Genomic DNA, 110,315 nt, shown 5'->3' on the forward strand with positions numbered 1-110,315 from the left:
ATCAGATCCCAGCTCTGCACAGGAGAGATGCTCGTCACCTTCAGCACTCTCTGTGGGAGGCACCTGCCCGTTTGGAAACCAGTTTGTCTTCCACTACAGTGGGAGCTGGAGGGAGATGTGGTGTCTCTCCTCCTGGCTCACCAGCCCTTACTCTCCACAGCTGCTTTGCAAGAGTCCACGTTACCAATTCTTTGTCCTCTTCACTACGCTGCTGCTGCCCCCACGGGATTTTGGACAGCCGGGCTGACGCGGCTCAGGCAGGGATGGGGCTGAGACCTGCGCACGCCCGTAGCGGTGGATGGGACGGTGCGTGGAAAGCAGCACAAGCCAGCGCTCGCTGCCTCTTCGCACCCGTGAGAACGAACTGTTTGTGGGTGGAGCAGTGACAGGGGGGTCCTCTGCTCCGTGGGAGAAGGGGAAATGGAGGGCAGGTACTGGGATGGCGGTGTAGGAGCAGCCCAAGGGGGTGGTCACCTGGGGGGGGGAGATGCCTGCTCGCGGGAGGGGAGGGCACGGTGCGGCCAGTGCTCTGGGCGGGAGCAGACGCACATGCTCTGTGTTTTCAGAGGCATTGCAGTGTCCCCCCAACTCGTTGCCCAGCCCCTAGCAGTCTGGGAGACCCTACACCTGCGCCTGGGCTCAGTCACCCTCTGAATCCCAAAACCCTTCTGCTATCACGTTGCCTTGGGGCCGACTTAACGACACGACACGTGTGGAGCAGTGTTTCCGCACTTGCTTGGAAATGGGCGTTGCTAGCTGCAGCTGATCCCCTTGCTGCTTTTTGGGGGGGTACTTTAGCCTGCAGCTGCCTTCTTATCCCCCTGATGCCGTTGATAACCTCATAGATGCATAGCATATCCTGCCGTGGTTCCCTCTCCAGGCTGAAGGTCCTCATCTGCTTGCTCCTCTTGTCGAAGCGGCTTCTTTCATTACTCTTCTCTTCCTCCTCCATCCCTCACCCTAAATCTCCGCACCCGTCTTATTGAAGGGCAGCCGGAGCAGCGCATACTGTTCAAGGCGCAGGTGCGCGGTGGGTTTGTAGGTTGCCGCACGATGTTTTCTGTTTCCCTCCCTATCCCTTACCCAGCAATACCATTTTTGGGGGGCTGGGGCTGGCCGCAGAACTGCCGCTTTCACCCAGCTGCCGGCTCAGCCCCCGGCAGCGCTGCAGGGCTGTGCGCCAGCCCAGAGCCCCCCCACTCCGCACCCAGGGGCAGGATTGCTTCCCCCCCCACCCCCCACCCCCCCACCGCGTTTATGTTCACTCGTTTTTGCCCACTTTGACTCTTACGGATCCCTACTCGTTTGCCTGACCCAAAGGCGGTGCCGCAGGGGTGGTGCCTTGCTTCGGGGCACCACGGCCGTGCCGGGTATCTCTGCCGTGCCCGGCGCCATTGCTGCCCGCCAGAGTGGGGACCCCAAAACACAGCTCGTGCCTCCAGCTACGAACCGAGCCCACGGGAACTTCTTCAGTTTCAGTGTTTTCCCGTACGGGCAAAATTCCCCTTTTCCTCGCGTGCGGGAAGGCGGATGAGCGCTTGCCCCTGCCTTCTAGCAAAGAGTTGATGAATCGTTTCCTTTTCCATATTTTAGTAAAATGGTGGTGTCCGGAGCTCATTTAGAGCGTTGTAATGTTTTGAGCACTCGCACTCTTCTCTTCGCTCTCTTCCTGCAATTGTCCGAAAGCTGGAGGTTTTTCGTCTCCCTCCCAAGGGGTGTTGTTACTTGCTCGGAACCGTTGCGGATGGGTTTGTCTCTATCACTGCAAATTAATTTTTTTTCCCTTATTTTCTAGTCAGCCTTTTTATTTTTATCACGCAATGATGTCAGGGTGGTTTTAAAGCACAAATGTGTATTTTTACCAGTGAGAGTGATCTCCTACATAAAGGAAACCAGGGCACTGCCGCTTGTACCTTTAGGCCTTGGAGATTTTGCTCCGTTGAATATAAAGCTAGGGTTGGATTAAAAAAAAAAAAATATTCAGAGTTTTGAATAACAGACTCTTACTAATGCTGAGGTTTCTGCACGGTGGACCCCTGCTTTGTGTCCTTGGCTGTTTGAGAGGGAAATTGGTATGTCGGCAGAGAGTGATGTGGTGTTCTTAATTAGATGGAGCTGGATACGTCGTCGGAGGCCCCAGTTTTGACTTAAATACTGGCTGCAGTGGGGGCAGCTCTGTATAGAAAATGGGGGTTGGCTTGACTTGTATGTATTGCTCCTGGGCTGGCGAAATAAGGAGATGAAGGGACAGTGTGATTTATTGTCTAGACATGAGAAGAGGCCTGGAAAGAGGTGTATTTTCAGCATTCCTGTTGTAGTCTACACAGTAAGCAAAACTGAGTACCAATATGTAAACCTAAGGAGCAAGGGGGAAAAAAAAACAAAACAAAACAAAAACAAAAAAACAACAACAAAAAAAAAAAAAAAAACCTGGAGTTTGCTTAAGGGTGCTGATTACATGTGTATCTCAGCGGGGCACTGCGAGGGGGACGCCTGGTACCCGGCTTTTATGGGCTGTCTATCTTTTATGGGCTGTCTCTAACAACCCCGGACCCGGTTTCCCACCAGGCAGCGAGCTACCTGCGTTGTCAACTGCCTAACTCCGGGTGGAGGTTTTTTCCCAAAGCTCCTCTTTCCTGAGGCTGATTCATATCTGCCCTTATTGTTATCTGTTATGTTCACACGGGTGTTGTGTTTTTTTTTTTTTTTTTCTTTTGTTAGTCTGTTTTCCTTCCTGGTTTTTAAAGAATAGCTTATCTCCATGCCCCAGAAGGGTGTGCCTCGCAAAGATCACAAGCTTTTCACCGGGAGCTGGAGCCCGCCTGCTGACTGCAGAACACGCTGAGGTTTTCAAACACGAGTGTCACATCGCCTCCGCTTTGCAAAAGGCGGTGATCACACCGAGATGCGCGCCGGTGGGACTGGGCCCGATCCAGAGCGTCCGTTTGCACTGCGGACAGGCAAGTGAGCTTACGGCACCATCTCACCTTGGAGAATGACTGCTTCTGTGTTTCGGTGCTCTTCATCTCTGCTGCCCCGTGCTGCGAAGGACAGCAGCAGTAGGACACGGAGATGTTTCTGGACACGTCGGTCACGTGCACGCAGTGACCAGTGCTCAAGTCTTGGGGTCGGAAAAGGAGCCTTCAGCTGAGCTCTGCGCTGATGTGAGCGACCTGGGACCGGTCCCAGAATGCCTTGTCACTCTTCGCCCGCCTCCGCCTGTACGTTTACTGTGCTTACACGTGTATTTCATCAGGTTATTGCAAAGCCCGTAGAAGATTGAATTCATTCCGTCAAAGTCTTAGAGTACACCCCTCGTGTTACTGAGGCTCCAGCAGTAGGAGAAGCCGAGGGAAGGCACCAATTTGTCTGTTTTCATTTTTTGTCAGGAACCGGTGCGATGGAGGAGGGAGCAGACTCTGTGATGACTGTGCATCTTCTCACCAATTTGGGACACTCATTTCTGCTGCGGCAAACTCTGGATCGGCTTTTGGAGTGGATCTGCCCGGACGTTCGCCTTTTCCTGGTGTCTGAGCGAGTTACTCCATTGAAATACTATGAGAGATATCGTAAGAGAAGCTGCAGCTTTCCCGGAATATCCGTTCTCCTTTTTCTACACGAGGACTTGGGAGAAGAACGGATTTTCCAGGTCCACGAGCAATTCCAGCGCCCGCCCTGGCGCTACCAGTGTGCCCAGGTTGCTAATGGGCCAAGCCGGCCCTATGCCCCAGCTGACCAGGACTTCTACGGCCTGGACGACCAGATGCCTGTGTGGGGCATCAGGCGGGTGCACTGTGGCCCCGAAATCCTGCGTGTCACCATCTACTGCAGTTTCGATAACTATGAGGATGCGGTGAGACTCTACGAGACGATCCTACAGCAAGAAGCAACTCTGCAGAGAAGTAACTTCTGTGTCTTTGTGCTGTACGCAACCCGAAATACCGCCGTGCAGCTCTGCTTGAAGCAGCTGCCCATCGGGGTGGCTGCTGAGCCGAAGGAGTCGTCAGCCCTGCAGTTCAAGGTGCAAGAGATCGGGCAGCTGGTGCCCCTCCTGCCTAACCCGTGCATTCCTATCAGCAGCACTAGGTGGCAAACGCAAGACTACGAAGGAAATACGATTCTGCTTCAGGTATGTGTCTGTGATGCTCCGAGAGGAGTTGTTTGGGGTTTGTTGTTGGTTGTTTTCGGTTTTGTTTTTTTTTTTTTCTTCAAGAAAAACGGGACTGTTTCAAACCGGGAAATTAAGATTTTGCTTGTTCGTGTTTTCTTTTGAATTTTGAATGCAGTAATCGGTATCTGCCAGTGCTGTAATGTTGTTGATAAATATAAGCACAGATCCTTGGAATGTTTTTATATTGTTGAATTAACATCTTTATACTGCTTGTCTGAAATGGAAAGTATTAATGCTTTTTTGAGCAGGCTAGTTTAACATCTTCCCTTCCCTGCCTGAATCAAATGATCATAGCAGCTTATTCTTTTCTGATAAGTAATTACATTATAAATGTTTTTGAAAGCTGATTTTCAGCATCCAAAACCAGATGTATGGTAAGTATAGTTTTGGTACAACATTGCCTGCAATAGATTTTGTGAGCTCTTGAGTGAGTTACAGTGTGTAACTGCCAAAGAAATGTGTCATAGGAAATCTCTGCCTTTTCTGTTCAAGTATGTGGTCCAGAGGTTGTATGAATACAAATAAATAAAAAACAACAAAAAAGACTGCGGAGATGGTACATAGTGGGAATTCTACATGTGAGCGGGAGGGTAGTTCAGCTCAGTGTGCTTTCTTTCCACTGTAACAACCCCTCCCACCTCTGATTATTTTCTTCTTATAATTTGGATATTTAAATAATTTGCCCACCCTGTGGTTTGGTGTTTTATTTTTCTTTTTCCTTCCAGAGCTCATTTACTACAAATCAGCTTAATTATTCTGTACAGCCTATTTTTATGCTACTCTGAACACTAATCCTCAGGGCAGGCTTTGCCTACTCCTCATTCAGTATCGCTTTATAAACTGGTTTGCCGCCCACTTGGGGTGGACAAGACCCTGAGCATCTTCATGTAGCCTTGAAGCTGGTCCTGCCTGGAGCAGGGGACTGGGCCAGGTGACCTCCAGAGGTCCCTTCCTAAGTTACTCTGTGGTTCCTGCTGTAGATACAAGGTCTTTAAGCTGACAGATGTACACGGATTCACTGGCAGAAAAATCGGAAGCTTTTTTGGGGTTGTAGCTGTGCTGCACTCTGCTCCTGGCGAAGGAAGCTGGAGTCCACTTGAACTTGAGGTTGTGTAGCTTGTGTTGGTGCTCCACGCACCATGCTGACAGCCCAGCACGCGGCGCTTTATTCTCCAACTCTTCGTTTCACGCTGTAAATCTTTATTCTAAGTACCTGCAAATGATTCCCCCCCGCCCCACCCCGATGTTCTGCCTTATTGCAAACCAAATCCAAGGGTCTGCTTGTGGACTGCCACCCACACGGAGTTGTCATTCCCCTCTGAGCCGGCAAGAACTCTTTTCTTGGTTTTATTGGGGAAGAGATAACCCAAGTCACCTAGTTTGATAAAGAAGTAAATAAATTACGCGGTCCCCTCTTTTTGCTGAAGTTGCTGACTACTGTTCTATACCATGTCCTTTCTCTGAGTGTTCACAGGAGATCCCCGTTGCTCAAATTTCACAAGTTTAGCCTTAAGACTCAAGTAGGAGCCTTAAGAGTAGGAGAGTAGGACCGTCTCCATGTGCTGTTTTGTAAGTAAAGACGTGAAACATGTCTCTAGTCTTGCAGAGGACGGGTGAGACAGGTGCCTTTCTCAGCCTTGTAAGACTCTTATGCTGTTCTCTAGTCTCGCGCTGCAGGTGATTTTGGCACGGTGAGGCTGGCTGAGAGCATCCCCGCTTGGTCAAGCTAGCTATATGTTAACAGGGTTTCTCTCCAAATTTTCTTCAACAGGTTCAAGACAGCTCCAAGCCCCGTGAAACAAACGTTGGGCTTTCCCGCCAGCATAAGGATGCAGGCAATGAAAAAATCCTGCAGGACTCTGTCCCAGCGCCTCTCCCTGTAAAGCGGGGTAACCCTGAGTGGAGAAGCCAGGAGGTCAGAGCCATGAAGAGTAAAACAAAATCTGATCAAAGCACAGCCCTTCCTCCAGAGCAAGCCAGCGGTGACCTCCACAGGCACTTCTGCTCTTCTCACGATGGTCCATCAGCCCGGTCGTGGTGGGATGCCACCTCCCTCTACCAGCAGGTGAGCCACAAGCTGCAGGCTCCTCGCCAGGGGAGCCGTGGCCATCGGCAGGCAGCAGAGACCAACGTCGACACCGGGCTTGCTGTGGCAAGTCCTGCCAGCGGCCACTGCCCTCTGAACCGCTTTTCCAGGGACCTGCGGAGCAGCCTCCTCCAGCCACCAGCACCCACGGATGGGGCCGGCAGCTCCGTGCCCTCCCAGGACAGGACCCCGCTGCGGTTCACTGCAGCCAAAAGGAGTAAAGGAGCAGAGCAAAGAGTTTCGGGCTCCCACGCGCAGCCACGGCTGGCCAGCCCCGCAAACAGAGCGGCGGAGGAGGAGGAGGAGCAGGAGTTCTTTATATGACTGAAAGCAAACGTGCCAGGTGGACTCATCGTTTCCAAACGACAGCGGAGCGCTTTGGTGTGTGTTGTGCCTCCTCGTGCTGTGGCCACCGATGCTACTTTCCATGGAGCCACGCTAAGGAGGCTGGGGGCTGAGCAGGAAAAATAACACTGTGTTTACAGAAAGGTTTATTTTTTTTAATGCAGAATAGATTGCAGGGGTATTGTGCAATGAATGGGAATAAGCCATATGACTCCTAGAGCTGTTCTAAGATGTTACAAATAATGCCCAGTGATATGTTCAGGCGGGGTTAGAAAGTGCAACTTGCCCAAGCAGCAGGATGTCCCCAGCCGCCGGGGCTCATCGTCCCTTGCCGGGATGTATTGGCACAAGGTAGTATGGCACAGTCACAGAGGTAATGCTTGTTTTCCTCTTGGTTCCTTCTCGCTTCCCTGTTGTTGGTATTTAAAAGCTGTCAGTATTGTTAATTTTATGCAAGATGTGAAACATAAGAATGTTTTTAAATATTGCTGAAGAAAAAAATTTCTAGAGAGACCTTGTCCCCAAATTAGCACAGTACATGCAAAAACCAAACACTTGTGGAGAGTAGTTTGAGCTGTTTCTGCTCCAGTAAGCCCTGCTGTTGCTTATTTGTATGACACTTGACAAAATAAACCCAGCGACAGGCCAAGCTTTGTTAGACCAGTGTGCAGTTATCAGCAGGCAATCTTAATTGGGTTTTAATTAACAGAAGACAAGAGAAGTTAAGAGTCTTGCAGGGGAATGCTGAATGCTGAAGTGAAAAAAGGACAGGGGGAATGTTTCAGCAACAGACGATGAAATAACTCCCATCTTGATCAGCAGCTTTCTTTGCTCAAGTAGGATTAAGTAAATCTCAAAGGGAAAGCGATGGGAATGGCATGACAGAGGAATGAAATTATTGAAAGAAAAGCCAAGTCTGATCATACTCACCTTCCAAACAGCAGAAACAAAGAAGCATTTTCTCCTTGAATATATCTAAAGCCTGCTTTACACAAAAAAGTGAGTTTGTTTGGAGAGTGCCTTCTCATTGCCTCTTCTTAGTTCATAACTCAAGTTTGAAAGGCAATGGAGAGGCCGAGGGTGATGGGCAGCAGCAGAGCCTTCTTGTGGGGGGGTTCTGCACAATGTTATGGGTGTCCAACACTTGTACATGTCTCGGCTGACCACAGCCCACGCTGCAGCGCCACAGCTCCCTTACCCAGGGAAGCCCAAAGCCACCCCATTGCCACTGGTGGGCTGCGCAGCCCAGCGGGACCAGAGGGCGGTGTCGCTGCTGGATGGTGGCTTGGGCTTCGGGAAGGCGCAGCTTTTCGGGGAAAGTCTGAAGGTGCAGCCTTGGTCCAAGGAGCTGCAGGTGGGAATAGGGCAGTCCCTGCTCTGTGCTGTCCCAGCGGGTGTTGCCCTGGGAGTGGTGCTCACATACCCTCCGATTCAGGGACCTAAACCTGCAGAAAGCTGAACAGGACACTTACTTCACCGGACACTTACAATCCCCCCCCCGTGTTTTCATAAGCTCCGTAACATTTTGGCCTTTTTAATAAATCACGCTGTGATATTTTACATCTATGAGTGTTATTACTCAATCTTACCTAACATGCTAGAAGCCGCGCCAGTGCTTTCCGGAGACGGAGAGAAGGTTTGGTCGATGAGGAAAGCAGCAGGGAGGAGAGCTTGCCGCTGGGTTAGTGCCCTGGGTTTGCTGCAGTGCGCGCGAGGGCGGGCTGGCAGGGATAGGGAGGCACGGGGTTACAGCCCTGGCAGCGGGCACGGACCAACAGTCGTGAACGCAGGACTAAGAGAGAAGTGGGATTCCTGCAGCAAATGGCTTTAAAGAGAGATTTCGCGGTCTTCTCTCTCTACTCCCATGCCAAGTCATGCCTGAGTGTGACTCTATTTAGCGTATTCCCATTTTACCTAAGAGAAAGGGGGTAGAAAGTCAGTATCTAGGATGGGGAAAATGCTGCCTCATTTAAAACAAAAAAAGAGAAGAAAATGTTACGTGAGGTTCACCTGCCTGCAACAGATCGCAGAAGACAAGGAATGCAAGTCAAAGGAAAATTGCCCTGAAAATACACTTGTAACAGTGAGTGTATAAAATCCACGTATCTTAAGTGCCGGATGCACCTATTGTAACTGCCGTATTCAGCAGGCAGCTGTAGGGTCAGAGGGTGCCGTTTCTCCCTGGATGGATTCAGTAGTGGCAAGAAAAGTTTTACATTTTCTGTGGACTTTTCATACCTCTGCAACTTTTCTTTTATGTTTCTTCCTTACATACTTTGCCATTTCTTTCATTATTATTTTTTTTTTTTTAAAAGAAAAGACTAATAAGAGAGACCACGGGTTGACGGGGTCTGCTGAAGCTCTGTGCCCCAAGGGACACGTGAGCAGCTCGCAGGTCAGCAGCTAGACCTGGCAGCCTCTTGGGAAGGGGCAGACATGCGAGATGTGCGAGGCTGGCACTGGGCTGAACCGGGGGCTGCTCTCTCCCCCAGTTCCCATCCCACGTGCTACTCCCAGCAAAGCACACAGGGGAAAACAATCTTAGTGGAAAACTGAAGAGGGAGTCTTGAATAGTTATACTCAGTGGTAAGATGGCATTGCAATCCTGAATGAAGGGAAATGAGGGGTTTTTACCATCTATTTGCGTCATGCTTGATATAAATGATTTAGTCTAGTGGAAATGGTTCTGACTTGTCTGTGAGCACCAGTGATGGTGCTATGGATACTGAGGTGCTGATTCCTCCGATGGACACCTCCATGGACAGCAGCTGGAGTGGTCGTTACAGACGGGCACTTGAGAAACAAGATTGTAATTTTCCAAGATGTGTGTTTGGGAGGGTGGCAGGCACCCTTACATCTATCAGGTGGTGTTGCATCCAGGAGCATGAGCATGACCTCGGGACTCCTGCGAGTTGTGCTGTGGATGACCCCATTGCCAGGAGGGAGGAGAGATGCTGCTGTGGCTGTGCTCAGGAAGGGATGATGGCGAACAGTCCCAGCCCGAAGGGGAAGGCTTTTCTCCTGAGATGGTCACACAGTCTGGGTGACGGAAAGGGGAAATCTGTTCTCGGGGTGACAAAGCGGGAGCAGGGCCCATGCTAAGAGCGGGAGCTGCTGGCAATAGGAGTTGGGTGAAGCAGGAGAGCTCGCTCTGGAGTCGCCTTAAGCCAGCTCGCAAAGGCGGCTGCTGTTGCTTTTGTTGTTTTAGCTCCTGGCTACAGACACAGTGCCTTTTGTGTCCCCTGAAGCGAGCAGAGTGGTATTTCTGAAGGAGGAGTTGCTGGGGAGGAGCGGGAGCGCTCCCCACTGCCTGGATACGGGCACAAAGGCAGGGGGTGCTCCCCCCCGCCTGGCACCCTGCCGCGGCGCAGGCGGGCACCCAGGCAACCTCCGCCTTGGCACCTGGCCGCCGGAGTCAGCGCTCACGCCGCAGCCTTGGCCTCTCCTCCTAAGGACGAGTTGGCAAGCCTGGTTCTTTCGGGGAAGCAAATGCTGAATGCACTCTCCTTTCCTGGGTTTGGGGCCAAATTCAGCTTTCGTGAACAGCTCGGTAAATCCTGAGGTAGCCCAGCGAGCACAGCCGAGCTTTCCAGATTTATGCTGGTTGCTCCGGGGTGGGAGTTTTCCTTCTCTCCACTCAGGCAGGACATTATCCATCTGTGTTGGTGCTGGGCTCTGTGCTGAGGCCCAGGAGAGACAAAGCTTCGCAGCCACTTGGTGGAGCAAAAAATGTCGCGTGTATAAAAAATTTCTGTGTGTGTGTAACAGGGGCACAAGCCAGATGTTGTCGCTTAGGCACAGAAGAGCGCGGCAGCTCCAGCTGCTCTGCGCGCTGCGCCAGCGTGCGCCGCTGTCACCTACGCACAGCGCACCCACTGCCCTAAATTGCGTACGGGAAGGGTGCAGAGTCGCCGACTGATGGGTTCCCCCATTAATCTGTATGCAGCTGGAGCAGTAATGCGAATTTCCCAATTTTCCTCTGCTGCAGCGCGGGAGGCCAGCCACCCTCATCCTGGAGGCTTTTTAGAGTTTGCCAGATGTCCTTTTAAAAAAAAAAAAAAAATTAATTTTTGTTGTTGTTGTTGTTTCCCTGTAGCCTGGCTGTCGGGCTGCGCTGCCAGGGTGCGGGGGGTGCTGGTGTCGGGGGGGGGGGGAAGAGAGTCCCCTCACCGCCCGTCCCCGATGCACCAGCTCCGCCTGGTGCCCGCAATCGGCATCTCTCCTCCCGCGGGTGCCGTGCCCGTGGGAGCTGCCCCCCGCCCCGGTGTGACACCCCCCCACCCCCGGCTTTGCCCTTCCGCAGCAGCCGGGCTGCAGCCCCCGCCGTGCTCCAGCGCCGCTGAGCTCCTCACGGGGCTCCTTGTAAGCATCTTCAGCCCCCCCCCCTTCCAGTAATTGAGGCTTTTAATCCTCACTTTCAGTAACATTAAATTAACCTGATATATAAGAGACAATAGAGACGTTAATAGCAAAGAAAGCCAATTTATCTCCCATTCATTCATTTTCTCTGCCAGCAAACTAGTTAATTAAGGAGATCTGTCATGTAAGTGACAGAGAAAAATAGAGTCCTTCCATAATGCGTTGCGTTGTTTTGATGGCAGCCTCAGACACGGATGCTCCGCAATTGCACGTGTGGTTGTTACTGTGTACCCGCTGAGTGTGCAGGAAAATTAAGCTATGCTGACAGGCACTGACGTGCCTGTTACAAAGATGTTTTGCTAAAATGCAGCGGCAGATCAACTTTATCTGTAGTAACAGAAAAAAAGTAAATCATTAGTTTCAACTGGGGGTAATTTCATTTCAAAGGTTAAAAAAAACAGACTTCTCCCTTGTCATCAATAGCTGAGCACCAAAGGATCGCTCCTGGATTGGTGTGAATCAGTCCCGTTCCCCTTCATGGTGGCAATGGGCCGTTGTGTGAAGGAGCAGGGTGGGAAGTGGGACCTTTGCTTTGGTGGGGCAGAGCAGGAGGGGGGTTTCAATGGGCACAGAGGATGCACCTGATCAACCCAGGATTGAAAAATCATGTATACTGTATTTCACAGGAGAAACAGGGGTTACACCCAGGTTTAGGAGGGTGTCTGGAAGGGAAAAAAATCAGTGTGTCAGGTAGTGGTCAGCAGGGGTCTGTGGTCCTGGGCGCTACCAGGAGGCAGTGATCCTCCCACTGAATTTCTCAACCTCCTCCCACAGCAGACTCCTCCCGACACCACAACTGCATTGCAGTTTGCTGTGCTGCTCTTCTAATGTTTAATTCTTATCATTTGAGAGAGGTTTTGAGAGGTTTCCATCTCCCATGGAGCACTTGCATTAATATTCCAGTTCAGGATCTCAGTTCTGCTGCTGATTACAGGCAAGGACAGATCCGATTCCTATTAGTGTAAATTAACATTCTTTAAGAGTCCCGGAAGCTTTCTTCTCCCCTATCACCTCCTCCAGGCACTGGCAGCCCGGCTATGCTGGGAGGTGATTAGGTTTGTAAATTTGTTCCCGCAGACACTCGGTGACACCATTAGTTTTCTCATCTCACTTGTGCCGCTGAAATTGTGACAGCCTCGCTTCTTTAATTGGCATCATCTCAAGTTGCGTCTCAGCATCAGAAGGAGCCTTGTAGCGCGCAGGCCCAGGTAGGCGCGGAGCAGACAGGAGCTGCTGGGGCTTTTGGCTGTCACAGCTGGTAACAGATTGGTCCTCGCTTTCCAAAACTTGAAGGTGGGATGAGAGATGCCCTGACAACTGACTGCGGGCGGGAAGATGGCCCTTGCTCCGCAGTAACCCCTCTCCTGTTGGCATAGCTGGGATTCAGCGCCTTGTCTTGGAGGAAGAGGAGAAAGTCCCTCCTCCTGCTCTTGCCTTAGGTTTGGCTGGCTGCTGCTGCTGCCTTGGGAGGGGCAGGAGAGACGGGGGCAGAGAGAGGCACCCGAGGCACCCCAGCCCTTGTGCACGTGTGGGATTGTCCCTGGTGGGTACGGTGACAAGTGCAGGTCCCGCATCACCTATCTGCACTCGGGCATTTGGGGTGGGAAGGGGCGTATTTGGAGCTGTGACTCCTTGATGGTGGCTTGCCCTGTGGCTGGGCCACCTTTGTCTCTTGTCTTCACGTGGTGGCCATGAGAGCTCCTGCCAGGCTGGAGGGACCAAAGGTCCCTGCAGAGCTCCACGCAGCCCCGAGTCACCCTCGGTCCCTGCGTAGCACGGAAACACCCTGCCACCGCTGCAGGCAGCGCCCGTCAGCCAAGCGGCCGCCTTTGCCGGCTCCCGAGCGCGCCCGGGGAGAGGGCTCTTGCACAATGCTGGGCTGCCCCCACCGCTGCCAGAGCGAGCACCGTCACAGCATCTCTTTCTGTCCCCAACTTCATATTCCAGCATCACCGCTTGGCCTTTCCTGGTCCCTCCCGCACTGCCCGGCAGATGATGCTCATCAGGTCTCGCAGCTGGTGTGCAGCAGGAGGGTCTAACTGGGACCTGCGATGTGGGGATGGGAGGGCGTGCAGGCAGCTCCATGCCTCTGCTGTGGGCAAAGGGCTGTGCCCTGCCACTGCTGTGGTGTTCCCAGGAGGAGGGAACGGGGTGGCCGACTTGGGTGTGGGGGGAGCTCAGCCTTAAACCCCAGTGGTTTTTTGAGCACCAGTAAGGAAAAACTTTGGGGTAAGCAGCAGCCTCTGCAGTGCCCCTTTTGATCTATATGGAACAATTTTTCTAAGGCCTGAGAATTTACCAGCTGGTGGGATGGGCGACTGCAGCTTAGAGTGATATTTTGTTTATATGAAACAAAATTTTAAACTGCAGCCTAATCTCCTGATGGATCTCTTAGTTTTTCCGTTCCTGGCTGCAGGTGTTGTGCTGCTTGGTTGGAGGCTGCAGAGTGGGGAGGGCCATCGTCAGCCTCCAACTGGAGTCCACCACGCTCGTGGCCTTCACAGGAGGGACTGAATCAGGTGCCTGGGCCATAAATGCTCCTCTCTGATCATTTCTCTGGACTGGATGGGAACCCCATCCCACTGCTGGCCTCCCCGAATGCTGCCCCGGGCTGTCCCCTGCTCTGAGCTGCCCTACCGCAGCTGGAGCCTCCATCCCCCAAGTCCATCAGCTGCAGGGGGAGTCAGGGCTGCCGGGGGTGAGAGAGGGGCAGTTTTGAGGTCCGGGAGCGGGGAGGCAGCAGAGGACATCCCTTGCTGGAGCCGGGCTGCTCCGGGGGTGCAGGGTGAGCACCGCGGGTCTCTCGGGCGCAGCACGTGTGCCCGCCGGCTCGCTGATCCTGCCGGCAGCATGTGCTGGTCCCGGTCCCGGGCTTGCGATTGCTGTCATTAAACACCTGCCTGTTCCCCTGGACTGGCCTTGCACCTCGCCGCGGAGGGAAGGCTTTCCTCCTCCGTGTTTGTTGCTGCCCATCACTGGAGCTGGGAGCGCATATATCGGGGTTAGCGTGGCCGGGATGTGGTAACGGCTATTGCCCGCTCGTTTTGACAATGAGCCTGCCTGGCTTGTTGGAGCTCCCTCTTCAGCTAGACATCACAGCTGAGCAAATGCCGGTGTGCCGGGCTGTTTTCTCGAGCCCGGGAGCAGGAACGCTGGCGTTCCGCAGGGAGTGCGGCTGCACGCCCTGCCCTGCCTCCTGGACCTCTCCTGCCCGGCAAAGCAGTGGCGCAGCGCTTGGGCTGTTCGCTGGCTGGTGATGGAGAGAGACACTCAAGCCGTGGTGTTCCCATCTTGCTTTTTGAATTCGAACCCTCACTGGTGTGTATGGTTGGAGTGGAAGAGCGGTTTGGTTTTGTTTGCTTTTGGCTTAAAATGCCCCAGGGATTCTCAATGAAAGCAAACAAAGGAGGTCATATTCAAGGAGACTCCCAAGACAACACAAGAGATGTAATTCCGAGTGTGCAGTGAATACAAAGGGAACGTGTTTTGGCCATCCCAGCAGCTGGAAGTTTTGTTTCCAGCCTGGCAGTGGATCTAAGCAAGCAGATCTTGGTTGTGTTCCTCTCCCTCTTTTATTTGTTGGTCATGTTAGATGGAAGCATCCTCGCAGGGTGACCACATGTGTTAGGAACGGCACCAAGAGCAGCTTCCTTTGAGCACAACCATGGGGGAAACCAGTAACGGTCACTGGGATGGGTGAAAGTAACTGGGATGGTGTAAAGGAGCATTAGGAAACTTTGTGCTGTAGATCAAATGCAGCGTTCTTATGGCATTGATATCTGACTTCCCAGGGCCTTCCTTATGCACTGGGTTGTTGTGTTGGTCCATGTGGCCTCCTGCCAGTCCAGCCAGTGCTTAAAAATGTACTTACCAGATATGAGCTGAGCTGTTGGGTGGTGACTATCAAATTGTGTCTGGCACCACCAGAAGTGTCTCGGCGGATTGGATGCCAAATGCCAAATCCTGGACTCTGCTGAGCATCCTGCTGGGTTCCCACTGGCCTCGGTGGGGGTGGTTTGGCCACTGGTTGGTTTCACCTGTAGGGTCAGTGGCTTCACTCTGAGGAGGGTACTGGGTTCCCAGCCCTGCAGCCCAGCTCCCCCAAACCTACAGCCCTGGCCTCAGCCAGCCTGCGAGGGCTTCCAGGCTGTCGGCATGAGCTGGGAGACCAGAAGAAGGGGTGGGATATAGGGGCAGAGGTTCCCTGACAACTTCACTGTGGTTTTTCATCTTGATTTAATTCAGGGCTACTGGGCTTCATGGCGGGAATAGCTGATTGCAGAAATGCTTCGTGCCGATGTTTACCAGATTTTTTTTTTCAGATGGGAAAATCATTCTGTGTCACGAGAAATTTTTGCAAATGTTAGGTTTTGTTTCAAATCAGAGTGAAACCAGATTTCAAGAGGTTTAGACTTCTCACAAACTTGGAGTTTTGGCCACCCTTAGCTGCAGCTCTCTGACAGCCTGCTCGAGCTGCTGAGCCACCTCGTTCTGCAGCACGTGGCACAAGGTGTTAAAACAGTTGAGACAAGATATGTGCTGTGGGAAGCCAAGCATTTTCTATTACGGAAGAGCAAAACTTTTACTTCTTGTAGCTGTTTTGATTCAGCAATTGTCTTAGCGGAGACTTCTTTTTTTTCCCCAGTTTCATTGTTCGAGCCTGGTAATAACCACTGTTGTGTTTGCAAGTTTTAAGCGATGACAGGCCAAATGCCTCCCCGGCGTTTCATTTCTTCCCGTGTCAGTGTGCTGGCTTTGCCTGCCTTCGTCAGCCCCGCGGCCTTTCTCTCCCTTGCTCTGCTTGCCGTGTAACCGAGCTGCGGACAAGCCCTATCTTGTACTGTGCTGGCGTGGGATACACAGTCCCTCCGCCTCCCCAAATGATCGATGTCTCGAGGCGCCTCTCACTCAAAGAGATTACATTCGGTCTGCAATTTGCTGGCATCGTTAAGGCGGGTGCTCGACGTGGGCCTTCACGCTCCTTAATGGCCTTCACGCTCCTTCTGCGCCCTGCGCTGTACTTGGTTCTGGGGTTTAGTTTGCAGGCAAGGAGGTGCTGCCAGGGCACGGGAGGGAGCAGGAGGTGTGCGGTGGACTTGGCAGGTGGGCTCGTGTGAAGGGGCCACGAGGAGCAACGCCGCTGCAGGGAGCAGGGATGGTGGTGGGAAGACGTGACGGGGGCTGAAATTGGCCCCTGTCCATGCACCAGGGCAGGCTGGCCACGGCACACGCCAGGAACGGCTCCTTCTCCTCCTCGTTGCCCACATGTGCTGCGGGCTCTGCCTGTCCCCGCTGAATCCGGCGGGAGAGCGCAGCACAAACCAACCCGGCGGCAGCACACAAGGAGACCCGAGAGGCAGCACGTATGGCAGCCGGGAGCAGAAATCTCCCGGGACTCATGTTTTGGGATGGGAGCTGCCGAGTCATGGCCAAGGTCAGCCCGGTGGTCCCCTGCAATACCAGACATCCCTGTGCCGGCCAGGCGTGCGGCTGCTTGCACAAGCTGGGTTACTCAAGCTCAGGAGTGATGTGGAAAGCCATGTCCCAAAGAAAACCTTGTGTGTTTAGCCAACAAAAAAAAAAATAAAGGGAGGAGAGGAAGGAAGGAGGACCCATAAAACACTTTCCTCCAACACCCTTGCCCTACTTATCAGGCTGCTGGGTTTTATTTTCAGCCGTCTGATTCATGAGTGTGTGTCTGGGAGTGTTTGAAGTGTGCGGATGACTTCCGTCCCGTCCCCCCCGTGACTCACGCCATCCGCGGTGAGCCGGGCCCCCCCGCAGCTGCACTCCCCGGGCAGGAGGAAGGGGTGCAGCCGCTGCAGCCCTGCATGGCGAGGCACCCCTGCGGTCTGCTGCAGTAGGGTAGCACGCAACTGAGCGAAAACAGAGCGGGACGGGATTTTTCCAGGTTTCATTTGAGCTTTTCTTGATTCTGGTGTAACTGTGAGATTGGATGGGCTCCCGTGTTTTCCATGTTGTGCTGTGCTTTTATGGCAGAAGCAATGACAAGCCTCAGACTGTCATCAAAATCTGGGTTTGAGTTATTTGTGAAGGGAACTGACGATGAAAATACTTGGGAGGTGTTGCAAGGCCAAGGTTGGGTGGAGATGCCCTCCCTCCACACCCACTGCAGAGATCTTGGACCTCCAAGAGGCGGGTGAGGACAGCAGCAGTGGCCACCCACAAGCAGCTGACCCACGGTGCATGGAGCGGGTGTCCTCCTGGATACTTGTCTGGGTCTCTCAGTTGCTAGTCTGGGTAGGATTTGTCTGCAAGTAAATCTACCATGGTCTTAATTCAATACGCAGTTACTGCTTAGAGGGTGATTATTTGAGAGCATTTGTTCTATATGTTTCTCCTTTGTGTTCCGTCTTGCTTGACCTATGCACAGAAATGCATGTTGGCAACCTCAGCCTATCCATCTATTATCATTAATGCTCTAGCATGTGTTTTTACTTTAAGGAGGATTGCACAGTGCTGCTGATGGTAATGGGAAAGGAGATGTTATGGGTATGCAGCAGCCCCTTTTAACATCTACAACATCCTGGCCAATTTTTAAAAGCCAAAGCAGTCACCCGTTGTATGTTCTGAGAGCTATTTGTCTGTGATCTTAAATTGTAATAAGAATAATAACCTTGCTAACGCAGAAGATGTGTGGGAGAAACAGGCCTCTTTGAAAATTTCCTACAAGGCTTTGCCAAGCTTGAAGTGTATTGGGGTTTTTTCTTTTTTTTTTTTTCTTTTTTTTTTTTTTTTTTTAAATGACTGAAAGCCATTTCTCACAGCGGTGGGTAGCAGTTCCAGCTGTGACAAGTCAGAGCTGAGCACAGGCTCGGGCTCTGAAGGCGCTCCGTGCTATATCCTTTTGCAAAGCGTGTAGGAGGCAGCACAGTAATTTCCCCAGAAATGTGAGAAACGGAGCCCTGGATGCCCTTCGGTCCAGCAAAGGCGTCAGCAGAGTGGTCCCGTCCCCTCCTAGCCCAGCTGTGCCCACCTCCTGCACATCTGCAGCTCGCAGAGCTCAGACTTGGGCTCAGCCTTTCCTCAGAAACCCCTCATTCATCCAGCACCGCGACTGAAAAAGCCGCTCGTCTCGCTGGAAAGGATGCAACGCTCCAGCTTGCTCCGAAGAGGCGACCGGTTAAAACTTGGTTACCTCTGCGGGACTCGGGAGGTCTCAGCTGCATTGATGCAATTGAACGCCCCGAAACCCATCACGCGCATGGGTGAGCAGGGCAGGAGCGTGAGAGCTGGTGGGGGTGCAGAGCGTGCCCCAGGGCTCCAGCCACCCCCCGGGACGCTGTGCCACAGCACAAAATTGATGAGACTGTCATAGGCACAGCCGTGCGGTCACAGCTGAGGAGGTGCTCTCGTCCCCAGCCCCTCTCCCGGGGTTTCCAGCCTCTCCAGAAAATTACCCTGTAGGGTGTCATTTCTCATGCTTATTCTTAGCCTAATGGTGTGTAGTCGGTTTGGATTTTGGAAGTTGGATGAAAGTCAATTCATTTGAGTTTAAAAATTCAGTCAGTCGGATGTGGTGGGTTGAGTTGTTTTTTCTCTCACCGCATGCTTCATAGGCATTTTGGTGGTGGGCATCACGAGCTGCAGTGTCAAAGTGATCTAAACCTCTCCACCGGGTAGGAAAACAGTATTATTCCCATTTTATTCAGAGGGAAATGAAAATAAAGGGATTTTATACAGCTTGCCCAACATCACAGGGAGAGTCCCTTTAATAAAAACCAGATCTCTCATCTCTTAATCTTACATGCTAACTGCAACAACATCCTTCTTCCTTAATCCTCCTTTCATACGCTTCAAAACTTTGTACTAACAGTTTGTTTTTATTGGGCATGGCCTTGATAAGTGATTTCTTTGAACAATAGCCAATTCACTGGGTATTGTTCAGTGGTAATGAGCTGGTTTAACATAAATTCAACGATATGCCAAGACTTTACACCTGAATAGGCATCCAGAAGTCTGAACCCTGTGTCTGATATCTGAAAAAAATCCCCACTATTGTTTTGACAGGAGGATGAGAACAATTAAGAAGAGGACGAATGCAGATGTATGACATAAATGCAAACTGCGGTGATCTCTGGTACTCAGGCTGGTTTCTCTGTTTTCTTATGCTTTACCATCCATCACTTCCTGTTTTGGTCTTTATAATTTGTCTTTATTGGAGGGATTGCAAGATGATGATGTTTGCCTCTGATCAGGGATGCTGGGGGCTGAGAACAGCTCCGTGAAGGCTGGACAGTGGTGGGTGGAAAGGAAAGAAGTTTTGGCATTTGTAGGAGGAGAAGGGATTTTTGGATGACAGTGAAGAAGTCCTTCTCCTTGCTTGGAGGAATGATGAGCTATTTAGTGCATCTTTCTTCCATCTAAAGTGGGAGTTGGGAGGCCAGCTAGACTACAGTTAAGGCACTTCTTGGTGAATCTGGGCATTCCCAGACAACAGGGTATCTCAGAGGGATGTGAATGGTGAGATCAGAAATAACTCATGAATGTGTTTATCTCCATGTTCCCCATGTGTTTACACGTGTTAATGGAACTATTTCTGTCTCTTTCTTGCCTTTGGAGGTGCTTATTACTACAGGCTGGTGGAAGATCCTGGCTAGTGGACAGTCCTACTTTGGTAGGAGTATTGACTGTGCTTGGAAATTAAGTTCTAGCGGCACTTAGAGTTTCCACCCTTCCCCTAGTCAAGAAGCACTTGTTACAGTTGTGTACCGCACAGTGACTTGGGTACGAGGGAGGTAGATCCTGAGATATCTCTGCTGTGCTCGGCTCTTGTGGGTTTAGGTCAGTCAGCTAGCGTATTGCTGATGTTGCCTTTTAGAAGTTATACAACAGCAGTAGGCTTGCCTCCTTCTTCAGGTGCTCTGGTGCTGAGGAAGCCCCGTGTCCACCCGTGGGTGTTCTCTTTGGCATGCAGGCAGGGAGTGCTCATTCCCAGGCTCCCGGTGGCAGAAAACAGATGCTGAATCAGCAGCACTGGGTATTGGGAATATTGGGGCTGACCCCGCTCACGTGTTGCTCTGCAGAGTTGTGTTGCACTACTGCGTCTGCAAAGCATTACTGTAACTGATCTTGTTTGTTGTTCGCAATAATTTTCTCCTGGGGTCATGGATTAGGTAGTTTTGGTTTGCTCTTTTTGTGATTTTGGTTTAATTCCTGTTTGACCTCTTTGCTGCTGGTTCTCTTCTGCACTTGCCGTATTGTAGTCATTGTGCTCTGGGCTGTATTCTGAGAAAAACTAGGACATAGTCAGTGCCTTTGGTAGATGTTATGCTTGGAAGGTGGCCCAGTGCTGTAAGAAATGCTCCTGACTGAGTAATAGAAGCCGAGAAATAAAAAGTTATGATAGCGTTCCAGTTAAAACATGGGAGTACCTCATACAATTTCAGAGTGACTTAGCCTATGTCATCACAGTACCAAAAGAAAGGTGGGTCCAGAGTACTGCTGTTCCCAGGAGATTGCTGGTTGTATAAATAATCACTCGAATTAGGGGTTTTCAGTGATAGCCTAAAACCACACCTTCTGTCTTGCCTGTGTCCTTTGCTAGTCTAGCTGGCAGACAGGCCATCCCTCCTTTATAGGACTTACGTGCAAAGGACATCGCTGCAGGCTTGGTATTTATCAAGAGACAAGGCATTGCCGGATTTTTCTAATGGGTGTAGTTTTAGATCTAATGTTCTCCTCTGCTTTCTGCGTCTGCATTTGTTTAAATCTCTTCCATGTGTGTTTCCCAGAGCGATAAGATCTCAGCAGCACAACCTCAGCAACAACAATTGAATTTAGCCCATCATCTCTCAAAAGCCTCTGCTGTCAGCAGCAGCCAGTGGTTCCTCCCCGCCGGGTGGAGCATCTCCCTGGGAGAGCTGCCTGCTGTGATGTGCTCTGCAGGGATTGAGCTCAGGCAGTGAAGCTGGAATGGGCTGTCTGTGAAGGCAAACAGCTGAGAATGAGTGATGGAAATGTTAAATGAGATACGGTTGTGCCTTTTAAACCCTCATCTGGGTTACTTAGAAGGTCAAATGGTTGTACAAGGTAAACAAATACCGTTTCTCTCAGCCCTCATTCAGAGGGTGCGATGGTTATTACATCCAAATCAGAGTTATGGCACATGCCGCAACTTGTTCCAAAGCTCTCGGTTTGACCCAGGAGCTGGAAATATTCACCTGGAATAACAGGGATCTAGGCAGGTAGAGGCAATGTCGAGAGAATCTTTGGTGGAGATGCCTAGTTTAATTGGGATTTGCTATAGGTTAATTTATTGCCTAAATCGGCGAGGCTCCAACGTGCTTTTGTCAGTGTGACTTCTCTTGGCAAGAACTGGGTCCTCTGCTATGTGTTTGTGAAGTTCTTCATTTAACAGGGCTCCGACTTGCTGGTGATACTGCGATGTGACGGGTGAATATTGAAATTTTATTGTCTAGTGCTGAACAGGCATAAACGTGCTATTTTATCATCCCTACTGAATTATTCTTAGAACTTTGTTGAATAAAATACTACCTTGTCAGCACGACTTCATTCTTATTGTATTTGTGCATTAAATCTAACCTACAGACAATGGTGAACTTCGCACTGTGCTGTGGAAGTGCTCGTATTCTTTGTCTTGTGCTCTTTTAAATACAGCAATCTGCGATCTTGAGGCATAAAAGCCCTTCTGTAAGTTGATGCATATCCCAACTTTATAAGACTTGCATATTAATTTTCTTATTTTCCATCTGAAAAAAGGATCTCAGGAACCCACAAACATGGTCAGAATCATCTTGATCCAATTTGCTACGTAGTTTTGCTTGACTGTGCAGATGTTTCTGTGTGTTTGGCAAACAAGGGGTCAAACCCTGTATCTGGGCCTACTATTTCTGGCAAAAACACTGATGTTTTTAATCCTTTTTGAACATGAATCTTCCGAGAGCTTATTTTGATTTATTAACCCGATTGTTTGAACACAGAGAAACAATCTGGAACTACGACCTTCGTTCAGGAAAGTGCGTGCTCAAGTATTTCTGCTCTGAATTCCTCCAAGCTCAGTGCAAAGTGTGTGAAGGACCCTGATGTACACAACAACGCTCTTCAGAGACACAGGTAAGCCTGTGCACCTCCCTCTGCAAGGTCTGGGTATGGTTGGCTCTTATGGCCTGCATGGGGTAGTGGGGCCTGCACGGGGTAGTGGGGCTTGCACCACGCAGTTACCCAAACGAGGTCTGATGGAGGGCTCCAGCTGAATCGCCAGGCCTCTCCATGGCTGAGGAACCCCAGCCCGGCCAGCATCACATGGGGCTCTCTGCTCTGGAGTAACATGGGCACGGGCTGAGCTCGCCTGGAGACTGAGGCAGGGCACTGTGTTGCACGTACACGCCGGCCATTGGTGGGGTTGCTGTCCCTATGGAGAACAGCCAGGGATGTCTGGGGATGTCACCCCATGTAGTTTGATTAAATAATCCTCTCTATCTCTCCAAAGAAGACCTGAAGATCGCCTCTTCCTAGGTGCTTTGGGAATGTGTGGTGTCTTAGCATCAGTATAGCCCCCATTCCCCATTTGTCCTGTGGCGGTATTTGAGGGGTCCCCAGCACGGGCGCTGTATGGACACAACGCAGACAGACGGACACCATCCCCCAGGGCCTTGCAGTGAAAGTTTGTTTCCCCAGTGAGTGACAGGATGAATAATGCTTTTAGCGTTTTCTGCGGAGCTCCCCAGCCTGTGTGACGAGGCAGCAGTCGTCTGGGTCGTTATACCTCCCTTCCTGTTACTCACAGAGTTACTGACTAATTCACACATTTCTGGCCAACGTTTTTCCAACTTGGCTGCCTAAAAGAAGGTACCTCTGACGAGAGCGGCTGGGTTTCAGAAGGTGCTAGGGAGTCCCTGCTGCCAAGCAGAGTCAAATTCGCAATTGCTGGCCTAAATTTTCTTTGTAATCGCAAACTCTGTAAGCATTATCACTGCAAGTGGAACTGTGTGGTTTTGTTGGGTTTTTTTTGGTTTTTTTTTGTTTTTTTTTTAATCCCATGGAGCTGATCTGAGTGTGCTGCAAACAGCCCGGATGGACCTGAGGATGCGCGCTGGGAGGGCTCCCAGCCCATGGGGGGGCTGTCTCTGCGGGCAGAGCACAGGGCAACTGCTGCTGACAGCGTAAAGTACACGGTGGGTGTCTGGGGAGGTGTCTGCTGGATGTGATTAGAGCTGCTTCTGCAAGCTGGGTGTTGGAAAAGGGAACCGATGGAAACAATAACGGGAGCCAATAAACAGCCTTGTATACGGCAAACTCTTAAATTCTCCATGTCATAAGAAATAGCAGTTGTTCGGGGCCAATACCATAAACGCCCATCTCGGAGTGCTGCTCTCCACGCTGACGATGACCAGATGTTTAGTCAAATCTGACTAACCTCTGTTTCACAAGTTCAGGCTTTTTCTGTGCTCTGGGCCAATCCCAAAGCTCACGGGCGTGATGGAGGGCCTCTGCGGGATGCGGGGGCTTTGAGATGTTTTCAAAGCTCCGAGGTTGTTCACATAAATATGGGAAAGCGGTTCTCAAGCGGCTCTCGCTGTGTTTTGAGCGCCGTTCACTTCTGGGCTTTGAAAATGTGTCAGATGTAGACAACAGTAAAAACCCAGCATTGTGAGTGACACTGGAGTGAAACCTGGGGATGGGGAGAGAGAGAATTACAAAAGCCTAGCTCACGCTACTTGCGTTACGTCTTGAATACATTTCTCTCCCCCTCTTCAGAGAAATCTCAGAGGCAGCTGCGTTTCAGACATTAGCCAACGATTTTATGTGCTGACTTAAGGAAAATTAAATTTTGGCCCTTTGTGCTCTTTCCCAAAGCACATGCTGTAGCTATAGCTTTGATTTAGGGGTGACTTGCCGTGGCTTTTCATTATCAGTCTTGACTGATCCTGATCTGGCTTTGTTACGTCAAGAAAGCCTTTTTTGTCACGAAAGCTGTCTCCAAGGTGAGCTCCATGGGCCTGTGGGTGAAGTCCAGAGAGGCAGCAGGTTTTGTGGTCTTTCCTTCTCATTTCTAACCAAGAAGAGTGGAGCCGGCCGGCCGGTGGCACAGGGACGACTGCTGCCTTTGGCTCCCAGTAACAATGAGTTATCACGCAGGTAAGTGTTTCCAAAAATCTTTTTTCACCCCGCACTGCTCTGGCTGGTGGAAGTGGCTCTGAAGGAGGTTCTGTACCTAGACTTGGATTCATCTCTGTTATGTTCTGATCTGCCTAATGGTCAGGACTGGGAGATCCTCAGCTGGGTCAAGACTGAAAAGGTCTGGGACAGACGTTGCCCTTCATGCCTCGGTTGCCTCCCAGTCAGCATGCAGAAGCACAGAGCGATTGGCTTGGGCTCAGAGCTTGTCAGGGAAACTTCTCTTTTAATCCATAAATGTAGGGCATCTGCCAGAATTATTCTGTTTTCACTTATCCCGTAGTACCTACTGTGGCCTCTCTGAAGTGATAGTACAGCTTGGTGTCCCTTTGACAATTGTCCAACGTGTAGGTGCCTCCTGGACATGCACAGTGAAAACCCAGGATATTTAAGTGCAAAACTTCAATGCCTAAATTTCTCCTATAACTCTCCCAATTCACATACTCATCTATAAAATCCTCAAAGATTTCCACTTTATTCTACTCCCTCTCCTGTCCACCACATCGTCATCTTTTGCCCCCTATCGTGACAAGGCTCAGCAGAGCCAGCGGAAGGCCTGTCTGTAGCCTCTGCAAGGTCTGGGTCTGTAAGCATACCTGAATTACTCTTCACCCATCTAGGGAGTCCTTAAACTCTTACATATTGCATATGCACACCAAACAGCACCTTAAATTACTCCCTTTTCTATTAAGGTCTGATAGAGACAGTTTTGGGGGTGGGATGAAGAAGAGAAAGGAAGCTCTGGGGAGACTTTATAGCAGCTTTCCAGTATCTGAAGGGGGCCTACAAGAAACCTGGAGAGGGACTTTTTACAAGGGCAGGTAGTGGTAGGATGAGGGGTAATGGCTTCAAACGGGAAGAGGGGAGATTTAGATTGGATATCAGGAAGAAATTTTTCACTATGAGGGCGGTGAGGCACTGGAACAGGCTGCCCAGAGAAGTTGTGGATGTCCCTTGAACCCTGGAAGGGTTCAAGGCCAGGTTGGATGGGGCTTTGAGCAGCCTGGTCTAGTGGCAGGTGTCCCTGCCCATGGCAGGGGGGTTGGGACTAGATGATCTTTAAGGTCCCTTCCAACCCAAAACACTCTATGATTCTATGTACATGATTTTTTGAACCACCATGTGTTTTCCAGAATTGCAGCCTTCATAGCTACCGCTCGTTTCCAACACAGAAGAGCCACATCCAGGAGCTTGAACTGTGAAGTGATGAGCAGAGCCCTGAGCTGGCCCATGCATTTTCCCCTGTAGATGAAGATCAGCACAACAAAGCTGGCTGGTGTCTCCAGGTAAGCTAAGAAAAGGTTCAGCAGGTCAACAAATAGTAGTCTGTTAGAGAAACCTGGGGTGGAAATCATCATGGTGGAGAATGAATCATGAACTTGTGGACTACCCGGTGTTCTTGTCTAAGAAAACAAACAATTTGTTGCCAATCTGGACAAACAGGGATTTTGTTGAGCAGGACTTGTTCTAAGCCAATGATGACAGCATGTCTCATCCCAGGTTGTTATCCTACATTCAATTCAACTCTCTTAATAGACTGCCTGCTCATCTGCTAGGAACAGAAATTAAAACCCCATCCCCAAAAGGCCAGGTGATGCCTCGTGGACACACAGGACCGTACCAGGCAGTGGGGACCTGAGGGGACCAGAGCTGCGGCCCCTGCCACCTTCCTTGGCAGCACTCAACTTGTGTACCGAGCCACCACAGGGCAGGGCAAAGCCGACCTCAGTAGCATCAGGGGCCACTCTTGTTCTCAGGCAGTGACTTGGTAGACCAAAACCACCGATGTTGTGCCATACCAAAACTTGCAGACAGCAAGAGTGAAGAGTAATCTCCGTGTACTCAATCTGTTGGTTGATCAGTGTTCCTCTGGGATGGATAAAGCAGTCTTGTAGCCTCTCGCCTGCTCCTAGCAGAGGGGAATGGAGCCATCAGCATCTGTTTGGTTTCCACTGACTTCTGAATTTACCTGTATGCTATGGAAAAGGAGACCTTTGTGTCCCCCTGACGTTAACCATGGTAGGATGAGGCATTAGTTTTGCTCCTCTCTACTTCCAGGCAAATTTTCCATGTGTGGGCAGGTTTGGGGGGGTGCTCTTCCCTCCTCAGGCCTACAGGTTGGAAGGCACACTGTTCCCTCACCCCTGTTCTAGGGCAGCGTATGAGGTTGTGTCACATGTAGCTCTCCATTTCTGTCCGTGCGCCTTCCCTAAGAAGAAGGATCTCTGTCCTAGCAGTGACTGTAAAAAATAGGAAACAGTGGTGTTTTATAGCTTGGCAGGCATGGAAGCTGGGGTTTGACCGCTGCGCTGCGAGGGGACAGCATGTCCTCCCTTTCACTGTTTAAAATAGGTTGATTTGAACACTATAACAGATTAAGGCACTGTGGGTGTTTAAACTTTCAGGATGATTGATCACCTCTCGGAGAGAGGCAGATGGTACCGTGATGAGTTCCAGATCCTTTCAATTGAGCATCTCCAGGGAAAGCTTTATGGACCAGGCTGGGGGAGGGTGCTCGTAATTTAATTATTTTTTAAAACAATGTAGGACTTCAAATCAAATCCTCTTGGCTTATAAACAGTAAATCTAAAAATTGACTCAGTTTAAAATAAACTGCCTGAGCCACTCTAGGATGTGGGCCAGGTGAAAGGGCCTTGGTTCACAGCCCCCCCGAAGGCTTTGGGAAGGCTTGGGATGGGTCGGATTTGTGCCGCGGTCTCACCCGAGTGCTGCTGCGTGGCCCCTGAAGGGAACCCAGGTCATGTCCCAGCCACGTGGCCTTGGACGGTGACCACTGCCAGCTCCTGGGCTCTGCCAAAGGCATCTGCATTAATGCCCCTGTTTGGATTACCCTACTTAGGGGGTTTTGATCCCTGGAGGAGGAATGTGCTTTCAGACCCACTTAAAATATTCCAGTGGCTGTACTGGAGCTGTTAGCCCAGTAACCCCATAACGGGGCTGATGCTCAATGAGCTGTCATTGATCTTCATTAGTGAAAAGCAATGAGCAACTAATGAGCAAAGCTCAGCAGCTTCCCAAACACGTCCCACCTCTCTGCTAGCCCCGGTTGCCTGAGGAGGGGGAGAATCGATTAGAAAAAGTCATTTGCCTTCTTGCTTTCTGGCATAACTTTTAACACTTTTCAGCAAGTGTGCCGTGCCGCAGTCAGCCTTCCCTTCACCCGAAGCAGGTTCCCCCCGAGCATCCCCTGTGGCTCGGAGCAGAAGCGCCTGTCTCCATTTTGGGGCTGTGCCTCCATGTTCCCCTTGGAGACCGCGAAATCACACGTTGGCTTCGATTCACAAACCATTAACTGTGTTGACGCTGAAGGAGACGATTCGTTTGTTCGAAGGCAGTTTCTGGGCTTTACGGTGATGTAAAGTTTCTCCATAAGCCAGTTGGCAGCAGTGCCTGGGTAAAAGCCCGTGCTGTGTCACTCTTCCTTGAAGTGCGCTCCCAGCCTGCCCCGATCCCAGCTCTGTGCCTGTTTGGGCTGTCTGGCTTCACTTCTGCAATTAGTTAAAGGTTATTGTAGGTTTAAAATGTTGCCTGCTTTGGCAGTATCTGCTGTCTCTTAAGGCCAAGATGCCTGTTTATTGTTATAACACCATCTAAGCACAACACAGAGAAGTCCCTGTAGGAAAGAGTATTTCAGTGAAGCGGATTTTTTTTCAAAAAGAAGCCTTGGCTGGCCCCTGAAACTTAAATGCCATTGGAAACTAATACTAAGTTTATTTTTTTTCTCCATAAATCATGTCTCAGAGCTTTGTTATTCTGCTGTCATCCTGTTGTATCTTCCCAGCGCTGATAAGGAGCGCTTAGCTGCTGTCCGGGATCCCCAAGGGGTGAGCAGAGCTGCCGGGGCTGCTGGCGGGTTTCCCGGGGGGGCCGACCGAGCCCGTGCTGTGGCCCCCAGGCACCACGGGAGACTGGTGGTGCTGCCCTTGAGACGAGGGTCAGCCCGCGCCGCGATCGCAGCCCGGCGTGCGGTGGTGGTTTACCGGTGCTGATGGCTCCACCTCTCCCAGCACGTTTATGCGCCTGCGGCGCTTCTGCGGCACAAGCCTGCTCGTGAGCCAGCTTGGCCAGCATCGCGCCGGGATGGGGAAAATGCTGGAGAGTAACAAAGTGACTTTCCACTAGCTGCCGGTCGGGCTCCACTGGGCTCGACTGTGTTTTGTGCTTTGTCCGAGCATCCGTGGTGTTAGGACAGTCTGCCCGTGCGGTCTTGTTTCTCTGTGCTGGAAAATGGAGGAAAAAAACCTTAATAATCTCTCTTTCCTGCTGGTTTGGTTCTCTAGCAGTTTCACATGTGTGGGGCTGGGTGGTAGCATGGCTCTTCTCCTGCAAGGCCACCAGCTACGTGGGCTGCTGAGCCACCTGCGGCTACTTGGCACACACAGGAGGCGGAGGAGACAGCATCGGTCCCTGTGCACTGGGGGCTGGCGGGTCACCCAGCCCGCTCCTGGCACCCAGGGGTGCCCGCCTCTGCTGGGGGGGTCTGCTGGGACCCACCGCGTCCCAGACCTTCGGGAACAGCTCCTCCGGGGCTCAGCCCTTTTAACGCTAAATACCCAGCCACCAGATAAACCGTCTCCAAAAAGGAGGAAATCCCTCTGCGGGACAGACTTGCATATGAATTAAAATAAGCAAATGCCCTGAAATCTATTTTGGGCTTATCTTCAGAGAAACCGGAACATCCAGTTCAGCATGAAAATCCCTGCATCCCTCAGTGGGAAGCGAGGGATGGCTGGGAAGCAAGAGACTGTCTGTGGGGCTTTTTCAAGGGTTTGAATGCTTGTGCGTTTTTATATGTCAGAGCAAAACCTTATATATAAAATACATGGGTTGTTTAGTTTTTTTCCCCTCCAGCGCCCATCTTTGAAGCTTTTCCCACCCTCCGGCAGGGCCATGCAGAGGAGCAGCCAGCCCAGCATTACCGTGTGCCTTCATCTCACACACATTGGCGGGACGATGCTAAACGACAGGAGAATTCAGTCCTCCTTGTGCTTGTGCCCGGGTGGGTGCAGGCGGCAGTTCTGCTGCTCGGAGGGGGCAATGGCGCTTTGCCGGGCCCCAAAGCGCTTGCTCGTTTCTGGTTACTCCAAGCCAGGTAATTCTGGATCATTGCGATAATGTGGAATAAATACCGAGGTCTTTTTAATTCTCCAGTTGACTATAGAAGACACCGATGCATCATTCTGATCCTTTCCTCCTGTTAACCAGCAGGGTAATCGCAAGCGAAATGGAAATAGCCGTGTATAGATAATGCCTGGCTGTACAGCCTGGGCGCTGCCTGCAGGATCTATTGAAGATTTTCCAGTGATCTGGCACATGATGAACTGGAATGATTTCTGATTTCACTCCTGACCCCTCTCATCATGCATGCATAATTTAGCAAGAATAATGAGCCACATCATGATGTCTGCTATGATACACCAGCTGATGAAGTGGCCTATCATCTCCGTGGCTAATAGCGCATCCTGGTGCGAGCAGTCGTTTGAATGCCTTGCTTTTACTGAGAGCACTGAAACTTCTGAGTGGATTTATTTTGCTTTTCTCCTCGCATTTGATGTGAACTTTATACTAACGCGTTTCAGCTCTCTTGATGTTCCTGTCAATATTCCAACTTTCACATCTTTGCCACCGAGGAGCAAATCAATTAGGTTCCTAAAACTTCACAGGAGTGATGGTTTCAAAGCAATTGCTTGTAAACACATTACTCAAGGAAGACTATTAGCGGAATATTCGTGGTATAGGTTTATCTTCCAGAAGGAAAAAAATCAGGCTTAAATATCTCTGTGCTTTATCTGCCATACTTTCCCTTCTGGGGCTCTGTAACTACTATGTGAGATTCTAATGTTATAGAAAATTCATCTTTTTGAAGAAAGAGATATAGATGAAACATCTGCCTAAATTCTGAGTCGTATCATTTTTTTTCCTGCTTTGTTAAATGGCAACTGCGGTAATGATCTTTTTTGAGGATGAGGTTTTAATAGCAGTGTAAATTATACCAATGTTTTCCTAAAAGCATGAAGTGGAATTTAGACTTAAATTATCATTTGATTAAAAGTGGGATTATGTGAACTCGCAGTAATGATCTTTCCATGAGGATAATTTCTCTCTCATCTCTCTGAGGGAAAGCTGGGAGGAACCCTCCTGGAATAAGCAGGGTCACAGTGTTATTGTAAACCTCCCATCGTTTTGAGAAGGACTTGGGGCAATATTTATTGGAAATACAGTGCTGATACATGCCTGTAAAGTTACAGTGCATCCATTCCCCTTCCTTATGGTGGGCTGCAAAAAATCCCCTTAGACGTCTTTTTGGTAAAGCTGAGTCTGAATATTTTGATTTTTAAAGACTTTTTATAGATTTAAAGATTTTTAAACCCCTCCACCAGCGCTCAGCTGGGCAGGAGGGGGTGGTTCCCCTGCAGCCCTCTGCTTGGCAAAGTCCCACCGCTCCACTGCTTTCTCTGTGCCGTTTAGGAATCGCGCACATCTCTTGCCCCTTTGGGCATGCAGTTTGCCAATGTTGTGCTGCAGCCCAGAGCCTGACATGATGCTGTGGAACCTGTCAAACCACTTGAACAAGAAACAGCTGCTCTGCCTTCTTCAGTCTCTCTGGTTTTAGAGATAAGTTGGTTTTCTCCCAGCTCTGTTCAGATGCCATCTTCAGATCTTCTTCCCTGCCTGAGAAGACCCTGGAGATAACGTCTCTCTGGCATTTCCCTGCTCTCTGTAATACACGGATGCCTTGCATGCCCCAAATTACCGAGGCAGAGCTTCACTTCTTTGTGCCGGGGAACTATAGGATCCTGTGCCATTGTGCACGTTGTGCTGAAACTCCGTCAGGTGTCTCTGTCCCCAACACGCTGTTCATTGACCACGGGACCAGTTGGCATTTTCCAGGCAGCCAGGGGGTGAGTACCCCTGCAGCCCATTGTTCACAGCTCACTGGCTTCTGCTCAGGATGCAGCTTGTTGCACGCATAGAAACTTCTCCAGAGAGAGAGTTTGGCAGGTTACGTCCTTTGAGAATTATGGTTGTGCCATGGGCTTTGCAATAAAGTAACTTTGAGACAAGTATTATTTTACTAAGTTTGAAGAGAGAACTATACAAAATGTTTTTGGGGTAGTTATGTCAGCGTTAAGCTGCTTTCCTGTGTTAATACCCCATAAATAAAAAAACGACAACATATTCTTTGTTCAGAACCATGCACAGACTGTTGCACAATACCCCTGCTTACTGCAGATGAGCTTTATTTTCAATGGGATTTGACTGGCCGTGGTTGGAGCACGAGCGGCCAGGAGCTGGGTCTGAGCAGAAAACAGCCCCCCGGGAGGGCGCGAGCCCGGTGGCTGCGGCGGGGCTGGGACGGCAGTAGAGGTGGCCACGGTGGCCGGGGAGGGCTTCGCTGGCTCTGCTGGTGGTCACCGCTCCGGGTACACGGCGGGAGCCGTGCTGTGCGAGACGAGGAGCAGGTCTGGGCGAAGGTGCTCCTGCACATCCACAGTGGTTGATCAGCGGTCAGGTTGATCAGTGGTCAGCAAGGGGCTGTGAAGTGGGACAGTCACCAGAAAGCGGCGATCCAGTGGGGACATAATGACGATGAGAGCCTCCCTGCACTGACTCTTCCGGGATGATGACTTCCAGATTTACCAAAACTAAATCATGTGCATGGAGCTGCTTTTGCAGGCAGGCAGCAGGCTCTGCTCAGAGTTAAGTCTGTCTGTGTAGAGCTCCTTAAGTCTGTTATTCAAATTATTTCCATACTCAGCATAATAGCACTGAAACGACGTAAGCACGCTCGGGCATGAGAGGCAGCCCCAGGACCTCGCGCAGGCTGTGACCTTGGATGCCACCGGCGTTTCTGGCTCATTTCGTGTGCTTCAAGTAAATGCCAGGAGAGTTGAGGGACGCGGACAAAGCGCAGGAGGAGGCCGACAAAGCGCAGGAGGATGCCAAAATGAGCTGCTGTCACCTACGTGGTGAAGCCGTCCACAGGCAGCAGGGCCTCGCTGTGCTTGCAGGATAGCACAGCCCGTAACGAAGGACGGGTTTCCTCCCTTCGTTTGCAGCCGGGCTGCTTGCCTGCCCATTTTGAACATCCTTCAAGTACCAGTCAAACAAAGCTACCCTCCCTGCTCAAAAGCTCCCAATTTGTCTCCGCCGGCAGCGCGCTGCTGCTAAGGGGAGCTGGCGATTCCGAGTACCGGCAGATCTCATGGCAGTGCAGATGGAAAGTCCGACGGGGGAGCGAGCACGTGCTCCGTGCCTCGCTCTCCAGCTCCAGGCCGCCGCGGCCCAGCTGCCAGCGCGGGGCGGCAGCCAGAGAGCGCCTGCGGCTGGGAGAGGCTGAGCGCAGTTTCCACAGGAGGGGTCCAGCAGGCTCTCCTCCAGCTCCTGGCACCGCACAGGCTCCCCGGCTCTCCGTTCCCTTCCCGGGGTGTTGCTCATGCACTACCCCAACCCCCCCCACAGTCTGAAAGCGCAGTTTATACGCTCTGTATATTTTGCTTCTTCCCACCGTCCTTCAGCGAGGGCCTGCAGTAAGCAGTGGCAGAAGGCTCCCAGTGTTTCTTCTGCCGGCAGCGGCCGGGAGGGATGGGATGCATGCTGCTCCCTCGGATCTCGTGGGCAGCCGCGAGACAGGCGGTTTCAGAAACTGGCTCTGTCTCTGGGGAGCTTTGCAGTGATGATGGCTCCTTCCAACCCCATGTGTCCCAGCTGATATCCCTGTGCTGCACTGCTTTCCTGCTTATCTCTGTACCCCTAATTTCTCTGCCTAACTGTCCGTCTCTCCCCATTTCATCCCCCGTTCCGCAGTCGGGGGGTAGCTGCGGTGATGTGACCGGGTGACTTTCTGCAGAGGTGTAGGACATGCTCCGATGGAAGCAGGTACTCGCAGACACTGAAGGCTGCTGAGACCACCCCTCCACGACATCAAAGTGTGGTTCTGCATCTGGATAAACTGCTGTAAGGTTTTAACAGAGTCAAAACACGGAATTTTTTCCTTTTCCTTCCCATTCCTGATGCAAACATTTCCACTAAAACCTTCTCGAGCTTTGCCAAGCCTCAGGCAAACACCTGGCTTGGAAAAAAAAAAAATAAAAAATCTCCAGGTGATTGATTTCAGTTGTGCAGCTTTACCAGCACCTGAAAAGGCAGGGCTGGGGGGCAGTTGGTGGTGGCAGCTCCGCACAGGGCCACCGGCCAGAGCCCGCTGCTCACACGGCACCAAGAGCCGAGGCCGATGGCAGAGCTGGGCTCCAACCTCACGGGGAATTAAAGTAAGATGCCATCAACTTTCCCTTTCTAGTTCTTGCTTTCCGGTGGGCACACACAAATAAGCATTTGGCCTATAGCGCGTGGAGCTTTTGGTGCCTTTTGAAAGATTTCTTTAATACCAAGCCTGACTGGAAATAGGTCAACTGAAAAATGAGTAAATTACAGTTGCAAAAACGCATTAGGAGCTGCGGTGTGCATAAATCTAACTGCCGTTTAGGAGAGGTCCTAACAAATTAGAAATTAAAGTTTTAGATAGAAAACTTCTCCAGGCTGGAGGGGCAATTTGTGACACAGCTTCATGTGTCACATCTGGCTTTTTTTTCTTCTCAGGTTAGTATTATTCTCTACAAACTTGCTTTTTGATGCACTCTTTATGAAAGGGTTAATATTGCACCCACTGGCAAAGCCCTGTTCAGGGACGAGGAGTACTGGGCACCCCTCTGAAAATCGGAACCCGCAGCTTATGTTGATACAGTGTTTGGGCATCACCAGGGTTTGGAAGTTAGAAGCCTTCAAAATCCTCCCGACTTTGGTCACTGAAAAGCCGAACTCACCAACTTGCAACTCTTGCTTTTTTTCTTAATAAGGGGAGGAGAGGGCTCAGGGGAAATACAGGTTCAGCAATGAAAATTTAAGTCTTTTTTTTTTAATTTTCTTTTTAGAGAAAAACAAAAACAAACTAAAACCTAACCTTTCAAAACTATAGTCTGAGAATGCCCAGCCAGAAATGCTAGCAAATCTGTTTCTCAAATGATGTTCTTTAGTCTCTAACAAACATTTTAAATACCAAGTCTCCAAGAAGCAGCAAAGCAAAGCAGTTGAACATAAATATATTGGGTGACTTATGATGACAAATACTTTGAAAAAGGCATTTTAAAAAATATTAGTGTTTTCTTGTTTCTCAGGCTCATGGTTTCTGGGCCAAGCACCTCCAAACTGCAGAAAATCAAGATTTTTCTTCCTCTCTCTCTCTCCTCCCACCTAATCTGAACGTTGTTCTCTCTTTCCCTACTGTGAATCTTGTTCTGCTGCCAGTCATGCCTCCTCCTCCAAACATATACAAAACTTGTGTTGTATTTAAAAATAAATGTTTGCTATGCCCTGGCACCCATGCTCATCCCGCTCCCATTTGAAGGGTAAGAAGTACTTGGTTTTCTTTAAAAGGCAGCAGAAGGTGAGTAGTCAAGAAAATAGCTTTAAAAAGTGCCTCGCTTTAAACACCTTTCCAGGTGCTTATTTTACTGGCCGTATGTGCTCTCAGATAGCCAGGCGGGGAAGGCGCTTCAGCATGTGCTGCTGAAATCAGTTAGAAGAGCGAGTTTAAAGCACAGTGGGTCAGTGCTCATCTGTAGTGCAACAGACCGCTGAGCACAGTCACTGGGGAGCCCCGAGTACAGCCAAGGGCAGTTGGGAAGGGAGATTTTTAATTGCTTCCGAAGTTCGTTTTATATTACCTTCACAAGCGGTAACAGTACGTAAGCCTCAAAAACTGCTGTTTCACCCTGCCTTGCTGCTAGAGCTTCTCTCTGCCTTGCAGGGTGAGAGAATTCACCCGGCACCATAGAAGGCGATGTGAAAACCCCACGTCACTGCGTTAAGTTCACTTGTAAAGCAGAGCCATGCTTTGAAATGTTAAGAGCCTTCTTACTTGTCTGTCTTCGTCGCCTCCTCCCTTTCCCCAGCTGTTCCGCAGTGACTTTGTCATCCTCCTCCTCGCTGCATCAATTTCTACGGCAGGGCTGCTGGGTGATGTCACCACCAAATTCTTCTTGCTGATCGAGGGGGCAAATATTTAGCTGGGTTTTGCTCATAATATCCTAAAAGAGGAGCAAATATGAAAACGGTAAAGTTGCTTAAAAATGCAACTGGTCTCCTGGACACAGCATCCCTGTGACCCTTAAGAGCAGGAGCTGCTTGCTTTGCCAGGGTGATGGCTCGGGTGCTCTAAAGCTCGGTAGTCCCCAGTGCTAAAACGTACGATAGTCAGCACCGGAGTGAGGAAACTCAATTACCATTGCAGAGATTAACGTCCTGTCAGCTTATGGGATTGCTGTCCTTTGTAACAGTGACCCACACGGGGCAACGGAGGCTTTGTAACGCAGTTCGGCTGTTTACCCACTCCCCCCTGTGGCACCTGGTTTCTTACGCCGGCTGCGTTTTTCGGAAGTGGCTTCTTCTTTCCCTGTCTTGAGACCTTGGTCTGAACTTCCAAGATACCTTCTCGTGCCTGAACTTAGGGCTTGCATTTGTTTCTTTTATAGCTTTCAGGGAAAACAGCCTGGTTTTGAGAGGGAGGGGGGCATCCTGCACAGTTGCATTGCACTGAACATCAAGCCTCTATCTTTAATACTCAACAAAATTACTAAAAAGAAAGCTATAGTAATTCTACTCCAGGTTAAATGCTGTCTTACAGGCAAGGAGGGAATTACAGTTGTAGACAGATAGCACTTTCATTGTATTTAAAGTACATTTTCTCTCATTTTTAAATCTTCCGTTAAATAGTATGCAGATATTTCTACATCTGTTTTTGTTTTCATGCCAAAGCACATGCTTTGGGGCATTATTGTACATACATCCAAGACAAAGAAGGAAGAGGGAAGACTGTGTGTCTTCCCAGTACTTTTGCATCCTTGACAACACAAGTAGAAGCTGCGGCCTGACAGGGGCTCCGTTTCTGAGCAAACTCAGCAAATTTCTCCTGGGACAGGAGCAGCGGCACACATGGCGGTGGGGACCAGACTAGGGCTGCAGACCAAATCACGCACGTGCTGCCAGTGCCTTTTCACCCTTGAATCTTGTTAAAGGAAAGAGCACTGAGCATTATGAGCATGTAGGCTCTTAGGAAGAATAAAACACCTGCCCGGGAGCTTTGCTGAGGCCTGAGCTGTGGGAGGAGGATTTGGCCACTTTATGGCAAAAGGTATGTGAAAGGGAATATTCCCCGACTTGTAAAGGCTTTGCCGCAGGTATTCTTCGCGGGCCTGGGGCTCGTGGGCAGCGTGCAGAGAGTCTTCAAATGGATGCACGGCAGATGGCTGTGCTCGTGCATTCAATGCATCTTTCAAAATCACTGCTATTACGTGACTTTAAAAACTGATGCTTTTCATACCCCCGTGTCTTGGTGTGGTGGGTCCTGCCTGTATACTGGAACAGCATTGTCCTGGGGAAGATAAAGATAATGGCAAATGAAAAAGCAGCTTTGCCTGAATACAGCAGAATACCTGTTTGGAAAGATACGCGTTTCTGCTGCAATCAGTAGAGTCAGGTCTGTGTACCAGTAACGTGTCAAGTGCGGGACCATGGTCTTCTGTTGTAACTCTGTTTTAAGCTTTTAAATCTGTGACTCTCCATCTCCTCAGCGGCTGCAGAGTAGCACAGCTCCGCTGACTGCCAGGGACCTCCGCTGATTCGAAGCGTTTGCACGCTGTTTTGCTGAGGAAGGTGAGGGCGAGCGCCGCGGGGGCACGGGGAGCGTGGCAATGCTCTGTGAGGACAGGAGCCCTGGCAAGCAAACCCGTCCTCTGCCTCGCTGCCTGGCTCTGCTCCGCACAGCGTGGGCCGGCCTGAACAGCTTCCTTGGAAAGATTTATTAGTTTCCCTTTAAACAGGGAGGAAGGCATGGTGGGGCAGTGCTGGCTGCAGTCTGGATGAGGACCAGTCTCTGTTTGCCTGGTCACCACTCGGAGCCCATTCACCATTTCAAAGACGCAGCAGAAACAGGCATGAAACCCATGGGAGCGCCTTTCTTCTTCTCCGTGCACAAGTTGCTTATTATTATTATTGTACGTTTTGTCACTTGGATTATACATAATCAGAAATCAGAGCCAAGCAAAATCAGGATGATAAATACACTACCACAAGCAAAATATACAGAATAGTTGCCTTTGTGTTCTTTTAGTTAGCTGTTTTGCACAAGGTATTTCAACAGAGCGATTTATCTTCTTCCGTTACTCAGTATAACTCTATTAGCAGAGGATGAAGTAATGATTGTTAATGATGGCTAAATTACTGTCCAAGCTGGTGAATCCCACGTGGGTTTTGTTACCTATTAAAATTTATCTGTTGGATATTCCTCCACAGGGGACTAAGAGAGAACTGACCCGTCAGATCCAGGTAACCAACCATCTTGTGTCCATTATCAGCAGAGGTTGTGCTCTACTTAAAATATAACTTATTCCAAATGTCACTTCCAGATGATCCAAAGAGAAGTGCTTACAGATGTCCGAGTTGAGGAGAACAGCAAGGGAAAGGGGAAAGGGCATTACATGCGTCCATCTCATCAGGAAGTTTTGTCACGTTGCCAAAACCCCAAAACATTCGAGTTGCCAAACCCAGTTTCTCTCGCCCTCTAAATCAGTTCAGTATGCTGTGCAGAAAAGCAGCCTGAACAGCAGTGTCCTTGAAGGAGCTAGTACGGCTCGCTTATTTTTAATTGAAAATCACGAACCAGATGTTCAGCGTATACTGGGGAAACTCAAAACGCGTCCCTACTGCTCAGGGCCGGACCCGCGCCTGATGGAGCGGGACCACGTGTCGCTTGGGGCGCTTTTCTCCCCTGGAGCTGCTCGGTGTCTCCCTCCCTTCCCTGCCTGCTGTCCTCGGCCGCAGTAGGGCTGGGTGTTTGTGCTCAAACCCTTTCCCTACCCCGTCCCGCGTCACGTCACCGCTGACCCTCATCCCAGTACGGCGGTGAGTCAGCCCTTCTGCGGGGCAGCCCCTCCTGCCTCCCTCCCGCTCCCTGCCTGACCTCGCCTACACTCGGATGCGCTTCACAGTCGCATTTTGTTTTCTACGCTTATTTGGAGTCAGAAAAAGCGTAAGCGGAAAAATAGCTGCTGTAACAAGTTACCTGACTTGTCCTTTCCCCTGTGGCTTGGCTGCCGCCCTGGAGCAGCGCTCAGCGGTCCCCAAGCCTCCCAAGCTCTGGCATCTGGTCGGCTTTCAGCTGGAGCAGGAGCCAGCCATTTACAGCGAGGAACCAGGAACGGTGCTTCTGGGAGATGTTGGCGTGTGGTAATGTGCTCGATGGCTCTCAGTCTAAGTATTGAAAAATGCGAAACAGCCTGGAAAAACTGCCAGCCTTTGGTATTTAACTCTTTGGTGATCATGTAACAGGCAGCTAATAACTGTAATAACTTGGGTTTGTTTAAAAGTACATTTGTTTCCTGTTTCACTGCTTACTTGGAGAAATTAAATCTGACTTCCCGGCCCTCTTCAGAAAATCTTAGTGTACTTCTTTTCTTGTCTGCATACGAGATATTGCTATTTACTTCACTTTTTTTACTCTATTTCTGGTTTAATATCCTAGAATTTATTGATTTACTATTTGAGTCATTATAAGGTAACCAATTTCCAGGTCCTAGCAAGGATTAATTTATCAAGGCACCATTTCACAGACAGGCTTTCAGCGAGCCTTGCTGAATTAGCCTGCTCAATCACGTGTTATATTCGAGCATCGTTTGCAGTCAGATTTATCTCAGGTGGCAGCATCTCCTGTCTGCAATATGAAAGTGGTTCACAGGCTTGTGTCACCAAGGCAGGGTGACAGAAAAGCTGAAAAGTGGCCTTGACATCTCTACTGCTAATGCCTGCCAACGAGCTAGGCGATGGCTGGGGCATTCATGGGGTGGCCGGGGGGAGCGGGCTGCCCAGGCGCGAGGCAGCGTTCCCACCACCTGCATCACTGGGCTCCGGTAGTGGGGGGGACCTGGATCATGGAGGTGGTGTCAGAACTAAAATATTTGTGGGAATTTCAAGGCCCAAATAGCAATATGAATTTTACTACATAATTTTTATGCGCAGGCACTTTTATAATCATGTATATTATAAAAATACCTTATGAGTTCCAATGTGCGTACAGGGTGTACATACCATCAGCCCCTTAGCCCTAGTCACAAGCTCCTCAATGAACTTCAGTTGATCTTTGGTCCTTCCTCTAGCGATCAAGTATATTGTTTAATTTTTTTGGACACTAACCACATCACTGACGGGCGCTTCATAAATATAGCTAAATCACCCTGGCAGGCTTCACCTCTGATTTTACAATGTGGTTTTCTGTGTCAGGCGACTACATTTTCCCCCGACTGTTTTAACAAAAGCATCCAGCATGAATCAGGTTTATTCTCTTAGCAATCGTACACGTTGTGCATCCAAAATAAGCAAGTCTGTCATCTGGAGGGCTGTACAGTGCTCCTGAAGCAGCAGGTGAGAGGCTTTAATCTGAGATTCCCATTAGGAAGCTGCTGCAATCAGTCCGTCTGACTTCTTAAGACCTGTCGCGGGGTTTTTTCCCCCCCCTCTGTGACTAGGAACGAATCACTGACTGCAACTTCCCCGAACTGCTCTGGAGAAGCAGCCTGCTTATCTGTGATGCTTGCCCCACTTGTGTTTCTCCCGCAGGGTGACCGAAGGGTCAGGACCTGCCCAGCTTCACCTAAGCCTGGCTCCACGGGCAGGGGAAGGTGCGGGATCACCCTGTGCCAGGCTCCGCACCGAAGAGCTGCTGGAAGCAACTTGTTGAAGAGGTGCTGCAGTTCTGGTCAGTCTCTTGGTGCTCCTAGAGCCAAAGGTTTTACTGTTTGGGGTTTTTTATACTGTGTTTTACTTTCCTCCCTGTGCGTGCGCTCCTTTTGCGAGCTCGGAAAGCAGAGCCGTTCAGAAACAGCTGGAGCTGCTGCACTGGGTGAGAAGAAAACCGTACCAGTGATTGATTTGAATGGGAATAACAGAGAGTTGTTGATGGGAGGTCAAGGTTACGGTACGTCATGTCTAACTAGCCTGTTTACGTTCTATAGTTCTTTCAGAATGTTTCTTCACTTTTTTTTTTTTTGAAAATGGAAAATCTGGGGGTGGTTCTTTCCTTTCCGCTTGTAATCTCTGGGTTTAGTTAAACCCACAAAAATGCTGAGAGAAATTGCTTAATCCCGCTAAAGTCTGTCATCATATTTCAGCTCGATATAAATTTTTGTTTGATTTTTGAGGAAACCATAATTTAAAGTCTTTTTTAGGCCGTGACAGAAGATGGCATCTGTATGTGTTATGGGAAGTTTTTTAATAAGTCCAGCTAACGTATTGCAAAGCCAATGTTCTGCACATTCAGTTTTTAGGGGTAGGTCGAGGAAATGTCCCAGAGAGTCGGGCCAAGCAGGGTCCGTGTGCTACACTCGAGCTAGCACAGGTCACACCACATGTGGCTACTAAGAGTCCAGATCCGTGAGCGTTTTGCTTTCTGCTCTGTTAAACTTGTATGCATCAAAGACCTTGCTCTCAGTGCAAAGCTCAGCTTCCACGCTTTATGACATTACTGCAGCCCGCTCCAAAGGAGATACTTACTATGTTCTTCCTCTTCTCCTAAAATCACCTTTCTCTGAAAGTGCATGTTGTGTTCCGTGTGGTTACAGGTTTGGTAATTACCTGTCCGTGCACTTGGCAGGACAAGATCTATAGCAGAACAAAGCAGATTTATAGAAGTATATAGGCCCTGGTTTCCCAGAGGAGTTACTGGTAAGAACCCATTTTTGGGCCAAAACGTCCATGACAGCATCCACCACTGACCTCTGGAAGTCGTCGTCATACCTGCCAAACATTCACGTTTTTCCAGCTTGCAAGCTTCCCAAACTGCTGTTGTATACACAGCCTTTGAATTAGATCTTTCTTACAAGCCTGTCAATCTATTAAAAGGGCCACCTGTACTATCTGAACAAGCACCATATCTCCTCCCCTTTGCCTTCCATCCTTCCAAAAGATCTGCTCATAAATTGTGGCAGGTATTTGTGTTCAAGTCATCACCTAATCTAGAAAAATGAGATCTTCTTGTACGTAGCGCTTATGTCCTCACGGCTGTATTTCAGACTAACAGCTGACACTGAATTGGCTGTTGAACTCTTTATCAAGCAGCCTGAAAACATCTGCTCTCTTCTGCCCAAACTGAATAAGCAGCAAGACTCAGTATTCTTTGGTTTTTTTTTTTTTTTTTTTTTTTTTTTTTTTTTTGTTAACAACTTTTAGCACAAGTTCTGAGAAACTTCTGTAGCTTTCATTTTCTGAATGTGGTTACGAACTTTCCTTGGCTATAGTGAAATACCCATGTGCGCGTATAACAGGTTTCCCATGTTTTTTTCCCAGTTGAAGCTCCAATGATAATAAGGCAACGTGGTGTAGCGTACCAGGCTGGGAAGACACCGCTTGAATGGAAAACCTGTGTCTCTCAGTGACAGATGCTGCACAGAAGATTGCTGAAGTTGAACTGGTTGGGAGGTTACCCTCATTATTTCCTGAGGGAAATACGCGGTTTCAGTAAAAGGTAGTGTTTCTTTTTTTAAAAAAAAGAAAAATCCAACACTTGATTTGGGGGAGCAAGGGAATTCATTTCTCCATCAAGGAAACCAGGAGGAGACATTTCCTCTGGGAAATGCTGACGAAATGTTGATACTGGTCCACTTTTAGGACGGTGGCTGCGTGCCAGAGCTCTGGCTAAACCACAGTCACTTAACCCTGTCCTGTGAGCGTACCTCGCTGGGGGGCGTGTGTGTGTGTGCTCTCTCAGTCGTCTGGCACACACGGGCACGGGGCCTCTGAACCCAGTTCCACAGCCACTCATCTGAGCAGGTCCATGTGGTTCATTACCCACAAGAAATATTTGAGCCAAGAATGCTCTGATCTCCCACGCTTCAAGGGAAGTTGCAAAAACATGACCTTTTGTGTTCCAGTTTAGGACAAAGCCGAATGGAGTTTCAAGTGGGAGAAAACGGCGATTCTTGAACTGTCACCCATGGCCCACCTTAAGGTCCGGTAAGCCAGGCTTGATAGTACAGCTACACAGTGGCCCTAGAGACCGTCCCAGGCTGAGCCAAACTATTTAGCAAGGACTGCAATAGAAATGGCCAGGGCAGATTGTTCTTCTTCTGTCATCAGCTCTGGCTTAAAGAAAGCGCTGTTATTTTAAATGAAGAGCGAATAAATGCATTTGAAAGGTATAGCGGCTCTATACATTGGCTAAAGAAAACCACAACAGCTCTGACTTCACCCCAGTGAGGAGTGTCTCCACCTTGCAGAGCATAACAATAAGCTGTATTTAATCAGCATCTGTGTGCGTGCCCCCAGGAAGATGGCCTCGCCTGGGACCCTGGGCTGGCCGCAGTCCCTGGGGGAGGTGGGACGCGTCTCCCCTGCACGGTGGGGCTGCGTGCCTGGGCAGGCGGGCCACGGGGAAGTGAGGAGCAACTGCTAAACTTTGGGTTGGAAGAGTGTAGGAACCAGAACATCGCTGGCTTGCTTGGAAAGGTGTGGGATCAAGCGCTGGCATCCCACCTTGTTCTCTGTGTCACAGGGCTGCTGCCGGGCAGTTGGTAAAGATTGAGCTTTTCCGCCCGGCGTGAAAAGTATGAAATGAGTCTTCATTGGTTTCCGGCAGTTCTGCCTGGCTGTTCTTCTGTTGGCTGTGGGTGTTGTGAGGATTCACTGGGGACTTTGCAGCACTGAGGTATTCCAAAATGACCGTGGAAGATGTTCCCTACGGCTCGGAGGAGCTGCCGAACAGCATATAGTTGGATTATTTTGGCACAGCAGGAATCATACACCTGGGTCACAACAGATAAACCGGACTTCATCCAGCAGGCAAACAGAAGGCTCCCAGCACCACCCTGCTCACACTCCACTTGGAGGTTTGAATAGAAATGAAGTGCTGAGTACAAATACCCTTTTGCATGGCAAATAAACTAAGTTTCTGCGTGGAGGATTAACATAAAGCTGAAGCCCTACTGGTTTCTCTTGGAAAATTCCTTAGGAAGACCAGTTGCAGCCAGCTCTTAAAACTAACTTCACTTACAGCATCTTATACAATTATGTGATAGATGAGGAACACGTGTCCCTTTTGTCTGTTTTATTCTGCCCTGCTTTAGCTCCTTTCTTTCGCAAAGCCTGTCTTTTGCAGTATGTCTTAGCTTGATGTAAGGGCTCCTTCTCAAATCTGCATTGTTTCCACCCTAGTTAAGTGTGGAGAAAATATTACTCAACACAGCCTAAAAAAATGAGCGTAAGAAGAATGATCCAGATGAGTCTTTTGATAGATCATTTTTTTTTTCTTTTCTTTTCTTTTAATTAACTGAGTTAAAGTAATCCCAACTTGTACAAACACTTGCCAAAATATGCAGCCAGCATTAAATGTGATAGTCGGGAAACCCACTACAAGGCTGACGGTGGTGATGGTAAAAGCCTGGCAGAAGCTAACACCAACTTACTGTTGGTATTTGTAGAGGGAGTGCTTCTCGCTCCACTAGGCAGTAAAATCAGCCCCTCGGCTCCTTCCCAGAGTCCTCTGTCCCACGCCAGGATGCTGTGTGGCCAAAGCTGAGGCAAAAGGTACTTTTGGGGGCTCTGGTGTCCGAGGCTGAGAACAAAACACCGTAACAAGATGAATCCACTGAGTCATCAGCCCTGGGAGCAGCGTGCGCCGTCACTGGCTTCTGGAAATCGTTAGAGCTGTTAGTTTCCCAGGACAATCCCTCGGAGCAGTTCGTCTGCCCCAACAGGAAGCATTCACTATAAATTTAGGCGGGAGATGAGCTGCTTGTGTTTGTAATCAGCAGGGCCAGAGGGATGACTTGGACAACCAGCCCCCGGCCCCCGGGGTCTGGGTGCACGGGCAGCGTAGCAGGGCAGGAGATCACCTCGCTGTTTGGGGACGGAGGCTGTGGCTTGGCGAGGCCAGTGGTACGTTGGTCCCCGGAGCATCTTCCCTGCTTCCCGGCAGGCGGCTCTCACCCGGTGTCAAGAAGAGAGCAGTTCTACCCCCCGCACCCCTTCTGACGACCAACTAAAGAACTGCAACACAAAGCTGTTGGCATCAGTTTTTGGTGGGCTCCAGCTGTACCTCCGAGGGCGAGCGTCCGTCTGCGGGGCCTGAGCAGCTGCCTTCAAACCGGGCTCGCTCAAAGCTGCGCTCCTGCTAAGAGAGCACGGACAAACTTCAAGGAGGTCTTTAGCGGGAAGGGAAATGAAGGGAAAAACAAAACTCAGGCTTTCAGAGCTGAGGCAAAGTCCGGCTGTGATCCCAGAGCCAGGGATAGCTGTACCCGTGCACTGAATAGGAGGAAGGAGGAATCATTTCCTCAGGCTTCCTTTTGTGCCTGTTAAATAATTAACGCCTCTCTAGATCTGTATGACCAGTTTGAGCTTGAGCACCTGGAAAGCTCTAGGTCGCATGTAGGCCAAAGAAAACATGTTTTTGCTATTAAAAGCATTCTCATTTTATCTCATCAGCCACGCTGTTTGCAAAAGCAAATTTGGGCTCTTTTCTCTGTTCTCCTCACATGCAACTATTTAGTTGGCCAAAGGTTACGGAAAGTTTCTGGAGAACACCTAACCTCACTGGAGAGAAATGTCCCATCCTGGGGACGGAAGGTAAAAAATCTCATTTAGCTTATTGCAGCTTGCGTCATCCTCCGGCAGAGCAACAGCCCTGAGAGCGCACCGCCGTACGGCTCTGGATGGCTGTGGATTTCTCCAGCGGACCTGGCTGGTGGGGGCGTCAGGACCCGATGCTGGGAATCCCCAGGAAAGTTTCTGAGCTGACAGTAAGCCAGACGGATGCCGTGGTGGGGAGAGAACCGCTCTGTTACGAGGTGACAGGAAGGAAATCTCAAGCTGCTGCCAATAACACGAGGGCAGAAATGTACTTTTTCATGATGAACTGAAGGGAGGGTGGGGCTGAGAATGAGTCTATCCTTTTTTTTTTTTTTTTTTTTTCCCCAGTATTACTTCACAGAGCACTTGTAAAAGACATGTTCTTTTGCAGTTTGTTTTTCCTTAACTTGAGGAATTTGTAACAGGGAAAAATGCCCCTGATCCGAGGTGCCGCTGGTTAATAGAAGGATGTCTTCTCTCTAAACCTGTTCCTGTAAGACACCAAGAAGGTGTCTCGCAAGCGGGTGAGGGTTGTTGGATGCCGTGCTGCTGCCAGAGCCTGGCTTTGAGTAGTCCTGCGCCCATCCTTCACCAAGATGCTGATAACGCAGCCGGGGCTCTACTGGCAGAGTCCGTACCCCAGCTAAGCTGCTAGCATTTTATGCAAGGTGAACCATTATCTTTGCTTTGGGGGATTGTTTTTTTGCTATAGTTTAAGCATTAACACTATTCCATATTGCAGTAGAATAAGGAAATAACTTGGTAAATTAATGCTTTCAAACCGAGGCATCCAAAATTAGATATATAGTGCAGCAACTTGATCTCCAAATGCTTTGTAATGAATGCCAGCCCCGTTATCCATTAGCCTTTCTGTGTGTGACTAGCCCTTACCACCCGAATCCGAAAGCTGTAGCTGGAGACCACCTGGAGCGGTGGGGTGAGGCCAGCGGAGATGGCTGAGCCAGCCCAGCAGCCAGGCTGGGCGCAGGGAGGAAGACCCTGCAGAGCACACCGCGATCCATGCTGGAATGGAAGGGGAGAAACCTGAAGCCTCTCCCCGATGAGCACCATCTCGGGCAGGCTGTGCGCAGGAGCGGTGCCGTCTCTCCACACCAGAGCCGGATGTAGCGGCGAGGGAGGCAAGAGGCTGGAGCAATAACCGCTAATGCACTGCAAAAGGGCTTGGGCTGTGGAAACAAACCGTTACAACTACATTTTCCTTGGATTGATGAAAATATTCCCATTCCATCTACGTTTATGGTAACAGCTGGGCCATCTGCGGGCTCTGCGGCAGGTTGTGTTTACCGGCATCCTCCCCCCGCCTGCGTTTATGGCAGAAGAAGAGAGATGTTAAGGAGAAATCCAGCCTTTAAAGGACAGGCGTCTCCAGGTCTCTTACTGCCATGCCTCTGATGGCAGTAATTTCTAGGCTTTTCAGGTGTACAGCTGCTGCAGGTAGCCCTTGTTACCTTAGCTGTTAATTTCACGAGCTAAATAGAGCTGCTCGCTTCCCTCAGCCAGAAAGCTGGCACGGAGGGCGCTCGGTGCAGCGCTGGGGGCTGGGAAGAAGCTATCCTGCTTTTGATTATTGTCTTCTCCTGCAATAATTTCTCTGGGAACAGACTTGACCTGCTATCCTAAACAGAGAGGACCTGCGGTTTTCCTGCGTGGTTGATGAATAGCAAAACCTGCACGGCATCCCTGGGGGGCTGGGGGGAAGGCACCGCGGTGGCGGTCAGAAGAGGGAAACCCAGATTTCCCCACCTACTCAGAACACAGAGCTATTCACAGGAAAGGGCAAGGTACGGGTGGGAAGGGTGCTGTGCTGCTGCGCCCCAGCGAGCCCCGACGCTCTGCGGTGGGCAAGGCTTCACCCTCGGGTCTGCTCCCCAGCGGAGCACTCGTGACCAGCCAGGGGATGCTCGGGGAACGCCGATCCGGCTGCCTGCCTGCGCTGCTCCCCTGGGACCACAGGCAGAGCCTGTGTCTTGGGAATGGCTGTAATGCAGAGTTATTGCAGGGCTTAGGAGTGCTTGCCGTGGCTCCTGCTGTGCCTGCTGCTGTCAAAGAGGAATAAAGAGAGATGGTTCCTCCCCCAAAATAGCGAACCTTTATTATTGGGGGGTTTTATGTGATAAATGGAGCTGTGGCTACGTTTATTCCTACAAGGTCAAACCATTTTATTTTTTTTCGTGGGGTATGCTAATATTATCTATTTTTTATTATTTCTCAGCCTCTCTTTAAAAAAAAAAAAAATCTTAGAGGTTTGTTTAGGAAAGTGTTGCAGATATACTTCTACGCGGCATATTTATGCATACCGTCACTGATCTGAATTCAGCCCTGCGCTGCAGTGATAACTGATAGGTTGTAATGTTTATAAACATTGCTTTGGGATTTAAATTTAAGAGACAAGCATAGGAAATAGATCTTATCACAATACACTGTAACCAAATAGAGTCCCAATAAAGAGAAATAAAGAAACAAATTTTATATCTGGGCATTAACATTCTCCCAGACGTTGGGTACCCTCTGCCAGGATTTTTTAGCTCTGAAGTAAGCTGCATTTACAACACCTATCAACCCGGTGATTTCTTCCCCTCTCTCTCCCCTGCCCGCACTTTTGCAAGGGAATGATATACATGACAGTAACTCCAGGTGAAAGATTCCTGTTGGTGTACGTGGAGAACAGTGCGGCACGTTCAGGGGGACTTGGCTCCATAAGCAGGACGGAGACGAGCGCTGCGAGGACTAAGAAGTTGGAGCCTCCCTGGCAGCGAGTGAAACACCCACGGTTCCCACCTCCCATCGCAGGTGCTATGGGAAGGCGAAGCTGCAGCCAGCGAGGATGGTGCGTCTCCATTGGCATTCCTGCCTCTGGGCTGCCCCGACCACCAGCGCTCCTGGGAAGGACTTCTGTAGGTGAGGAGGTTTTTATGTTCCACAGCGTTCACATTTGGGATGTTCCCGGTTTATTCTGGCGACAAGGCTGCTAACTTTTATTATTGTTTTGAAGAGATCCAAACAGGTGTTACGTGTACTTACGTGCACTTCACGTGTACTACTTACAGATGCTCGAGGTCTCAGTTCTGACCTTATTGCTATGTGCTTGTGCTATCAACAGGATACTTAGATTCCCTAGAACTCAAGTTTTTACTGGAAAAAAAGTTGGTATTTACTGAAATATTGAAAAGTCTTATCTAGTTTTGTTTTCATTATGAATCCCGGGGATTCCACACAAAGATGAGATTTATTAGAGGCTTCAATGCTCAGTTGTGTGCATTATTTCCATTGGATTGGGAACAGATTGAAAACTGGAGAACTGGACATTCACATGGTCCAAGAAAAGAAAGGTACAACTAGCACTGGGTTATTTTTTTCCCCCCTCTGAGTTATGCTGACAGCAGCCATAACATTAAGGCTGAAAAGTTTATTTACTATATAAAGGCTGTATTTTCCCTTCTTATCCCAGCTTTTCTTGGCTTGCATTGCTTGGCAGTATCCCCTTAACCACTAACACCCAGAGGCGTGGTATTAAACTGGGATGAAAAATGAACGTGTAGAAGAATATTGGAGACTTAAGTGGGTATGGTTCTAAGAAAACCAGTGGAAAATATGTTTACTCCAAGCATCTGTAACACCTAATTGAAGCAGTGATATTTTCTGTAAGGACATAGGGAATGCTTTTCTGCTTTCTCTTTGGCTTTGAATTTCACTTTGAATCGATGTGACATAATCCGTGGAATTATTTTCTCACAGCTGCAATGGAAACTTTCTGCCAATAGACAAGGATGCGTTAATCGGAGTGAAAAAGCTTACATTCAGGCCAGCTTTGTTGCTTTCTGGAGTCTTTGTTAGGAACTGTTGCTTCCTCCTAATTTATTGAAATCTAGTACACAGTAAACACTATTATTTTTGAACTATTAATGTCGCTATAAATTGGGATGACTAGAAAAGGGTGGCAGATTGCGATCAAAAGGGAGCTGATCTACAGCTGTGTGTGAAATCATTGCCGATACTAAATGTGACAGAGAATGAAACATGTATTTATGTGTCCATAAAGGATGATTTAGTGCTCCTGGGCCTGCAGCATTGGCATCACCCAATGAATTCCTGTGAATCTAATTTAGAAGAACATAAAAGAACCTGTATCACCTTTGGGGCATCCGCAAGCGCTGCCGGTTGGTAGCTTGTTGTTTATTCATGTTACTTTTCCCAGGCATCTCTAATTTGAAGGTTGAGTTCTCCCCCGGTGGATTCGCCGGGACAGGTGAGGGCGCACAGCCTTTTTTGAGGCAGAGGGGTCCTGCAGCAGCCATCTGTTCTAAAAGCTAGCGAGTGGAGCATCCAAATCTTTTTTACCGTATTAATCTGTACTAATACATGTCACTTCCCAGGGACACATCGCAAAAGGCAGGCAATAAGTAAGCCCGCGATGCGCACACATCCCCCAGGGAGCCACGGCAGTCTCAAACAGGTACGGGGCTCCTCCAGCCCCTCTCCTCGCTGCAGCCACACAGCCGGGTGGGCTCATCCCACTGCTCGGGCATCCCCCAACGCTTCCTCTCATCAGCCTTTTGCTCCTCTTGCTAACCACCTGAGGAAACGCCACTCCTGCCAGAGCTGCCCAGGCCCCCCACTGACAGCCCAGTGCTTCACTTGGACCATGCCTGTCATCACCGGGTAGGGCCAAGCCTGGAGTTGCCACCGGTGACTGCCCTGGCCACCAGCCACTTGCCAAAGGGGGGAAAACAGGTTCCCACACCTCGCTGGTCAGCCTGGCCTTCCGTTTCCTTGCCTTTTGTCGCATGTGCTTAAACAGGAGCTGTTTCAAAAATGTACTTTTTATTCCCCCCCCAAAAAAATACAGATTTACATTTTTCAGAGACCTTTGAAGATGTAAATTGAGCAAGATAAATTTTAAAGCGCTTCTAATCAGCATCACAGCCCTGGTTTGTGCCATATGGAGGAGCAGAGGAACAGACTGGAGCTGAGAGAGCGAGACGGGGTGGGTGATGCACCAAATGGCCTCACCGGCAAGTTGCACCAGTGGAGATAAGCCCAAATGGGGAGATGTAGTGGGCACTGTAACGTATACAGTCATGGCCATCATAACAGAGCGTGGTAGTGCCACCAGGGCGACTGGAAAAAACTAGATTTTCTCATTTAACCAACAGTATCATTTTACAGTCATGTTTTGGAGATTAACAATGAACAGAAGAGGGTACTGATGCAAGTGGTTGAGAAACGGGGACTTCATCCTGCAATAGGGTTATCAAAAGCCCCAGCTGAACACAGCAGGGCAGTGTCGAGGCTGCACGAGTGGGGCCAGCAATGGGCTTTGAGTAGAGACAGTTTCATGAATGTATCTGTGGGGAAAATGGTCAGAGTAGAAACAGCCCCGGTCGCCTGCTGGAACCGCTGCTGTGGGTGGTGCTGTGCCAGGCAGCGCCTGGCTTTCACAAGCCTCTGCAGAACAACAGAAATGCAATACCCACCTCATTATGGGGACCCGTTTCCAAACTTTCCTCAGTGCACAGCTGAAAGAAGAGCTAGTGTTCCTTCCTGGACAAAGCTTTGCTGCTCTTCTTTTGGTCGGCAATCACCCCGAGTGAGAGACATTGTCCTGGTTTGGGTATAGGGTCCCATGCCCATGAGGAGGTGGCTTCACAGCAGCATTTCACGCAGTGAGGAGTGATTTAGGGATTTGCTTAGTCTGGCAGAGCCGTGCGTTGTGACGGGAAGGGGTGGGCTGGCTCCCCTTGCTCCCTATCCCTGCCAGTGTCGCTCCCTATCCCTGCCAGTGCCGCTCCGAGGGGTGTTGTGGTGGGGTAGCCTTTGGCCAGAGGAGAGAGGGGTCTGACCTGCCGAGCAGCCGTGCCATTCCCAGATCCCCAGCACGGGGCTGCTCGGGAGGGCGCAGCCCACAGCGGGGATGGGAGTGGGACCTCTTGCTCACCTGAACGTCCATCCTCTCACTTCCCATCACACAGAGCAGGTCTTTACTCCGGGACTAGTCCCTGGGCACGGGCACAGCTCTGTACGGCACTGGGAGCTGGACAGGGCAGAAATCAGCTCTGTGTGGGCTCCGTTGGTGTGCACAAAGAGCAGGCAGGGGGGAAGGGCTGTGGTACCTGACACAAAGTGAAAGCAGAGGTGAAAAGGAAGGTCTTGATGTAAGAAGGCTGTTCAGACTTCATCTCCAGCTTCCCATGTGTTCGAAGCTGAGCTGCGTTCACTTCTCGGTCTTAAAAGCTCTTCCAGCCTTGCCCGACTCCGAGTGCAGAAACCCCTGATTCTGCTACTCTTTCCCACCTCTCAGTCCTGTTGTTTGCGTGTGTTGTTTTTTTTTCTCAGCAAGATTAATCAGAGTACAAACTGATGGGCTGAGAACAGCAGAGCTCTTCCCCGATTCCCACCTACGCTGGCAGTGGAGACCTGTGCCTCCAACCTGTGTAACCACCAGGCTGGCTGCTGGGATGGTCCTGTTGGGTGACAGCTTGTCCAGGGGCAGCTGGACTTTCACAGCTCTGTAGATATCCAAATGCTGACAGGTATTTCTAAAAATGGTTTTGAAAACGTATTTTTACCATTGCAAGTACCGTCACCCTTCGCCGGGGCCTCTGGGCTGGGCTGCAAAGGAAGTCCACAACGGTAGGCACTAAAATAGAAAGTATTTATGTAAAGAAGTAAAACATTGTAATTCCTTCTCTTTTTTCCTGTAAGTGTAAATCAATGGCAGTTCAGTGCTGTGCTGAAATAAATGGGGTGAGATTGTGGGAGAGCTTTTTTTAGGCAAAAACATGCAACACTTTAATTGTCACCCACTCATCTGCTTTTTCATGTGCCCAAGGCTTCAGCAGGCTCCAAAGAGCACGTGCCTGCTACCCGCACCCACCCTCTACCGGGGACCTCCAGCGTCTCCCCAGGCGCGGTTTTACACAAGTACAAGATCACTGCCCCAGGAGCCTAATGCCACCTCCTGTGTCTGTGGCTGTAGCCTGGAAAAAGGGCTCCACGCTTTCCAATAGTGGTAAGCTAGCAAAGGAAATTTGGGACCTCCCTGCTCTGCTTGTTTCCCATAAGATGTTCACGGGTGTTCATAACCTCACCAGCTTCTGCGGCAAGGACGTGCGCGCAGAGAAACAGCAGCCAGGTGCTGTAATGGAAGGCGGTCAAGCTTTGGGATTTTTCTTCCCCAGATCCACGATTGTTTTTGGAAGGGGAAGGAGGGCTGCTCTGTGTTTGAGGGTTTTTCAGGAATCCTCTGCGGCGGCCTCATCCTGCTGCCACTGATCTCAGTTGGGGAAGAGTCTGACTGCTGCTGAGGACTTACGGAAGTCCCACCAGCAGCACTGCTGGGGTGTCCAGCCCCTCTCCCATGCAGGGGGTATTGCCTGGGTGTTGGGGCCTAACTTGGCCAAATAGCTCCTGAGAGCCACCTCTGGTTCTCTACATTACTTTGTATCGATATGCAGATTTACCTTGGGTTTTGGGTTTGTTTTTTTTTTTTTTTTTGCAATTTGCTGTTGGGGAAATGGAATAATATTCCTCTCCTTCACTTTTGTACCAGAGATTAAGCGCTGTCCTTAACCACGCGCAGAGACCTGCATCCTGGAGCTGTAATTGCACCTGGCACCTTCCCACACCGAAATGCAGAATAATGACCTGACGCTAACGAGCTCTAGATGTTCAGTCAGGATCAGACCTGCTGCCCTCCTTCCAGTGAAATCACTGCTGGTCTGCTAGTGCTGTTTTTCCAAGTGTATGCTAAGGCTTGCTATCAATTTTGGCAAGTCTTAACTTTGATTTAAGTTTTCTTCTGAAATACCCAACAAAGCGAAAGAAAGCCAAAGCCAGGAGAGCGAAGCAGAGATGAACGCACTTAAACTGAAAGGAAAGACCCAGGGTTCTCTTTAAATTGCAGTTTATCTGCAATTTAAAAGAGTAAACACAGCCATGCTGAAGATGCATAAACACAGCTTGGAGAGCCTTTGAAATCTAGGTCAGGGTTTCAGCTCTGCCTGGGGATCTCATTACGTGCACGGGGGAGACTGCGCTGCTCCAGCAGCCAGGTGGAGAATACTCCTGAACCGGCACCACGGAACCAGGCAGGCTGCTGCACAATCCACAGACTGATAAACAGGTCACGTAAGCCACTGCTGAACTGAAACTGCTAAATTATTACCGAATCACACTCTTCAGTAACGGGGAAGGCAGTCTTCCTTTTATTGTCTAGTGGTTTCGGTCTACCATGGTGTTCCAAGCGGGACCCGAAGCACTTACCAGCATTAACCAAGCCGCCTTCCAGGTGCTTGGGGGAAAGTATCGAGCTGTCAATCTGACAGTTGTTAACAAAACACACAAGTTTGGGGCAGAGGGGAAAAAAAGAAAAAAAAGAAAAAAAAAAAAAGCTTGCATTGATCCATGTTCATTTGATTTGCAATCTGAGTCTACGACTTTCGCAGAGCATGAATCTATTCTGTATTTGAGACGCAGCCTGTGTTTGTAGTTTAAGCTAGTCTTCCAAGCAAAACATGTGAAAAGAGAACATTTAAACAGGAAGGGTTAGCTTTTTTTTTTTCCCCTCATAAATTTCTGTAGGTCTTGTTGCTGCTAATTACCGGAGATCTCAGCACAAGAGCTTTTCTTTCTAGCAAACCAACTTCTCATGTTTCCTGCCCTTCAGTTAATCAGTTATAATCTCCTGCTCTGTTTGTTTATTTAACTTTTTAAAAGCTAATTGAGTGTTTGTGACATGAGTCGGCCTGGGACTACGAAAGCAAAGTTTGTTTGCGTGTGCCCACAGAGCAGACGGCGGGTGGGCTCTGGCCATGCCCGCAGCCTGCTGCCGCGTCCTCTAGATGTTCCTTTCCTGATGACCGGTGACCACCGACGCGCACGGAGGGTGGGTTCAGCCCAGCCCGCTGGCTCCGTCCCGCCGTGCCTGCCCCTGCGCCTTCCAGGAGGCCGCTTTCCCCAGGCGGCGGTCGGCGGGTCTGTCGGCAGGCCTGGCCGGAGGCCCGGCGCCCGCGCAGGGAGGGCACGGGCAGCTGCCGGGGGCTGAGGAGTGGCAGCCTTGACCAAGCGAGGCAGAACCCCAACTGGCGAGGGCGGGTTAGGCATCTGACTCTTCTGGAGGGGCTGGGAAAGCGGATTAGAAAATACAAAATCGAGGGGCTTTAGTGCAACCTCACTTGTGCCTCTTCTCTGTTAATTGAAGGAACGTGTTTGTGGTGAGAGCGGTAGGCTTGTGTCCTCTCCTGCTCCGCTGCCCCCACGTCCCCTCTCTGGAGAGGCCCTGCGCCCCTTGCTCGCTGTGAATGCACAGTGCGGGGCAGTAGCTGCGCCCACAGCTCCTTACTCCCCCACTGCCCTGGAGCTGGACTTCACGAGATGCAAACCGGCGTGTATGGGCGTCAGGGCTTCTCTGCAATTACTGCTGTTCTCATTATTCATATAGTACCCGTGTCTTCGACCTGAGTACCAAAGAGGTCTCTCCCCGGCACGTGCTCCCTGATGCTGCTGCCTCTGCATGCAGCACCTCTGTCGAGGCAGCCCGTTGTGTGAGGCTGGGGCTCACGCGACCAGTTGGGTTGGGGTGTTGCTAATGGTCTATTGGATCCTCTGAGCAAGATTAGGAAATAGCTTTTCCCAAAATTTGTACTTATTTTTTGACCAAGTGTTTTTTACCTTCACCATGCGAGAACTAAGCCACTCTGATTTTTATGTTTTTCATTTTCTCCCTTTAAAATGACCTCCTAGATCATGTCAGACTTTGGCCCCTTTATAGCTTGCTGTGGCATCACAGGCTCAAAGGATGTGGCCAGTGGAGAAATCCTCCTGCCCAAGAGGAGTTTCTGAAAGGATGGGTCTGCTGCAAGGTATGTTAGTCAGGCTCATGCATGCATATTATTGCTACAAAAGAGTTTTTCTGCTTTGGGGTCTTGGGGGTGTTTTTCTTTTTGGCAACTGTGCGCTCCTGGGGTTGTATTTCAGCATCAGAGGAACAGGCTGTAATGCAAAAACTCTTTAGAAGGTCCCACTTGAGTTCCTGCTATGACAAAACTACCATTTAACCTCAAGCCATCAAGTATGAGGCGCTCTCTGCTTCTGAAGTGATTTGAGATATTACGCACAGTTCTACAGAAATGCAAAACAGGGCTGCTGTATTACCTCCCCTAGTTCAGGAGGTTTGGGGGAACTGGTCCATCATTTATTACCAAAAAAGCACTTCCTCAAAACTGTGGCTGCCGCATCTTCCTTTGCAGCAGGCTCTTCATTTTTGTGCTTATAACATTGCAGTTTATTTCCGTGGCAACAACTATACCGCAATAATTTGCATCCATAATCACTGCACTGTTGTTAGAAAAGGTAAACTTGTGATGATCATTTTGAAAAAAATGGTCTGGGTCCAGCTGAAAAAGCAAACCGTAAAGAAAAAATATTAACAATTAAGTGGATTTCTCGGATATTAAATCATGAGATAGTAGGCTGCACAAAAGTTGCCTGCCGTACTGGGGGGCAAGCCTGCGTAAAGAGGCTGGAGAGCTGAGACTGCGGATGAGGGAACACGCAAGCACTCTCATTTGTATTTCACTTAAGCTTTGCCAGTGCTGTTCTCTGTTTTCCCTTCCTCGAGGACTCCAATTACTCATGTACTGTTTCCCTTCATTCTGCTAAGTGATGCACAAATTGTTTCTACATTCCAGGTTAGTTTCTGACATCCCTCTCTTCTGTTTATGTGTGGGTAATGAAGATGCTGCCCTTCTCGTCAGGAAATGAGTAGGCTGGCTGACTCCAGCCTGAGAAGCCGCATCTAGGTCAGCGGAATCGCTATGGCTTACCACTAGCCCTGAATTGGGATTTGTCCCAGCATCGTCAGTTATGCAGTATTTTTGAATGTGTTCTGTCTTTCACCCGTGTCCAAGATGCCAATGCTGTCCTTCACTAATGTCTAGGACATAATGTGGGCTCCACTGGGATGGACATTGGGTGCAGTCATTGAGTGACGAAGGGGAAAATGTCCTTCCCTTGGTTCAAATTCCAAACCAGCCACAGAATGTCTTTCCTAGTTCTGTCTGCTGTGGGTTTTGCTTCCTTGGAGGACTTTTAGACCACAGTAAAAGTTTTTTATTTTCGTGTGCATACGCATACGCTCTCGTGTTTTATTAAATAAATGAGAATCCTGCTTGCGTGACGAGACTAGCCCACAGAGGGTGTGAAGGAGTCCACACTCGCCTGGTCTTCAACGCTATGCCTTGGTTCAAATGATACATTATTTTGATGAGTCGATTAAATCTATTTCAAATGAATGCTTAGCAGAAGTCAGGCCACCGCTAATATAAAATGAGCTAAGAAAAATACTGTGCATAGCCTTTCCTGAAAGTCTTGTATTTCCTCCATAAAGAGAAGAAAGCAAGCTGGCACTCGCAGAAGACAGCAGGCTATCAGAGAGGTTGGTTTGGCCAGTGTAGAAATTGTTCTTCAGATGACATGATTGTCCATGAACTAATGACTGCATAACAGGTTGAGAAGCTGGACTCCTTTGAGAAAGGTAAGAGCCGTGTGAGGCATTTGATCCCAGACTCGGTCATAAGGACTTCATCCTAGCTCGCACTAACTGGGCCAGGAAATATCATTTTTCTTCGTTGTGTGTGATGTGGGTTGAGAGTTAGAATTATGAAACAAACCTCCTCACCTGCTGTTTTGTCTCGTTACATTTCCATAGGCCAAATTCCAGAACAAAAAGCCCCACATCCAATAATGCAAGCGTGGGCTCGCCTTGGCCCTGTGTTCCCTTGCCAGAGGGTGGTGAGAGCTCTCTTCCCAAGCCCTGGACACTCCTAGGACACGACCTACAGCTCAGCTGGCCTGGGTCTGCCTGTTCTTCACACGCACTCTTCTTGCACGTGGTGTTCACCTACACTGGTACGTGGATTTGGCAAGTAAAGTTTGTGGCTGTATATAGACGTTCTGCAATCTGGCAATTAATGCATGGTCTCAGTTAGAGTATATTTATGAAGAACTGGCTCTGATGTTATTTTTGGCAAAGTTGGCTGGGCCGAATTCGATTTTTGCTTTCTTAAAAATTTCCTGGTTTTCCTCTTTTGTGATGCTGCAGTCTTTTACCAGCTATTGGAGTCACCATGTGACACGTGCTCCTTGTTGCTCTGTGTGCTTATTTTTTGCTTCGCATTTAGAGTATATTATCAATACTGATTATCAAGATGGCTCTCGTGCCCTTTCTAGTTAGACATGCAGATTGAACCACTTTCCATTTACTATTAACTGAAACTCCCTGCAATGTTATCATCTGCATGGCAACCCGCAGCCCATCTGCGACTAGCATCAGCATCGCAAAGGGAGAGAGATGGCTGTTTACATGATAAATACACGTTATCAGATCCAAACATGGGCTTGGTGGGAAAAGCCATCCTCTCCCTAACACTAACAGCAGGTCACATTATATTTCAGCCGTGAATAATGGACAGCAGCGATTCACTCTGCAGCTAGTCTCGTAAAAGTCCACTCCCTATTCTGAGATGAATAGGAGCGATATTTTTATAGACAAGTGTTGTTGTTGGTAATTCCTTTCTAGGTCAGCTTAAACCAACACATGTAGCCTCTCCTGGCTGACTCCCAGCTTCATGCAAACTGGCAGATCCCCTAGTCGGTTCAAACAGAGGTGCTGGAGCAGCGCTTTGGAGGGGACGTGCTGGACAAGCCATGTCGTCACTCTTGGGAATTAGGTACAAAACTGCACCTAAGCCAAATATTGAATGAGGGCTGAGCCCTACTCTTTAAGTGAAAAAGAAGAGTGCCAAGTGCTTGCCAGGGAGGAAGAAGCCTGTTCATCTGAGCGCTAGCCACAAAGAGGATCTTCACAACTTCTGATGGTCCTCTGCCTCGGGGTGACATGGGTGCAGGCTCCCTGTTCAGGGCTGTGCTTTCCCTCAAGTTCACTGTGCTCTTCTGCTTACAAGAAATCTGCACAGTATTAATTTTGCTGCGTCTTAATTATTCCTTTTCTGGTTTTCTACATATATGGCTGGTTTTATGCTTTAATGCAGTATTTTCCATTAAGCAGCTCTATCCGGTACAACAAAAATAAACATTCTTATAACAACATGCGTAAGATTAAACTATGAAACTTGCTCAAGTATACAGTTCATAAATTAAAAGTGCTTATGCTCATACTTTAGTATTGATTGCTGAGTTTACAAAAATAGAAGAACTTGCCCTTAGGAAACAAAAATCATCCTTAAGCTTTTCTTTGTCAGGGAGCCAAAAAGACAACGTTACATGGAAATGTCACCATTTGTTCATGTCAAATGTAGTTTATTCAATTAGATATTTTATAACTCTACTGAGTTACATGAAGGAGGTTAATATTTTTATTGTCTTTCTTCCATGCTGTGCCTCTAATGCACACAAAGATAACTTAGCCTAGTAAAATACACAGTGTAATTTGGTAATGTGTTTATTGGATTTCAGTAAAAGACTATAAGAAATTACTCAACATTTTGCTTCTTCAACTAATTTTTTTTTAATAATCTTGCAAACTTTTTGTTTTCTTGGAATGCTTTAAAGAAGAAATTGATAGAAACAGAGTTGCATTTTTTTTTCACCAAGAGTCAGGAATTAAAGAGTTTCTGGAGAAGGTGGTCTTTAATTACCCATGTTTTCCAAAATAGAATTGTCTATGGTTCTGAAAAATAACAGACATCTTGCAGAATGATAAACGCAAGAGAAGCCTAAACTTACAGTACCTTGTCTTTTGAAATGGTCTTGTGGAGGGTTCAGATCAGTTATAGTTTTATGGTAGATTAAATTAGCAAAAAAATATTCATTTTTCTTGCAGTTAGTTTTCTGCTAGATTGAAGTCTGGAGCTCCACTCAGGTCCAGGGGTCAGATAAATGCCACCGTCGATGCAAGGCAGAGAGGTAGGAACACGCAGCCAGTGCAAGGGAAAGGAGAGGACCAGAGTGACACCGACTTTAGGTTTGCTTAACCAGTGATGGAACTGCAGCCTAAGCAGCTGGATAACGCTACAGGCACGCTCATGAGTTTTAGTGAACTGGGAAAATTGTACCATGCCCCGTGCAATGGCCTTGCCGCAGATGAAAAGACAAAGAAGCAGCGAGGCTGTTTAGATGACTTTGGGCCGAGAACCACATATATGGTCCATTGGTTATTTCCTAAAATTTCCTGTACACCCTTCTGCTATGTGAATCTACAGGTGACGTTTCTTGAAAGGACCAACACCCTCCCTGGAAAAATTGCAGACGTTCAAAAAAGGTGAAAGTTAAGAACTGCCATCCCCTTCCTTTTGTGTAATTTGATTAGCTCATCCTCTTAGGCAGCACAAGTTGCTGTCCCCACGGTGTCGGTTTTAAGGCTTTTTCCGAAGTCTCGTGTTGTATTAGGAACTGCTATCATGCTTGAACTCACTTGAGGATGTGAAACCAGCTACAGTTTGGCAGGCCACATAGACTGGAGCTAATATTTGTTCTCTGTTAATTTACCTGCCTGCGGTTCTTTGTGCTGCCCAGGATTTAATCACAGCTTGCTGATGAGACGCTAAACATGTTTGTCTGAAACTGAGCCGGCTGCTGACCGATGGGCAGCAGCGGTGTGTCATCCCAGTCTGGTTACTCCTCCCCATGGTCAGGCACAGCTGCTGTGCTGTAACGTGGACAGACCCCAAGCCTGAGGCTTCCCTTGACTACCGCATCCCCGAGTACACGAAGGGAGCGTTGGAAGGGCCTTCCACAGCGGGTGTAGCTTTGCGCTCCCCTGGCTGGTCGGGAGCTAGTGGGGCTGGCGTGCAGAAATGCCTTCATCCAGCTTAAGGACTACACAGAGAGAGCAGAAGTGCTGGAGACGATAGTGTGCTGCAGCACACAGTTTGTAGAGCGGCCTTTGGGAGGGATGCGGCAACCTGTGATGACTAAGAGTGGACTGGAAGATAAATCCCGTGTAACTAAGGGTGTAGTTTCACGAAATGCTTAATCCAATTTAAATGCAAGCTGCTTCCAACAGAGGTGGCCTCTCCACATCCCACATGCGCGTTCCTGCCCTCTTCCTTCTGTCGCCTCTGGATATCCTCGAGCCACAGGCTGACTTGGATCACGTTGTCCATCCCGTAGAAAAGCAGCTCACGTTCTGTGTGTTGTAGGTTCGGTATGTGTCAGGCCATAACTATGCATATGACAACCTGACCTAGGAGGCCCCATCTGGTAGGACAGAGGGAGAAATACTACTCTGATAGCTTTTAGTTAGATTGGATGGAGTAAATGGGAACTGGACTACAGGGAAATCAGTTTGAATAATGCTCAAGGCTGAATTGGTTTCAACAGCTCAGGAGACTGAAAACCAGAAACCCATTGCAAATTCCTCTTAGCTACCTCGTGTAGGAACCATACAAAGTCTGGACCCTTACACTAGTCTCTGATGAGCAGGGTGCAGACAGAGGAACCTTCTTTTGGAAACATCCCTTGGAAGAAATCAGCCAGCCACAGGTGGTTTGATGGGTCTTGCTGATACATTTATATGGGTCAGCAATCTGGAGGCCAGGAAGGAGCTCTGGTTTCTAGATAAATGCTCTCTCTCCCGTTCACTTTACTACTGGTCACAGCTGCTGGTTGCTTCTGTTTTGGGACAGGTATGTGGCAGGGTTTGAACAGGGCTGGTGGTTGCGTAGCACTCGCACAGTGGTGCAAGGGAACACAACCACGGCATCCTCCTCCCCCTCCACCGCCATCCAAAATAAACACCCTTTCCTCACTGCACTTCTTACGCTTGGATTTTAAACACAGCTTTTTCCATTCCAGATGTAAACACTTCCCGGGGTTACCACCCCCGGTTTCTGCAGACAGACGTTTGTTTCGGGAAACAAGTGGAAGAGCAGCGTACTGCCAGGGTAAGCTCCCAGCTTCCATCAATCTGTCGCATGGGGGCTTGCTGCTTCAGCACGAGATTGCCTCTCTGCGTTGAGAAGCATGTGGGGACTTCTTCTTCCAGTCTTGTCAGAGGTGAGTAGTTGCAGAGCGCTAACAAAAGGCGTTACAGGACTGCTGAGAGGAGCAGTGGTTCAGGGAAGTTTTGGGAGGTGCAGGTGAGAGCTGAAAGTGAGGGCTAAGGAGGGAAGTGGAAGGGATACCATTCCTGGAGTGTGATGAATATTTGGCAGCTGTTGGGAAGCATGGAGAAGGCTTCTAGGTTTTATCTGTAATGCAAAAAAAAAAAAAAAATCTCGGCGAAATCAGGACATAAAAGTGGGTATAAAAGCAGGAAGAAATACGAGAGCGCTCCTCCCAGCTTCTGCTTCTCTGTCCTGCTCCTTCTGTTCTCTCTGTGCTCGGTGTTGGCATGTTGCTGCTCCGCACTCTGGCCTGCGGTATCGCTGTGAATCCCACCCGCCCCCCTCCTTGTGTGATTTGCAGTGAGGGTACTGCTGGGGGTGTTTCCTGGCACGCACAAGTAAAGGTTTTTGCCTGGGTGGGTGCTCACCTCGGGCAGGTGGAGCGGGAGCCCCTTGTGTTTGCAGGAGCGTCGTGCCCGCCAGCCCAGCACCAGGCACCCAAACCAGCGTGCATGTGGGAATTGCGAGGCTTCCCCATGCCAGGATGCCGCGGGTGAAAGTCAGATGATGAAGAGAGATTTGGGGGCTCATCCGCTGCCCAGAAAACCCACCTTCTTATTTAAGCCTGTGGGCTCTACAGCAGCTTCTCTGTCACAGCTCAGGGATGTGCAGCCTGGTCAGCTTGCCCCTGCCCCTGCCCCTGATCCTGCCCGCGGCGGCACAGCTCCCTCCCAGGGAGAACCCACCCATTTGGTGGCAAATGAGACAGTTTCCAGCCTTGCAGAGGGACAGTGAGGGGCACAAACGAATGGCACAGAGCACAAGCCCTGGCAGAGCTGGAGAGAGGGCTGCCCAGGTACCAAGCAGTTCTGAACTCCAGACCCTGCGAAATTTACAGTCAAAGCCATTATCACATCAAGTAAATACAGAAAAATAAATTAATTTAGGTGGCCTGCTTTACACAGTGATGTACTGCATGTACTGTTGCTGAAGTCTTTAATGAGTTCCTTCTACAGTAAATTCTCATCTTTTTTATTATTTTATTAATTCAGCACAGTTCCAGAAATGTCATCCTATTTCCCACTGTCATACAGAGTGCCCGAGGCCGTGATTGAAAAAATCTTATGAAAAGGCTCATATTCTGTTTCTAATCTGTTGCGTTTCTGTCTTTAGAGCGTCCGCTAGTTTCTTTTCGCCTGCGTGCCTTCTCTATTTTGATCTAACCTCTTCCTTTCCTCCCCCTGTTGCAGCACCTCTGTCCGCAGTGCCGGTTTCTACTTCACAAGTAGTTAATGCGAAAAAACCACGTTGCCCCATATCTGGGCAGGTCAGCTTCAAGCACTCCTGAATCACAGCTTCGCCTGATGTTTATGGTGGCTAACAATGAAAAGATTTTTTTTACACTGAGGATAATGGTGTATTTTGCACTGTAAGATAAACCTTAGATGTAAAATCATTATTTATTTAATAGGAACATCAAAGAATACCACTGGAGAAGGGAACTTCAAAGTTTCCCAGAATAATCAGATTTCTGGTATTATGTAGGGTATTTTTTCCTCCTAACTCTATAATAATGAGAAATAAAAGTGTAGTTATCAGAAATCATTGGAAGCATTACTAGATTGAGCTTAAAAACAAAAAAAGTAATTAAGTACTTCCTTAGAAGCTAGAAACCTATTAAGCAACAGGACTGCGGGGCTAACGACCAAAAGAGAAGAATGTGGCGCTTCCGAAACCTACTCCCAACCTCAACAAAGATTTTATTTTGGGGAGGAGGCGAAGTACCATTGGGAAGGCTTGTTGCTCAATTTCCTACAGGACTTGCCTTAATTAAATGCGTATTTAAATAAGCAGGAGCTCAGTAGTGAAAGTATCCTATAGCATCATTGTGCATTGTGCTCCCGCGGTACAGAAGCACCACTGAGGGCAGCCCCGTCCCCGAGCATTGCATATTCTAGGTAGAGAGTGCCGCAGAAAAGACATCCTTTGTGGCTCTCCCCTTACAGATTTGTCTGAACGACTTTCTAAAGCCTCCGATGACTGCCTGCGAAACAAGGCCCCAGTTGATTAAGGAACCGAGTGGCTTGGCAGAAGAATGGGGTCCTTCAGTTTAAATTCAGGCTGGTTTCCGTTTTCTTCGTCCTTTCCATGGCTCGCAGAGAAATCCCTCATGATTTTTTAACCCTTTGCTCTGCCTGGCTGAGCCCTGGTAAGATGTGGGCTGTGCGGCTCACCGTCAGCTTTCTTTGCTGGCAGCATCTCGCCGCTGGACCGAGCCGGCGGCCCCCCGGAGCCCCAGCGCGGCAGGAGGAGGCTTTTCGGGCAGGGCTTGAGGGAGAGGTGGGTCCGCTCTCCTGATGGGCAGAAAGGAGGAACAGAGGGGGGAAAAGGAGGCATCCAGCCGGTGAAGCATGTATCTTCCAGTGGGGAGCATTAAGGTCCAGGTGATGCAGTCTGCGGCCGGGAGGGAAGGAAGCGTGGTAGTCTCTGTCAGCCCCCAGCCACCTCTGTGATCTGCCCGTGTCCGATGAAAGCTGGGGAGGAGAGTCCCCTGCTGTATGCGTGATGTTCGGTGAGCAGGCTTTTGTGTTTGACATTGACATACTCAGCTATTGCTCCAGCCCAGGCATGGTTGTGCCACAGAATTGCCAGGTTTTGACAACAGCTGTGAAAGGTTTCTTCATCCTGAAAGAAGAGGGTTAATTTCCTATTCCCACAGTGCAGTGCTTGCGTGTGTGTGCGTTGGGAAGGAAGAGCAGTTTCTAAGTGGGGAGGGCAACGATCAAGGTCTCATTGGACCTGGCTTCTTGTCCCACAGCTGTCGAGGGTCTGCTCGATGGCCTCCAGCAAATCATTTCACCTCCTTCTGGCTCAGTTTAGCTATTGTGAAACAGCAATCCTGGTGCTGACCCTTGGTAAAGTTCAGACAGTGACTTCCATCAGCAGAGGGTATGGGAGGCTGTACCAGTGTTGTTACTATTATGGTGTGCACAAGGAGAACAATAGACACAACTGGAACAAAATCAGATGAAGTGGAGGGGGGAAAGGATGGAGCTTAGACTGGAAAAGAATATTTTATAGCAGTGACAGCAGGCAGGAAAAATAGCTAGGTGAGCGCATGTCCTGTTGCCTAAGAGTAACCAGTGCTGTCTCTGTACATTAGGAAACGTGGGTGACCTCTTGGTGGCCATCTCTGCTGTCCTCACCTGGGCAGATTTCTTGACAATAATGTGTCTAAAGCTCTTCCCAGCCTTTGGTTTCATTGCTCAGCATTCTCAGGCAGTGCTCCACGGTCCTCGGTAGGCAGCTGTGGCACGTGTGGTGCATGGTCCCAGCTCACTGCCGGCCGCTCTTGCTGCCCCAGCCTGAGCTAATGAGCGCTGCGAGGGCTTGTGGTGGTGCTCACATGGTCATGTGGCTTCTGGCCGGCTCACAGCATGGCCATAACTCGCTCGAGCATGCCTGCGTAGGGCCTGTCGGGGCCCAGATGGGATCTGACTTGCCAAATGACAACTGTTTTAAAACCTGGCTGGTGAAGAGTGGTGACACCTCCAAAGGCAGCTTAAGCTACATGCAGTTAGGTGTCCAGGAGCTCCAGCCAGAACATCACCCTGCCAGGGATGGCCAGTGCCCTCACCAAGCTGACCGGGGGCCGTACGCAGCACAGGAATGTTTCAGGGTGGGCTGGGCTGGGGAGGGATCACCGAGTTTAGACATTTGGAGGTATTGCACTGATTGGGGCTGTTCAAGAGAGCTGCGTCTCATCTGACATGGCAGGAGACAATTTATCCTTCTGTAGCTCACCCAGAATTGTTCCCTCTGACACCACTAACCAACATTTCTCTTCTTGCGCGTGGGGGATGCGCAGTGATGGGCATTCTTGGCTCAAGCAAGGTGTACTTTTTTCCGTTTTCCTCACAAGAGCAAAAATGGAAAGAAGTTAGTTGAAGCAAAACCTTTCACTTAGCTGTTTAGAAGTAGGAGGTGGGGAAAGCACTCAAAGCACATGGTGGCTGTTGCGGTTGCTCCCTTCACCCATTAGTTTAAAGGCTGGACTGTTTACTCAGGACATGGGGGATGTGGCCCTGACTCTCTCCTCCACCTTGCACAGGTCTCCTGGCAGCACCGTCACCACTGCAGCGCTGCTCGAGTCTTCCTGCACTGCTCCCCTGAGCCTGAGCTGAAGCAGAGCGAGTACAGGGATACTGTCTGCAGGGAATGTTGAGCCGGAGGGGCGTTGAACCGCTCCATCCCAAAGAAAAGCTCGGGATTTCACCCTGACGGAGCCATGCTGTAGGGATGCACTGAGGAAGGCTTACCCAAAAGCACCATGGGGGAAACTGAGCCTGAAAGAGGACGAGGAGTGGAGGCAATGATTTTAGCTGAGAGGAACTAGGGAAATACCCAGAGGAGAGCCTGATGAGATTACTCCTTATAGGACAAAGAATTTTAAGACACGCAAAATAGTTACAGCATTTACGGGTGTGATAGCTGGGAAAGAAGGCAAGGGACTGCTCACGGATTTTGGTACCATATGGTGAATTAAGAAAGAAGGTTGCTTAAACTACAAAAACAAAGATGATACTCGGTGAGCTGTATATGATTGATCTAAAAATAGTTCTGAAGTTCAGAAAGAGTTCTGAACTTGCAGATTTTAACAAGTTGTATAAGCTATTTTCAGAAGGCAAAAGAATACAATGGTATAACTGAAATGGAAAAATATAGGTGTCCCGAAGTCTTGAATGTTCCCTGTGTACTTGCAGATTGCTTGAGAAGTGTAGTGGATAAAAAGGGACTGTATCTCTTGTCCTAGTAATAAACATATTAAACTTTTGTTCCTATATAAAGTCTGATTCCAGGAATACATGCAATACTATAAAGGTACTTCAAATTAATATCAAATACAGAGGTAAATTTTCCTTCTTCCTAAATACCACATTTTTTAAAAAGTTTGTGTTTCAGGTGGTCCAAAGTCTATGACTGCAAGCTTTTCAGATATAATCATCTGTAGGCATGTTCCACCCCTGGACAGTGGTGGATCTTCCAGAGAGCGTCCTTCCCACATGGAAAGGGGCTCCTTTTTGTGGGATGTGCAATACAGCAGGAATGCAAAGCTTCAAAGAATAATCTATGTATAGGTTAAAACATACTGTCAGTTTAATTTTTAAATCAATAGAGGCACTTGTAGTGATTCCTAATTGCATGAAGTATGACTCTCACATCCTTTGGCATTAGGGATGGTGAAGTCAGGGCAGAGAACTTAAGTGGGAAATTAGTGCAGCTCTAACTATGCCAAAGGATGGGAGAGAAGGACTGGAGTTTCACAGTGTAGTTCCCCACCAGAAGGATTTTGACTGGGTCAAGGGGGGATTAAAAAGGAAGTTTATCCTCAATACAGTACAGTATTTTGGGGAGAATAATGCTGACAATGATAGCACATAGAGCTGTCATTATAAGGACAAATTTTTCTGGACCAACTCTAAGCAACAGAGACTGGACCAAAAAAAGCCCTGCAATAACATGGGTGATAAATATAATACTTTCATGAACCTAGAAAGCAAAATAGAAAGGTTGGAAAGAGTAGCATTTTGTATGAGATTTGTGGTATTTTTGTGGAGAACTGACTAACAAGCACATGACATGCAGCTTGGAAGAGTTGGGGGAAAGTGCTGGGACAGAAACCTGAGCTTTCAGAGAAATGAATCTCACTGACATTAAAACAACCTCAGTTCACACATTTGTAGGAGAAATACTCAAGTGCCAGATTTCTAATTAAAAGGTAGCCACGATCAAGCCATGAATCGCAAAGAGGCATGGCAAATGGCAAAGGTTATTAAAAAAAAAGGCAACATATTGAGGAAAATCTATATGGAATATGTTGGCTCCAACTGTAATATTGAGACAGCTGTTGAATTGCAGCCTGAAAAAGCGTAAAATATTGAGAACTGGTAACACAAGCTCCAATTCTGAAATACTTGTGTGACAAGCAGAAGAGAAACTCGTTAGGCAGCTGAAAATGTCACAGAACTAATTGCTTCATTTTGCTAGCTACCTTCTGTTACATGCACATCAAAAATCACTCAGTAAGATGGGGAATATTCAACTTTTGAGGAGCAGTAGTAGACTCTGTGGCATCCGAGCACCTCCATGCTCCAACCTTCTGCTGTCTGGCATGGCAGTAAAGAAAAGCCACTATTCCCATTTTACAGACAGGGAGGTAGATCAAACCAAACAAAGCCATTTTCTAAAGGCTGCCCTCAGAGCTTGTCGGCAGGTCAGGGACTGAACCCAAGTCTCCAAAGAACTAGCTAAATCTTTAGCCACTGTTTTTTTGGGGGTTGTTTTTTTTTTTTTTTGCTGAATTGTGAGACGGGTCATTGTTGATAATCCAGAACTGTTATTCTTTTCTCCTTTGACAGATTTAAGGGTTTTCATGTGCCACCTCCTTGTTCTCCCATGTGTTTGTATGGAGCATGCACTGCATATTTGGTTGAAAGCCAAGTGTGCCTCAGTTCCTCATCTGCTTTTTTTATGTTGCAACTTATCTCCCACCCCACCTCTGCATTGTCTTTTATAAGTGTATCTCTAATCTCAAGCAGCGTTTAGCAAACCGAGATACCAATGTCACAAGGGGTGACTGCAACAGTAGTGCTCCTAATGGTCTCCACTAGTGCATCTATGGAAAACTTGAGCAGCCCTAGGAACAGAGCACTAGGTGTTTGAGATTATTTTCAAGAACCTTCGCTAAGTATTCACCAGGAATAGGGAGACAGCTGTTAACACTCCAGAAATACCAAGTGAAGGTTTGAATGCCAATCCAGAAAAGGAGTTGAAAATATAGTAGATGAGCTATCAAGGGCATATTGGAGAAGTGTGAACGGAGATGGTGCTGTCATGATGTATCTTACAGTGCCTGATATTGGAATGACTGCTTAGAGATTTCCAGTTAGATATGGCAAAATTTATGATAATTGCCAGTGTTGAAGGAGTCTGTGTTAATGTCTATGTTAAATGGGTACCAAAAGGCAAAACGTGAAGAGCCTGAGGACAAAGGAATTTGTTGAGGACAATGAAATTTGGGTGGCTGGATTTGTGGGTTGGCTTTTCTTTTTGGTTTGGTTCTTTTTGTGTTGTGTTTTTTGGTTGTTTTTTTTTTTTTTTTAAAAAAAAGCAACATTCTGACAGAGATTATTATAAAGAGTTAAGAGGAAAATGACATTTTATCACCATCCCACTTGCCATTAGCGGTAGTTCTCGCCCCCTCTAGCTCCAGAAAGCAAGGGATGGAGAGAAGACAGAGGTCTCGGGAAGGAGCCCTGAGCACTGCATTGCAGTGTGGGTGGTGGGGACTGAAGGAAGAGCATCTGTTGTTTTTATTTCCCCCACTTCATCACTGCTGGCTTCAGAGGCAGCTGGGAGGCAGCCAGTCACGCAAAGGGAGCAACTTAATACAAATAATAGGCATTGGTAATAAAACATAAAAGGATATTTGGCAAGAGGGTTGTACAAAAGAAGAAATGTTTTAACCTGAGGTGGGATCACACCTGAGGTGCCGAATGCAGTGTGTTTAGGAAAGACGGATGCAAAACTGAAGGAGCTGCTGGCACTGCTTGACTCATATGTCAGCTCTGTTGTGTCTATGTTACTTGGAATTGGCTTTTAGCTTCTGCTGCTCTATTATCTGCACTGTTTTGACAGTAACTTAATAAAAGTAGGAGCCAACTGCTCTGAGGGATCCGTGTGTCCACCCTGGGTGTTGAGTCCAAGTCCAGGCTGGTGTCTAGCTGGCCGTGTGTGTGCACAGATGCCCCTTTTGTGCAGACAGTTGCTATGCTAGTGCCAAGAGATGTGGCACGCACGATTTGTGCAGGCACATATGCAAACAGATAACTCAAAAATCTAGTCTTGAAAGTATGAGGGTTATTACCAGAGATGTAATTCACCTTGAATCTGTTTAATAACAGCGTTTTAGAATGAGTCAATCCCAATGATTACAAAAAGAGACCTGCAATAGTTTGTGCTCACACGTTCCGTTCATTTTGAATACGGTATATGGATACTAAGCTCCGATTCTCTGCCTTTGATCCCGGGGATACTATGTATTCCCACGCAAACTGGACTCTAAATGCTGCTGAACTGGAATTCAGTCATCCTGCATTGCTCTGCTAGTGTGGACAAACCACTTCTGAAAGGTGAGGGAGCTCTGCGGTGTTCGGTGGCTGCCCGACACTGGTTCTACGTGTGCGTGAAAGGCTGGGGTCAGGCTCACAGTGTTTGACTGAAACAGTCAGGCTTAGTAAAAATGTCTTTGTTTCACCTCCGAAAGGAAATCATATCCAGTAGGCAGTTCTCTGCTCGTGATGACAGTGAACACTGAGTGCAAATGATGTAATACTGGATTGCTTAACACTTGACATGGAAAAAAAAGCTTATAAAAATTGGGTATGAGAAGATTTATTGAGATAAACTGTGGCAAGCTACCAGGAATTCTTCTGTGAGAGTAATAACCACCCTAAGAAAGCCGAGCCCAGAGCACCTCTGAGGACTGGGCTTGCCAGAAGTGACAACGAGAAATGGCTTCTCTGGAAGCAAAGGGAATTTGCAGTGCTCTTAGAAGAAATGGATGGAGACGAGAGGCTGGTGCTTTGAGCTGTCTCAGAGCTACTTTGAGCCTGATTCCTGGCCTTTGTCTTACAAGTTACTAAAACCAATGGTTTGATATATGACATTCTTACAACGCAAACGATCGTTCAGCCTGAACAAATACCAATCACAGAGGGCAGGCATAAAGGCACGGGGTGAGATTGCTATCTTTGGACTAGTGTATGAACCAAGTGGGAAGTTCCTCAGAAAAGCTGAAGTTGCTTTATGCAGCTCACTGCTATCTGGATTAACTTCCTGGACCTTCTTGATAACAGGTGACTTGCCAAAAATAGCTTCCTCTGATACCACAGGGCACGAGAACCCGATAACATAACGCCAGCGCTAATGCGTACGCCTCCTCTTGCTTCATTCGCTTTTGCCCCTTCCCTCCCGGGGCATAATTAGAAGAATCCTTAACGGAGGGACTTAACTGCAGTCATTTTTAAGCTGGGTGGATGTTTTACACAGTCCTCCGTGACTTCTGAACCACACAACACACCAAATAAATTATAGGTATTGGCTCCTTCAAGGCATTATGACTAGAGGGACATACATCCACATTTTACTACAGAAATACAGCTTTTGGTGTCAACTGTCCAGGAACTCATGAAGTCAGAAACCCTAATCCACGTATTTATGATCTTTGAGTAACTAACTCTGGAGATAAGCTGAAATGAGCTGGCGTTTCTGCGCTGATCTTTTCTCCTTGAGCACTGACAGCTTTCCTGAGTGCTGTCATCTCAAGGGAAGGCACCGGGACTACAGCATCAATCATTTCTGAAGTGTTGTCAAGCCCGATGGGGCAGAGCAAGACCGAGCTGGGGACGCTGCTGCCAGCCTGCTAGCTTTCTGGCTTTAAAGCTTATCCACTGGCCCCAAACGGTGCAGTGGGAAAACAAAGCAGCAAAACTCTAGCTGAAAAAAGTGGATGGAGGCAAGCCAGGAACAAAACAAAAGCTGCAAATAAAATATAGATCATCTCAGCCCAGTTAAAAAAAAAAAGACTCTCATGTGGCCAGGAGAAGTCTATGCAGTGTTGGGCACAGAGCGGACTTCGACATTGATTTACGTCCCCTCTTGTGACACTGAAACACGGTGGGGAAGGCAGAGCTGTCCGCCCAGCACAAAAAAAGAAAAAGCCATGTCTATTTTCCCTTTAGAAGGAGGTGGCATGAAACAACCTCAGGTTCATTGTGTCCTGCCTTGGTTAAGGAGTAGCTTTGATGTCTGGTCTGCTGGCCTGTGTGAGTTTGAGGCGAAAAGGTGCTGACCCAAGGAAGCCCCTGAGAAAGAGACTTTGGTGCAGAGCTGAGGTTTTCTTAGGCTAGCCAATGAGCCCACCAGCTTACATGTGGTTTCAAAACGCAGACAGTGGACGCAGCTTGAAGATAGAAACATATCCCCAAGCACTGTTATGATAGCTGTGGAAATGCCAGTCACTGTCTGCAGAGCCACAGCAAGACGGTCACTGCAGCAATGTCCTCTGTTCAGGGAGGGGCACTCATGGTGCTGGGGCACCAGCCAGAGGTCCAGACTTGCGAGGGAAATGTGCTCCACCAGAGCACGTGTGGGTCGGACCCACAAGATGAGTTCAGTGTGCTTAATTGCTTCTAGAGGGAGCCATCGGCTGCTCTGTCTAGCCTCCTAACTTCTGGCGTGGTGAAAGGTTCCCAGCCTGGGACAGTCTGAACATCTTCCTTAGCTTTCCTAGTGATGCTAGGATTCATGGATGGATCCATCTGTCAAAGTTGCAGAAAGGGGGAGCCCGTACCAGGGCAGCAGAGGCAGCGACTCAGGCAGGAGGGCCGCTAGCTCGCACACGGCAGGGGCTGGCTTCAGCCACCCAGCCAGGGCTTGACCTGGCACTGCCACCAAAAAAGCCAGGAATAAATGAAGCAGATGGGAAGTTGTGGTGAAGGCTAACCACAGGGCAAGAGCATGGGCTGCATCTGTCTGCAACGCCCACATCCCATGGGAATGGCCCTGCTGACGCCTGGGAAGCGGTTCAGCATCCTGTCTGTCCCCCACTTCCCTGTATTTTTCCTTGTGGCATCATTCCCTGCAAGAACTGACCTGAGCAGATAAAAGTATTTAAGCTTCAGTCAGGGCATATTTAAGTTTGGCTACAGCAGTGTCTAAAACATTCTTCTCAGAAGGGTTTTTGACCCTTATTTTCACCCTCTGCTTAATCTACGAACTTATGTTTCTGCCTACCAGCAGCATTGCCTCTGAAAGGGCCCTGCAGAGGGGAGGGCAGAGGCACCGCGTGGGGAAGGGCACACCACCCTCCCCAGAGGCAAGGCTTCACTGTCTTCCCTGGGTCTCGCTGTTACTGAGGCACAGCCCAAGGTTTCTGCCAACAAAACCCCAAAACACTTAGGACAGTGGCTGCGTAAGAGTGAACTGGGGACATACACGGTTTTGCTCCTTGGCAGCTGATGCCGCCTTGCCTGCTCCCTCCAGAACACACGGAGCAGGAACGCGATTCTGGGCTTATTTACCCCCAGGTCAGCTAGTGCCTGTCCCCTTGTCACAGACCACTTGGTCTTCTAGAGCTTTCTCGGACACCTTTTTTTTAATAAATAGAGTATGTCTCCCATAGTGCTCCTGCGTTTTGCCTTTTAATTTAAAAAAAACCCACAACTTTTTAATGTCATATATGCTTTTATATATATTCATCACGCATTGAAAATATATGAAACATTTCCTATAGACTTACAGTGGGTAGTTGACCTTTTGGTCCTAATGCACAATAGCAACTAAATCTAAAAGAATTAGATTTGTTTGTCCTCATCTTTTTTTGTTACATACTGTCAGTGAGTCCTCCAAAGCAAACTGCTCTTGTACCTCAGAAAATTGAGACACTAATTCACAAATTAGCCTGGCATTATTAAAACCAAACCCCACCCCTTTCTGAAAGAATGAGTTTGAACTGTGAACCATTCAGTCTACTTCTGCCTTCAGAAACTGAAACTTCAAAAACTTCAGAAACTATGACTTAAAAATTGTTAGCCTGTTCTCCAGCTCTGAGAAGGGGGCAGGGGCAGGGGAAAGGACCTTTCCCATCATCTCTTAAATTATCGTGCTATGCCTTAATTCTTAAAGCTTTGAACCAGTTAATCCTGTCTTCATTGTTGTTGCAGCACAAACTGACTCAAGGGGATGGTTGGACTAAACAATAGGCGTGAGAAGATAAACCAAAACTCTCCTACCAGGCAGCGAGGATATCCCAGTCCTAGAAGAAGCCGGTGCTGGAATGCAGCATCAAGACACTGAGGCATCAAACACCAAACGGAGGTGGTGGGTGGAGAAACAGATTGGGAAAACAGAAAAAGGGACCAAATGTGTTTCCAAAGAAGATTTATCAATACGGTGATAGGTGTTTTATATATAACAAAGAAATATATCTATGAAATATATATAAAGCCTCACCTTAACCAGAGCTGAGTGTTTAATTGCTAAGCCCTAGAGACCTAGAAATGTTGTGAAAAGCCTGACAGAAGCAACAGAAGCGGAGACCATTAGCACGATCAGAGCTTAAGTGCAGGCAAGAAAATAGAGCAGAAGGAAAGTATGAAATATTGTTCTAAGAAACAACAAGGTTTTCAAAGCAAGACCTGAAGTATATTAATTAATTGAAAGGCAAGAAACCTTTACTTTTAGCCAAAGACTGCCTAATCTGCCATCTTTTACGTCATTTTGACAAAATGAGCAAAGAAAGATTTCCTGTGAGTATCACTCCAGCTTGCGAACTCAGAAGCTAGTCTTTGTTTTGGGAAAAGGCAAGCTAACTTGAGGTGCTGAGGTTTGGCTATGGCGTCAGGTCTAGCTGACTTGGGGCGAGGGAAGCCTGCTCCAGCAGAAGGCTGGAAGGCTCGGTTTTGGTGCTACCTGCTGTGCTTTACAGAGGAGAAGCCAGGTTAGGGCAGGGAGGCAGGAGCAAGGTACATTTGCGTTGTACCTTGGCTGCCTGCTGCTGGGTTTCCTTCCTGCCCGAATGGCAAGCGATTACAGGCTGCAGCTGCTAATTATTTCAGACAGCGGTCTGAACCTCTGAGGAATCAAAGCCGTGGCATTTCTCTTCCGGACTCTTAACTTTGCACTTTAGACGTTCACTAGTGGCTGAGCGGGCCAATGGCACGCTCCCTTGGACAGGCTTAGCCGCAGCCTCTTTCATCCAAGCAGGTTGAAATCAAAGCCCCGAACCTTGTTCATCTCTGCAGGCCTCTGAAAGAGAATAGTCATCTAAATTGATTTTATGTTCTTGGGCTGAATATAGTTTCTCTTTAGACCTTATCCTCAGAGGATAAAAAGTACTTGGTAGCCCCAAAAGTCACTTAAATGAGGAGGGGGGAACCCAAGACGAAAATCTAGAGTTTTAATCTGTAAATCTCCGGGTAGAACATTAGTTTTTTATTGTTTCCCTATCAGTAAAATGCAGGAAATAGTCCAAACTGCCCCACCTCTACAACTTCCCATTATTTATCACAAGAAATGTCCTTTCCGGGCTCTTTGGTTTACTCCTGCAAATAGATTATGCAAATATATCCCATAATTCAGCATATAGAAAAGAACAGATCAAAACTTTGTTCAGACAAATGCAAGGTGCCTTCATGTGCTGCTAATTCAGCCTGTGAGCTGACCGCTCTCTCGCAGAAGGCAATGCACTGTATCGTATTGCGACCTGAGAGTATGAAAACAGCCAGGTAGTCTCAGAAAAATGGCTAATCGGAAAGCGTTCACTGGAGCTGGCAGGAAAGCACATTTTGCAAGCACTTGTTTTATAAATACTTATTTTGAAAATTGAATTTTGTGAATTTTCAGATAAGAGAAGCCCTAAAACAGTGAATAGAAATTTCAAGTTTTAAAATCTTATGCGTTTAATTTATTTTTTTTTTATATTCCCTATAATTGCTTTTCTTCCTTTTCAGTTTGAAAGAACTGAAGAAACTAAAATCTTAAACAAACTGGCGCAGGCAGAGTGCAAAGCCAAGGCCAGATTTCCAGAAGAATGTGTCAGTAAGAAAGAAACCTACAGCTAGTAACCAAAATGCCTCGAGTTGTTATCATTAAGTTATCTTGAATAAACTCTGTATTGTGTATTTCCTGAAGAGCATGACCAAAAACTCATTGAGACCATAGATCTCCCAGTAACGTATGGCTAAAAGCCCAACTAATGTTTTATGCCTCTTTTTGGCTCATATCCAAAAGGATTTGCTTGTTTGTTTTTACTCATTCCTTACTCCTGAAAAAATCTCCAGTGAATTTAACTGGGATTTGCAATACAGAATTCATTTTTCATTTGTTAGAGAGCACTTCCTTGAGCCCGTAGAGAAATTGTTTCCCAGCACAGAAAAGTCTGTACTGATGTGGCTAAGATTTAAAATTTAGGAATATATTTCCTCTACTGGGGACATTCTGAATTTCTTCAGGGCAGTCAGTCATTCTGGTGGTGGCACCAAATTCAATTTATTTATGTTGAATGGCAAAACAACAACAAAAACTTTCCCAAATTTGAAAATATCACTGAAAAAGAATAAAAGCACAATTGTCTTCAGCCATTATGGCTGCCCTAATTTGTATCACATGGGAAAATGCTTTGTTAATGGCTCTCTTCTTTTACTCTTCATTGGCAACAAACCAAACCAAACCCCTTTCTTTGTTCTTTTTCCTTTATGCATTGCTTTTCCATCTGGTTTTAGAAGAAGCTGGTCCCGTGGGTTAGCAATTATGTTGAAATACGAGAGATCTGGGGGAGTTTCCACAGTCTTCCTGAACAGCCACAGACTGACCACTTTACTTCCACTACTCTTCTGTAAAATGGGAATAATTCCACTTCTCTTCATAAGGCTATTGCTAGAAAATCTATTTCTTGCTGCGAGGTGCCCAGCTACCACTGGAATACTCAAGGCATATATATTTTGTATTTTTCCTTACAAGTGTGTACTGTGTAGAGTTTAAGCTAATAAGTCCCGACGATGATTCATGATGATACGATGATTCATAAGAGGAACAAATTTGAATACATTTAAATATGTACATGTAAAAGAAATATGTGCAGCCTCCCAGCACTCTTTGAAATATAAATGTGAGAATTCCTTTAGGTATAATGCTGGAAGCCTTCACGTCAGACCGTATTGGCAGGTGCCAGGCAGAAGGAGCCAGCCAGCAGGACTGATTTATTTGGCTTTCTGCTGGCAGACCCCAAAGGCTGCAGCCTCACATTACTCCAAACTGCAGGGTGGGTGGTGGGATGTGCTCCACTAATGCCACCTTCTGCTTTTAAGCCCAAGCAGTAGGCTTATTCCTATGCGTTCTGCACCTGCGCTGGCTTTTTTTTTGTCTGCTTTTCTACACCAGCTTCTCCGAGTTCGATTTTCGTTTTATTCCCCATTTTATTCCCATCCTGAGAGTCATATTTACAACTGAATAGCAAAATGTTATAGGTTAAGCTGACAAGGCCCTATATATAGCAAGAGCAGGGCAGTTCCCCACTGTAATCATCCCCTCCTGCTTTTATGTAGGTAGTAAATGATGGCCCACAGAGGGAATTGCCATTTGTCTCTAGGAAATGCACATCAAAGGGGTTTAAGCGCTGCATCCTGCCCACACCAAGGGAAGGTACTTTAGGCCGGACGCGGCAGTACCGTGCTTTCCTAGCGCTGAGGAGTTGCAGATGAGATCTTCCGTCCTTCGGCTGAGTGCTGAGAGCCCACGTTTTAGAACAGGGTATTTACAGTAGCATTCCCAGCTTGGAGTAATAGGCAAATTTCAGGAAAAAAAAAAAAAAAAAAAAAAAGTGGCGTTCATTCACATCATCCGCCTCTGCTGACCCCGTTGCTGACAGACGCCTCTCAGCCTTAGGAACCCGGCCATGCCTTGGCCGGTGGTTCGGCTCTGCCCTGCCAGGGCCGAGGCCAGCCCCAGTGCTGCCACTTGCTTTGTTTGTGCTTCGGGCTTGTTGCTCTGACTTGCCTCCCCCGAGCCGGCTGACTTGCCTGTACTTTTTTCCCTCTGCCAAGTCTGCTTTGCTGCCTTCTTTCAGGTCTGGAGCTGCTCTGCCGTCTGCTCTTTTCACAGCTGTCCAAGTGAGCAGAAATAGTTGAACCAACAACACAACTTTGCCAGCTCTGGTCACTTGGGTCCTACAACTTAAACACAGCGTGCAAAAACTTAAGCAGCAGCTTCGCTGATGGGGCTTAGCCCCAAATCCACACAAATCCAAGGTAATCTGGAAGCAGCTCACTGCCTTCTCTTAATATTAGTGTCAGATGGCTTCAGCTGAGATGGGGGCTGAAGGAGGTGGGAGCTGTGTGTGTGCCTTCTCAGGGAAAGTTTGTGCTCTAAAGGTTTTATAATCTGCATATTGAATGATATTGGAAAGTTTAATGCAGTGGTTCTGCTTTTACCTGTGCAGAGCTCTGGGGCGCAGGCTGAGGCCCGGCTCCAAACAGTGACGGAGGTACTGCAGTGCAAAGGAGCAGAGGAGATGCGAGGACAAGGCTGTCAGTTAAATTTTCTGCTCGACCTAAGGGTTGTTCATGTATTTTATCCACAGGCTGATTAATGTAAAATACAAAAACATTCTGCCTTGCAAGCAGGAGTGGAACTGCAATCTCTACCCTCCCAAAGGATGACTTAAATATGAAGCTACGGTGCCGTGCTCTTCCCTTCCTTCTGCCTGATCAAATGCATTTTTCGTTCTTTAATGCAAAGTAGGAAGGCCCCAGTGTAAGAGTTGTAGAGCCCTCCCTTGCTCCAGAAAAGCCTCAGACAGGGTGGCTGAGACTTCTCCTGGGAACACCAGCAACTCTCCTGCCTTTCATGGATTTAAAATTGCAGTCCCCATGTTCTGAGTGACCACCAAAGTCCTGAGGTACGGGGTGAATGGAGCGCTGCCCCTTTCCCGGCCGTGTGCTGGAGCAAAGCACCAGGCACCGTGGCATGTTATACCCAGGCAGTCTCAGCAGTGGCCACAGCTGGGTCACCAAGCGAGCCATGCACCAGCTGGATTGTACAGGTCCTGTGGGCAACAGCAAAAGCACAGGGTTAGTCAACCAAGGCGTGTGAGAGCTTCACGGTCCACTGCTGCATTTTAACATAATTTAGGAAGCCACTACTCAGTAAGAATTGTCTTATACCCAGCTGACTTTACAAAATACAGATGAATCTAGTGGTCTTCCAGAAATAAAATAAAAACTGGACATGCTGTTTACTCCAGTGGTCTATTCATTAGAGGCAAAGTATTTCAGAGTTGTGCCTCCTGAGGTGCTGAGGTACACCTGCTGTGGTGTTCCCATTGCAGGCTTGCTATGACTCAAGTCACCGATACTTTCTAGTTAAATCACTTCAGGTGAACACGGCAAAAGTCAATAAATCGACAAAAGAATTGTTGATTGGAAATCTTTCCCTATTCCTGCCACCGATAAAAGCAATCTGCTGTGTTTGCAGGGTGAAACAGAGTGCAAACTTTTTAATCCTCAATCCAGAGCTCACCTAAAAGATTTAGGGCCAAATATTCCTCTTGTTTACACCAGTGTAAATTTAGGGAAATTTCATCCGAGTTAATGTACTGCCAGATGGTGGATTTTGCCTCCGATCTCATTATTTGTTGGGCTTTTATTTATATTCAGCCACTGTGTGTATACAGGTATACAAAGCAGTAATTTTTGCCAGCAATGAGAAGAGAGCGGAGTTTGCTTTATAAATCAGTATTTCTCAGTCAATATGTTGCAACCCCTGAAGGGGTTATAGAAACCATCTGGGGGCTTGTAAAGCACTGAAAATTTTATAACAATCTAAAGCAAAGAAAATGTCATTTCTTCCATTCTCCATATAGCAGCACCATTCTCTTGGCAACCTGTCGAAACCATACACGAAACAATAAATTCTATAGGCTTATCACCTTTACCATAATTTTTTACTTTAGCTTTATAAAACTTGTATGGGAACTGTGAAGTTTCTTTTACCTTTATATAGGATTTCCAATCTGAACTGCTTGAGAAATGGTGCTCTAAAATTTTTGGCCTCAAAAGGCGGTAGTTTTCATTAAGGGCCTCCGCCTTAGTCTTCTCCTAAGCTGCTTGTTAAAACGACAGCCTATTTTGTCAAGCTTAGGCTTGTTTGTGTTGGAGCCAGTTTTTATATTTCACCGCGACTTTCTGCCTGTCAGCTTCCTCTTTAAGCCTAAATCATACAGGGAAACATCAACATTTCCCTCTGTGGGAAGAGATGTTTTGCATCAAGTGGAAAAAACGGATGAGATTTCCTGTACCCTCATTAGCAACTTGGTACACGGTTTGAAATCTGCCCTTCTAAGGTGAGATACCATCTGAAGAACCTCTGCGCTTTTAAGTATAGCCTCACAGCACATGCAACTTGTAAGTGAATTTTGCTTTCATGTACGCATCTTTAATTTCTGGGCATAGGTACTTATCTATGAAATTAATTCCAGTAGCAACCAAGCGTATCCCACATGCCACCACCTAAAGGAATCTACACCAGATCTTGCAATGCCTCCTGTGGCTGAGCTTCTCCAGTGGTTTAAGCTAGTCTTGCTCCTGGCTGCTGTAGGCCTGGTTGTGTTCTAGTGGCTCCAGCATTCATCAAGCCCCTCAGAAGGCTCCTTCAGGGAATAAATTAAAAAAAAAAATGCTCAGTGTTGGCCTTTTTCCCTGCCAGGATGAGGTGGGTTGCACAAGAGCCTGGCAAGCTGCAGAGCCAGTGAGGCTCTGAGACCCTCAGAGGGGCGGGGGAAAAAGGAGGGGACAGTAGTGCTCCCCTTTGGTCCACCCAACCTAACAGCTGCCAAATCTCATGCAGCTTCACCCCAAACTCCTCTTGACTTCAACTAGTTTTGCCTGATGCTTGAATGTCCACAAATGCTGATGCTAAGTCCTTAATAGGTGTGATGCCTCACCCCTTCCAAAAAGTGTGACTAGTTGACTGTTTAATGCGCTCAAATCTGATCACTTAAACCATTTGCTAACAAGGAGAAACAGGGATTTCTTGCCCAGGTGAGGTGGCTGCCCACAGCTACTTCAGTTTCTAGCCATGGGCTACATGGCAACAAGAAAGGGGAGGAACAGCATTGCCTTCTTGCTGCACAGTTTCACTGGACTGGAACTGTGCTGTCCAAACTGGGTGTAATCAAAACTGAGCCTATTTCACAGTAATTTGTTTGGAACGTAACTTCCCTTATCCCTATCCTGTTTCTAGTGAAGATGGACTACAATGTTTGCACCTGCAAAGGCTGGGTTCAGGTCCAAGCTGAGGGCATTTGGGGGCTTGGCTGTTGGCTTAGGTCTTCAGCCTTTCAGACTAGAGCCAGGATTCTTGCCCCAACATCTGGGTGCAGCTGGCTAGTCATGGTCTGGCTCTTCTGCTTCCTTTCTATAAGCCAGACTGTACCAAAAGGTTCCTAAAACCACTCAATCACATTTTTCCATGTGGTTTTCATGATGTTAAGCAGTTGGGCAGGAGATCTGACATGGTCTACATAGCCTTCTGTCTTCATCCAGGAGAGAAAATGGATACTCAAAAGTTGTCCCCGCTAATAAGAAACATCATGCAAAAGGTGGGGGTTTTTGTTGTAGTTTTTAATTCACTCTACTCTCAACTCAGAAATGGACCTGCATTTGTAGAAATTATGGTATGACACATTTTGGAAAGAGGAAAAGAAGATTTTTTTTTAATTAAAATAGCAAAATCAAGCTAGTCAGTAAATGGCTAGTTAGTACATAGCCTAAGAAACCTCCACCTCAGCTGGCACTGCCCATGAAGAAGCCGTTCCTTGACAGCCTGGCCTGCTGGTGCCAGCACCTTGTCTCAGCCAAATTGCCCCTGCCCTGGCTGAGGCTGAGCTCCTCGCCTCCGTCCCTCGTCCTGCCCACCAGCATTTCAGTTTCGCCCAGGCACAGGGGCTCTCCACAGAGAACCCACCTCGGTGGACACATGGCTCTCCAGCTCAAAGACCAACAGTGGCCACCAGTGCTGCTGCTCCGGCTCCCGCCAGGAGATGGGTTGTTTTTTTTTTTTTATCCAGAAGAGTTCAAACTCCTGAGGGAAGAAATGTGGTTTACTGCATATTTGTCCTGTTTCTTCAAAGCTGGACTGTGCCACGCATGAGAAAGTTTTTGGAAAACAGGCGCAGAAAGGATGACTTCACAAGGCAGTGTTGTCCTCGGCAGGACCAACACACTGCCTGCTTCTCTGGGGTTGTCAGCAGCACCGTTTTGGTACGAATAGTGGAAATTCCCCTCTTGTGCTTTGTCAGCGGAGGAGTCCAGGGCTGTCAGTCAGTGTTAAGGTTCGCATGTGTTTTCTCAGGATTACGCTTCTGTCCTGTCACGCTGCCGTGCCGGTACGCTGGAGCGGCACCTCGCCTCTGTCAGATCCCCCCTCGCACGGTTTGTGAAGAGTAAAACCCCGGTGCCATATGAGGGATTGAGGACTTCGGTCCTAGGTCCTCATCCCCGCTGCTGGAGGACCTGGGCGCAGTGGTCCCGGCCGCGGGGAGCGTGCAGGAAGGCCAGGGCGGTGGGAAGACGTGCCCCTTCGGCCGAAATCCTCCCATCTCCCACAGCGACGCCGCCAGGAAGGGGCCTCGCGGTGTGGGGGGACGTCGCAGCCTTTGGCCTCGGTGGTCTCCGTCCCCCCACTCCCCCTGCTTCATTAGCGGTGCTGCCAGGCTGGGCCTTGCCCCCGCGGGCACCACAGCAGCTGCCCCCGCTGCCCCTTCACCCCGCCACGGCTGGTGCCTCTCCCCGCGCCCCAGGCAGAGGGGCGAGAGCTGCCCGGTGGGGCTCGGGAGGGACCCCGGGGCTGCTGGGGCAGGGCACAGTCATGCTGGCGGGCGGGCCTGGGGCGAGGGGACGCAGCCGGCCGTGCCCAGCGCGACGGGCCCTACGCTGCCACGGGGTCCCGCCGCGCCCTCGGCCTGTGGCCCGGCACCCCGCGGGCAGGCCGGGCTGCTCCCCTCGGGCGGGCTCGGGGCCGGGCCGCCGCTTCCCCCCCGCCTTCTCCGCTCGGCAGCGGCGGCCGCGGGCAGCTCTGCCCCGAGGCGGGCGGCCGCGGGGCTCGGCGGAGGGGCGGGCGGGCGGGCGGGGCGGGCCGCGGGCCCTATAAACGGCGGGCGCCGCCGCGCTCCGGCCGAGCGGCGCGGTGCAGTCAGCGCAGCGGCTTCCGCGGGGGGAGCGGGCTGAGAGCCGCCGAGGGGAGGTGAGCGAGGGCCGGTCGGCCCCTGTGCTGTGCCGCCGCGGGGGTGGAGGAGGACACGGGGCGGGCTGGCGGGGCAGCCGCTCGGCGGGGGGGGGGGGGGGGAGCCGGGGCGGCGTGTGGGCTCCGCACGGGGGGAACCGAAGTTTCCCTCTTGGTAGCCCGGAGGCCGCCGGCCGCAAATGGTGGGTCCGGGCGCGCTGTGCCGGGTGCCGGCGGGCTCTGGGCTGGGCTGTGCCTGTTACCTGCTCCCACAAGTGTCCCGGCGCCGGGTGCGTGGGCGCCGCGGCGTGAGCGGGCGCTGTGGCGTGGTGAGTTTCTTCTTGGTGTTGTTTTTTTAAAAGCGAGGGGGTGTGGGGTTTGTTGGGTGTGTTTTTTGGTTTTGTTTTTTTTTTTTTTTTTTTTTTTTTTCCCCCAGCAGAAGTGGGTTTCCAGGCTGGTAACCCAGCGCCGGCCCCGCCGCGGGTGGGGAGCGCCCGGTCCCCGCTGCCCGTGGGCTCCCGGCCGGTCCCCGCCGCATCCCCGGGCCGGTGTGGGAGCCCGCGGCTGTGCCGGGGGTGCGGGGAGGCGGCGCTCCGCGGGCACCGGCTGCCTCCCCGGAGCGGGGAAACTGCAAGTTGCTCACTTCGCTCGCGTCGGCTGTCCGCTGCGAGAGAGACCTCGCTTTTCTTGTGCTTAAAAAAAATACATATATCCGCAAATTCAGCTAGGAACCGAGATTTTCTTTACATATCAAATGGGAGAGAAGTATTTGCAGCCACTGCGGTTCAGGGAGCAAAGGGTGTCTGTGTTCTGTTACTGAAAGAGGGTTTTGCTGGCGCTGGTGGCACTAAATGTGTGTGGAAGCGGAGAAGCGATGAGCTAAAACTCTTATCTTGGCTCCCTCTTGAATAAGGCGGGAGCGTGCTTCGTGTGCTGAGTTCTGGCAGGGTTTGGAAATGTGGAGTACACCTCAGGAGAGTCTTTTGTCTCCTGGTTAAAATGGTATTCCATGTCTTGGATCAATGTTGTGCAACGCGGGAGGATCTTCACAGAAAAATAAAACCTCTGGAAATACCATTGTGCTAACAAATAGGTGTTAAAAATGTCAGATTTCCCTTAAAACTCAGGGATATCTGCTTGTGGATTCAAGGCCTCAGTGTGACTTATTTCTCTCCCCCTTTCTTATGTGTGCATATGATTCTGAAACATGGTTTGGTTTTTGTGGTTTTAATTGCATCCTTGGGCAACTTCCTGAAAGAGAAACCTGGTACACTGATTTATTTCTTTTTTTCACTGCATTGAAAAAATGACTTCTCCCTTTGTTTTCTCTTGTGTGAGCATTTAGTAACGTCTTACCCCCCGCTCGCCACAGGAATCTGTTAGAAACCTGGTTTTGCAGGGACTATTCACAAAACATATGTAGGTGTAAGCAGCTGTATTGTCACGTGGCTTCGAAAAAGGGGAGAAGCTGCAGAAATCAATGAGCAAAGTGGAAAGCAGCTGCACGCCCATCTAGTGATTAGATGAGTCTTTAGACCAACACAAATAAAAAAGCAGAATGATTGATTCAGATAAGTATAAGATGTGCTAGCTTGGAACTTTAGCATTTTATGGGGTGTGATTAAACCTGTGAGAATAGCATCTGTTTGGCACAGGAGTAAACTTTGAGTAATGAATGCTAGTCCACAGCTTCTTTACAATTATGGACAAGTTGTATGTCAGACAATCTGTCAGCGTATTTTGTCAGTGCTCTTAAGATGCTGAAAAGCTGCTTACCTGGACATTACCCTTGCATCTGCTACCTAGGTACCAGGATGTTATAAAAACTCCTCTTTGCTTTGGATGGTCATACGGCCATCATTATAGACAACTGTCTTTATGTAGCTCCATGTATCTCATGTGGAAGGTGATATCAACTCATGTCAGTACCAAAAAGAAAACACAGGAATCTGCAGTGGATTTTTGTCTCAAGGTGTATGCAGAAGTGTCGAAGCTTCTGTTTGGTGTTGTCATTGACAACCAGGAGAATAGCATGTCTTAGTGGCATGCAGAGACTTTTAGTGTGGGTCTCTAAATTGCACAGCCGGCAATGTGTTCCAGTCCTAAAGCTTCTTAACAGCATACTGTTAGGCAGAAAAATGTCATGCAGTGAGCCCAGTAAGTTGCACTCGGCATTTTTAGATGAGATTGAAGTGTGTGTGTTGTATGTAAAAATAACCACCTCACCTTATTGCTAGGAATTAAAATGGACATGTGCATAAATTGCATACATCTACAGCAAGGGAACAGTTCAATGGACATGTGTATAAATTACATACATCTACAGGAAGGGAACAGTTCAGAGGGAGCTCTGGCTGAGATTTGTGTTGCTTTAGTGGTGGGCTCAGTATCTACCTGGCTTATGCAGCTGGTTCCGGCTTTTGATTCTTGCTAGGCAACTGCTGTGCTCGTACTTGAAAAAGCTGAGATTCAGTGGAAGGCTTTTCTTGGAAGCTGGAGTTAGGGTTGTCTGGACCGCTTGGATTGCTTAATCACAAGCATGCATGAGAGAACATGCTTTTGTAATATTAATTAGGGGGAAATCCAGCCTAATCATCAAAACACTTCCAGTTAGTTGGTCTGTTAACTGGATTCTACTATTCTTTAGGGTCAAAGGTTTTATACATGGGAAGACAGGGAAAAGATGGATTAATCATCACTAATCTGAAAAGTGTTGCTGGATGCAGTCATCCTTGCGTGCCTCCGGGCATCCTCCCAGTTGCCTGTGATGTAACTTACAAATCATGTTTCACAGCAAAGTACTAGCCTGTAAGTACCATGTAATTCGGCGCACCTATGCTAACCATAAACAACTTTTAAATAAGCAGAGTGTGATACAAGGAATTGTGTCGTCTTGGCTTTGGAGAGCAGGTGGCATGGAGTAGCCAATCACCTACATATGAATTTAAAGTTTAACAGTGTAAATTAGAAAACTCTGAAAATACGAGAACTAGTGGGTTGGTTTTTTTTTTTTTATTAAATAGCTTCTGTGCATGAAAACATGAGAAAGCTGAATATGTGCAACCATGTACATGTTCAGGTGTGTCTCCTCTGTGATAGTTAAAATGATGGGGTGGGAGGAGACCAGAAAGAGATGAAAACAAAGGTGGTAGCATTCTACAACTGTAGGTACATAAATGTTTAGGCTGGCATGCTATGGAAAAAAGCTGTCCTGTGTCCTGGTTGTTTCCAGTCTCCTCTTTAGTTCACTACTCAACTACATGAATACTTGTGCAAGCACAGGGGAGGTCACTGCTGAAGTTGGAGACAGTGATCGTGGACAGGAAGAGGATGGGTCAATTTTAGTGGCAATGCTAGTATAAGCCATAGTTTCTTGAGTTGGTTGTTATGGTCTTGAAATACACTTAAGTGCTAACGGAAGTGCTTTATTTATCCTTTAGTACCTCTTCTTGAGCAGCATCTGTGGAAACACATGAATTTTGGCAGCTATTATATCTGGTCAGTGGTCTGGTGTTCACCTTTAACAGCCAGAAAGGCGCTTTTGCTTGTATTTCCAGGCTGAAATTAAGAGGTGACTCATGCTAGGGCCTGATAAATAGGCCACAAAGCAGTTGAAGTATGAAAGCATATTCATCTTGTGGGTTGATCTCCCCATGGTGGAAAACTCAGTCCTGCTGACCATACTCAGCAACATGATGTAACCTGTGTGCTTCAGGCAGCCTCCTGTTCTCTTCCTGGGCTTTAGAAACAATGGCCCGAAGTTCTTCCTAGTGTCTTGGGACCATGAGAGCAATTATGGAAAGCATCAAGACTGATTACCAGTGAGTTCTGAACTGAAGACCCTTGCTCAAGGCTGTGTGTATGTAATGGCCTCAGCATGCAGGTAGAAACTGAGAAATATTAGTTTTACAACTGTAGCTTGCAGCCAGTTGGCATCACACTAGGGTCTCCAGCAGCAGTATTGAGACGTGTTGGTACATCTTGGGTCTCAGATGACATGCATTCATATTCATCAGCTACGTAGCTTTGACCAAGCTTTGTGTTCTTCTTAAATGTTTTTCTTACTGTTTAACAACTTGAACTTTAAACACCCATTCCTCCAGAAGGGCATGTTCTGGTATTCAGTGATGGTCCTCACTGCTTCGGAGATGGCTGTGTTATCTGGCCTGAACTGCAAGCTTCCATTGGCCAAAGGCTGCGAGTGGCTTCTGAGGTTTCTTGCTTTGTTTTAGTTGGAGAGGGGCAGTCTCTGTCATCGGCTCTGTCAGGTTACAGGTACAAAAGCAAGAGGAGAACTGGACATACCTCTAACTTTTCCTCTTCCATTGTTATCATCTTACTCTACATCCTTAAGCAATCTTAAAAAAATCCCGTGTAGAAGTTGTTGGAGTTATATGTTGGCTATATACAGTCATCTTCCAGAAGGAGTAGTTAATGCAGCTTTCTCAGCAATGAAGCAAGCTCGAGGCCTCCAGCTGCTCTGGCAGCTCATCTTAAGAGGCTGCTTTCCCAGCTAATTGCCTACTTCCTCTGCTGAGGTTCGTCATCTGCGTTACAGAAATAGTGATGGACTGTGCGGAGGCTTCTCAGCCAACGCAGCTTACAACTCAGCCTACAAACTTTCAATCTGAACTGAATCAGATGGTTTAATATACCAGGTCATGACTCGCACTTGCAGGATTCTTGTGCATAGTTCATATTCAGTTCTTCCTTTTTTTTTCTATGGAAATGTAGGTCTTGCCTTTCTAGAAACCTACAGGATTAACTGGAATTGAGGTCAGATTAATGAAAAGCATGTTTTCTTAAATACACATCTTCTAAATAGCTGTTAATTCTTTTATTAACTGGTTAATGTAAGTCTTCTTGCGGATGACTGAGGAGGTGTCTGTCTGAGTGTGCAGTTAAGAGCTCCCAGCACAATGCTTCATTTCCACATCCTTACTGAGTGTGATTCCTGCATCACTATAGCATCTGTGACTTCTGATGCTTTTGTGGTTGGCTAGTTCTGCTTCTGAAGCTAGGGAGGGGAAAAAGATTAATCCAAGTAAGTGTCTGTATGCTGTAAAGAAAAATGTAAATATCCCTATCCTTTTTTTGGTAACCTTTAAGCTAGTTCTCAAACAGTTGAGAAAAGGCCATGAGAACCATTATCTGATGTTTCTGAGAGCTTAAGTCTGTTTTGGTGGTGCTGTCCTAGAGATAAAAAAAATCAATGTGTTTTTTCATCTTTAGTGTTAATAACTTTAATCCTTGGCTGCGTTACATTTAAAGAGTTACATTTGTTTTCTAGTATTTCAGATGAGAACAGTGTTTCTAAATTCACTTGCAAATAGGAAGTTGTTGATTATAAGTGTTGTACAGTGTGATTAAAAAGTAAATAAAAGGTTAGTCACCTATCACCCTGCAGATCTCCAACCACAAGTGAAGTAAATGGTTAGAACAGTGTTCCTGATCTCTCCCAAGGATTTTGTCAGATGTTAGTATTCCTTAGATACAAATACTTAAAGTTTCAGGTCTTGTACTTACACAGACTCATTGATATCCAAGTTCTTATAAGTTCTCTATTATGAACAGAGAATGCCGGAGTTGTTCCAACTTATTTTTTTTTATGGTGAAACGAGTGTATCAAATATAACTGTGTAACTTTACAGAACTGCCAACACTGTTATTACCATAGCCTTACCTCTTGTAGGAGGAAGAATAAAGAAAAACTTACTAATATTGAATTGCTTGCATTATTTGAAGTGGGGTTTCTTCAAGGCCCCTTGGAAGACTAAGAACCTGTCTCTTACTTATTGCCAATTGGCTGTCTCTAACCAAAGCATGCATAGGCTTTGGTTAGGTACCGTGTGGCTGATATGTCCTGCCATCTCTCCTAGTTTCCCAGGAGTATAAAAACATTATTGCTACGTAAAAACCCCTGTTATCAGTTGTGCTGTAAAAGCCAGGCTGAACCGTAGGGTGTGGAATTATGGGAACTGGGCTTCGTAGAGTGTTGTTCAATAAGAAATGCAAGTACTTCTTTTGTAGAGTAAACTAAACTTAAAAGGTGTAGAATATGAAGGCAAACAATCATCTGTCTTCTACTCGGCAGCAACTCGCATGCCTTGTGAAAGGTCTGCTGAAATTTGCACTATCGGTTTGAGGATTTGATTCTATTTCTTTAGCTTTTGATATTTTTAAAGATTTTTTTTTTTTCCTCCTTTGCTTGACAGTTCTCTAGGTCTGAGTAACAGATACTAGTATCTTAACCCTTCTGAAGAAGGATGTGTACTGGGATGTTCTCAATGTTCGATCTGCTCCAAGCACAGCTCTCCATGCAGTCTCAAAGTGGCTGTGGAGCCATCTCCACAAGGCTATTTCTACTCTCTCAGCCTGGTATGTGCAGGAGATGAGACATGTGTCACTGACCAGCAGATTAAAATTGACTTGGGGAGAGAAGGAGCAAGCTTCAGTTTGTTCTGCAGGGGTGTAGAGGTGCGAGAGTCTTGGTATCAGACAAGTCCTGCAACAAGTGGAAATGAATAAGGCTACTGGGTTTCCCTTAATGGTCTTTAAGGAAGAAAAGGTCAAATACTACAGCAGAAGTAGGGTTAAGGTAAATGTGGTTCTGGGGGACCTGCGTTGGTAAGACACTAGCCGTTGTTAGTCCAGCACCTTGTGGAATTACTTAATAAATCTATATTTATTGCCCATTACCAAAGAGTTAATACCCTGTACTTTATTAATAGGATCTTGCAATCCCATAGGTTTGCCTTTGGTTCTTAATGAGCCTGTACTTGCCTAGTGAGCACTGTTAATGCACAGTAAATGTGGGAACTGTCGTTCCATAAAGCTTTTCTTCCACAAAAACTTGAAATGGAAGCCTGGGTTATGAACCTGCTGCTGAATTTTAGGCAGATGCTTTAATCGCTGAACCATCATTCTCTCTACTGGGGTGAATCTAGAGCAAGAGGGTATAGCCTCACTGCAATGTTGGGAAACACTACTGTGCTGCATCTTTTTGGGAAACTGGTTCTGCAGCATTAGTCATGATGGGCTGACTGTCCCATGCTGTTTCTTCATTATGTTAAAATAACCACATTGCATAGAGAACTTAAGATCTACAAAACCACTTCTTTAATAAAGGACACCAGTAAATTAAAAATGTAGTTCTCTTTAATCTTCCTGATACTAATCTTCCTGATAATCAATCTTGGAGAAGGCTGTGGAAACTCTGCTGTAAATACAGGACTAAATAACACACAAACTTTAACAATAGTTGTTGAGCTTATTGTAGTGAGAGAATGAAGATAAAATTTGAAAATGGTGGTAGACCTGTAAAGTCCCAGAGTTGCCTCCGTAAGGCCCCTGCCCTGTGGTATCAGCAAACTGTGTATTTGCTTCATAAAGCAGAGCTCAAGTTGGCTTTTTCAATTATGTATAAATGAATGCCTATCTATGTTCTTGAAACTCTGAATAGTGCTTGTGTAGTTGTAGTACAGTTACAACTGAGTGGTGAACTCAGAAGCTCTCTGGTCAACTTTACATGATGTGAACTTGGACTTTGTAATGAACTACCCTGAACCACCACCAAATGCTGTAGAAGACAGATACCGGTGAGAAAATCAGTCTGGCTGATGAACAGGAGACACTAGTCGTGACTACAGACAGTTTTAAATGGAGCTTGTCTGTTCTTCATGCTAAACAGAAACTCCCAAGAAGTGGTGGTCAAGACTTTTCATAAAGAACCACTAAACTCTTAACTTTCTGCTCTTGTGGGAGCTGTGCTTGGACAAAGAGATGGTTCCTATCTGGGGCCAGCCAGTTTTACAAGCCGGTGCTCTGCTGGGAAATTCCCTCTTGGCAGGGGAGGCTGGTTGGACACAGCTGAAAGGGAGGCATTCCAGATGGAGATGGTCCGTCTTGAAACAAACACAAATGCACGAACAAACTGAAAGAATTAGAAATAGCAGAGAAAGGATTAAGATTGAGAGAGGAAAGCCTCAGAACCAGAACCATGCGTGCTCTATGCACTAGTGTGCAATGTTGGCTCTAGTGCCTGAAGTCAGAGCAATGTCTTAATATACAAAATGTTTTTAAAAACCTTCCAGCTTATCTCTATGTACAAGTTATGTTTTTCTCATGTCGACAGTAACTTAATCCTCTGCAGAGCAATGTAAGTACTGAGTTGTTTAAAAGCTAGCAATCATCCTTTTTAGTTATGCTCTGCATATACTAAACCTTTCAGGTATTGAGTAATAAAAAACTTTCGTTGTGTTATATTTTTCGTGTGACCTGACATGTTGTTATAACCTGGCTTTTATTTTTGTATTTATGGGGATGTCTGTGGGGTTTTTCCTCACTTCTTTTAAAGCAGGGAGCACTGGGAAGAGCCAACATTCCGGATGTACCAGAAAACCCGGAGGAAGATGAAACGTTTCACAGTTCTGTCGTGTAGAAGGAGCCATTTCTGAACTTGCCCACACTGAGACTGTGGTTCCTGCTGCTCCGAACCCAAAAGCCTGATTAGATGGAGCAGAGGCCAAGCAGCATGGTATGGGAGGATACTGAAGCTGAAGGCTTTGGGGATATAAGAGGCTTAGGCAGAAGAGGCGTTGCAAACACCTGTGAGGGGGAGAGGAGAAGCCTACCAACAGGCTTGAGTGGTTTAATATGCTGCCAAGTGTGCCTCATCTGAAAAAGCAAGACCCAGCATGTGACCTTCCCATTGCAACCAGAGTGGTCTCACTGCTTTGGAGAAACAATTGCTGTGTGCTCAGCCAGCTCCGTAAATGACTGTTAACAAGTTTGGTTGAATATTTATTCAGTCCTGCTGGAGAGAGTTAGTTAAATGCCTGAAGTGAAACTGCTTTATTTGAGCTCACATGTCAGTTGAAATAAGACTTTTAAATTAGTAGCACAGATGGCACTGACAAGGAAACATCAGCATCTCAAACTCGGAGAAGGCCCCGAATGTTCATCCCAGGCAGAGTTTCTCCGGGCACACAGGCTGCCCAGTGCCTGCCCCGTGGGCTCAGGGGCTCTGAGCTTTTTGGGTTTGGTACAGTGAGCCCAGCAATGCTGCAAGACTCTGCTTTTTGGGTTTACTGTGTTTATCTGTGCTTGCTGCTGTTTTGGTTACAGCTATTCACAGAAGTGAAGCCTGGTGTCTAAACTTCCTTATGCTTGATAGGTCTTTAAAGAAACTGCAGAATCCGTCTTGCAGCTGCAAGAACGAGCCTTTGGGGTTATACCTTATTGCTGTTGAAGTTAGGCTTCAAAATAAACACTTGGCGGTGTCTCATAGGATACTAACATGCATACAGGACTTAGTACAGTTGGTACAGATATCTAAAAATGTATATACAGTTCACTATTTCTTCCTCGACTCACTTCAAAGTGTTCTTCAGGCTCTCTGGGACAGGTCTTTTCTCCAACTTACTTTTTAAATCTGGGCACTTTTTCAGCTCATGTTTTTGCCTCTGATCTTGAACCGAACTAACTTCTCTTCTTCCTCTCGGGAAGAGTGCAGCAGCTCAGTCTGGCTCTCTGAAAACGTAGTCCTTCTTAAGCTAGTCCTTTCCTGTAGGAGGATCCCCATACTCAGCAGCTTTTTGTGCCTGGGGCTGAAGATGTAACTTCTCTCTGCTCCACCAAATGCCTTTCTAGACCCAGATCAAACAGTCCGTGGTAATTCAGCTTCGCTTTTTTACCAAGCATTCTGTAAATGCAGGCCGAAAGCATCGTGTCCTCTTTGTTGACATAAATACTTCCATAACAACTTCAGCCAGAAACTTAAACTATGCATTATGTGGGTGATGTGAATAGCTGAGCCGAGTGAGAGTTGAGTACGCTGCCTGGTGTGTATGAGGGTTGGTGTTTGCAACACCGGCTGGAGGCTGAGGTCATCTGGAGATTGGTAGCCTGAAGACATTTCATCATCTGTCATGAAACAACACACAACTACCGGTGCAGATAGGACACGCTGTGGTGTTCCTCTCTTGCGTTCCCCAGAGCTCCATGCCTCACTGGACTACTTGTCTAAAAATACACAGTGGCTTAAACGAAGCTCTGCAGGTGGATATAGGGAGTAACTACCGATGTAGCATGGCGTACAGGACTTGGCATGGTGCTGCTTCAGCAGGGCAGGTGCAGTAATGGAGTTCTCGGTACACTGCCACGGACAAGGCATCCCTCGTACAGCTGAATGTGTGACACTACCATCTGTTTTATTTGGAAAATGTAGCATTAGGGGTAAGAACGGGATTCACATAAATTAAATTTGTTTTGGTGCTTAATTAATCTGCAGATTCATTTCTTGGGGTCAGCGTCAGTATTTCCATTGTCTGTTTAGAAGTTAAAGTTGTCCTTTGTGTCAGTTCCCAGTTGAAGAAGTGGGCAGCCTACCTTGAAGAGGGATTTTATGTTTCAGTCCAGCATCTTTCAAAAGCCCACATCTATGTAAATGAATTTTCATATACACCTTCCTCCTTCTCAGTTAACTTTGTAAAAATATAAAAGGTCATAGGCAAAGAGATGCCTAGCCTCTATTTTTGTTTGGCTTTCTGAAGCATTAAATTCAAATTTAACTATCACTAAGTTTTTAGCTTCAGCATTATGAAAGCTTGTTGAAAGCTAGTTGGTATTCTGCATAGCAGGTCAACTGTTTTCCATCCTACACATCCTACATCCTTTTGCATTTTTTTCTCCGTGCACTGTACTTAAGCTGTTTCCTTCTTTCAGGATATGCAAATGCACTTCTTGTTACTGAACTGCATAGAAGTTGAATATACTGAAATCTGTGCCAGAAGCATTAATAACATGAATGCCACTTCTGCTCAAAGGTGAAATTAGCTCCTCAGTTAGCTGGTTAAGCTGTGAATGGGCATGGCAGGGCCAAGGAGTGACTGCTCTGTAACTAATGCTGAAAAGCGGTTTTATGCTTTTCCTGTGCTCAGAGTGCCGCACAACATTGTTCTGCTTATTGAGTAGGTATCTGCTAGAGATGGTGCTCCGAAATGGAGACCAACCTGCTTCAGTGGCATAGCAGGAGAGAGAGGTTAGGTAAGCATGGAGACCTCTGGGGAAATCAGGTACAGGAGGTAATAGGTTGTTGTTTTGTTTGGTTGGTTTGTTTTTTTGGTTTTTTTTTTCCCCTGAAACGAAGGAAGCAAACCCAGAATCCTGCAGCAGTGGCCTTGGGAGCAGAGATGGGGGAATTTGGCAAGTCTGCACACATGTCCTGGGGAAAATGCAAGGCTGTTGGTGGCTGTCAGCCTGAGCCTGGCAGGGGCTGTCTCCAGTGACGTAGAAAACTTGGGACTTGCAATATATTGCAATAAAGGCAAAGAAGAGAGAAGTACCTGACTTCAATTAGACTTGTGCAGATGCAGTACACAAAACAATGTTTCATTGTCACTTATTTGGCTTCATAGAAGTGTCACTCCTGTCTTTGCCTTAGAAATATACTTCTGGTAATGTAATGTGTCAAGGGTGGATGTGCTCAAAATAGTCCAATCTCTTCTGGTTTGCTGGCTGGATCAGGTGGAGCTGCCTCAATCAAAAGCAGGGTTTTCAAATTACAGCTCAAATTATATGCTCTGATTGCACTGTCTGTCACTATCCCTGGTCTCCAACACTACACGGGACAGGCTGTACTGCACCAACATTAACTGTTTGCTTGCTTGTAGGCGCATCTACTAAGAATCTCTTAACAATGCTGTTTGGTGGTTGGTTGGTTGTTTTTTTTTTTGTCAAGGTACTAAGTAGAGGTAGAAGTCTGATTAATACTGGGATTAAGAATTTTTGCTTAAACTGCCCCTTGGTCTCCAGCTAGGGAAAAGAGGTGGTCACCAAACCACTAAAGAAAACCCTTAAACCCAAACCCAAGCTTCTCTTGGGGTGGCAAGCTGTACTTGCCTCCTCCAAGGCAGCGCTGCTGTCAGCGCACAACTGCTGTGTGGGCGAGAGGGAATCCTTCCCCCTAAGAACAAAACTAGAGGTTTCAGATGACTTGTGCTAATATCAAAGAGCACTTAAGAATATTCCTTAACGCTTTTAAATAAAAAAAAAAGTGCAAGTTCACTTTCCCTGTCTGGCTCCTGGTCCTCTGCACGACTGCTCCCTGCTGTAGCCAGTGGTGTGGGATGCGGGACCAGTCCAGGCAGTGACTCGTGTAACCTGCTGCAACGGGGGAAGGTGGTGTTTGGGTTTTCCTCCTGCAGGTCTGGGCTGCAGCTGGCCAAATCCAATCTAGTTTTCAGACCAAGCTTGGGTAGTGCCGGTTGATGGCTGGTATGGAGCAACTTTGGAAGGAGTTGCATTTCGGTGACGCCAAAACTGTTTGGGGGATTAGTAGGTTGATGGGAAGACTTAATTAGTGGGCCGGCTGTTAACCTGCTCTGTAGGACAGCGTTTTCACTTTTTCTTGCATTACTTTAATTGGACCAACAGGTTCCTCTGGTCACACCTATACTAACAGTTGGATTTGGGGGAGAAAGATGTCTCAACTTCTGTGTTACTCTGTGTTCAGCGTTTGGTTTATTCTGTGCTGCAATGGCAAACTTTGACAAAACCAATCCCGTCCCCTGAAATGGTGTAGAAGAAAGTGGAAACACTGTATTTGTTACTCTCAAGTGGTTTAGCACAGTTAAAGTACATGCTATTAAAAGCTGATTAAATGAATCTGTACAAACACCAGCTGGTTTTCTGGTAAGCAAGTGCTCCGGCATAGTTTGAACTTGGCAGCGTAGGTAGGCTGTGCAATGGCAGAGCTCCTGGGTGCAGTACGCCCTTTTGGGCGAGTAGGAGGTGGATGGGAATAGCAAACGCCTCGGCCAAAACCCTCTCCCCACCTGGATGCTGCGTCTCTGCTGGCCGCCAGCTCGGGGGCTGCTGGAACCAGAAGAGCGAGTGTGCAAGAGTGCTGGCCCAAGGGGAGGAGACACCTATTTTGGGGTTTTGCATGTGGTATGCGAATAGCACTTTAATCAGTTGTATACCTTCTACAGCCTGATTAGCCTTTGGTGAACTAGGGATCTAGCTGACTGCTCAGCATGTTTGAGAGACTAACATCTAAGTGTGCTCTTGGAGCACCAAAGTCAGCTCAGTGGGGGAACAGGCTCATGACTATTCCTCTAAGTACCTGTTTACCCCAACAAAAAAGGGATTGAATACGTTTCCATAAGGAGGAAATACAGCCCAGTACTTACAGTACCCAGTGTTTAAGATTTGGGCTTGGCTCTCTAATCAGTTGCTGAGAGGTCATGAACAAACTGCTGCTGCTGCCTGTGCCTCAGTTCCTAGGCAGTCCTGGGTGTGATGATACCGAGTTCTGTTAGATGTTAGATCTGCAGATGAAGACTGGACCACTTTTGAATGTGAACTTCCTTCTGTACTCATTAGCTGCTGAATCTTCTTAAATGGAAAAGAACAAGCTAAAAGCCAAACTTAACCTTGCATTCTAAAATCTGAAAGTTGTCTTCTATATTCCCATCATGGAAAATGCCAGTTACGCAGCTCACTCTTATTATTCTAGGCAGGTGTAAATTCCCACAACAGAAGGTCTGTTTGCATATCTATACATGCTTCTGTTCACTGCAGAAAATTATAAAATGTACTGTGCATCACACTTTAGTGGGCGAGGACCATACCACGAGGCTTCTTAGCACTAATTTATCCTAAAGGGCAGTTTAAATAGAATGCCAAGACTTCATTTAACTGAAACACAAAACTAACTGTACTTGTGTGCAGTGGGAGGTAGGCTTCCAAGTTGGTGGTTTTTGTCTCGTTAACATTGTCGCTGATATCTAGCTTTTTTACGGTTATCTCTGCTTCTGGAAACCCCTAGACCTAAAATACTGGTAGCAGTTAAATGCAGGCGTGAGTCCTGTTGCCAGAGCTCTGTAAATGGTATGTGGAGCATGTGCAAGACTTGCCTGCTCTTTAGGTAAGTAAGAATTTAAGTTGAAAGTAAAAATGCTGTACTTATGAAAGTTGACTTAACTTTCCCCTCTTGTTCTCTTACAGGTATCTCCAACCAGAAATCATGAACTGGCACTTCCCACTTCTGTTTGTTCTTGGGACTTTAACATCTGTGTGTTCCCAGTTCAGTTTTTATCCTCTGGAGGAACTTAGCTCTGATGTTGGAATCCAGGTCTTCAATCAGATAGTGAAAGCTAAGCCTCAGGACAATGTTGTTGTTTCTCCTCATGGGATTGCATCGGTCCTGGGGGTGTTGCAGCTGGGTGCCGATGGCAAGACAAAGAAGCAGCTGACAACTATGATGAGATACAGCGTAAATGGTCAGTGATTCCTAAGGTGGTTTTCAGTGTGTGTTGTCAGTATCTTCATGCTGTTTTGAGATGGTTTTCAAAGTGTGGTAGACTGCCTCACGCACCAATTAACTCTGTTTACCAAAGCACAAAACGCACAGGCTTGAGGTTAATTGGCAATTTGACTATGGACGTGTACACATCCTTGAACTGGCTTATAAGCAGCTTTGTTAATGACTTCAGGGCCCTGGCTAACTACCTTTGTTCTTGCAAAATTGATTTTCCAGAACAGTGTGGATGGCAGTCCAGTGCCAGCACTACGCAGAAAGGCTGCAGTAGCCCATTTCAGGCTGTACTGAACAGTCCTTAATGTGCCACTCGTTGGATAACGGGGCAAGAGAATATTTCTCATCACCACATTGAAAGCAGTGCAAACTCTAACCATACAATTGATATTTTCACTTTGATGCTCTTCACCCTTGTTCATTCGTGTTTCTGCTGTCAGGATCCCTGAATTCGTAGTTCTTGTAGTGCCCTCTTCTTGAAACGGCTGTTTCTGCTTGTCTCTGTGCCTGACACTGCATGCATCTGTGTTTATATTCCTCTGCCGATGCCTGCCCCTCGAGAGGGTGTAGGCTGAAGGTTCTTGCTGCTTTACTTTGCATGCTGAGTATTCTTGTGAGTGTTTGCCAGCGAGACTTAACATCTTAGTGCCAGCATTCTGCGTTCCAGGAATAGGAAAGCCTCCAAGAGGTAAGCGCACATTTAAATCTTGAGCAATATTGTCATGTAACGTGCTGTCCTGTCTTCATTTGCTTTGCTGTTTTGATTCTGGGTTTAAAGTAGAGCAAAATGATTTGTCAGCTTAAGATCTAAATGTTGTAGATGAAAATCTCTTCATGGGATAATCAACTTTAGGAACACTTGAATGCTCAAAATATAAGTACTTGTGAAAATTTTGAAGCATTATATCAACTGGTTTTATTTGGCCTCCAGACTTTCTAATCCTATCTGTGAGACACAGAGGTTCTCAAACTCCTTAGAAGGTAGCCAGTACCTTGTTACAGAGACTTGTTATGGGATGCTACCCATCTCTTTGCACAGATCTCCTGCTTTTGTTCATGATTGCCTTACAGTCCTCTGGCAACTACAGAAACTGCTTCTTTGGAAAAGGTAATAGTTGGAAAGTATTTAATTTATCTTTAGCTGTCTTTTAATGCAATTTAGCAGCTGGAAGCAAAGAGGAGAGCCAGCATCATGAGACCAGCCAGCTCTCCCCGGACCACCAGCCAGTGCTCCGTGGACCACCAGTGGTCCACAGAATACAGTTTGAGAACCTCTGTTATGGTATGTTCTCCAAAAGAATTTGCCCATAATATTGGAGATTGAACATGTAGAAATTCATACAAACGGTACTGCTAAAGCATTCATGATACAAGAAACAGCAAAGCCATCTGAGGCTTTTTCTTATATGCAGCTAAGAGAATAACTTTCAACTAATTTATTCCCTTCATATCTCTTATCTCAAGTTTGTCTACATGAGGAAGCAGTCTGGAAATGTTTCTGCCCAAATTGTATTGGGAAACAGAGGGAGCTTGTTAATAACGGCTGTGAAAACAGCCACCCAAGGACTGTTAGATATGATGGTTGAACATGAAGTTGCTTGCCTGGCAATAGCTTCCCTGTGTAGACAAGCACTCATTCATAAGCTGTAACAACAGGGAGAACTGGGTATGGTGAACATAGCAGTTCTTCTGTGCTGCCATATGCCTTCTCTCTTACACAGCGAAGGAGCTAGCAAGCACTCGATACGAGCTGCTTTCGGGTCCTAAGGAGCTTGACTGTAAGCACTGGAACCTACTGCTTTCCCTCTTTGCTTTTTTAAAGGCAAGCTCATGTGTGAAGGGATTGATTCCTGCTGGTAGCTGACTTAGGCAAGGGCCTAGTCTTCAAGGAAACTTAGATTTGACTTGAACCTTATTACAGAAATTTTGACAGCTTCCTCTGTTCTCCAGTAAATGGAAAGGAAGGATGGTGAGAAAACACCTTGCATAATCGTGCAGACCTGTTGTCTCTGAGTGAGCAGGCTGAGCCCTTGACTTTCTTTGTCACTGTCACAGAACTGATGGCTCATCTGGGCTTATATGTTAGGAAACACACTTTGGAACAGTCTGTTCTGTGGAAGAGTGTGGTTAGTAGCTCCGCACTGAGACTTGAACCTCAGTGTTGTCCCCGGTGCTGTCTGTAGCATTATGAGCAGACAGAGGGGCAGCAGGCATCATGGTGAAGGTCATGTTTTGCGATGGGAAACAGTAGCATTCTTTGGATGAGAGATCAGAAAAGGGTATTTTGGAAGGCCTCTCAGAATGCCTGCTTTGGTCTCCTTTTCTAGTCCAGCACTTAATGTCTGACCTTTTATGTCGTTAATAGTTGCATATAAAGTAACTGTTTGTTCATCATCTTATTCTAAATTAAACTTGCTGTTCTTTCCAACTAGGAGTTGGTAAAGCGTTAAAGAAGATAAACAGGCTCATAGTCTCAAAAAAGAATAAAGACATTGTTACAATTGCTAATGCAGTGTTTGCAAAGAGTGGCTTTAAAATGGAAGTGCCTTTTGTTACAAGGAACAAAGAGGTGTTTCAGTGCAGTGTCAAGAGCGTGGACTTTGAGGACCCAAATGCAGCATGTGATTCCATCAACCAGTGGGTGAAAAATGAAACAAGGGGTGAGTACTGGCGAGTGCTTTTTGTGCATGGCAGGGTGGTGCCTGAGACCTCTCTGATTGCGACGGAAATACCAGGGAAAGATACAGAGGCAGAAAAAGCTCTGCCTTGCAGCTGAAAACTGTCTTTAAGCTGATATTAGTGGGATATTTCAGAGCTGGTGGGCTAGGAATCTCCAGTCTCATTGCCCCAGCAGATGTGCCTGTCTGGTGGCCTTGAGGGAAGTGTATAGTGTGTGTGCCTCCATCTGCCCATGGGATCAGGGGAGCTTCTGCTGGTTTTTTGCCTTCATACAACTGGTGATAAATCCAAGCAGAGTTCTCTTGGAGCTTTCTCAAACATAGAAGATGCTTTCAAGCAGCACAGGTGTTTGACTCAGTAAATCAAACGTGTGGAAAGCTGTAAAGCAGTTCAGCTTTTGCTCTTACTGCCCTAAATTCTTGCAAGATACGGCCATGTTCTTAGGAGTCATGTTTAGTGGTGGATTTTTAACTAACCCTGCCTTGGCAGAACTCCTCATGGTTCAAGCCTCTAGTTGCCAAGCTTATATACGCTAACGCCAGGAGATCGTGTTTTGCAATGTATTCATAGCCTAGGTGGACTATGTGTTTGCTGTCCATGGGAGCTAAAACCAGTGCCTCCTGGATGTGAGTAGCATGTTAATGATGTTCGATGTAGTATTTGTGAGGTGAGGCTGTCAAATTCTTTCTCTGCCACATCACCAGTTTTGCATAGCAATGGTGCAAGCAGTGTGTGAATGGGGAAGTGCTTCAGCTGAAACCATTAGCACTGTAACAGCATCTTAAAACCGTGCACATGCTGGAAAGGGTAAGGCCCTGTTAGTTATAACATCAGTCTATCAATTAGCAAGATATGTTTGCTTTCTAATTATCCCAAAGGTTTACTGTTTGACGAAGAATACGGTTGGCTTTGTGAACCTCCAATGTATTGCCCCATGAGGAGTTGGCCCACTTGCAGATCAAGAGGCCTGAAGGCATATGTGCTTCAGGTTCTTAACGAACAGTTGGCCAGCGTTATGACAGCAAATACTCAGACTTTCGTTATTTCTTCTAGGTATGATCGATCAGGTTGTAGCTCCGGATGATATTGATGGCAGTTTGACCAGACTGGTTCTCGTAAATGCTGTCTATTTCAAGGGCTTATGGAAATCACGATTTCGACCTGAAAACACAAAGAAACGTCCATTTTATGGAGCTGATGGGAAGACATACCAAGTTCCTATGCTGTCCCAATTATCTATCTTCCGATGTGGTAAGCTCACCGCTACCGCCACCAATGGTTTTAACACTTGCTCTTTTCCTTCAAACTGAAACAAGAGTTTGCTGTATACCTGGTGTTAAATGGTATTGCTTATTGTAGCTGATGTAGGAGGCTTTGTTACAGAGGTATGGATGAGCTTGCTGTGCAAGGTATTTAACAGTTGCTTAAGGTTGAATACTCTGTCAAAGTACTTGCCTTATCTTGCCTTTAAAAAGGAAAATCTGAAGTACCCAAACTGAGAACTGCACATGTTGCTCAAGCTTTGCAGTAAGAACAAACCCTTATTTTTCAAGAGGTGACGATAAAGGCAAACTGCCAACAGAAACAAAACCCTGAGGTTTATCTGGTGATGAGCTGGGTATGAAAGAAAGATTGGAGTACAATCAATCTATATTTTACTGTATAATAAAGAAATGGGACTTGCACAGTCTCCAGTCCTGTGGGAGCCAGAGGAGCAAAAGGTTAGTATGTTGGCTATATCTCTCAAGGCTTTGAAGCTGCTCTTCAAATTCAAATTGAGTCACAAGTGAAAAGAAGTTCAGCAGGTTCAGCCAGACTTCCATCGGAGACTCTCAGAGCTGACATAGGCAGCTCGATGCAACTGTCAGCGTACTTCAGAGCTTCAGCATTGCAGCCCTATGAGGATTTTATTGGTCAAAGAAAGACTGAAGCTCTGATAAAAGAATGTTTTCTCTTGCATTCTTCCAAGAGGAGAGCAGTGCTGCCTGGAACTTGCTTCCACGTGTGCTCAATACAGCCTGAGAAATAGGCCTGAGAATACAGCTTGCTATAAATCCAAAACCCAAGATGCACTGGGCTTTTAAATGCCTAGTTTTACTGTCAATAGTGCTCAACTGGTATAAGTAGACTGTATTAAAGTAAACAGCTGTAACTTTCTGCCCCAAACCCATGTATTAGGGCAGATGTAATGAAATATTTTGAGAACTGCTGAAAGCATGAGTTGAGGGAGGTGGAGAGACTGAAGATGAACTCCCCTCCTGTTTGATATGCCTTGGTAGTAATGACAGTAGCATGTAGCAGATGAGGAAAGTGGTATGTTGCTGCTACCTTTTGTTACTGTCCTGTACCTGATGTATGCAGCCAGTACTTTGATCTGTAGTCCGTAGTCTGAGAACCACTGTCTTAAGAAAAGGAAATAATCAAACTGTCAAGCTTGATGTAGTTATTGCAAAATAAGTGCAATACTGCCAGTTTTCTAGCAATAGGAGCTCAGGCAAGGCGGGTTGCATGGCCCTGGCAACAAGATTAAATGTCTAATGACGATGTTGATTTTCAGCTTGGACTAAGTACAGACTTACATGAAGAAAGGGGAAAAGATAATAAGATCTTACTGCTGTCCAAAAACTTTCCCAGAAACCCTGTCTGTAGTTAAACTGACAAGTTTTCACTTGACGCTCCTATAAAAAGCATTTGCTTCCCAGTCCCATGCCAGAAATCCCACAGTATCCAAAGGGAACTTGGAGGAGGAGAGGTTGCTCAAAGACAGTCTTGCGGCACTTGCGCTAACTCACGGAGGCGTTGCTATCTCACTACTTCTCATCTACTTGGCCTCCCGCACTGCCTCAAAGCGGCTGCTCTCCACTACCTTGAAGGACTTAAGATTGCTTCCTAATGAGATCCTTATTAAGCAAGAAAATGAAGTAAACGCAACAGAGTACTTCAAACAGGAGCTCTTCCTTGTGGAGAAAAAAGCTTGTGCATAAGATCTCTTCAGTTTGGAAAGACAGTCTGCTGCTTTTTCTTGCTTTTTGTTTCTCAGTGCTCGGTTGGTTCTGGTACAGCTGAGATCTGCAGTAGAAATCCAGCTGATTCACAGACCTGGTGATTTCCAACATAGCTGGCCTGTCACACTGGGCTGATGAGGTTTGTCTGGGGAAACAGTACATGTCTCAAACTCAAATGATTATTTGCTTCATGGTGTCATCCTGTCTGTGCTTTTCTTCAACCTAGCATCTGTACAGAGCCCATGCCGCTTTTGCAGGGTTGCCTAGCAGGAAGGCAGGCAGTCTGTGACTTTTTCAAGTCCGTTTTAAGAAACGGACAAAGCTTTCTTAATAGACTCTTATAATAGTAGGTGTCTAAAGGTAAAATGGAGATTTTAATGATGTAAGAATTATGGCTTGTTAGCTTTGTGTGGTTTGTTTTTTTTTTTTTTTTTTTTAGGCACTACAAGTACTCCAAACGAGCTTTGGTATAATATCATTGAATTGCCATACCATGGTGAAATGATAAGCATGTTGATTGCTCTGCCTACTGAAAGCACAACGCCGCTCTCTGCTATCATTCCCCACATCAGCACAAAAACAATAGGAAGCTGGATGACAACCATGGTAGCAAAACGAGTGCAGGTTATTTTACCCAAGTAAGTACTAAGATAATCCATTTCTCCTTCAGGGAATGTTTTGGGGGTCATATACATATATCTCCTCTGAGTGCTTAAGGTAACTTTCCTGCATAATACTGATGCATTCTCTTTTGCTTGTTCCCACTAGATTTACAGCAGTAGCAGAAACAGACTTGAAGGACCCTCTGAAAGCACTTGGTATTACAGATATGTTTGACCAGTCAAAGGCAAACTTTGCAAAAATAACAAGTAAGTTATGTTTTTTAATCCATGGTGGTCCTTATTCATAGTTTCTGGCACTGAATAAAGTGCTGTTTTACCAATGCAGTTGTCTGTTTTGTCTTGGATAAGTATTACCATGACATTGGAGCAAGTTCTATTTTGTAGCCGGCCGAGCATGGCTGCTTGCTTCTATCAAACGCTGCAGTGGCTTCTCTTCTCCTTGCCTTGTGTTACAGCAGTAAGTCATGTTGGTCAGCTTCTGAAGATTTGATATTAGAACCTGAGGGCCTCGAACATTGCCTAAAACCTATGGCAAGACTTCTAATGATACCGTACCTCAGACTGTAACAAATACTGCAGCTGCAGTATTTAACTCTTCCCTGAAGTATGTGTTTAATGACTTAGTCATTGAGCCTTCCTACAGCTCAAGACAAAATTCCCAGTTTAAAGGACTGGACCAAATCGGAGCTGTAAATATTTAGTATCTGAAAATGGGGTGTAGACATCTTTAAACTCTTGACTCTGAAATATCATCTTATTTCAGTTCTCTGCTTCCTTTAAACTCCCGATTAGCTTCTACAGAGAGATCTAACAAAAAAGCCTGCCTTGTGCTGGCTTAATTTGAAAACAAATTCCTGTGTTTCATTAAAAGCAGGGTGTCTTGCCAAGTGTTTTTTTCCCCCCCTGACATTGAGATAAATGGGAGTGTAACTTAAATTCAGATAGCATTTTTTTTTCAGTCATTTGTTTAATTAAAAGTAAAAATGCAGGTAAACACTTATAACTTAAACCATCAAATAAGAAAACCTAGTAAATGGGGAGGGGGGAGGAGTAAGATAGGTTATTTCCTGTGACTGTATTCAAAGATATTACCAGTAGTGTTCTTCACTGCAACTTCAGGATTTCATCAGGATTCCAGCAGCTTTTATTATTCTTACACACTGGCATAGCTGCTAGCTACAAAGTACTTCAGGACTCTGGAAAGTGCTGTTCTCTTTGGGTTTTTCAGGAACAGAAGGTCTTCATGTATCTCATGTTCTGCAAAAGACAAAAATTGAAGTTAGTGAAGATGGAACCAAAGCTTCTGCAGCAACAAGTAAGCAACTGTACTGATAACTGAGAGAGTCAGGAAAACTATCTTAGAAGGCTATACCACTAAGCAAAGATAGCCTGCTTTGAGACCACTGCGGGCATATGCCCTGACTTCAGATCAGATGATGGATTTAATGTAATTTCTCAGGAAAATCCCAACTGGCCCGTATTAATCAGGCCATTAGTATACTCTTAGATATAAACAGGCTTACTTCTCCAGAAGTGTCTTCTGATAGCTGACACTCTGACCACCAGTGTAATGTTCCTGGCTATCCAGGTGGCAAAGAAGACTAAGCCACTATATCCTCTGTGTGACAACCCAAGACTTCCTTCCAGCTTTCTGTGGGTCTTGCGTTGTCTCTTTAATAGGGTTCCTATAAGAATAACATGTAACCTGTGCAGTTTTAAACATCTAAGTTGGTAGGTTTTAGGCACTTACCTCTACTTGTGCAAGCTTCCAGTGTACGCTAGGAAACTTCACTTAGAGTACGTGATGTGTTGTGGTTCTTGCTTTGTCTAACTTTAAACCTTGTCTGTCTTGCAAGCTGCAATTTTAATAGCCAGGTCATCCCCTCCTTGGTTCATAGTAGACAGGCCGTTCGTATTTTTCATCCGGCACAATCCTACAGGTAAGTAGCATTTGAATGTACTTTTTTTGCTTAGAAGCTGAATATCAGCTATGCAATAGAAACAAAAGAAGTCTGGAGCTACTGAACAACTATTGCTTTAAAAAAAAAAAAAATCTTGCAAGTATACTTTTATGCTTTCAGTATTAAATTACTTTATTTGGAATATAACACAGAACAGGACAAATCGTAAGTATTGGCTGCCACGTTAACAGAAACAAGCATGGCAGGTTCATGGGTACAAAAGAACAGTCTTTAATACTTATAGTTCCCCTGAGTGGAGAGGAAATAACTCTGTTGGTGATAGCGCATTGGCGAATAGGACCCAGCTTTCTGATGGACAGTAAAATAGCGCTAGGGCAAAGGCTAGAACAGGGGCTTTGGGGATCTCGGGTGTTGTCCCAGCCTGCTGTGAGCAGAAGGGAGCGTTCAAACACAGTGAGCACGGTTTCTTTGCAGTATGGCTTGACTCTCCTAGAGCAGAGCTGCCCCAGTTACTTTGAATAACTCATCTACTTCTTGCAGTGACATGTGGATGACAAATATGCTAGTTTGTAGGGAACAAGATGCAGCTGCCAGCACCGGGGGAAGAGTAGGCTCCTGGCAGCAGTCCCCATCCCGAGGCTCCACAGAGCGTTAACAGAACTGTGTGTCTCTGGAAATATGAGCTGGCCACCTATCCAAACATACGCTTCCTTGGGCTCACAAACTTGAGGGAGGCTAGACAAGACTGTGCCGAGGTGGCTCGGCTGTGCTCTGTGGACTTCATGCTTTCATGGAAAAGTTTAACTGTATTTACAGACTATGCTAATCCCTGTTTTTGTTTCATCCCTCAGGTACAATCTTGTTTATGGGACAAATAAACAAACCTTGAATGTGGAAAATACTTTCTTCAAGAAGTAAACAGACTCATGTGACACACCCCTGTTCTGTTAAATATTTCGTACGCTACTCTGACTTCACTCAAGAGCTAGTTTTAACCACTGACTAGGTTTTGAAACAGGAGTCAACGTAGTTCTGGCTTTGTGGGGGAAAATACAGATTGAAAACTACAGTATCTCTTCAAAATGTCTAAAAGATTCTCTAAACTACTGAATGGTTACCTATGCTAACAAACTTTTGAGCTTTTTCTGTATCTACTAAGAATTTTATGTATGGCTTTTGTGAGAGGATTTTAACAAAGAATGATAAACGTTTCTATTAATATTGGTTTCTTCTTGTGTGTGGAAAAGGTCTTATTTTGTAGATACCGTCTATCAAGATTACTTTTAGTTCTTGAGTATCTTGGTACCTGGATATTCTTGGTAGAAATAGATTAAAAGTTCTAGCCATTTTTATTTTATATAGTGCATGTATCACTGAGAGTTTTAAAACTAATGTGGTGTTAGATACACATCGCATTGTCCTGTCTTATTGTAATGTAAACTTGTCATTGCTAGTATACACTTTCTATTGGATTTAAATTTTATATTTGTTTTTGTACAAAGAAAAAAAAATAAAACTGCATTATGAACAGTCAGTGGTGTGGATCATGGATGTGCTGATGGGTATTTGGGTCCAGAGCCCTGTGAAGTACCTCTTTGAGACTTCCTAAGGAAGGTGAAAGAAGGATGGTTTTGTGAGACTTTGTTGTATGGTGGGTTTGGGGGTGGTTTTGTGTTTGTGGCTTTTTTTTAATGCCTGCTGCTTATTACCTTTTCTGCTGAAGTCATTCTGCTGTGGATGAATTATCCATAGGTTGAGTATCTGAAGAGCAAATTCTTTGTATTTTCTATGCCCAAGTTACTGCTAAAACTGCTGTGTGAGGACATCTCAGTGCACCCTTGGGGCCCTTCTTCCCTCTCCCTGTGGTGCAGGTTAGATGCAGGCTCGCATGTCTTCAGTCCCTCGCAGGACTCGCCTGAGTGCAAAACTTTTTGGAAGATAAGCGTTAAATCCCTATGGCTTGTCACAGATGGTTCTTTGTTTGCAAGCATGTTGTACTGCTCCTGTGGCAACCGAGGGATTTGGATGGGGAAGGTAAATCTTGGATATTAGCTGCTTCTCCTAAGGGCACAGTGGCAGCGAGGGGAGGCTGGTTGATGGTGGTCTAGGGGGAGAAATTCCAGCGGTGTTTGACTGCCTCAGCCCTGGTGTAAGTAGATGACTGATGCGTGTATCCGCAAGCTGGAGGATGAATCAGGGTTGAGCCTCTTTGTCAGGTAAGAATACAAGATGAAGTGAAAATGCTTCCAGCAGAAAATGTCATGGATGGCCGGTCCTAACCCAGTACAGAACCAAGGATGAGATCTCGTACTACACTGCTACAGATCACACACAGGTACTAACTTGGTAAGGGGGAGGGGAGCAACAAAACAGCTCTGTAGGGAGAATGTCTGGCTCTAACTGCTGGCCTCTCTTTTCCTGCTTGAGTTGATTACTGCAAAAACATCAAGACAACTAAATCTGGCTAGCTGTCTTTATGGGATGTATTAGCTGCCTACCACCAAATCCTCATAAGCTGGGGGAGAAGTGCTCCTGCTGCATGCTGAGAGCTAGGTCTCCGTTCACCTCTGCAGAGTTGAGTGCAGAAGCCAGCACCATCTAGTCCTCTTCCTGTCTCATTGAAGAGACCGTGAGCCGTGCAGGCAGGGGGGGAAAGACCCAAACCAACACCACCTCCAAAAAAAAAAAAAACAACCCCACGAAAAAAAAAAAAATAAAACCCACCTTCTAAGTATGTAACTAATGCAACTAAAGATTCTGGTGGTGAGCAGGAAAGCTCTCCTGGCTAGCCTAGCCAGGCTTGCCTTTGACTGCTTGCATCTCATGGAGGTCAGGAGCAAAAGTAATAACAGAATTGTTATTGAGTTTTGTACAGTTGCAGTGGGGTGTGTGTGGCTTTGTCTTGGGTATGGTTTCTCCTGCAAAAATAGAGAAATAGATAGCTGGATGAGTGAAAATAGCTGGATGAAAAATAGAGAAATGGATACTTGAGCTGGGCTTGAGGAGGCATGATGTATGTGAGAAGTGACTACTGGGGTGCAAGGCACCGCCTTAGGGCTCTGGTGCAGCGTGGGATTGTATTTCAGAGTAACAGTATTGCTACTTTGGTATAAAAATAAAATTACAATATGAGAATTAATTTGATGTTCGTGGTAAGAATTCAAGTATTATGGGGTTGGCACTCAAGCTGAACTCCCCTAGGGCCGGCACACAGCAGCAGGCTTGGGATTAGATTTGAGCAAGAAAAAAGAATGCAGTGACATACGATTTCAGGTTTGCCTTAGCCTGGCTTCTCTGTAAGCAACTGCTGGTCCTTTCTGTTAGTCCTGAAATAATTCACAAAATTAAACGATTGCTTAGAACACTGAACAAAGAGTAACTGTGGGTATTTTCTTTTTCCCCCCAGCAGGCCAAGGCTGGACAACAAAGAGCGTGGCTTCGCAAACGTGAATGGGCTTACTCAGCCCGGTGGGACCGGGACTACCTGCCCAGGCTGAGCTCTGAGCAAACTGATGGGGAATGTCACACATAGCAGCTACTTGAGAGCTTCAAGGTTCTGCGGTATGCGGGTGAAATAGGTCACCCCTCAGAATAAAGGTCTCTCAGCTCTGCCACTTCTGATACTCCTAAGCATTTGTTTTGGGTTTTGTGTTTGGTTTTCTTTTTTCTCAGTGCTGGCAAAGGAAAGTTTAACAAAAGCAGGTTTGAACTAAGATGCTGATGGGATTTGCGTATAAGCTGGGGAAAGGAGATCAGGATGAAGGGAAGTGGAATAAGAGCCTGGGAAGGAGAGGGTTAGATTAGCTGCTAAAAACTTCCTTTTTAGTAATGCTGTAAAAACACTGTGCTCTTCAGTCCTGGGAGTTGATTCGTGTCAAATTTCCAGTCCTGCTTGACAGAGTAGCTGAAGTTCAGTGTGATGTTTCAGTGTTAGGCCTGTGCTTACTGTAGTCTTATTAACCCTTACTGGAGCTGTCTGTTCGCTCCTCTTGAAAGGCTCTGGGGAACCTGCCTGTGATCTGCAGAGGGTGTTTTTAAATTATTAATTTATTTTTTTTTTTTTAGATCTTTGTCTCCAGAAACATCAAGCCGAAGGTGAATGCTTGTGTTGCTGAAGTCTGCTTTGGTCTATTCCTTCTCTACTCTCAATGGCTTTGCAGTTGAACTTTGTCTTCACAGAAAAGCCAAGGCAGTTTTGGGCCCCCTAAGCCCTGTGACGCAGGCAGCCCGGCAGCCCTGCTTGAGGGCAGGAGGAGGGCTGGGGAGGAATCGTCCTCAAGGAGGGACAGAGACAGCGAGACTGAATGTGTAAAGCTCATAACTTTATGATGGATCGGTAACTTCAAGCAGGAGCATGCAGAATAGCAGCTTGGACGATCTCGTTCTCTATCTGCTGTTCCTGGCTGCTTTCCCTAGGTGTGCCTCAGTTTCTCCATCTTTAAAAGTGGAGGTAACACACCCTTTGTAAATTTTTGAGGTGGAAAGCCCGGAGAGGCTGTTAACTCTTCAGTAAATACGGGGCTGAAGCCCTGGGCAGGCAATGATCCTGGAAAATGCTTGTGGTTACAATTGCTTTAGCCTGGAGACTAAGTAGGGAGGAAGAGTTTGGTAAAACTCGCCATACGTTTCATGAGCCAGATTTCTAATGAAGAAGTAGTTACTCATGAAGTAATTAACAGGAAAAATAGCAGGCTACTAGTCTGCTAAATTGTGTCTCAACTTTGTTTTCTAACTTCAGAGAGCTCTAAAAAGGCTGCTTTTCTTCTACAACTTCCACATTTCATTAAGGCTTTGTAGTTTTCAAATCTTGCTTGCTGGATGGAGTGGGGAGGGCAGGGAGGGGCCCCATCCTCAGCCCATTTAAAGGGATAACTGCTGTTCATCCCTTGGCATCCCACCCAATTCCCTGCTGGCAGACCTCTTCTGACAGCAGCCTCTCCTTTAAAAACACGGCTGCGTTGCCTCCCAGCAGCAGAGCTGGTTAATAAAGATGAAAAAGGGAAAGAAATTCAAATACCTCTTTATGCAATGTTCTAAAAACTCTCCCTTGTGCTTCAAAGAAAGAGAAAGCCCTTTAGCTTAACCCCATCCATTTAAACGGTATGTATTTATTAATAATGCTACTGCTACCTGTAGTGGTCGAAACCTGTCTAACACTAATGACTTCCATTATTACTGTGGTGCTGGCAGGCTATGATAGTCTCGTGTGCTGGACGTGACACCCAGGAGGACACAAGCTCCTACCGAAGGCAGCAGGGGAAGCAGAAGGGTGATGCCGCCCGCCCTCCTCCCCAGGAGGCTGCTGCTGAAGCTGCTGCCAGACCACAGCTCTCCCTGCTCTCGGTTTGCTGGGCTTGCTGCTATGGCCAAGCGGGCACCGTTCACTCACCAGATGACAATTTTCTGTGAGCTCCTGCAGCACACAAAAAAGCATCATTAGGCAAGGACACGGAGTCACTGCTAACTTGCAGTAACGCAGCCATCTCAGCGCTGCGCTGCCTTCAGTCCTCTTGGTCCTTCAAATCACGCTGAAGTTCCCAGGGATGCTGGTTTTGCTTTCAAGGCCATGGTGGGGATGCCTGTTATAGTCAGGAAGATTGGACTCTGTCTGGGATGTGTGTAACATGTATGTGCATTAACATGCTGACACTTCCATTCCAACCTACCGCCAATGCACGATTAGCCCTGAGCCAAGGATTACATTCCCTGAGCCTTTCCTGGCTCCTAAGCCCATGGCATCTCCCTTGAATGTTGGATCTGGGCTCCTAATGCATGTGTTCCCTGTAATTAAGTGTACAAACTCCTGAAGGGCGTTTATGCAATAGGGGGAGTGAATCAGGTGCTTTTCCTTTGGGGCACGGAGCATCTGGAGCCTGTGGTCATCAGTTAATTATACTGGCTGTGAGCCACCCTGCCCTAGACCAAAGGGTTGGGTATGTCTCCTCGGTTCACAGGCAGCATTTG

At 47.5% G+C, this 110,315-nt stretch overlaps 2 protein-coding genes and 1 long non-coding RNA gene across 8 annotated transcripts; all 3 read left to right on the top strand.

The window, feature by feature from the left end:
- The first annotated feature begins 2,839 nt into the window (after window positions 1-2,839).
- Window positions 2,840-22,164, top strand: FAM124B (family with sequence similarity 124 member B). Of its 2 annotated transcripts, XM_082487181.1 has the most exons (4): window positions 2,840-2,960; window positions 3,390-4,129; window positions 5,943-6,600; window positions 21,986-22,164. In XM_082487181.1, the coding sequence occupies exons 1-3, from the start codon at window positions 2,906-2,908 to the stop codon at window positions 6,579-6,581; spliced, it is 1,434 nt and encodes a 477-aa protein (XP_082343307.1). In that variant the 5' UTR covers window positions 2,840-2,905; the 3' UTR covers window positions 6,582-6,600; window positions 21,986-22,164. The 2 variants fall into 2 exon arrangements, with proteins under 2 accessions (XP_082343307.1, XP_082343306.1); XM_082487180.1 differs by lacking the exon at window positions 21,986-22,164 and having other exon boundaries at window positions 5,943-8,162.
- A 1,916-nt stretch (window positions 22,165-24,080) lies between these two features.
- Window positions 24,081-42,449, top strand: LOC309674981. Its single transcript, XR_014269442.1, has 5 exons — window positions 24,081-24,143; window positions 25,316-25,468; window positions 39,873-40,011; window positions 41,598-41,775; window positions 42,182-42,449. It is a non-coding gene; the product is annotated as an uncharacterized lncRNA (long non-coding RNA).
- A 4,044-nt stretch (window positions 42,450-46,493) lies between these two features.
- Window positions 46,494-105,885, top strand: SERPINE2 (serpin family E member 2). Of its 5 annotated transcripts, XM_082487338.1 has the most exons (13): window positions 46,494-47,795; window positions 54,639-54,757; window positions 56,284-56,430; window positions 56,605-56,804; window positions 60,711-60,911; window positions 95,813-96,087; window positions 98,555-98,782; window positions 99,855-100,052; window positions 102,246-102,444; window positions 102,575-102,675; window positions 103,658-103,744; window positions 104,286-104,369; window positions 105,203-105,885. In XM_082487338.1, exons 6-13 carry the CDS (start codon window positions 95,832-95,834, stop codon window positions 105,238-105,240), a joined length of 1,191 nt encoding a protein of 396 aa, XP_082343464.1. In that variant the 5' UTR covers window positions 46,494-47,795; window positions 54,639-54,757; window positions 56,284-56,430; window positions 56,605-56,804; window positions 60,711-60,911; window positions 95,813-95,831; the 3' UTR covers window positions 105,241-105,885. The 5 variants fall into 5 exon arrangements, with proteins under 5 accessions (XP_082343464.1, XP_082343465.1, XP_082343466.1 ...); XM_082487339.1 differs by lacking the exon at window positions 56,284-56,430; XM_082487340.1 differs by lacking the exons at window positions 46,494-47,795; window positions 54,639-54,757 and adding an exon at window positions 55,652-55,696.
- Window positions 105,886-110,315: the final 4,430 nt, after the last annotated feature.

Source organism: Vanellus vanellus (assembly GCF_965231255.1).
Source record: "Vanellus vanellus genome assembly, chromosome: 8".
NCBI lineage: Eukaryota > Metazoa > Chordata > Aves > Charadriiformes > Charadriidae > Vanellus > Vanellus vanellus.

Excerpts from the sequence above, each read along its gene's own strand:
- FAM124B (XM_082487181.1), top strand. The coding sequence starts at position 2,906 with ATGCGCGCCGGTGGGACTGGGCCCGATCCAGAGCGTCCGTTTGCACTG. Across the intron at positions 2,961-3,389 it reads TCCGTTTGCACTGCGGACAG|GAACCGGTGCGATGGAGGAG; the intron begins GCAAGTGAGCTT and ends ATTTTTTGTCAG. Across the intron at positions 4,130-5,942 it reads GAAATACGATTCTGCTTCAG|GTTCAAGACAGCTCCAAGCC; the intron begins GTATGTGTCTGT and ends TTTCTTCAACAG.
- SERPINE2 (XM_082487338.1), top strand. The coding sequence starts at position 95,832 with ATGAACTGGCACTTCCCACTTCTGTTTGTTCTTGGGACTTTAACATCT. Across the intron at positions 102,445-102,574 it reads GTGCAGGTTATTTTACCCAA|ATTTACAGCAGTAGCAGAAA; the intron begins GTAAGTACTAAG and ends TGTTCCCACTAG. Across the intron at positions 103,745-104,285 it reads CAAAGCTTCTGCAGCAACAA|CTGCAATTTTAATAGCCAGG; the intron begins GTAAGCAACTGT and ends CTGTCTTGCAAG.